At 39.8% G+C, this 119,808-nt stretch overlaps 5 protein-coding genes across 11 annotated transcripts; 2 read left to right on the top strand and 3 right to left on the bottom strand.

Annotated features, from left to right (window-relative positions):
- Positions 1–4,500: 4,500 nt before the first annotated feature.
- Positions 4,501–13,028, bottom strand: LOC115586081 (olfactomedin-like). Its single transcript, XM_030424844.1, has 5 exons — positions 12,893–13,028; positions 12,542–12,700; positions 12,068–12,280; positions 9,730–9,862; positions 4,501–6,348 (listed from the first exon to the last, which is right to left on the bottom strand). The coding sequence occupies exons 1-5, from the start codon at positions 12,926–12,928 to the stop codon at positions 5,498–5,500; spliced, it is 1,392 nt and encodes a 463-aa protein (XP_030280704.1). The 5' UTR covers positions 12,929–13,028; the 3' UTR covers positions 4,501–5,497.
- A 5,913-nt stretch (positions 13,029–18,941) lies between these two features.
- Positions 18,942–26,659, top strand: LOC115586036 (olfactomedin-4-like). The gene is made up of 7 exons (XM_030424785.1): positions 18,942–19,098; positions 19,237–19,359; positions 20,726–20,944; positions 21,258–21,411; positions 23,384–23,611; positions 24,487–24,655; positions 25,786–26,659. The coding sequence occupies exons 1-7, from the start codon at positions 19,045–19,047 to the stop codon at positions 26,219–26,221; spliced, it is 1,383 nt and encodes a 460-aa protein (XP_030280645.1). The 5' UTR covers positions 18,942–19,044; the 3' UTR covers positions 26,222–26,659.
- Positions 26,660–27,479: 820 nt separating this feature from the next.
- On the bottom strand, positions 27,480–32,867 carry LOC115586035 (olfactomedin-like). Its single transcript, XM_030424784.1, has 5 exons — positions 32,811–32,867; positions 32,504–32,665; positions 31,986–32,198; positions 31,191–31,323; positions 27,480–28,680 (listed from the first exon to the last, which is right to left on the bottom strand). Exons 1-5 carry the CDS (start codon positions 32,850–32,852, stop codon positions 27,833–27,835), a joined length of 1,398 nt encoding a protein of 465 aa, XP_030280644.1. The 5' UTR covers positions 32,853–32,867; the 3' UTR covers positions 27,480–27,832.
- A 7,988-nt stretch (positions 32,868–40,855) lies between these two features.
- On the top strand, positions 40,856–45,277 carry LOC115586936 (olfactomedin-4-like). Its single transcript, XM_030426421.1, has 7 exons — positions 40,856–41,097; positions 41,753–41,875; positions 42,020–42,238; positions 42,918–43,068; positions 43,540–43,767; positions 44,193–44,361; positions 44,655–45,277. The coding sequence occupies exons 1-7, from the start codon at positions 41,044–41,046 to the stop codon at positions 45,088–45,090; spliced, it is 1,380 nt and encodes a 459-aa protein (XP_030282281.1). The 5' UTR covers positions 40,856–41,043; the 3' UTR covers positions 45,091–45,277.
- Positions 45,278–46,365: 1,088 nt separating this feature from the next.
- On the bottom strand, positions 46,366–116,309 carry ndrg4 (NDRG family member 4). Of its 7 annotated transcripts, XM_030426413.1 has the most exons (19): positions 116,068–116,309; positions 112,454–112,527; positions 84,852–84,942; positions 80,854–81,021; positions 72,468–72,506; positions 60,601–60,706; positions 57,203–57,323; positions 56,915–56,977; positions 56,246–56,306; positions 56,022–56,108; positions 55,854–55,910; positions 55,521–55,624; positions 55,370–55,426; positions 55,084–55,135; positions 53,625–53,672; positions 52,544–52,579; positions 52,356–52,407; positions 52,129–52,167; positions 46,366–50,283 (listed from the first exon to the last, which is right to left on the bottom strand). In XM_030426413.1, the coding sequence occupies exons 2-19, from the start codon at positions 112,525–112,527 to the stop codon at positions 50,129–50,131; spliced, it is 1,410 nt and encodes a 469-aa protein (XP_030282273.1). In that variant the 5' UTR covers positions 116,068–116,309; the 3' UTR covers positions 46,366–50,128. The 7 variants fall into 7 exon arrangements, with proteins under 7 accessions (XP_030282273.1, XP_030282274.1, XP_030282275.1 ...); XM_030426414.1 differs by lacking the exon at positions 52,129–52,167 and having other exon boundaries at positions 116,068–116,298; XM_030426415.1 differs by lacking the exon at positions 112,454–112,527 and having other exon boundaries at positions 116,068–116,281.
- Between the last annotated feature and the right edge of the window lie 3,499 nt (positions 116,310–119,808).

Here is a 119,808-nt window from a genome sequence, read left to right as displayed (position 1 = left end):
TCGCAGTGATGATGCCAACATACTGATGTTAAGTAGGAATAATGTTTCCTATTGCTTCATCCTACTTCATCATGTTATCATGCATACAGATGCTAATTAGCACTAAACACAAGGTAGAGCTAAGGCTCTCCATGAAATATCCAGTGGTTTCATACTGTCAGATGTTGAAATGCAGTCTCATACTGCAATCACTGCCTTCTACAGTCTTCTCATCTTTACTATACCTTACACCACTCCACATGAGTCAGGTCATACAAATCTAACATTAATGTGGTGTCAGACGTTTTGTTAAAATGTAAGTACGGCACTGCCACATCACGTACAGATGTGTATCAGTGGTTTGTAGAAACATTAACTGCCAGCATTACATCCTGAAACTGGGCTGGTTCATCCAGAGAAACATGAATATTGGTGGGGGATTTTAAAGAAATCCCTCCAAAAGTTGATGAAATATTTCACAAAAAACAAGACACCTCAGACAGAGTATTTTTCCAGTGTTGAAGCGCAGTGGTTGGTACCAGGCTTAGGGCAACGTGTGCTCAACAGGGGCCCACAGTTAATTTTCCCTGTAGACCCCTTGCTGGCTCTGCAATGATGTTAGAGATGGGAGGATTTGGGCTGACTTGATAAAAGAGGTGCCACAGATCCATCTGAAATGATGGATTACCAAAAACTGAACATCTTATTATTGATTCATTAGGTCTCATCAGCTGTATGTCACCAATAAAATGAGGTCCATTGCATTTTTCTACATATATTTTTTTTATATTTCTTACTCATCCTAGACCTCTGTATGACCATTTCCCAGCGACTTGTCTGTTCATTACTACAGAAGCACAATGAGAGAGAGGATCTGAGGATATAAATTATGACTGAAGGTTACCAAAACGTAACAGTATCCCAACATATCATTACAGAACATGGAGATCCTCCCCAGTCTATTTTCCCTGAACAGAAACTTGAAATCAGCCTGACCACATACACAGTGAAGAGTAGACCATTAAGTTTAGTCCTGAGCCAGCCGCCTGCTGTTTGGCTTCCTTAAATCTGCAGGGCAGCAGGTCTGTCATTATGTAAGCAGGGCTTTGGGTGTGTCTGAGAGGCAGCCAGCCAGAAACTGGAAACCAGGCCACAGAAGCGGAAACATCTGTCTTGCTGACTCCAGTGTGAGATCACACCACCCCCTACTGAGTGCAAGCAGTACTACGACAGACAGCACAGGCTGCTATTACACTTGTTGTTTGGTGTTGCATGTTCAATGGAGACATAACATCACATTTTCCAATACCCCTTACTCAACTCAAGCTATAATTAAATAAGTCCCTACTCTCATACTATACAGCACTATTGGGTAGTCTGTCTTTGTCATTTTGATTTAAACTTCTATTTTAAATGATATACTATTTTTATGTTACATACATGAACAGTGTTGTAACAAGCTTGCCATTCATTGGGCACATCTGTATATAAACATCAATATAAAAATCTATCTATTTTGTATGCTTTAGTTTTTCAAGTACTAATTTCTATTTTCACGACAAAGTAAAAATGCATTCAAAATTCTAAACTGAACAGAGAAAATTAAAGGAGACTAATGAATAGGTTTAAACAGGTCACATCCTAAACACACGCATACACACACACACACACACACACACACACTACACACACACAAACAAACACACACACACCTACACACACAACACACACACCACACACACACACCACACACACACACACACACACACACACACTGTACTAACTTTAGTTACCCATCATCCATAATTCAGCTTTTCTCTAACCGTGTCACTCATCCTACTCTGAATCCAACAGTTGCACTTCTTGTCTACACAGAACAAAATATGTGATGAGATGGACAGATCCCTGTCTATTCTCTGTCCATCGTGTAGAGGGATAAAACCCGTTCATATGATGCGTTGTTCCTAGCTGAATTAGCAAAAATACTGAAAGAAAGGGATAAACTGCAAGCTTAGCTCTATTAAAAGTAATAAAATACTGCCTCCAAAAGCACCAGAGAGGATTTACACATTGTATTTTAGCTCTTTTGGCAGGCCTATCATAGAGACAGGACTTTTACTTGTAGCGAGTGCGCCGACTGTAATTGTTGGTCATTACAGTTTTTTTGGATTGCATAAACACTAAAATCAAAAGTCGTACACAATTATAAAAACCTTACACTCAAGGAGCAAAACTCCGGACCAGATTAGCACAACTATAAGCACGTCAGCTTCACACTTTTTGCAAATGACTGCACACAGTAAATTGCAAGACACTAAACACACTTGTATACATTAGACACAGATGCATATCATGATGTCACTTCCTTGCAAATTCCAAAGCACTGACTTTCAAATTACCACACTCATTATCTAATTGGTTAAACACAACACTCAGGTGCACCAACACATGATTGCTTAATTGTAGACACACCAATCAGGTTCAAGCACTACAAAAAGGCAGCAGGTGAGTTCACCTGTCTTCTACCACAATGGAACGAGTAAGACGAGGAAGAGTAAGAATGAGAGGAGGAATTCAAAGAGAAGGAGAAGGAGGTGAAGGCAGAGGCCATGCCAGAGGTCAAGGCCGAGGTGGAGGTAGAGGAAGCGGACGAGGACGAGGCAGAGGCAGAGGAAGACCGGAAGCAGGAAGCAGGAATACATGCCCTAAGAAGGAGAGGACCAAATTTATCAAATGAAATTCGGGCAACATTAGTTGACCATGTGGTGAACCACGGACTGACGCTGAGGGAGGCTGGACTGAGAGTTCAGCCAAATCTTAGCAGATATACAGTGGCATCTGTGATCAGGACATTTCGACAAGAAAACAGGTCAAAACAAATCTTTCTACAAAAGTAATCAACTGCTTAGTATGTACCATATCAGCACTGTTCATACTGGTTCCTGTGAGATCCTATGTATTTCTTTCCACATAGGATTCAGGGGCGAGAGCGACAAGGAAGGAGGGGGCGTATTTTCACACAAGAACAAGAAAGAGCAATCATAAACATGGTTCTCTCAGAGAAATTCAAGTCAACATCATTGGCGACGATGGCATTTTCAATAATGTTCATCAGGTCTCTCAATACTGGCACGCATCCTGGAAAAAAGTCAACTTCAAATGAAACAACTGTATCGAGTGCCTTTTGAGCGGAATTCGGAGAGGGTCAAAAAACTGCGGCATGCATATGTGGAGGTATGTATTGTTCACTTTAGCACTGTGATGTTACACACTGCAAGCTAAATTTACTGTGTATTAGATCCATGCTAAACTACACAATCTTTTTTAGTTTTAGTTTTACAGACTGATGCTGAAGAAATCCCACACGAGTTTATCTACATCGATATGGCAGGGTTTAACCTCACAAAATCAAGAAGGAGAGGCAGAAACATCATTGGCCACAGGGCTATAATCAACATCCCAGGACAGCGTGGGGGTAACATCACCCTCTGCGCTGCCATTGCACAGAATGGGGTCCTCCTCCGTCATGCCAATATGGGCCCTTATAACACGGCTCACATTCTGACATTTCTGGACCAACTGCACAACATCCTCACAGTGAACCAAATACAACAGATGCAATACATTGTCATCTGGGACAATGTATCATTCCACCGCTCTGCACAGGTCCATAACTGGTTTCAGCACAATCCTCAATTTTCTGTGCTATACCTTCCACCATACTCTCCATTTCTCAATCCAATCGAGAAGTTCTTCTCAACGTGGTGGTGGAAGGTGTATGATCTGCAGCCCAAGGCTCAAGTGCCCCTCACTGAGGCCACGGAGGAGGCCTGTGACCAAATTGACGCCATAGCCATTCAAGGATGGATTCGACATGCACGGCGGTTCTTCCCTCGTTGTCTTGCTAATGAAGATATCGCCTGTGATGTCAACGAAATTCTCTGGCCTGATCCAGCTCGGCGAAGAGATGATCCCTAATATTTTCCCTGCTGGATTTTCTTCTTTTTTTGTCAGTTGTGTATTTTTTGTTCGGTTTTTTTTTTTGGTGTTATGCACAGTACTGTTGTAGCATGGACATCTTTTGTTGAAATTTTGACTGATTTAGATAAATAAATCATATTTTCATCACTCTTCAGCATTGGTCTTGTGTTGTATTTGGTGAATTTTTAGTATTGTATATTTGCACTTTCTCTGTGTACTTCACTTACATTACTCAAATAACTGAGGAGTAGAATTGCTAAAAGTGTTTTAGGTTAAGCGCAGCAGTGTGTAACTGGTTCAGACAGAATTAAGTCATATGAAACGTGTGTTTTCATATGGTAACAAAATATCATTTTTATAAAGTAGTGTATAGTTTTTACAAGAGTGTTTCATTTTGCAAAGGATGTGAGGTGTTCTGCTAATTGTGTGTAGTATTTTGAAAAACCGGGCCCTCTATTCGAAATCGTGCTTAAGCAATTGAAAAAAACTGTAAAAAGCCCCGAAGCTGACTGCAGCTGAAACTGAAAAAAAAAAAACAAGTTGTAATGCATTCTTTTATTTTCACTGCTGGATTCATTGGTTCCATCTGTTATGATAACCTTGTACTCACCCAAGTAGGCTATTTATTGAAATCACATAAAGCAACAGCGTTGCTAAAAAATAGACCCAACAAGGCAAGATAGATGAGTGGTCAGACAGGTCTAAAAATGTTAAAGCCACATAATCCAAACCAATAAAAATAAGCACTCTTAGCATGTTAATTATCTCTCATTGCACAGTAAACCAAGGATAAAGTCAATCAGTGTTAACCCAGACAGTTTGTGTGGAAACAGTTTGGCTTGTATGTCACAGATCAGATCTGTTGAAACAACATAGGCTACTGTCTGATCATCTGATTGCTGGTGTTTTACTTTTTTTTGAAGGCAAGACAGTGAATGTTCCTTAAAATGTTTGAATGTTTTCCCCAAAACAGCAGCGCTACACTAAGCAAGAGTATCTAACATACATTGCCTCTGGACGATTCTCAGGTGGTGCTAATTTTAAAAAGCAAGTGATAAGAAAGGAAGAAGGACAGACAGAGAAGGAAACAACATGACAGGTGGACAAACAGCCTGTAGATCCTTTGCTCTTATTTCTCAGCCTGGCAGCGCACTCTGGTGGTGAAAATGTTCATTTCTGTATCTTGCTTGGGCTTAATGTGGTCTGTGGTCTGAAGATGTTTGTCAAAGCCAGCTATCTTTTGTTATTCATATAACCTTTTATTTTATTTTTATTTTTTACAATTAATATTAATCAATGAAAATATCAAACCTTTAATCTTCTGCAAATCAGGTCAAAGATAAGTGTAATATCTACATTTTCAACTTCAATGTCAGGACACTCACAACTCTGGGCAAGAATGAAATAAAGTACCTAATGTTAGAATGCTATTCCCTAGTCTTTAAGCGTCTACATATCTGTTTATTTCTTGTTGTTAAAGTAACATGAACATGCAAATTGTTAATAAAAGTCATTACAACATTAGAACAGCTTGAGATCAGAAGTGGGTGGCCTGGTAGGCCAGTAGATATCCATCATTGTACATGTAGATCTGCTTGTCGGTTGGGTTATAGCTCAGACTGGCCACTCCTTTAGCTACCTTTTCCAGTGGCAGTGCAAGTGAGTTGTCCTCTCTGCCTGTTGCTGTGTCGAAGGCGTAGAACACCTCCTCGTGGTACTCATCAACGTAACGAGTTGCATACAGCACACCGCACACCATGAAAGCATTGCTCACTGCCTTTTTGAACTGCCTCGTCTCCCACGTCTGTGTCACATTGATGGTCTGAGCTTCGCTGTCCCAAACTAGCCGACTCACTACGAGATTACCATGGTTACCGACAGTGGCATAGAGGGCCCATAGTCCTGTCTCATCTGCCTCAATGTCCACATCACTGTTGTCACGGCAGACATAGTAACAATACGGGAACTTGTTGTTGTAACCCACGCCGTTGCCTGGAAGTGTCACCCGTTGAACAGCGTTGCTCTTCAGGTCGTAGCGGCAGACATCTGCAGAGCTGTAGCAGTGATAGTACAGTGCTTCACCATATAGAACAGCACTGGGACCCTCAATGCTGTGGGCATGACTGTAAGATGGAGCCATGGTAAAGTCCTTGTACTTGGCAGATTGCATGAAGTCCTCATAGCTTTGGAATACACGAAGAGAGTTGCCCCATTTGTGGCTACTGAGCAGAGGCTGAACCCAGTAACTGTTCCTCTGTTCCTCACTGTCCACCTGGGCCTGTTTGCCCCATGAACCAGAGATGTAGGTTTTGCCAAAGGGATTGACCTTAGTCACGACAGGCTCACTAATGCCAGTGAGAAGGCCCTTGAGGCAGTGGCTGCTCTGACCTGGAAACAGAGAGAGATGAGAGTGTTACTGCCTATTGATATTTAATTGATTAAAAAGGTTTTCTTTGTTTCATGTTTTCCTTAATGATGCAGTTAATGATTGTGGATAAAAGTTGGGTTGAAGATGGTGGCAGGTGCTGGCGCCACCAACCCAAAGTGCCAGTGACCTTGGAATGAGAATCAATACTTTATATTACTCCAAACTTTCGTTCTCACATAGCTGGCCCAGCTATCAGACAATAAAAGAGATGCTCTGATCACAACTCACTCACTGCTGTATTAATGTTCACAAATGTCAGATATTTAACCTTGAACTAGAGTTAACACCACAGTTTGAGAACCACTGTTTTAAGAAGTGGCAGGCAGATTGACAGAAAATTTACATTTTCGATCACTTATATGATATAAAAGGAGTTGGAAGTTTAGATTTTGAGGATAGCCTTTTGTAGATAGTTGCATCCATGTAACCATTTTAAGATGTTATTTGTAAGAAATGGCCAGAATTGAATAAAAGGTGGGGCCAGAACTATACGGAGCAGCATAACAGCTTAGTCCTGCTCATTATACTCTGTGATATACATAGCTATCTTTGGCTGTGGCAACTAACTGCCACTAGCAAGTAGCTCAGTTAGCCATGGAGCAGTCAAAAGCAAGTAAAGCAGACTGACTGAACAACGGAGACCAACGGAGGTCAGTTTGATGATGGGGGATTTCGTGCAAAAATGACTTACTTCAGCTCTGACCAGCAGTACGACTCTTGGGCAGGAGAGTGCAGTGGCCGACGAGCAAGAGAGAAATGGGCATCAGCAGTGGGCTAAAACGGCATGTAGAGCCAGAATATTTTCACATCTTACTCTGCAAATTCACCACCAGAGGTGAGTTTTGACAGACAAACCAAGACCGTTTTGGTGAGTTTAATTTTGTTGAAGTTGAGTTGAATGTAGTGTGTTTTTACAATGTTTCAACACGGTCACTGAGTTGGCCTAAATTCAGTGAAATAGTGAAACTTGAATTCAGAAGGTGTATGGTTTGGAGTAAGAAAAATAATTGTCAGAATTGTCATTTTGCCGCTTTTACATCTCACAGCTGAAACGATGAGGGCTATCACCTCCTGTGGTGCAAAGTGGTAGTACAATGCAGGATGGTCCAGGGCTAGCTGGTAAACATGCTAACCTCATTAAACATCTCTGCGACACAGTGCATAGATGTCTTTGACATAACATCTTCACTGCTGTTTCTTCACATTCTCTTGATAATGTTCGTTTGACATCTGCCAAAGTAGTTATGTTCCGCCCATGTCTGTTTGTCTGTCGATTGGTTGGTTTGTCAGCAGGACTACACAAAGTTTTCCACCAAACTTGCATGGAGGATAGTTCTTGGCCCAGAAAAGACCCCATTGCTTTTAGATCTGGATAAATGGACAGATCCTGGAATTCTCTTTCAGGTTCTTTAACACTGAAACATATGTGGTTTTTGATATTTTGGTTAATGTTTTGAGGGAACAATGCATGGATCATGATGAAACACATGTGGCATATTTAGATGGATGGTGTTTATGAGACTGTTCACATTTGGCAACTACATCAGTCCTGAGCGATCTGATCACAAGTGGACAGCTCTCAGTATAGACGGGAACACTCCCAACACGCATTTAAAGGAGTCATCTCCCGGACATCGCAATTTCTCTCGTTAAATCATGCATATTGGTGTTGGACCTCAGTTGAAACTTGCCTGAAAAGCTGGAGTTTGAAAGTGGCTATTTTTTTTTCGCTTTGGCTCAAGGGTGCGCATTCCTAAAGCACGAGATTTTGACTCTGCTCCTGTGGTGACGTTACCACAGCTACTTGCATAAGCATCGGCTCACAGCCGTCCTCAGCCAGACTTTCTGAGTGAGCACGCCGAATCTGCCTTTTTCTCTGTCATTTTCATGCCATACATCATGACCACCAGCATTAAAACTCAGCTCTTACATATTAAACACGAGTGTGAAAAGTAAGAAGGAAAAAAAAAACAATTTACCATTCAGAGACATCCTGCTGTAAACGTGTCTCTTCCACCGTCTCTGCCTCTTCACTCTCCCGTTCGGGTTCCGACTCCGGCTCGTACATAAATGCATGAATTCCGTAAGGTTCGTCATTTAGTGTGTGGGCCATGACAGGGGGCTGTTTATGTTTTGGAGTCTGTGTGCATGCAGGCTAGCCCCCTATTCCTGCGGCCAATCAACTCGCGCCTCATTACATATTAATAGAATGCACATCTGGACCAGTCAAAACCTCGCGCATAATCTCGTGTGAGAAAGTCGCGATATAAAAAAGTGTCAGAACAAGCTCTATGTTGTTTTTTTTAATTTTTTTTTCTAATAAGTTTTAAGAATTGATCCAAAGCGATCCAAGAGGGACTGGATATGTAAAAAACCAGGTGATGACTCCTTTAAGACGCATCTGAGGTCCGATAACTCATACCACGTTGTTTAAGCAGTGTGTGTGGACATGTCTAAAATGTGGTCAACCTCGCTTCAGTTGTTTGAAAGCACTGGTTCAACTGATTTCACCATTTACGGCAAATGTATTTGAGAATATAACATATTGATGGTAAACATGACAAGTACAGTAAACAGTAACTAATATAGGCTACTTCTTTTTTGTTGTGGAGTGGATCACCAGACTCCATTTTAAAATGCTTTCTGCAACATTTTTTTTTTATATTTGGGCCCACTTCTTAATTCCACAAACATTATACGTGAACACATTTCTTTCTTTGTATAAAAAACATGGTCCTTTGTCCCAGTGATATAGGTGTATATTTGCATATAGAGAGGATGTGAGGGGATGTGAGATCCAATCACAAGTGGTCACTCAGAACACTCGAGTAACATTTGATGCCAGGTGTGAAATGAAGGATTTGAAGCTGTCCAGTTGTGATCAGATCACTCAGGACGGATGATTGAACCAAATGTGAATAGCTTCTTTAAGTGATTTCGATTTGATGCGGATCCAGATAAAAATCCAGATGTGGCAGATTTAATTAAGTTTTATTTGATATTGGATTAGGCTTGACTGAATTGAAGGAGACTGTTGGGCCTGGGCAGAGGTATGTACTCTCTGCCATGTCTTACATAGCATATTGCCTCAACACGTTGTGATTGTTCAATCGTCTTACAGACAAATAAGGCCTACTTAATTGAATTTTTCACCCATGTCTTTTTTGTTTAGTGTCTGACTGAGTTCTCTTTGTTCTTCATACGGTCGTTTTCTATTACAGTCTTTCTCTCTCTCTCTCTCTCTCTCTCTCTTCTCTCTCTATCTGTCTCTCTCTCTCTCTCTGTCTCTCTCTCTCTCTCTCTCACACACACACACACACACACACTCACCCCATACTTACTTCTGAAGTCTTTGGGGATTGACTTGCAGGACTCAGCGTCATTCTTCAAGTAGCGCAGTCTCTCTTTGATAGTCTGGATATTTACTGTGTCCCACATTTGCATCTTGCCTACGTCCTTACGCAGTTTACCCACCTAACACACACAAACACACACATGCACGCACACACACACGTAAAACATTGTATACAGTTGATAAATGCACACACTAACTCATTATATTAACTTTAAAAAATAACTCAGCCATGTTTTGTCACGTGATCTGATTTTTTCCTCTAAATGTCACAAAATATCACTTGATATTTTATATTTGTTTACTTTCTTTCATGTCTGCTCATGACATGACAGGAGACCTGTCCCAAATGGTTCCAAACCTCAGATTTTTAAACATGATTTATGAACATGTTTATTGTATTCCAAGGACTGCCAATATCTGACACCTTGGAAATGAAGGTCAACCATCAACTTTCTTTATGAATGATGAATGATTTGATTCCAATTGTTTTTTGCGTTGTTTTTTAAATATATGGTTTATGTCATAAAATATGTAAAATATACTTTTAAATGTTAAAAAAAAAGACATCTGGTCCACCCCTACTAGACAATATAAGCATAACAAATTATATCATTCTTATTTATACTGTATTTTCCTGTATATATATGTATATATATATATACACTACTCACAATAAGTTAGGGATATTGTGAGAGACTCAGTGATTTCATACATACGGTGTTTGTTTCACTTCAGAGAGTTTTGGGATAGGGAGGCAATTGTATTGGGGTGATAGACACACCTCATTTTGTGTTTTCCAGGTAATGGTCTCACTGTGTACAGTGTGCCTTACACATTGGGGCCAGTACCAAAAAACTAAAAGACAACCCTTTTCATTGTGGCATCAATTTCAACATTCTGTGGGTATAAAAAGCTGGCATTGTCAGTAAGTCATTCCAAGTTCATCATTCAAACAGCCATGAACACACAATGTCACTTAACGGACGAGCAACGCCACCTGGCCATAGCGTGCCTTCGGGTCGGTGGCAGGCAGTCAGATGTTGCTCGTGAACTTGGTGTGTCTCAAAGTGTCATCAGCAGACTTGCATCAAGACACAGAACTACTGGCAGAGTTCGTGACAGACCCAGGAGTGGAGCCCCACGAGTGACAGACCGCAACGATGACCAGTACCTAAGGACCTATGCACTCAGACATCGTTATGCAACTGCCACACAGCTGCAGGCCCAGTTACGAGATGTGAGGGGTACTAGGGTTACCAGACAAACCATTCGAAACCGACTCCACCGCTTTGGCTCGAATGCCAGACGACCGTTGCAGGTGACTCCACTGACACCAAGACACCGCCGTGAACGTTTGCAGCGGGCACAAGACCATGTGACCTGGACAATGCAGCAGTGGTCTACCGTCCTGTTCACTGATGAGTGTCGGGTCACCTTGGACAGAAATGATGGTCGTCAGCGTGCTGGAGAAGGCGAGGTGAACGATACGCCGAGGTCAACATGGTCCCCAGGGTTCCCTTTGGTGGAGGAGGTGCAACAGTCTGGACAGGCATCACCAGTCAGCGCAAAACAGATTTGGTTATTGTAGATGGCTCAGTCACTGCACGTTCTTACCTCAGAGACATCATAGAACCCATCATCATCCCCCAATTCCGCCAGCACACCCCCAACTTTCTGTTCATGGATAATAATGCTCCACCACATTGTGCCAGAATTTTCACAGCTCGACTTCAGGAAGTCAGAGTGCCTCATATGGTATGGCCAGCAATGTCCCCTGATCTGAACCCCATAGAGCACGTCTGGGACCAGCTGAAGCAGAGACTGGATGATCGTACCTCAGAACAACATCATGAAGCTAGTGAGGAGCATGAGACGTCGCTGTCAAGCTGTCATTGCAGCAAATGGTGGAAACACCCGCTACTGACATTGTCAATTTTTGTTATTTGGGGCTATCCTTGTTATTGTCTACATTTTTGGGGTAATAAATATTGAACTAATGAAAATTGTGTTTCTTCTCATTCATTATTAGTAATATCAAAGGGAACTTTTACTTATTTCATTAAAATTCAGACCAAATAGGAAAAGCACTCATGTAAATAACAATATCCCTAACTTATTGTGAGTAGTGTGTGTATATATATATATATATATATATACATATATATATATATATATATATATATATATATATATATATATATATGCTGGTGCAACAACCTAATTGAGTTTCCCAGTAGAGTTTAGTAAAGTGTAACTTCATGTTACTCATGTAGAATACAACTTCAAGAATCACTTTAGTGTCTTCACTGCATGTTCTGCTTTACCTCTTTGGAGAGTTTACGCGTTTGGGTGTTGTTAAGCTGGCTGTGGACGGCACCAACATCTGTCTCCAGCTGGGTGAGCTCCTGGCCCAGCAGACGTAGAGACAGGTCCGTGTACACCCCCCGGTTGCGCAGGTACTGGTGAGGCTCCAGCCGGGCCGTCAGGTTCTCAATCAGAGCCTGGAACTGAGGGAGAAATTCGCTGGACAATGTCACCTGCAAGAAAACACAGACCAAAACTCATTTTCATTGGGTACCATCACCTACAAGACATGTAAGCCATGCTGATATTAATCACAAAAATCCAGTCAAAAATCTGCATTAAAATGTATGCATCATACCACTGTTAGTATGCACAGTTTATAGTATGGCTCCTAAAATGCATCTATATATTCCATCAAGTCAGTGGTGGAACTGGACTGGACCAAACTCACACCCATGACCGTTAAGATGATTCTAGTCGACTTTAGTTCTTACCTGTTCCTGCAGTGTGTTCAGAGATCCTTCACAGGTCTCAACCTGCTGCAGCACGGCCTCATACTTCACAGCAGGGAACAACCACAGGCTGGAGTCTACTGGGCACACACAGGAGCCATTCTTCTTCTGGCCTGATGAACGCTGAGCCCGGCCATCACACTGCAGTCACACAAGGATAAAAAAAACATTGATAGGGTATTGAAGGATTTACACTAATGTGATAAAGTCTACACTATAAAAAAAGAAAGAGAAAGCCTCAGTCTAATGTCTGAATAAAAGTGGGAAATTTTAAGCCTTTATCTTTCACTTTTATTCTTAATTTCTATGACCAAGATATCAAGTGTAACTTACCGAGGGCAGCAGGAGCAGGAGCAGCAGCAGCAGCATGTTTAGAGCTGGAGAAATAAAGTGAACTGAAGAGGACAGGCGCTGTTTCAGCAGAAATCACCGCTCCTCTTCTCTTTTCTCTTATAAGGTCAATCACAACAGAACACCTTTTCCTGACTTGCCTCTTGTCACAGATGTGTCAACCCAGAGCTGTAAAACCACTCACGTGGATGTGAAACTAAAAAATTCACACTATGCAATTTCTGAGCAGTTAGTCTAATCAGGAGTTTCCCTTATTTCCCCCCTCAAGTATATTTCCCCTTTGCAATATTATTTTAAAATCTTGCAATCATCTCACTTCTGTCTTTTTTTTAAGATTAAAAAACAGATAGATTTATCCATGTATTAATTTTAAAAATGCTTCTACAAAGCCCCACTATTGTTTTAGATACAAGAATTGTCCATGAAATATATTTTTTAGCCTTTGATAATAATTTGAAAGAGGTTTCTATCTATATAATCCATCTCTATAGAGCACTGGTCACAGGGAATGCATTACATTGGTAATATTGATAATTAAACTGTCACCAGACATCAGAAAGTTTGGTAACACTTTCTATGAAGCCCACTCTTATAACGCATTATGATGCGATCATAATACGGTTATAATGAGGTTATAATGATTTATAATTAGTGTTATAAATACTTGTAATAACAATTATAAACAGATTATAATGTTTTTTTTTATAATGTTTTATAAGGGTTCGACCATCATAATGTATCATAAATTAGTATAACTAATCTCTCATGACGCATTATAATCACTATTATTATACTTTATAACGTGATTATAATTCATTATAAGTGTTATGTCAAATAATAGCCATATGAGAGTGTATAATGCTTAAACAGTGGTTATAAACCATTATAAGCGGTCATTGGATGCCACCAGAATGTCCTCACTTTACTTAAATCATCCAATGACCGCTTATAATGTTTTATAACCACTGTTTAAGCATTATACACTCTCATACGGCTATTATTGACATCACACTTATAATGAATTATAATCACGTTATAAAGTATAATAATAGTGATTATAATGCGTTCATGAGAGATTAGTTATACTACTTTATGATACATTATGGTGGTCAAACCCTTATAAAACATTATAAAAAAAAATTACAATCTGTTTATAATTGTTATTACAACACATCATGGACATGTATAAGTAATTATAACACCAAGTATAAATCATTATAACCTCATTATAACCGTATTATGATTGCATCATAATGCGTTATAAGAGTGGGCTTCATAGAAAGTGTTACCGAAAGTTTTAAACCACATGCCAGCATAGCTCATATGCGCACAAAACTCACTTACTTCAGGCCTCACTGAGTGACCTGATGGCTTTCTCTCTTGCTCTCTTTCAAATGCATAGAAACACTTTCTGGAGAAATGCAGCTACACTGCAGGGGAGGGGGGCTGTCGATGCTTTATCCTGTTGCCACTTTTGTGTTGCAAACTAACCTCTAAGAAAGTCTAGAACGGGTATGAAATCAGAAAGTTTTAAACCACATGCCAGCATAGCTCATATGTGCACAAAACAGGCATCACCAGTCAGCGCAAAATAGATTTGGTTATGCAATTTCTGAGCAGTTAGTCTAATCAGGAGTTTCCCGTATTTCCCCCCTCAGGCAAAGTATATTTCCCCTTTGCAATATTATTTTAAAATCTTGCAATCATCTCACTTCTGTCTTTTTTTTTTTGATTAAAAAACAGATAGATTTATCCATGTATTAATTTTAAAAATGACGGAACCACTAGCCTACAGTATGTAAGTTTTGACTTGTTTATTAGCTGTCACCAGGGCAGCAGCTAATCTTTCTGGGCCTCGTTCTTCAAATGTGGCCTCACTAATTCAGGCTAACATGCTATTATTAGGCTGAAATATTCCTTTTTTTCTCAGGCCTGTCTCATTAACCATTTACCAGCTTATGTGGACATTTTTGATGATTAAAGCCATACCAAGGAGTGTTTGCATCAGTACATGTTTAAGATTTGACAGGATTGATAAAAAGGTGAAACCAGAGGGAAATTTCGGCATTCTAGAACATTCTGCAAACAGATCAGACCAACATCATACTGGCCCCATACAGGTTCAGATCTGTGTTTGGTACGGTCAATTGTGTGTGTGTGTGTGTGTGTGTGTGTGTGTGTGTGTATTCTAACTTTGTAGTTACATCGTAAATTAGGATGAGAAATGTGTTTGTCGGGAAATAAGGTAAAAAAAAAAAAAAAGCTGAGTAACATGAGAAGCAAAGTGGAACCCAAGCGCTCGGTAAAGATGGACATTAGGTAAGAGGTAAAGTTTTGTTCCAATAACTTGTAAAATAATTTTTTAATAGCAAATCATTTCTCAGTTTTGCATGGATATGGGTCCCAGCTCTCAAATAAAAGGCTGGTATGTATTTAGGAGGGCATTTCTGGGTCGTTTTGGGTCCAGGCATTAAGTTTTGGACCGTTGAAGACCTATAGCGGAGAACCACTGCAGAGTCACCATTCAGCTACCTTCACTGAATAATGTCAGCCTGTCCTTTGTACACTACACCTTGTTGTAAAGTGGTTTGCTTCAGCATGAAATCATATGTTTTTATCAATAGTTATTATACAGCAGTAAAACTTGTATTCATTCATTGTAACTGGATGAAAATGGTGGGTCTAGAACTCATGCTGAAATACATCTTTAACTATGGGTCTGGAACTGCAGTATCTAGAACTTTGGGGGCTCTCCAGCTCTGCAAGAAGTTTCTGGCTCTATGAGGTGTTGTTTCTCAATAAAGCTGCAGCTAATCCTGGATAACCCTCTGCAGCCCTTGAAGAGATTCATCCAAGATTAGCTGGGAGGGCTTCTACAAAGCCCCACTATTGTTTTAGATACAAGAATTGTCCATGAAATATATTTTTTAGCCTTTGATAATAATTTGCAAGAGGTTTCTATCTATATAATCCATCTCTATAGAGCACTGGTCACAGGGAATGCACTACACTGGTAATATTGATAATTAAACTGTCACCAGACATCAGAAAGTTTTAAACCACATGCCAGCATAGCTCATATGTGCACAAAACTCACTTACCTTCAGGCCTCACTGAGTGACCTGATGGCTTTCTCTCATGTTCTCTTTCAAATGCATAGAATCACTTTCTGGAGAGATGCAGCTACACTCTGAGGAGGGGGGCTGTCGATGCTTTATCCTGTTGCCACTTCTCTGTTGCAAACTAACCTCTAAGAAAGTCTAGAACAGGTATGAAATAAAGATGTTTTTTGCCTCATTTTGCAGTTCAAATTTCTTGGCATGTGTAGCAAATTAACCTCTAAGACAGTCTTACAAGGTGCTAACAAGGAAGCCAGCTGTGTAATAGTTGCCTACCTACAAACTGAACGTTGTCTGACCATTATTAATATGGCATTACATTTTTCCAATTTCAGCCTGTGTTGTCTTATTGAACCATCATAGGTCCATGTAGGTAGTATTTAATTTGGGCTAATTATTACAGTAGTATTTGGTAGTATGGGTAAAATAGCATCTACTCAAAATACTTTGAATCAGATTTGGCAGGGTGGTTGATTTCTATTTGCATGATCTTGTAAAATAATTCTCAATAGTGTATATAGATTTCCTATTTGGTTTCTAATTAGAGTATTACCTGCTATAATAATGTCTCAGTAGAGTATGTTTTTGGTCTGATAGGGCATTATATGTGATTTGCATGACTATGATTTCTGTTTAGGGTATAACTGTGGGCATCCTATTTACTGTCTATTTTTGTGTTTTTTGCCTAATTTGATACAAGTTTAAATAAATGTATGCATGTGAGAGTCCCAAATGTCTGTATTCAAATTTTAACCATCAGTGGTTGTTAAAACATTTCACTTAAGAACAAAAATTGTGAACCTCAAGGTGGCAAGTGGCAACTGAAAGGTCAGGGCATCACCACTTTCATCAGACCATAATGTCTACAAAATGTCATGGCCATTCATCATTAATTTAAATTAATTGAGCTTATTTGAACTCGAAAAAAATCAGTGTATGCTTTTGATGCCACTACAGCTAAGTATGCATAAAAATAACACAAACCTCAGAAATATAAAATGTAAAAGCTGCAGTCTATTTAAGCACAAGATTTTTTTAGCAGATGTTTTGTGCAGAGTGGTCACTTTCCATTCCTGTTTCTTGTAACCATAGATGGCATCAATGTTGTAAGCACACCTCTGCAAGACCACAAACTAAAGAAAAGCTTCCACATTGAGAATTTATTTTTTCATCATCCGGTCGCATCACTGCAGGAACAATAACCTCTACTCTGAAGTCAGTAGAATGAAGGTTGAGATATGAACTAGTGAGAGCAGCACTGGTTTCTGATGAGGCACTGCAATATAGAGAAATGTACATATTTTGCCAAAACAATTTCAAAAATAATTTTTAAAAATCTGAATCAAAGATGAACTCACTTTACAGATAAGCAATAATATTCACGACTTTTTTAAGTGCTCTGTCATTATATAGGGTTCCATACAGTGCAGCATAAAACCAGTGCTACTTAAAAGATAAAGAGCTCCTCACTACACCCAGAATCAACTCCGAATCAGCTCATGGCGCTTTCAGCCACTATGGTCCCACTCTCTGGAATTCTCTTCCACATGAAATACGGTCTGCTAAAACAGTGTCTTCTTTTAAAAGTAAACTAAAAACATATCTTTTTTCGCAAGCTTTTAGTTAAGTTTAAAGAGTGTATTATAATTCTGTCTCGTTTGTTTTAAGAATTTTTTATTATCATCTCCCTTTTTAAATGATAATAAAAATACATTCTTGTGTGGTTGTATAATGTCCTAAATGTTTTTATTCTATTTTATTTTATTTATTTTTTTTATCCTATATGCTATTTTATGTTTTACAATGTATCTTTGTTTTAATTTCTTGAAGCACACTGAGTTTACGCTTGCCGTATAAAATGTGCTACATAAATAAATTTGACTTGACTTGACTTGATGTGTTTTATGCTCTACCAACATACCAACATTTGATTGATTTTATATATAATTGTTTTCTCTTATGAAATATTAGAGCTATATTTTACTAATAAGTAGTAGATGTAAGTAGATATTGATAGCGTGATAGACGTGTAGTGAAATTCTGATATTGTGACAGCCTTATCATTAAAATTAGAGTCGTTTTAGTTTACTATTTCTAAAGATGTTTATTTTTATTTAAAAAAATTGTTGTGCATGGCAATTTCTTCACAGTAATTACACTTGAAAAAATGCCAGTGGGATTCTCTTTGCACAACATGAACATGCATTATTTATGAACATCAGTAATGTTTATGTTGTGTTCACTTCAAATTAAATGTGTATGGAAACCCATACCCCAGTTGATATTGAGTTACAATTTCAGTCAGGTAGGGTATTGCTGATATTGCTGAAAAATCATGTTTAAAGTTATGGGGTTGAGAAAACAATAACAGTACGATGCCAAGCAGCCTACGATGCCAAGCAGCCTACTATCACATATTTTCAGATGTTTTGCAGCTAATGTTCTAACAGTTGAAAAAAAAAAACGATGAAGAGCTTGCTTAATATTGAAATCGATTTTAAAGAAAAATATTACAATATTTTCAAAAAGTATATTAACATTATCTTGTATGACATTTTGACTTTAGTCATCATTAATTAAAAACAAGACTTTAGTCCGAAGTAATTAAACACTTAAACGCTTTTGACCTGTTTTAATTTTTGGTCAGATTAAAAACGTTATTTGTCACCACGCCTGTTGTTTGGGGTTTCTTGGAAATTTGTGTTTTTCACTTTTTCAGTCACAGCCACCCTAAAGACAGGATTTTCCCCAAATCTTAGTTCAAAATATTTTTTTCATTTTACTCCATGTAAAAAATACCCTGTTCTGCTGCAATCTGAAGCCCATGGAGGAAGTGATCACATTCTGAAGGAAACATGACACATAACACACATGCACAAATGCCAAACAGACATACACATTCACTTACTCACATGCAGAAGTTAGTGTGAGTGTCATAAGTAAGAAGCTGCTGCTGCAGTCATATTTGAACTGTGATCAGGGACTGTTTCATCGAGCTCCGCTCTCTGATCCACCATGAAGCTGTATGTGATCTTTCCTCTGAGTGCTCTGATCACCCTCACCCTACAGGTAAGAAAAGAGTTTTATTGGATGACTCTCATCCCCTGAAATATTTTGACAAATGATCTGGCCATTTCAATTGTATACACATATATCTTTGGTACTTAGTAATTGTTTACATGGCATGCTTGATTTTTTTTATTTCAGGCACCTTCAGGTGAAAATTGTTTTTGTGAGTTCGCTAATTCAGAGAGGGCATTCCCACATGACAAACTCAGCACAGTGGAGGACAATGCATCAAGATGTAACACTAACATCACCCCACAGAAGGTAACTTTAAATATTGTTGATGATGAGGTGCTTGACTAAAAAAAAAAACATGTGATATATATGAATGAATAATATATGCAAAGCCTCGCCAGGAGGTGTCATATCTCTGAGTATATGACCACAGTATGCATACATTAAATTGAATTGCGTGTGTGTACTTGGTTTTCACTTACGAAGTAAGGACATTTTTTAAAGTGAGGACATTTTGGCGAGTCCTCATTCTTGGAGAGACCTTTAACGGAGCATATGACTTGGACTGAAAGTAAAGGTTAGAATAAGGCTTAAGTTATGGTCAGGGTCAGGGGGTATGAGACTAAATAAGGGGTCCTCACAGGGATAGATGTACATGATTTGTGTACTTGAGTGCATGCTACCATTAAGTAATTAAAACATGAGTACACTACAGCATACAATGTATAAGTATAGGTATGCAAAAACAAACAGTTTAACCTATACCTGAATTACTACGGTAGAAGCATCAAATTCTCCACATATTTTTCAACTAAGACATAAGATTTACCCTGGCAATTAGGAGTTGAAAAAAATGATTTCTCCGAAGTATGGTGTTTCTTTTTCTAATGAATTAATGAATTACTGAATCACTTGGTCTTTGTCAGCAAATAATGGCATTTAGTATCAATGTGCCAGCTGAAATTAGCATCACAAGCATGATATTATCGTAACAAACGATCCATTTTACTTCACGTGCTTAATGTAAAAACACTTATAGTTTAAGTCTCAAATTTGTGCTGTACACATCGCTTTGTTATGACAAAAGCTAAGTAGGAACAGCTTAATGAGGCAGTAGTATTTCATTTACTACTTTTTTACGAAGTGTAGCAGTGATGTTGCTGAAATAAAACTCAGAGACTGACTGACATGTGATGTGCATTGTTTTTAGTAATATGATTCACGATAAACAGTCTGCAAAAGTGTATTATTCAATCTTTTCCATGTAGATGTTAAAAAAAGAAATTGCAATGATCGTAACACTGACTCACAATACCTAATCAACACCCAAAGTTGGCGATGGTATCTAATTGGGAGGTAAGCACATTGTTCCAGACCTACAAGAAATGTATGAACAAAGCTAGAAAGAAGATTATTTGACAGTTAATCAACTTTAGACTTACAGGTACGCATTATTTTCTAAACCAAAGTGTAGAGAGCACTACCTCTCTCTGCAGTTGTACAATTAATAACAATAATGATAATAATAATAATAATAATAATAATAATAATAATAATAATAATAATAATAATAATAATAATAATAAAATGAATGATGATAAAAAGACAAACCCAGATCCCTGTGTGTATGCGTTGATGTTGAAGGAGTCCTGAGTGGTGTCTCCTCTCTCTGCAGACTCTGGAGCTGGAGAGTCTGCTGATGGGTTTGGAACGACGTCTGCCCCGGCTAGAGGAAGATGTGTCGACCCTAGAGAGGGAGGATGATGGAGAGCTCTATGGAGTTATCAGCCTGCAAGTGGTCCAAAATGAACTGACGGATATCCAGGAGCTCATCGCCAGGCTTAACAACACCATCCTGGAAAACGAGCATCTTACTCATGTTACCAATACAAAGGTCAACTCACACTCGAGCTGCACAACACTGACATTAGAAATGGCATGAGAATCAGTAGTTTAAACAAGTTTAATACAAGAATCAAGTGAGCAGCCCAGTTGTTAAACATTTTAACAAATTACAAAAATACAAATTGCAGAACATCACTTGTTGCAACCATAATGAAATGCCTCGCCAAAAGCTAAATCTAATACAATGAACAGGCTGTAACTTAAGTTCAAACTTCATAGGTACAATGTCTTTACTAGATTTATCTTACATACTGAATCAACTGTCTTATATGTGGGATGTCTGTCCTGTTGCTGTCTATCAGCTGACGGACCTGAAAGCAGAGATGCAGGAGCTGGAGTCATACGACACCATGCAGGTGGTGAGGGGAAAATTAGACAACCGGCGTCTTAGGAGAGACCTGGACCAGTGCAGAAATACAGTCCTCCCCTTCACCAACACCACTGAGCCTCCACATGGTTTGTCGCAGGAACACACTACACATTACTTCTCTATGACTGCGACTGGAAACCACCAGATTCTTGTTATTTTATAATTGTTTCTATATATGTATAGTTCACTTATGATACATTTTGCAACTTGATATTTAGTTGCTTGATATTTTACCTGAGCAGTAGGGTTGTGCACCTCTCCCTACCTCTACTACAAATCTCTACTCACTTCTATAAAAGTGGCAGTACTTGAGGTCAGTGTTGCCAACTTAGTGACTTTGTCGCCAAATTTAGTGAGTTTTCAGACCCTTCTAACCACTCTTTTTCAAAAACCACGAGTGCCAAATGTAGTAACCTTTTCTGGTGGTACTGGAGACTTCTGGAGACTCTGACGTGAAAGCACATATTGTTCTTACTCTTCTCAGCAAGCAGCATGTGCTGCTGTGGGCCCCTCCCCATCCCAAAGCCTCACAGACGGCCCAGTCCGTGCACAACAGCCCCACCCAGCTGCAGTCAGAGCAGGAAATGTTCAACCCTCAGAGGCCAGACTGCAAATGAATCACGCGTGCAAAAAGCTGCTGCTGGTTGATCCCAGCTTATAGTCAAGGCAGGATGTAAATGTAACATTTTCTTTGTTTAAAATATATCACTGCACTAAAATAAGTTAATTTGTAGTTCTAAATATATTAAAGTGGGTTTTTGCTCACTTTTGTCTCTCCCATTACATTATTCCTCTCTCCTACAACGTCCATTAAAATTACATGCACATCAGCAATTATGCAAATTGGGTGATGATGTAATTTGGCAACTTCTAGTGACTTTTAGGACAGCCAATAGTGAATTTTCTTACTGATGAGTTGGCAATAGTGCTTGGGGTACCCTGGTCTTTAAACAAGTATGTCTGCCATATTTCACAACAGACCAGGGACCCCCAAGTATTATTGTTACTTCAAGGTGATGTGATTTTGAAAGTGCAGCAATGAGAACTATGATTGGTTGCCCTGTCACACATCATTATTCTCTTTTACTCACAGGTTGTTGCCAAAAATGACTGTGATTGCGACTTTTGCAATATAGACAGACACCAAAAGGCTTGCTGCATTAACAAACATTTTGACATTATAGTAGTAGTAGTATAAACTATCTCACACAGCCATGCCCATTAACAGGTGAGTAGTAACATTATGATTACCTTACACCTCGTCGAGTTGAAGGAGGAGAAGTACCTGATATTCGTGTCTTTGTCTTGCATTTTCTTGATCATACAAGCCAAACTACCATCCACATACTCTTCCTGCCTGCATACCGTCTCTCCAGGTCTCCACCGTTGCGCTGCTGGTGAACTTAATTGCTGTTGTACTGATCTGACAAAGGGAGAGACTTTGGTCCACTTTTCCTTCCTTCCTTAAAAATCCAAATGTCTTCCAAACTAGCTCTGAACTTGAACCTTAAATGAGATTCAGGAACCCTGTGCAGAACAGTTAGCGGTTAAATTATTTAATAACATCCATGATTCTCATCCTCAGTGCGTTTATGTCGATCCAGGGGCCGCACATTTATGTACTCATATATTTCATTTTAGAATAATATTTCCAATTCATATCCCTTCATCTTTACACCCCAAATGCGCAGTATCAGTTGTGACCTTAACCTTTATATCACACCCAATATCTGATTTTGTTTTGGTTTTGTGTTTATTGTGTCTGCACCAGAGTCACACTTAAAATGAGATCACTCACAGCTGTGAACACACACGCACTGCACACACACACACACACACACACACGCACGCACACACACACACACACACACACACACACACACACACACACACACTTTGAAGCTAATGTAGGCTATAAATAAACTGCAGGAAGCTTTAACACCACAATTAGGATGTCATTATCAACCAGTGGACATCTTACTGGACCAGCTTAATTTATTCAGTCTCCCTACCTCAGCAATATTTTGGTCTCTGATTAATTTTGTATTGTCTCCCAAGGTAACTGTCCTCACGGTCAGTTTCGGAACATTTCCGGGCCGAGGGTGTCCACAGCAGGAGAATATCCTGGGTCCTACAAGTATGGAGCCTGGGGTCGGGATCCCAAACCAGAGGCTGGGAAGGAGAGCTGGCATTGGCTGGTGTTGTTGACCTCCGGCAACAAACACTCCAACTATGTCCGTCTCTACTCCAGCCTGAGCGCTTTCGTTGGTGGGGTGAGCACCCCAGGTATAGAACTCTTATGTTGTAGTTTTAAGTGTTTATGTTAAAAATGTACAACCTGTCAGTGTGCATGATTGTGCATTATTATCTTCTAATCTACAGGAAGATGTATTAAAGCCTTTTTGATTGGGGACTATTTTTAACCATAGATTAATTGACATTGTGTATGTGGGATTTAGCCAAAATATGCTACACTGTGTGTTCATGTGATGAAGTAATCTGTAACCCAGTGCAACCAAAAACCTACATTAACCAGAATGCATTGCACTGCACCAGACTAATAAAAAGTCAGCTGATGTGTATGAGTAGGCCGCTGCTCAGTTTTGGAGTCTGATTTGAACCAGGACACCTATCAATGAGTTAATCTGACATTATTTTTATAGCACTCTCCCTTCAGCAAAGTAATACAAAGTGATTCACACAATGAAAACACTGCCTCCCCCCATCAGTAAATTGAGCTTCATTCCATCACTAATTCATAAAAATGTCGACACTTTGAATTTAATTTTTAATGCAGCTACAACTGTAGCATTATGTATTACACTGTATATATAGATATATTTCTAGTAGAATTTCTTATATATGTTTCTTATATTTTGTTCTGTTTTTATTATTCTTGCTTATATATAGTTTCTATTTTTCTGCAAGACTTTTGAATGGGAGCAGCTGTAAAGAAAGCAATATCCCCTTGGGGATCAATAAAGTATTTCTGTTTCTGATTCTGATAACTCGGAGATACATATTGATTCTAAATATTGTTTATCTGTCTCCTGGATTACTAATTATCAGTGTCAGCCCTAAAAAAACATACCAGTAAATCCCTAATAACTAATTATAGGCTCAACTCCTCTTGCGTCTTCTTCTTCATCTTGTTCTTCCAGGTAATGTCCTGATCCACTCTGCAAACCCAACCACCAATACCATCCAGGGTCCAAATGTTGTGATGTATAGAGGGGCCTTGTACTACAACTGTTACAACCAAGATGAAGTTTGTCGATTCAACCTCACCTCCAAAACTGTGACCAACATGAAACTACCCAAAGGCACCAGGTACAGTACGGTGCTTCATTAGCCCTTTTTAGATAGAAAAGGCGGCACATTTGCTCCAAGGTAAGGGCCACAATGTGCCGCCTTTTCTATCTAAAAGGGAGGCGTAATAGTCCTCCTTTTTCAAAAGCCGCCACTGGGGTAGGCATAAACATGTGACGTGACGTGAAGCATGAATTTGGGCAGTGAACAGTGACAATGAATTTGTCTTCAAAATAAGAGCTGTACATTGCACCCCATTGGAGTTTAGAACTGGGTTCTTAGCGAGGGGCTTTTAATTTGAAAGTAGCGACCATTCGTAGCTTGCCGCTACAACAACAAGCGGACACAACCAAACAGCTACAGAGACCAAGAAGACGATGCATCTCCTGGATCTCAGCGGCTGTCCAGTTGCTCATCTTGACATCCACGGATGAAGTGATGGACTGACTACTGTGATCAGCTGTTTCCTGGCTTTAAAACTCCCTGTCACTGTGTCACACAACAGTGCAGTTTCATTGAAGCCTCAGCACATCTCAAGAAATTGCCGGCACATTGAAGCCTCGGATTTAGATAGCACTCGAGGTAAAAATTAGTGTACCCTCCGAGGCAGCAAATTGCTGGACCAAAACAGACCCCCAATTTACAGCCCTCTGTCTAAATCCACGGACCTAGCCGCAAAAAAGATGGCCAAATTGGCGGCTTGCTGCCCAGTATAAAAACAGCTATTGTTTGAATTGGTGTTGTTGATGCCAGGAGTGATGCATCCGCAAGTCATGACATCTTTCATATTTTCTTAAAGTTTTGAATTCTGAAGTTTTATGAGAACAATAAACAAGACTTTGTAAAAGATTAATATACATTTAAAATGACTAATATACCAAGTCACAGCATACTGTAGCATAATGAGCCGAAGAAAACTACTAAGATACAGATTTTCACTGTTTACATACAGTATGCACATACAGTATTTTCAAAATTGTAATTTCTTTTTTTTTGTGGCATAGACACCTTTATTAGCAGTAGACAGAGAGGAAACATGGGAGAGAGAGGGGGAGGTGACATGCAACAAAGGACCTCCGGCCAGAATCGAACCGGGGTAAAATTGTAATTTCTTAAAGGGAAACATCACTTCTGTCCTCTGTGTTTTTCAGGTATAACTCAAAGGGTAACTTCTGCCACCTTGATGAATGCTACCCGTTCACAGACCTGGACCTTGCTACGGATGAGTCAGGTGTCTGGGTGATCTACACCACCAACCAGGACTTTGGCAACCTGGTGTTGGCCAAGCTGGAGGATGATGAACAGCTCAGACTAAACCAAACCTGGCGCACCTCGGTCTACAAGCAGGGCATAACCAACACCTTTATGGTGTGTGGTGTGCTCTATGCAACACGGTATGTCGACAAAGAAGCTGAGGAGATCTTCTATTCTTTTGACACTACCACTGGGGAAGAGAGGTTCAACCTTGGCATCTTCATCAAAAAGATGTATCCCAACATTTTGTCCCTGAACTACAGCCCTGTGGACCAGATGCTACATGCCTATTGTGACACCTACATGGTCTCCTATAAGGTTCTGTTTTCATAAAAAGATAATGCAACAACATCTTCTATAAAAGCTTGTATTTCAATAAGGGTTTGTCAGATCTGAGGCTGGCTATAGCATGACCATGTCAGCCAAGTACTAACTGAATATACTAAATATGGCCCAGATCTGGACCATTGCTGTGGTGATGATATGTCTGATGTGGACAAGATCTGGACTGCAATCATTTTGTCTATCTGGGACTGGTGTAATAGATGCACTAGATAAATAAAGGCTTCATACATATATGCATATTCACAATCTATTTTTTCACATACTTGTATACATGATAGTCCTGTCTATCTTTAGCCTATATGTTCAACTCTGTTGTTCTTGTTCTGTTTATGTCCTTTCCATAGAAGCACATTAAGATAATTGTTAAAAGTCAAATCCCTTGTCCATGTACACATACTTGGTCATTAAAGTTAATGTTGAAAATGCTCTTTGCTGTCCTTTGCTCAGGCTTAATCTGTTATCCACCAAGTCAAATGAAGTAACATTATATAGTATGATCTACGAGTTAAATGTAGCCATGAGGTGTATCTTCTTAGAAAATAATTACATTAAAATAACCAAGCTAGTGAAAGCTGAACGTAAATGTACAGTGTGGCAGAATAACTAGAAAAAATATAACTAATTCAGACCCTCGCAGTGTTTTGATTTTCATGTAGTACTATGAGTATAGTATATAAAGTGAACAACAGTACTTCAGCAGCATGAAAGTTCACTTGTTATTATATTTAACCACCACTAGTGGGCTGGTATCACTGCCAGCTCAATCTTTTACTGTCAGTTCCTAACCATGAACTTGATTCTCAGTTAGGACTTACCTTCTTAACTAATATTACCTTTTTGGGTTGATAATGCAGCCAGTATTTTAGCAATAAAGTAATGTTACCCTGAAATTCTCCCCAAAATTCAGTTAAAGATGAGTGTAATACGTGGTTGAAAACTGAAGTTAATGTTTGAGTGTTGGTGCCATGCTAGTAGACATCTCGCTAGAGGGATGACAGTGTCAGTAGACTCACCTATCGGGCAAGACTGAAATAGCTAAGAAGTAGCTAAAGTCAGCATGCTACCATACTAAAATAAGAAAGTAAACATAGTTATCATTTCCTTCTTAACATCAGCAGGTTATCTATGTCATTGTGCATGTGAGCACACTGACATTAGCAGTTACCTGAAAACAGCCTCACAGAGCTTTAAGCGTGGCTGTCTTGGCACTCCAGGCTACAATTACAACAAAAACATAATGACTGTATTTTTGGGGGGGAAAATCAATCGTATTAAATTTAATGAGGTCATAAAATGTTTATACGGTCATTTATACAATTTAATTCCATCCAGTGTAACAGCGCTACATAACAAACATTTGTTACAGTAAACAGTGTATGATTTGTCTTAAAAATTGTAGAGACATGTAGAACCTGGCTGCTAATAATTGCTAACCTCATGGATGATTGTGATATCATATCATGATATGTTATATAGTTTTACACATTGTGAGTTGGACTTCTCTATTCATGTGTGTTTCTTGTTGAAAAAGTTCTGAGAACCATGGCTAACATGGAAATCGCTCTTAAAAGTCAAATACAACATTAGAACAGTTTAAGATCAGAAGTGGGCCTGGTAGGCCAGTAGATATCCATCATTGTATATGTATATCTGCTTGTCGGTTGGGTTATAACTCAGACTGGCCACTCCTTTAGATACCTTCTCCAGTGGCAGTGCAAGTGAGTTGTCCTCTTTGCCTGTTGCCGTGTCAAAAGCGTAGAACACCTCCTCACGGTACTCATCAACGTAACGAGTTGCATACAGCACACCGCACACCATGAAAGCATTGCTCACTGCCTTTTTGAACTGCCTTGTCTCCCACGTCTGTGTCACATTGATGGTCTGAGCCTCGCTATCCCACACTAGCCGACTCACTACGAGATTACCATGGTTACCGACAGTGGCATAGAGGGCCCATAGTCCTGTCTCATCTGCCTCAATGTCCACATCACTGTTGTCACGGCAGGCATAGTAACAGTACGGGAACTTGTTGCTGTAACCCACGCCGTTGCCTGGAAGTGTCACCTGTTGAACAGCTTTGCTCTTCAGGTCGTAGCGGCAGACATCTGCAGAGCTGTAGCAGTGATAGTACAGTGCTTCACCATATAGAACAGCACTGGGACCCTCAATGCTGTGGGCATGACTGTAAGATGGAGCCAAGGTAAAGTCCTTGTGCTTGGCAGATTTCATGAAGTCATTGTAGCTTTGGTAGACGCGCACAGAGTTGCCCCATTTGTGACCACTGACCAGAGGCTGAACCCAGTAACTGTTCCTCTGTTCCTCACTGTCCACCTGGGCCTGTTTGCCCCATGAACCAGAGATGTAGCTCTTGTCATGGGGACTGACCTTGGTTGTGACAGGCTCACTAATGCTGGTGATCAGGCCCTTGAGGCAGTGGCTGCTCTGGCCTGAAAACAGAGAGAGATGAGAAGGGTCTTAGGATCTGGTGGATGTACAGTACATTCTAAAGCATTACTCTTTTAGTATTTCTGCCTAGTTGCATAGGTTGGGTTTCAGAAGTGGCTGGGGGACAACACAGAAAATAAAAAAAAACAAACATAAAATGTTGATGCTGTAATTCTTATCCCTAAACCATCACCCACAAGTTCTGGGTTAATGCAAATGTCCAAGGTTGTCCAGGTTTTTAAGCCCGAACCCGACGCAGCCGGACACACCAGCATGAATTGTACCCCAGGCCTTTACGCAGCGGTGTCAGGTCTGCGTCTGCGTCTGCCCATGAAGCAAGCAGCCAGACTTACTCTTCACCACACGTGAACAGCGATGAATCACAACAAACAATATATAATTTACAACCTGCAAGAAATGTGTTTTATAAAAAAGGAAGCCCGAGGCCCGACCTGACCCGGCTCATTGGGTCATTGGTCTGGTCGGGTTTGTCGGGCCAGGCTGACCCATTGAGAACTCTACTCCTCACAGCTCTGATATTAACACACTGGCTTACCGCTTTCTCGTTTTACCTGAATCTCCGAAACCACAAGTCAGATCTGTTTCTCATTACTGTTGGGATTTCGTGTAAAAGGTGGCTGAGTTAAAGTGAAGTTTTAACCAACATTATGCTGCTCTGGCACCAGGGATGGAATGGCCATTGGGCAATGTGGGCAAATGCCACTGCGGCCGCATCACAAATAAATAAATAAATAATTAAATGAATAAAGTGGAGAGGCTGCATCAATAGGCGGCCGCGGCCGCGAATGAATAAATAGGCTAAATAAATAAATAAATAAAGCGGAGCGGCTGCGTCAAAAGGTGGCCACAAATCCATAAATGAATAAATAAAAATAATAAAAACTAAAGCGGAGCTGAATGCGGCCACAAATTAGAGGGAAAAAAGCAAACAAACAAACAAAACGGCCTGTTAACTCTGACAAATAATAGGCCTACTTAACTAAATAATAATAATGATGTGTTTTGTCACTAAATAACATAACGATCTAATCACTCTTTATATGCCACATATGAGTCTCTATATCACAGTCATGGTTACCTTCTACAGTTACAAACTTTTATATCACTCTGCATTGTTTTGTAGCGAAATGTCTTATTCAGATGTTCAAAAACGTGCATGGTTTGAAATAAAACAAATCTACCTGCATTTTTTTATTTGAATAGTTGTTTGCAAAAGTTAAAATGAAGCAATGCCTTCTGGGAATTTCAAGACTGAATCGAGTGGACCGTCTGAGTTGTTGGAAGTTGGAGGTTGGAAGTTGGAAGCTGGAAGTTGACTGAGTTTAAGCTAGCAAAAAAATGAATCGAGGTATCAAGCGACACAAGGTGGGAGCGGAGAAAAATAGAGAAATCTCAGAGAGCACTGTTGGTTGACGGTGAAAAATGCTGCAAACCGACTGATTTGTTTTTAAAATCAAGTGCAGCTTCAGCTAGCACTAGCGCTAATACAGTGAGGAATATGAGCAAGAGGAGGATGAAGAGGTAGACATGGATGACTGCGTGACGGTAAGACATGTTTGTATTATGGAGCGGCTGGCTCTGATGATTTATTAATGTGTTTTATGTATTGGTGTGTAGTTGTTTATAGCTTGGGAATTTACGTTTACTATCACCGGGGCTATCAAAAGTGCCTGTTCTTTACGTGCGGCCCACGCGCACCCCCCCTTCTATGGGCCGCTGGTGGTGAAAATGCCAGGGCCGTTTTTTGTTCCCAGTCCGTCACTGTCTGGCACACTCTCGTTAACGTTGGCTAATGAAAGCCATCATAGCTCAACGTAGGTTCCGACACAAAATGAAAAACAAAGACAAAAAATCTGAAGATTATCATTAAAAAAACACCAAAAATAAAAACAATCATTTGTGGTTGCGCTAAATTTTTCTATGGAATTTGACAAAACAGCTTTATCAAATACAAATGTTTCAATGCCATCTTTCAGGTTTTCTTTTCATTGCGAGGTGTGTGTGTGTGTGTGTGCGCGTGTGTGTGTGTTCTAAAATGATCAGCTAAATGCTGCAATAGTGCAAGTCAATAGTTGACAATATCTTTAGTACATTGCAGGAAACTTCCAACTTGTTCCTTCCCAACGTCTGCATATCAGTAAAGTTTTTTTAGTGAGTACATTTTAAGGAAGTACATTTTTTGACCATTTTCACTCATTTCTGTCCAACTCTGGAACAATTCTGATTCATTCATTCCTGTCATTTTATTTTTTTATATTTAGCCACCATACATACAGACAAATACAATTTCATGATCAAAAATCAAGTTAATAATTTCCCATTTAAAATTTTCCATTGATTAATTGCCCATTGAGGCCCAATAATAATGTCTTCACAGCACTTAATTGCAAGAGTGAGTCCTCTCTTATATACACACGCACGCATGCATGCACGCACGCACGCACGCACACACACACACACACACACACACACACACACTCACCATACTTACTTCTGAAGTCTTTGGGGATTGACTTGCAGGACTCAGCGTCATTCTTCAGGTAGCGCAGTCTCTCTTTGACAGTCTTCATGTTTATTATGTCTGACGTTTGCATTTTATCAACATCTGTACGCAGTTTTTCCACCTAACACAAACACACACACACACACACATCAATATTGCCAATAGCGGACTGCGTTGCTGCTCCACTATCTAAAAGGGAACCACTGCTTCTGGTCATTTTGAAAAAACACAAACAGAATAAAAAAGCTTCTTTTAAGGTATTTCACTTATTATTACTTACTTCCATATACTGATTACTTACTTCCATATACTGATTTAGAGCTGTACCCATCCTTTCACCTAATAACAGTTTGTTTACTAAAGATTTTTTTTTTCTTTCTTTCTTAAGTTGATAATTAACTTTGATATAATCAATATTTAATATATGGCTTTCAACAACAATTATAGCCGATTCAATAGAGAATAACTTTTACCTGCAAATCAGAAGTAATTTGGCTGCATGCACAAATAGTAGTATAAACAACCTAATTCACTTAGGCCACTAATTTTAAGGGGAATGCATATTCGTATACTAAACAATTCTATAAATATACTTTTAATCCTGATTTGTTGTTCACGCACGCACACACACATGCATACAACATTCTATACACACAGGTTAGATCCAGTTATATCAGCTATATGATAAAATTTAACAAATACTGCCTTCATGTTACTCATGTAGGCGGTTGTTCTACATCTTAAGAAATAACCTAAGTGTCTTGACTGCATGTTCTGCTTTACCTCTTTGGAGAGTTTATGCGTTTGGGTGTTGTTAAGCTGGCTGTGGACGGCACCGACATCTGTCTCCAGCTGGGTGAGCTCCTGGCCCAGCAGGCGTAGAGACAGGTCCGTGTACACCCCCCGGTTGCGCAGGTACTGGTGAGGCTCCAGCCGGGCCGTCAGGTTCTCAATCAGATCCTGGAAGTGAGGGACAAACTGGCTGGACAAAGTCACCTGCGAGAAAGAACAGACGAAAACTCCTGAAAAATGTTATACGCTTTCAGGATTTCACTTTCAAGTTCATATATCTGGAAATCTTCTTTCAACTGGGTACCCTCACATAGTTACAAGACATGGAAATAATATCAATATTAATAGGATTTACAATTTTTCAATCTAGTTAAAATGTCACATTAGCAGAAATGTTTCTAACCAGGGTAGTGTGGCTTAGTATTACTGTGTATACATATAATCCATCAAGTCAGAGTTGGAATTGGACTGGACTGGACTCACACCCACAACATTTTTCTGGTTCTCACCTGTTTCTGCAGCGTGCTCAGAGATCCTTCACAGGTCTCAACCTGCTGCAGCACGGCCTCATACTTCACAACAGGGAATGACCACAGTTTGGAGTCCACCGGGCACACACAGGAGCCATTCTTCTTCTGGCCTGACACATGCTGAGCCTGGCCATCACCCTGCTGTCACACATGGATAAAGAAGATTTACAAAGATGGTCAGGCGGCTGCATTAGTAAAAGACCCAAAAAGTATTTTTAAAACGCCCAAGTCTAATGTCACACTTTTATTCTTAGTTTATAATACTAGTATATCAAGAGTTACTCACTGATGGCAGCAGCAGCAGCAGCAGCAGGAGAAGCATCAGCATGTTTAGAGTTGGAGAAATGAATAGTGGACTGATGAGGACAGGAGGTGTCCTTACTGAAATCACCACTCTTCCTCTTTTTTTTTTTCTCTTATGATGTCGATCACAACAAAGGCACATTTTCCTGAATTCCCAACATGCTTCTTGCCACTGATGAGTCACAACAGAGCTTTAAAACCACTCAGATGGATGTGAAACTCTAATAATGTCTACTCGGGGGTTTCACATTTTGATATATTTTATTCTTGTTTGGTTGTTGGCTATCATTTCTTCTTTGCAATACCTTTTACAGTATTTTCTCCTGTTTTTAACATCCATATAAGATAACGGTGCAGTAATGACAACATATTTATTAATTCATTTATGTAATGTCATGTCATTTAATGTGTTAGTTGAAATGACATTCACCAACCAGCAGTGAGTTTTTGCAATTTGGTTCATTATAGATGTATTTAGTACATGGAAATCACTTATTTAACTGTTCATTTGTTCATTTGTTTGTTTATTAGCTGCTCTGCAAGACCCAAATGCAGAAAAACATTTTAGTAGTTAATGACAATTAGCTAGCCCTAAAAGAAGTAGCCGAGTATCTACAGGAATGGTGCAGTTAAAAGGTGCAAGCAGGCTGGCATGTGTAGGCAGAAGAGACTGAAAAGCAACATTGATGCATGGCAGGGGGCTGGATTATACTGTTTACTGGCAAAGAAATTGTGGCATGTAACACAGGGGAGTACGAGGTTGCAAGCAGTGAGATGAAAAGGTCACAAAGTAAAACTCAGACAGCAGTAATTTCATTTTATTACGTAAATCATAATTGAAAATAATAATGCAAAAATATGCTTAGAAACAATTGTTTGCAGGATTAGCGGGTTATCTAGAGAATCAGAATCAACAGCTTTATTGGTCAGGTATATGTGCATGTATAATTGTACAGTTTCATTCTTCTCAATGGATTTACACAGGAATAGATACTGATAAGAACAAGCTGAAATGATGATGGACAGAGAACCAACTGGATCACTGCAGATCAGTAAATTCTCTGCTTGGCCTTTTAGATGACGCTGTCTGTGTTTGGAGTTTGCAGATCCAAGAAACCTGAGCACAGCAGAACTTGTGGTTGAGTATTCAGATGGATGCAGTCTTTTGTGTGAAGGGAGAAGAGCAGTGGGGAAAGCACACATCATCGGGGGGTGGTAGTACTGATTACTAGGGGGAGGCGATATGACGTTCCTGAAACTCACCTGTTTCCTCATGTGGCTAATGAAGTTTGTGGCTTGCACATTGAGGTCGGTGAGTATGGCGTGGAGTAATACTGGGATGATTGTGTTGAATGTAGAGCTGAAGTTCCGAGACAGGATCCATGTGCATATGCAGTCCCATGTTGACTGCTTCCTCCACTGACCGTTTACAAAATAAGAACCTGAACCCCCAATGTACAATATAATAAATGTCAAATATTTATCCTCATTTTATTAAGGAAGTCAACAGGCCTGTCTCTTGTCCCGAAGAGCAATGGACAGTTACAGAAGAGATCTGTGGCTTCAGCACAGAGAGGATTAAAATGGTAAACTGTGGGACCTGGTCAGGAATAACATATCTATCCGGGGCAAACGCTTCATCACAGTTCATCACAGAGTGAATAATATGTGCAGCAATAGTGTTTGTAGATTAAAGCATATTAGAAAAGAATCTATGTGATGGTGTAACTACTTTTAACTGAAAAATGGTTTGATCATAAAATACCTGCTTTATGAATAGAGTTGCAGTAGTTTTGTTGAATGTCTGCTGGGAGAAGAGCGTATTTTGAACCTTGCAAATAGCACAATGTAACATAGTAAGTGGACCGAAAACTGAGCTCAGTTTTCAGTAAGAAGCTGCAGAATAAGCATAAACAGCTATAACTGGGGAGCATAAGTAATTTATATTAAATGCAGACATCTTTGATCTTAATCCCCTGCGAGTTTGCCATGTCAGTAATTTATGTGTGAAAATACCACTGAATATTACCATATTTTTGTGTTGTTACTTTGTATTTATTATGCATATTAAGATTTAACAGACATGATGAGTTTATAAAATAAGGTTCATTGTTATCAACTATACCATACATAATTTATATAAAGAAGTTAAATGCACAGAAACTACAAAAATAATTACTTGAGCAATTTCATTTTTTATGTAAATTAAACAGATCGAAAATATAATTGCACAATTGTACATTGCTACATAAACATAAATATTAAAAATTAAATTGGAATTGACCAAATTGACCCTCTTAAAATATCTGTAGTGCAAAGTGCTCACTGTCACTTCTCTGTGTCCAGGATTTTGATCACTCCTGCACACTTTCATATGTACATTATTTATCCAATGCATTCCTCTTCTACTAATTTTTTCTTTTATCTTACCATTTTTCTTTCAACATCATGGCAGGCGGAATTAAAAACAGGAAACCAGAGGATAAAGAACACTACTTTATTTGTCTGCACCTAAACTAAAATCAGCTGACATGTTAGGAACCGAGGTGATATTCTTGCAAGTCGTTATAATTCAACTGACTTTTGAGAGGGTACTGTTAACCTATTGTATTGTTAAACTTCTGGAGCAGCAGAGTACGATTAGACAGTTTTTTAAAGGACTGATCACATAAACACTTTGGTGTAAATGGTACCCTTAAAACATTGTAGAATGCACAACAAATGCTGTAGTCACCAAACAACACCAACAAACAACCTGTGTAATAAAACCACCCAATTAAACATGCAAGAAAAATGCTGCAGTCTGTGCAATGACAATAAATCTGCGACAATATCATCTCCACCTGCTGTATCAATATCATCTCCACCTGTTGCCATTTTCTAACGTCGGCTATCAATCACAATTCACTATTTAAACTTGTTAGTTAAGCTAGGTCTCGCATGACTGAACAAGCAGGCCTTTTAGAATATCCTGGAGCCGTAAAAACTCTTCAAGAATACGCCCATTGGCTACAAATCCAAATATGATTGGTTGATCAAATCCAAATGTACACTCTCATTACATTTAATGGTCAGGGCATTCTATAAAGGAAATAGAATAGCCTGGATGGAAGGTATTCTCCCCAGAGACACCGTAGAAAAATATCTGATTGGTTAATTTTTTCTCCAACACAAAACCACTAAAATGTGCAGTCTATGGACAGAAAACTACAGAAACAAGTTGGCGAATTTTGTTTTGTTTATAGTATTAATAAGATTATACAGTTTTCAAAGGACTGATCACATAAACACTTTGGTGTAAATGGTACTCTTAAAACAACGTAGAATGCACAACCAATGGTGTACTTACCATAACAACATATTGCCTGTGTAACAAAACCACAGAATTAAACATGCAAGAAAAATGCTGCAGTCTGTTCCGGTGTGTAATTTCTTCTGTTTATTTATTATGAGCCCAGTGCAGAGTAGTGACTTTCTGTTCCTGAATCCTTCACCGCATCTTCAGGACAGACACTGTACGTGCAAGTCTGCAAACCCACAACCAAAAGAGACACTTACCCTTCAACATTTGCATTAACTTCCCATCTTCAAGTATCATCACTGCGGTCTGAGGGACCAACCATCTCCGGTCTGCTCAGACTGTTTACTTCTGAAAAAAAGAAGTTAATATGAGGACAGAAGGAGCTATGGGCACTGACAATTGCAAAGACGATATAAACTATTCCCCAACCAGTAGGTCTGGATGAATGATAAGGTGATGGATCCATCCAGAGCCGAAAAAGCTTCCTTATTGTACAATGACAAGGAAACATGCAGCACCACAGCAAGACTGAAAGCTGGTCTCAGGGAGGCAAAGAGGAGACATCAGCAGAGACTAGAGACGGACCTCAACACCAACAGCACTAAATATATGTGGCAAGCAATCCAGGCCATCACAAACCTCCAAAGCTAGATTGCCCCCATCATGTGTAAGGCTACGCTGATGAGTGTAACACAGACAACAATAAGGGAGCTGGGGCATGTGTTATAGGTATTCTGTGACAGAGAAGAGACACTCATACAGTTATGACAGTAGTATTTGTTCTTAACATGTCATCTCATTTTTGGTTGTTAAGGCGTACTAGTATTGTTTTCTACGGTATGCAGTCAGTGAGATAGAAAGAGAGTAATGGAGATTGCTTATGTAGATTTTTGGGTGAGTGGTTTAATTGTTCAGCGATCTGTTGGTAATGCTTAGGGGCTCCACTAGGGGGAGGTTAAGCTCTGTTTCCTCACGAGTGAGTGCAAGAGCCTCGTGTGGTTTTCCCCATTCCTCTCTGTCATGAAGTTTAATGGCTCAAGCGGTTTAACTTGACCGTTAAATATCAATGGTCATCCACGAACATACTAGGACATAGCATTTTAGCCTCCGTGATTAACTTGTCTCAAAACATACAACAAACTCTGACCCGGAAGTCCCAGTTTAACTGTAACGCATATACTGCTCCCAGGGTGCAGTGACCTCTTGTGGCGCAAATTACGCAAATTACTACACCCAAGTTACATCACAATCTCCAATTACTATTCCTCTTGTGTAAGGTAATTATGGTACATAAAGCACTGTATACTTGTGAACACACATCTATAAACGTTTTTGCTGTGTTAGTGTTATTTAATGTAAAAGAAAAGATATGTTTTGTACTTGTATTTTATTAAAAAATGTTCTTGCTAACTCAGGCAATGTGTAAGCTAGCATAAGGAGACCTATAGCTGTACTGCCTTATCTGTTTATTTTTCCTATGTCCGCCATTTAAGACAGTAACTGTTACATTTATGCTGTTGCTGTGAGATAAAAGTGCTTATTTTGTCACTGAAGATTCATGCAGCAGCAGAAATAAGTTAGTGGGTTAAAAACATAATATGCTCTTAGTTCATTGTTTGGGTAATAAGTAACATAAATGATAATTTAAATAGTTGTTACTAAGTAACGGTATCTGTGGTCCTGATAGTATTCTACTAAAAGTATTCATACTTGGTCACATGCCAGTTTGTCTGAATTAGAATTTTTTAAATGTAACTTAATACAGACAGTGAGTGAGTACAAAAGCCGCATGTGCTTTTCTTCATTCCTCTACCGTTACTATTCCCCATTTAAGGTCAAAATACATTATTGCTAGCCTAGTCCAGGATTACAGTTACAGGAAGTGTTTGGAGTAGAGGTTTAGCTGTCTCCTTTTAGGCTTATATTTGATAGTAAAAGTTAAGTTTACATAACACAATGAACAAATCAATCTTTATATGCACCTGCAACCACATCTTTACTACAAATACTGTACCATACCTTCCATATTAAGATTCCCCAAGAATCCAGTCTCATCGTAAAGAAAACAAGAAACCAGAGGACAGAGAATGCTGCTTTATTTGACTGCAATCTAGCTCAAATAAGTTGAGATGTAAGAAACCTAGGTTCAGTCCGCATAGCAGTATGAGATGTTTTAAAAACAGGTGCTTGCAAATCATCATAATTCAACTGACTTTTTAAAGGGTATTGTTAACCTATTGTATTGTTCAGTGGCAAACCATGCCTATCAGAACTGTGCCTTCTGTATTACTCCTCGCCCCCCCAAAAAATATCACTAACGAAAAATACGTAGGGTCCCTGGCCATTTTTAAGCTTTAGGCAAATTATAATTTTACTGCTCTATCTTCAAAATTGCATTGTTCTAATTATGCACACAACCACACACGCATACAACCACACACGCAGCCACACACGCACACACTATTGGACGTCAGGTAGACAGTCACTTTATGAACAATCATTCAACAAGTGTGTGGAAACAAAATGCAACCAGTTCAACGAGATGCAACACTGTTGCAAAATCAGCTATTCACTCTTGGATCAAACCCTTGTGTCAGTTTTCATGGTAATCGTTAAGATGACCAGCTGTGTTTTGGTGTTTTTTTGCAGCCTTAGTTAAACTGCTGAGATTATCATAGCCTTTCCAATTCCACGCACCCTTGTCGTTCCCAGACAACAATCACTCCCGGCAGTAGAGCCTCTTGCGTCGAACTGAGCCTGTAAGCCAAGTGTATCGTTCCCAGTTGCTAGTCTGAAAATGGCACATATACCCTGCTTTTGCAAGTTGATTGAGCTTGAGGTGTTCAGGCATTGGGCGGCCTTTTTTAACAATGTCCATCTATGCATTAAATGGTCGTCTTGAAAAAGGTAATGACAATAAATCTGCGACAATATCATCTCCACCTGCTGTATCAATATCATCTCCACCTGTTGCCATTTTCAACGTCGGCTATCAATCACAATTCACTATTTAAACTCGTTAGTTAAGCTAGGTCTCGCATGACTGAACAAGCAGGCCTTTTAGAATATCCTGGAGCCGTAAAAACTCTTCAAGAATACGCCCATTGGCTACAAATCCAAATATGATTGGTTGATCAAATCCAAATGTACACTCTCATTACATTTAATGGTCAGGGCATTCTATAAAGGAAATAGAATAGCTTGGATGGAAGGTATTCTCCCCAGAGACACCGTAGAAAAATATCTGATTGGTTAATTTTTTCTCCAACACAAAACCACTAAAATGTGCAGTCTATGGACAGAAAACTACAGAAACAAGTTGGCAAATTTTGTTTTGTTTATAGTATTAATAAGATTATACAGTTTTCAAAGGACTGATCACATAAACACTTTGGTGTAAATGGTACTCTTAAAACAACGTAGAATGCACAACCAATGGTGTACTTACCATAACAACATATTGCCTGTGTAACAAAACCACAGAATTAAACATGCAAGAAAAATGCTGCAGTCTGTTCCGGTGCGTAATTTCTTCTGTGTATTTATTATGAGCCCAGTGCAGAGTAGTGACTTTCTGTTCCTGAATCCTTCACCGCATCTTCAGGACAGACACTGTACGTGCAAGTCTGCAAACCCACAACCAAAAGAGACACTCACCCTTCAACATTTGTATTAACTTCCCATCTTCAAGTATCATCACTGTGGTCTGAAGGACCAACCATCTCCGGTCTGCTCAGACTGTTTACTTCTAAAAAAAAGAAGTTAATATGAGGACAGAAGGAGCTATGGGCACTGACAATTGCAAAGACGATATAAACTATTCCCCAACCAGTAGGTCTGGATGAATGATAAGGTGATGGATCCATCCAGAGCCAAAAAGCTTCCTTAGTGTAGGATGACAAGGAAACATGCAGCACCACCATAGCAAAACTGAAAGCTGGTCTCAGGGAGGCAAAGAGGAGACATCAGCAGAGAATGGAGAGGGACCTCAACACCAACAGCACTAAAGATATGTGGCAAGCAATCCAGGCCATCACAAACCTCCAAAGCTAGATTGCCCCCATCATGTGTGAGGCTACGCTGATGAGCTTACCACATTTAATACTCACTTTGGTCACTTCAATGAAGAGTCACCTGTAAGCGGAAGATCCAGCCTCAATAATCCCAGTGGATGTGAGAGAAACATAAAGATATTAGGCTAGAAATGGTATTTTGTGCCACCGGTTTTATATGTGGGTAAGGCTTACACTGATATAACACTGATTCCAGTATTTTGATTTAGTTACAGATTGTCAAACCTCTGTAGTTAATTTTTGCATCCAGGTTTGTCAAATAAAAGCGATTTATCAATATTAAGTTGGATGATAGGCACTGTAATAACAACCTGAATGTGTCTGGTCTGTACAACAACAGCACGAGTCAGATTTTAAAAGTACATTTAAAAGGGAGTAATCATAGCCTGACACGAGGTTGCTTGAGAACTGGATGCAGTGAAACCCATTCAAAGTCCAATGAATACCCACCCTGAATTTAGACAAACAATAAAGATGAATTAACTCAACTGTCAACATGTTCAGTGATATGTGGCTGCTCAGGATTTTGGGGGATGTCTCAGCTAACTCCAAGACTTGGCATAGCAAGTTTATTTTCCGTAAGAAATCATTTTAGTTTCAAACATGTTTCAGTTTGGCTAAAGCTGCATCTGTGTATCAACCTCTAACCTTCATGTAAATCAAGTCCAACCTCAAGGAGGAAGTAATCACATTCTAAACTAAACACATCACAAACAGACATACACATTCATTTCTCACATGCAGAGGTTAGTGGGAGTGTTCATAAGTGAGAAGCTGCTACTGCAGTCAAATTTGAACTGTGTTCAGGGACTGTTTCATCGAGCTCTGCTCTCTGATCCACCATGAAGCTGTATGTGATCGTTCCTCTGTGTGCTCTGATCACCCTCACCCAACAGGTAAGAAAACACAGACTGACTGCTATTCTTTTCTTAAATGACTTTCATCTGCTTTAAAGCGAAACTCTCACCAAAATGCAACCTAGGCTTTTTTTGTGAATGAACCCGAGTCAAACCTTCTTGTAAAAGTATAATCTTTAAAACATTAAGAAGGCTCAACACAACATGAAACTTTGCTTGTAGTATCACAGGGTCTCTACACAATAACACGAGCATTGAGAACATTGTTTGTGTACACAGAGTTTACTAAAAAATAAATTTTTGAACTTAACTGTCCTCCATGTTACGTCGCATTTGGAGATAGATATTTTTCTCGGCTGGCAGGACAGCGGCTAGCCGAACAAGCAACTGCTAAGGTGAGTTGTTCAAAAACTTTCTTTTCTTAAAAGTGCCGTAGTACTCCCATTGAAAATTAGTTTGATCTGAAAACGAAAATACCATAAATCTTAAAAGCGCCTCTTTCGTTGTAATTATGCTTTTACATGAAGGTTTGACTCGGCTACATTCACAAAAAAAAGCCTAGGTTGCATTTTTTGGCAAGAGTTTTAGCTTTGATGCAAAATATTATCCACTCCCTATTTCAAATGTAGACACTTTAACATATTATATTCAGTATTTACTTCTTACATGTCATGTTTGATCTTTTTGATTTCAGGCTCCTTCCCGTGATAAGTGTGTATGTGACTTTACTAATTCAGAAAAGGCATTCCCTCATGATAAACTCAGCGCAGTGGAGGACAATGCATCAAGATGTAACACGTACATCACCCCACAGAAGGTAACTAGTACTGTTATTTTCTACAACAGAACACAGCCTCCCTCAGCAGCTGTAAAACTGTTAAAATATGTTATAATAGTAATTGAATAAACAACAACTATGTGTGTATGCGTTGATGTTGAGTGGTGTCTCCTCTCTCTGCAGACTCTGGAGCTGGAGAGTCTGCTGCTGGGTTTGGAACGACGTCTGCCCCGGCTGGCGGAAGACGTGTCGACTCTGGAGAGGGAGGATGATGGAGAGCTCTATGGAGTTATCAGTCTGCAGGTGATAGAGAACGAATTGATGGAGATCATGCAGCTCATTGACCGGCTTAACAGCACAACCCTGGAAGACCAGCATCTTACTACTAATGCCACTAAACAGGTACATTCACACAGAGAGACAAGCACCAGCTGCTCACCGGTGGCATCATTCAAGAAGGCCTGGGCAAGCTGTAAAAGGTATATAGTACAGTGAATTAATATTATAATAGCCAAGTAATTTGAGCCAAGAAAATACAATGGAGAAGTAAAACTGATGCAGAGCCCCCAGTTGACTTGAATGCTCATCAGGTAGGGCTAAAAAGCAGTTACATTTATAAAGGGCTGCTCATATTGGCATCTGCCTATCACCTTGCATTTTTGTCAGATCCTCAGACAAAATGTTTTTCAGATTTCAAAACCGTATCAGTATTTATTTGGTTTACTTAAAAAAGAATAAATCCACATGGAAGAACTATTGTCTAGGCAAGATATATTGTTTTTAAGTTTGGTGGTAGAATTTGATTTTTTTAAGAATGATAAAATGACATATCATGTTAGCAAAGAAAGGAAAAAAGAGGAAGAAATCGGAATATATTGGCAACCCCCAAAAACGATGATGTTCAACTACATTCTAAGTGCTTTAGATAGCGCTTTATGATGAAGAATATGCTAAAAAGCAAAAAGTTAATTGATTCAAATGTGTTGCCTAAACTTATGTTTTTTTGTTCAATTGATGGAAAAACCAGTAAAGTTTTCAGGTAATACTGAATTCTTGGGCATTCTTTACAACTGTCTTTCAGCTGGAGGACCTAAAAGCAGAGATGGAGGAGCTGGAGACGTATGACATCATGCAGGTGGTGAAGAGACAACGAGAAAACCAGCTTCTGAAAAGCAACCTGACCAAGTGCAAAAATGGACGCCCCACCACGCAACCCACTGAGCCTCCACGTGGTATGTCCCCAAACTGTACTGCACAACAGACTGTAGGGAGTTTGTTTTTTAAATTATTGTTATGGTAATGTAGCAATTGCTTTTTTGTGTGTATTTCCAGATGTGATATTTTGCAAATTTAACCGACAGGTACTGACTGGGCTTCCTGATTTCATTTCTGTTCCTAATGAATTTGTTTGTTTTACCTGAGCAATATCAGTTGCAACCAGACCTTATCCACCAGCAAAATCACACCCAACAACAGTGGACATTCTGGATCTCTGTCCACTTTGTCCGCACCAGAAATTGGCACTCACAGCTGTGAAGGGCCCTCCCCACTAAGAGCCAATGTAGGCTATAAATGAACTGTGGGAAGCTCTCTGCATCAATCACCACAATTAGGAGGCAATCATCAACCAGTGGACGCCTTGCTCACAGATGTATTGGTGTAGTTTATCTACCTCTCGGTTTCATTTTGTTTTTTCTTTTAAGGTAAGTGTCCCCGCGGTCAGTTCCGGAACATTACCGGGCCGAGGATGTATATAGAAGGAGAATATCCTGGGTCCTATAGGTATGGAGCCTGGGGTCGGGATTCCAAACCAGAGGCTGGGAAGGAGAGCTGGCATTGGCTGGTGATGATGACTTCCAGCGATAGATACTCCAACTATGTCCGTCTATACTCCAGCCTAAGCGCTCTCATCGTTGGGCAGAGCACCCCAGGTAAAGAACCGCTCAGAATCTGCTACCTTGTGCAACAGGGTTTTATTTGTATATGTTTCTGGACAACAATGGCGGACAAAACTTTGTCATTCACTGTTTGGGGAGACTTTCTGATACTAAGGCGAAGTACTATTGATTGCTCCCTTTTATATTAACAAATGATAACAAAAACACACTTATGTTTGCATTCACTTCCCTCTCTCTTGCTTCATCTATCTTCTTCTAGGAAATGTTGACATCCACTCCTCTGTACCCAACCAGAGATACATATTGATTCCAAATATTGCTTATCTGTCTCTTTGATGACTAATTATCAGTGTCAGCCCTAAAAAAACATACCAGTAAATCCCTAATAACAATAGCTTACTTATTATAGGCTCAACTCATCTTGTGTCTTCCTCTTCATCTTCTTTTTCTTCTTCCAGGTAATGTCCAGATCCACTCATCTAACCCAGCCACCAACACCATCCAGGGTCCAAATGTTGTGATGTATAGAGGGGCCTTGTACTACAACTGTTACAACCAAGATGAAGTTTGTCGATTCAACCTCACCTCCAAAACTGTGACCAACATAAAACTACCCAAAGGCACAAGGTACGGTGCTTCATTGTTTGAATGGGTGTTGTTGATGTCAGGAGTAATGCATCTGCAAGTCATGACATCTATAAAGTTTTGATTTCTGAAGTTTTATTAGGACAATAAATAAGACTTTGTAAAAGATTAATATACATTTAAAATGACTAATATGCCAAGTCACAGCATACTGTAGCATTCAAAGAAAACTAAGATACAGATTTTCACTGTTTACGTACAGTATGCACATACAGTATTTTCAAAATTGTCATTTCTTAAAGGGAAACATCACTTCTGTCCTCTGTGTTTTTCAGGTATAACTCAAAGGGTAACTTCTGCCACCTTGATGAATGCTACCCGTTCACAGACCTGGACCTGGCTACAGATGAGTCAGGTGTCTGGGTGATCTACACCACCAACCAGGACTTTGGCAACCTGGTGTTGGCCAAGCTGGAGGACGATGAACAGCTCAGACTTGGCCAAACCTGGCACACCTCGGCCTACAAGCAGGGCATAACCAACACCTTTATGGTGTGTGGTGTGCTCTATGCAACACGGTATGTCGACAAAGAAACGGAGGAGATCTTCTATTCTTTTGACACTACCACTGGGGTAGAGAGGTTCAACCTTGGAATTTTCATCAAAAAGATGTATCCCAACATTTTGTCCCTGAACTACAGCCCTGTGGACCAGATGCTACATGCCTACTGTGACTCCTACATGGTCTCCTATAAGGTTCTGTTTTCATAAATAGATAATGCCGATATCTTCCATAAAAGCTTGTACTTATATAAGGGCTTTGGTAATCAAACAAGAAAAGTTCAGTCACAAATAAGGCCTTGCAAAAAAGCATTGAGGTGATGTGAAATTACCTGTGCGTTACATTCAGCATCATGTGTATTTGCTTTCTAATAAATTTAATAGTGCAAAAACAGAATCATGTCACACTCAGTACCGTTCTGCTCTGAGTTATCTTCTTCTTTCTGCTGTACTGTTCCATTTCACTCCTCTACCAACTGCTGTTAAGCCAATTTAAAGTAGCTCAGCACCTGAATATATTTCACCTACCTACCGGTAAAGGGGAGGACTTATTTCCCCTGAGCTGCTGTAAGTATTTTATATCAAACAACTGTCTAGGATGTCGAGGAGTCAAAGACATGCCTGTGTGGATGATCAAAAATCAAAAGTCAATCAGATCAAAAAGTGTAATGAGTAATGTTAGAAACCTAACCTATAATGTTGATTTTATTCACCTTGATGGCAGCAAAACACACACATCTTGAAAACCTGAGACAAACAAATCTCAGATTTTTTGCGTGGTAGTGAGTATAGGAGTTGGGGCATAATGGGACAGAAATACCCTGCAAAACTGCCTCTGCCGCCTGGACGTGGTTTGCATCAGAAAATTACAATATCACAGTGAATTTAAAAAGGTAATTTGGATAAAAACAATTAAAGTGGCATGGTTGTGAGTTCTGAATGATATTATTACATTATTATAAAAATAATAATGAATATAATAATAACTAAAAGGCAGGCAAGCATTTAATAGGTTTTGAGTCACTATTCACAGCAAACAGAAGACGATCAGAAAACATGGTGCTTTTGCTATATCATGATAAAACATACTTATCTGTCAGGAAAAAAAATGTCTCTAACGCTGTAATCTACCTTTCCTTCTTTCCTACCTTTTGTACCTTTAGCTGATGTATCTACAGAATGTGGAAATATTGCAGACATCATCAGAATTTTCCAGAATCAGTCAGTTTGCTTGAGGTGAGAGGGGAAGTGTTTGCAATGAAATAAGAGTAATGAAATATTGTAAACTGTCTGAAGATCAGTAATGTGTGGGATATTGGCAGAGCCTCAAATCTGTTTTCCAGGGTGGTGGCTATTAAATAATGTTTATCTCAGAAATACAAGAGGAAATGTGCTCTTGTCACAACACAAGTGAGAGCTGTGCAAAGAGAAAGGCGAGAGCTGCTCACCACCATTTGAAAATGATCCGACACCTGACTCATCAAATTCTGACATGAAGTCTTTATTTCTTGCTTGTTACTTGATCAGTACATGGACAGAGACAGCTTACTTTATATATGTATTTATATATAATATATTTAAACTTTACATTACACATTTGAATGACAAAAAAGCAGGTAAGAGTCCTTCTACTGTTGTAAATAGAAACAAGCTCATAAGGAAGACTCCCACAATATGAAACAATCCAAACAAGAAAAAAAAAGAACTTATTGCTCAATACAAATCAATCATAATGGCAGTAAGAAGAAGAAGAATAGAAGTAGTACACATGAACCAATATCATTATACCAAGATGAGGTTACACCCTATTGTTGTCTATAAAAAACAGAAACTCCAAGGGAAGAGGAACAGAAATAACTTTTCTTCACAATACAGCAGTGTTAGGGTGTTCGGTTTGGGTAACCTGCTCTATAAATAAAAAGTATCTACAAGTGCAAGGAGAACCAAGGTCTATACACACTGATCCAGTGGCAGCTTACTGTGGACTTTCACAAATGCTACTGAGCTTCACTATTAATAGACCTTGCAGAGGAGCAGGAAAGAGCTGGGTTTCATGTACAGGGTTAGATGTCAAAGACGTGGAGCAGGAAAGAAAGTGCAAACCATGGTGAGGGGTTCTGAGAGGCGTAGGTTGACAATACTGTACAGCACTTCAAAAAGGGACAAAATACATTCAGGAGCCCCCCAGGCAGTTTGGGTAGAAGTTGTGTTGGAGGAAACCAAAGTGAAGATGGCAGAAAATAGCTTAGTGTAGAGAATAAACACTGAAAGTATGATTGTATACGAACTCCGCTACATGCATTCTTCAGTGTTCATAAAATTCATCCATGAGGTTCAGAGTGGAGCGACTGAGGTGTTGGATCTGAGTGTCTAATATCTCATCATAATCTCTCATCCCTGCATGTCAGGATAGTTTTTCAATCTTTTACATTTATTGGATATTTCAAACAATTCAACAATAATCTCTCCAGCTTCAACAAAAACACATTCGTTTTCCTTTAACATTCATTCAGAATCTCTCTCTATGTTCTTCTCTTTGCATGAAAAAAAAGCGTATTCTCTGTCAGTCTAACTGCTCTCCTGGGTTCCCTGGATCTCAGTAACACGACTAACACGACCAACATTTTAAAAAGTGACTTCAGCTGATAGCCCTTTAAGGGTGCGACTTGGTTTGCCTGTGAGCGCCGGGGCACCTTGTGATTTTTTTTAGGGGAAGGGGTTATTTTTTTGAGGTGGCTGGGGGTTGCCCTACATTCCGAGCTTGGCGCCCAAATGGCTCCAAAAAAGCCCCGCCCCTTACAGGCTGCCTTAGAGAAGCGCACACCTCAGCGATTGGAAGCTACGCCCCTACTGACAGGGGACCAAAGGGTTTTGTGTAAAACTGGAAACGGAAGAAGGTGACAATGTTACACAAATACAGTACATTACTAAGCCAAAAACCAGGGGACCCCACGTCTGATCACAATGAAAGGTGGTCCAGTATTAGAACGGATAACAGCACACAGCTTCACTAGTCTAAATCTATATATATATGTACTATATCTGTGACATTATGGTTGCACAGCACATAAAAACACGCATTGACCACATAGCAATGACTACCTTTTTTGATGTGAATTTAGTGTATTCATGTCTTATCTTTGGCTTAGTTCCCTTACAAAGCACAGCCCACACAGCTTTTATGTGTAAGAATGTGTGTGTACATGGGAATGTGTGTGTGGTTGTGGATACTTGTGTGTGGGCAGCTTTGGTATATCCACAGAGAGGGGCTGGGCGCTGTAAGGGAAGGCTTCTGCGAGTTCTTTGGCGATGACCCAGAAAGTTTTGTCGGGTCAGCCTGGTCCTGCCTCGGTCCCCCTGGTCTAGTTTGGTTTGGGTCATAGTGTGATTGTCACGTTAGAGACCACAAAGAGCCGACTACGGCCGGAACCACGTCCATGCACTGGAGTTACAGACTAATGATTGGCGGTTGCATCCATGGCTCTATTTAACTAGCCACATGTAAGGTGCTAATGAAGAATGCCCTAATACTAGATACTACTCCGATACTAGAATGCCCTAAAATTACTTTCACATTCACATGCATATACATGATGATAAATATGTATTCTAGCCTATAGTAATGTAGTGGATTGTCTTACAAATATGAGATGACACACAAGGTAAAGCTGCACTCAGCAACGGTGCACTAATGTGGCTCCAAATGGAAGTAATGAGGGGACTATTTGAACTTAATCAATGTGATAATCAATAACATCAGTATACTGGTCATGGTCACCAGTCTGACCATAACATGACAAGCGTAGTTCAAGTGATTAAATCTTCTATATGCACTTCCTTTTTCCACTTTAAGCTTATAAAGAATAATACTAATTCCTCTAGAGAATAGAGATATAGCTCTATTCCCCAGAGCTCACGCTACATACAAACATCATAAATCAATATTAAGCTCATAATCTATTTGTTATTCTTTTAAAGCAGTCTAATACTTAGTTCCCTATATTTAGCTCCACTCCAAGTTTTTTTTGCATGCTGATTAAGTGCTTCTATGAAATTTACTGCTACATTGCCTGCATCGCATTGTAAATCTATATCTGTCATTGTATGCTCCTTTGACACTAAACAATAGGTTGGACAAATTACAGATTGTCAATTTGCTCAAAATCAAGATTATTTGAACATAAGTTTAGTTGTACTTGGCCATATCACTTTTGGATTGTTAAGATAAAATGCAGTAAAAACAGGTGGAAGCTGCTAATTTGTGTCAGCCAAGCTCCGTGGTGATGTGGTGGCTAGGTTTACAACTGGGTTTTAATTTCCTCTCAGGATGTAATCAAAGTTCGTTGAGTCCAGCGTCAGATTGTGTCTCAGGTCTCTGACTATCTTGAACAAACAGACTGTTATTACACAGATGGATTTTTAATACTTTACTTGGAAAGCGTGTATGATAACATTTGCCTATCAATAAACAACAAGCCCACCTGCTCCCAGCAGTAATCCAAACCTGAACCGCATTCAGGCTGATCGGATCACGCTTACATTTTTAGTTTAGTTACAATCATGAAACAAAATCTTACTAAGTGCAGCTTTAAATCAGCGTGGGGTATTCTAGCTATGCTCTTAGACTAAAAACAGCTAACGACTCCTCTCTAAGCACTACAGGTGCACTCATCTACAATAAGCTGTGTTCTGCTGTCTGTCAAATCCTGGACACACCCCCTCTGAAATGACCATCCTTTGCAAACAACACAGAGAGAGATTCTCACATTACAAGAAAAGAAAAAACTGTTTAGTACTCATACATTACAATTTTTCATTATGTTACCCATTAAAATCCTGCACCTTCACCATCTCTGACAGATGTTCATCTTATCAGCAGCTCATTATCACATATTGCTTTGGGGATGTTCGACCGACAGGGTTATCCTTTTTTTTGGGGGGGGGGGGGGATTTATAACGGGTGCAGGCAAAGAATGAGGAGACACTTAGCAAACACAAGAATGACAACTAGAGAAAGGAAACAGTTGTCTTAATCTTTAACTGACAGGTGTGGTAGGGTGTTAGCAATACATATGGTATCTTACAGTGGAGCAGGGAAGAAGATGGCAGACAGAGGGATCCGGAGGAGATAGATAAAGACAGAGAGAACCGTCTTCACCTCATTCATGAACCTCACTTCCAGTATTGCCCCTCCCTGTCTCTTTCTTCCATCCCTCTAACTCCTCCCTCCCTCTCTCTCTGGCTCAGCTTAGCAGGACACCTCCATGGTTTGGGTGACCGTGCCGACTCCCTCAGTGCTGTCGGAATGGGTGCAGGCCCGAGAGCGGGACCCGTCAATGGAGCTGGCACTGGTCAGGGAGGCCGTCCTGGAGCGAGCCAGGCGGGTCATACTGGCAGAGGGCACTGGGAGGTAGGGGAGGGGAACGGGTGGAAGACAAAGATTCAGCATTACATTTGGTAAAAATAAAAAACATATAATAAGCTGATGTTGGGGAGATAAGGGGAGTACATGCCAGAACTGAGGAATATCCCTTTTTGTAGCTGGTGAGAAAAGCTGAGTTGGGGTTGTTTATTTAAAGCCGTTAATGTGCCTACACAGAGACACATCATAGGCACCATGCACAGGAGGAACTCTGGGCCCAGTTTGTGTTATATAATACTAAGACCTCATATAAGATTAGAGCTTCATTAACTGTTTACCAAAAAATGAAAACTATTCACTCATTTCCTAGGCAATTGAATGACAGATGTTTCGTAGTCCACAAAACATATCTAGAGCTTCATGGCAAAATAGCGTTGCAGCGTTCTCCTAAAAAACTGAAGTGAATGGGGAAAAGTTAGAACAATTATTTTAGCCATGAAACTCCAGAAATATTTTGTAGGCTACGAAACCTCACATGACTCTCCCATCAACGTTGATGTGAGGAGATGACGACTGGATTTTTTATGTTCGGATGAACTGTTCCTTCAAGTATTAATTCGTGAATTACACAGTAAAACTAAGTAAACTGACCTGGTGTTCTTCAAGACCTGTCAAACTCAATATATTAACCCAGTCTCTGAATGTGTTAAGCTTGAGCCTAGAACCAGAATCATAATAATTCAACAGTAAATTTAGTAGGATTCATACATGACATTACTATTTTCATAGATATTATTATTTAGCAACCATGACCGACAATTAAGTGTTCCCCTACAGATGAGATGGGGACCCTGCCATGTAGCATCATAGATTTTGTTGGCCACTAAGGGGCAGCACCACAAGCTGTGAACGCAGTAACATACAGAACTATCCCCTTCAGCTGTTAGGCCAAACATGACTACAGACAGTTGCCTATCTGCACTTCCAGCAGCAGTGATCAACATAATATCATTACATATTATTATAAATCATTAAAATAATGAATAGATTCACTTTTCCCATTGGTTTTTAGCCTCCAAAAAAATATCAAGCTGCAAAATGGTCAACTATATTCACCATCTAGTCACAAACTTTGTTTTGTCTGTCATTTCTAGCTGGCCTGCTAGTGTACTGTGGGATTATCAGAGCTCTGTTTCTGATTCTGCAAATAGAGCTGAACACGGTTTAGTGGCCAGAAATTTAAAAACAATAAGCTGCGAGTGCACTGAAGAGTCTGTTCATATGATGATGTTTTGTGTTTTCATCCTGACAGCGATACAGTTTGAGAAAATATTGAAGCCCAAAGCCCTAAATGATTCTCAATGGTGCATCTTTTAGTGTTTCATATTGTATACTTTGCTTACAAAATCCGAAAAATCCTGAGGACTATTTTAGTTTTTAATTTTAGGGTTGAAGGAGCTAAATTAGTTTTTCTGTTAGCCATTCTCTTAAAGCCTAAACTATCACTTCTCTTATGCTGGAAGTAACACATTAATGGTCATTTGTTACACATAGTCCAAAAGGCTTTGCTCAAGGCCATGCAAAGAGCCGTATTGGAGATGTAATGGCAAAGGAATGGGGGGAGGGGGGGGGTAGTGAGGGCAGTATATTTTTCCATGGGAGGAAAAATTATTTTTGCTAGAACAAAAATGGGGTTTAATGTCCTTGGGATAAGAAAACAAAAGAGCACCGGAAATGACAGCAAAAGTAATTTCATAGCAGCCCAAAATATTGTATTCATAAACAAAACAAATAAAAAAAAAAAAAAAGAAAGAAATTTCAAAATGCCATTGTCATCGAACAGGGCAGCAATAAGAGGTCAGAGGTGAACAGGGAGGGGGAAGTACCTGGCCCTCCACTCAACCTCCGATCCTTCACATAAGCAACTGAGAGAACGGGGCAAGGAGACAGAGGGCAAGATTAACACAACTCATGTCCCTCTCCATGAAATACATCACAACACACTGACACAATGACTACAACATTACAGCTCAAACCACTTTTAGAAAGAAGAAATGACTCCAAAGGCAAAGATACACACATAAAACACAGCTCTTTTTTAATGGATACTTACTGTAGCCCATCCCCTGCAGGAAATACTTGAAGGCTTCAGAGAGTTTGCCGGGCTGGAAAACAACATGTCGGAGTTTTTAATTTCACTGGATTTGAACACTGTCAAATATGGATGATACGTTTGTGGTGTGTCTCAGTTTTGATTTCATTCGATTGTACGGCAGCCGGTAGATAATGCACGGTTGTTACCTGAGTGAGCTGAGGAAGTCCACCGGAGTCAGCCATCTACCATGAGACGAGACAGCAGCAATTAACCACACTGCTAAGAGCTCACAACAACAGGAACTAGAGCTAATGCACATCCTCTTTGCTTGCCTCTGCTCTGCAAGTAACAATAACTGTGTAACTGCATCATATGCGGTGTGCAGTTCATATTTTAAAGAGGAGCAATAGAAATCATCCTGGCTGGAAACAACTGTATAAGCTCACTGTCACATCTCCATTATGTAATCCAGTATGAAACAGTGCATTTGTTATCTGTTTCTGCATGCTACATGTAAATAAAACGATGACTGCTACAATATAAGTATTGGGCTTATGAAATTGTGCTGTTCTGCTTTTCCTCCATTCAAATTCTGAAAAATTAGTTTGGTTTGCTAAGTAATGAAAAGACCAAAGATTGCAGCGTTATTTGGCCTAAATGATCACACTCTGTTGCTGCAGAAGTAAAGTTGCACCTGCTACTTCGATCCAATCATTAAGATACAAAAAAACACAGAGCTCTATTTGTTTTCGTGACAGGGGAGTGAATCATAACTTTCTCTGAGTCATTCAGATGTGTCTCATGGAAAGATCACAGGAAGTCCATCCAGAGCACTGCTGAGGACTACAGTATGACATCAAGAGTCCCAGAGGATCTACCTGAGCCGTGGAATGTATCACAGTTAAGGAATTCATCTTTATTACATGTATTTCTTTGTTTTTATGATTTCATTTTTACTGGGCTAGTGTCTATTTTAAAAAGTAATGTTTCACTCTGGGTTAATTTCAGTGAAGACTAATTAGCCCCTGATTATTCAGTATTTACATTATTTACCAAAGTAAAGTAAGCTGTTTCTTTATCGAAAGCTGCACTGAACAAAACAGTCTGCATGTTGGTGTCAAATCCTTACAGTGTTCAAAATTAAACATTCATATTCTCTGTCCTTATTATGATCATTTTTGCAGATGTAAAAAGTGTGTCTAAACTGACATGTTGCCTGCACATTCATCCAGAATGTTGGTGCAATGATGGAGTGTAGCAGTAGGTCAGATAAGGACAGAGAGTTACCTTTAGGAAGGTGGTGTTGGTCGGGTCCAGTTTGGAGTTGCACTCGACCTTGAGGGACAAAAACAGCAGGTTGAACTGAATGTGCCTCAAATGAGCTTCAGCAACAAAAAACCTGCTGACTGTGGGGAGCATTCAAGATGGCCAGGGCATGTGGAGGAAGCCCGGGTGTGCTGTGTGTATAGGTGATGTACGGAGACTACATCGGTCCGTGTGTATGTGACTGACCCAGATGCTGCAGTGTGCTGCAGAGATGAGTCACTCCAGCAGAGCACAGCCGCAGTGTGTGCGCACACACACACACACACACACACACAGACACACACACACACACACACACAGACGACAGATGTGAACAGATACATGACCACTCACACTTTTGGACACTCACATACACACACACTACAGGGTTTTCCTCCCTGCTGCTTTTAATCTTTAATCCTTCTCACAGATTCACTAATTTCATATTTGACTGTCCAGACACATTAAGATTTAACATTAATGCAAGTCATCTCACAAAATTTTCTTTTTAAAGCTCTTGGAATGTCTAGCTGTATAAATGAGCTCATCTGCCGGTACATTATCGGATGACCAAATTCACAACAAAATAGATGCTGCAAATATGAAGTATTGTGTCGTACAAGTGGGAGGGAACACATCAGCCGACGTGAAATATTTACGTGACCTCCATCTGTCACATCCAATAAAACAACCTTTGTTTACGTCTCTCATTTCCTCACACGGCTGCCCTCTTTTCCTCCGTCACTCTCCATCTCTCCATCCCCCTCTCTCTCCAAGATGTTTTATAACGACACCACTCCCCGCCCTGCCTGCATGCACCTCCGCCTCGTTCCTCCATCTGACAGCAGGGGTGATTTGATTTCATTTGAACATGCTGCAGATTAACTGGTGCAGAAGCATAAATATCTGGGCCGCTTCAAACCAGGAAACCCGAGAGACAGAGTGAGGCCATCTGGCCCCTGGAGAGGAGAACACACACACACACACACACACACACACACACACACACACACACACACACACACGCACACACACGCACACCTATAGTATCAAAGTCATGTACTGCACACACAGACACAGATGGACAGACCGAACAGACACAGAGTCCTCGGGGTGCAGCAGGACTGTAGCGAGAGGGAACCAGGTCTGTGCTGGCTGACCTGTTTCTGTTTCACTGAATGAGGACAAACAGTCACAAACTGGATTTACATGCCAAGTACAAAACACTGAACAGGGCAAGAAAACTGGGAGGAGGGGGGGCGGTCGGCTGTTTAAAGCATTGAGCTTTGGATGGACTAAAATTTCTTTGAGGCTGGACTAATTTGAAGTAGGAAGTGGAAAAGTTCAGCCAAAGAAAGAGGACAGCTGGGGAAACAGGCACTTAATAATGAGATAAAAGAAATCTTCTGAGCGGGCGGATTATATAGGATGATGGACTCACCACTCCCTCCTCAGCAGGAGCGTTGTCTCCCACCACCAGCATCGCAGGACACCTAAAGGAACATTCAGGATATTTAGTCAAGTAGCTGGGGGGACAGGCATTGTCCATGTTTGCTACCTACTTTTCTGTGTCTATTAAAGTCTCCTTAATGATTGAGTAAAACAAGTAAGTGATTATCCTAATCATTGATCTGCTAATGAGTTCTTTCGTGGATGTATTGTATATGATGAAATAAATTAATGTAAATCAACTGAATCCTTAAAAAAAAAAAATGAAACTGACTCACTTCAGGGTCTTGGCGTTGATCACTGTCCCACTGCGATTCATCTCCAGGTCCCTCCGGCTGAAAGAGACGAGACATGATGTGCGTCAAGATGATGAGGCCATTACTTGTGTGTGTTCATGTGTGTCTGAGTGGGAGATGTTTCTGTCTCCACCTGTTGTACATGTTCCAGAACAGCTGCAGGTTGAACTGGTTGATGGTGTTGTTGATCTGTTGCCTGTAGCTCTGCACCAGCTCTGTGTTGTTCATCAGCTCCTCCTGCAGAGAAACACACAGACTGGGTCAGAACCTTTGCAAAGATGAATTCACGATTCATTTGCTTCATGTATACAACAACCTGAAGACAATTTCCTCTAAAATATGAAATAATTCAATTAAATTCAGTTACTCATTTGAGAATTTAGTTTTCTTTGCCTTTTCATTTCCTGAATATTAGAATAGCAACTGAAAAACCAATTGCCGGTTTATTTCCGGATCCTGAGCTTACCTGGCTGAAGAGATGTGGCAGCACAGTGTCTGGCAGAGCGCTGGTCAGCCCTGACAGCTAGGGGACAGACAGGGAGAACGTTATCAAAAGAAAACAAAAAAATAAATCAGATTTAGAAGCGTAAGTGTGCCAACCCGAAAGCGCCAGCATGCAGTTATAAACCAGTACCTTAGTGGCTGCCCAGTCGATCCAGCCTTTACCATTAGGGTCGATGTTGAGCAGAACCAAACCCTCCACCATGTCAGGGAAGATCAGCTGAGAGCAGAGGACACAGAAATATATGTAAGACTCCTTTTGGATTTAAAGGCAGGACACTTCGACAGAAATTGCCACACATAACGCATCGGTGCTCAATATTTAATATAATATCTGAACACTGAGATGTGACTCACAGCAAGCTTGGCCAGAATGTAAGCTCCAGCTCCAACACCGATCCCAACGATGCTCTTAAATCTGAAAACAAAATATTGGTGCATCAGAGGCTGTGTGTTGAAGATTCCTAATAACTGAAATAGTTCATATGAGTGGAGAATACAGTGAAATAGTACAAACACTGTTGTGACAGTCTGCTGTGCATATACGAGGCTGCAGAACTGTAGCGCTGGCAGCACACGCTGAAATTCTGGCTTGTGCTGAACAAAGTGATGTACGTCTCAGCTGTGGCTGGTACTGAATGTCCGAGCTAAAATTACATCTACTGGGAAGAAAAACGTTGATATCTTTTCTTTTCTTTTTTTACTCTTCAATCAAGAGACACTGCTAAGGAATCAAACGCTGAGGCTGTGAAGCTACAATAAGTTCAACGCCTCAGGAACAGAAAGGTGAGTCCTACAAATTCAGATATGAAATGTTGTCCTCACGATCATTTTGAATGTACTTAAAAAAATGCAAGAAGAATTGGTATGAACAGGACAATTCAATTCGATTTTAGTTTTATGCAGCACCAAAAAATCTCTTTGGCAACCTGTAGAGTAAAAAGAAGACACGATGTCCCTGCAGATGGCTGTCGGCTCTGTGAATAAATGTGGAGTATGTTTAGTTTAAAATCAGGGATCACCAACCCAAAGTGCTGCACCACAGTGGGCAGCATCCCGGCCAACTGGTCCATCGTCGGGTACTGGTACCTGTGAGAGAAAGGACACGACTGTATGTATAATCACTGCATTTAAAAGCATCTCTTTTTTTCTTACACTCATGATGCATTCAAGGCATTCACTAAATTATTCCCCTAATCGTCATCATTAAAAGCCTAATCCCTACACGACAATGAACATATACTGACCAATAAACATTTCATGTATTTAAGTGTTTGTCTAGTCATGTGCAAAAACCCTACGTGCGTTTCCTACCCCTGTGGCAACTGTGACGCTCCAATCTGCTGTCCCGGGGCGTCGACGTGGCAAACCACGAAGTGCTTGGTGATCTCCTGCATGTCCTCATTATTGAAGAACGAGTTGAAGCACAGCTTGTCTGTAGGAGAGGAAATAAGCAGAGGTAGCACGGTGTGAGAGGATAGAGAGATAAGGTGGAAGAAACATGAGGGGGAGGTGGGAAGAAAGCAAAGGGCAGGGTAGGGAGGAGGAGGAGAGGAGGGTGGAGGGATGGGAGCAGAGGAATGTGATCACATTAAATATGCATCAGACTCAGAGGGGAACTTGAAGGTGGCCATCTGTACATCTGATCCCGTGCCAGAAGGAGACGGCAAAGACTCCTTCAAACAGATCGGATATGTCATACATACCCTTATTCACCTCTGTTTTTTTTTACCAGAGAACCAAAAATACTAATGAATCTATAAATTACTCTATAATGTGTTTTTTAGTTTTTGTTTTGGGAAACACATAGAAAGACAGATTCTGTTCAGACTGTCTAATTGAGAATGCTGTAACATATTTTATTTGTGACTATGTATCAACTAGTTTTAGTGAAAGGCGAGGTCCAAATCTCGAGAAACTTGGCGTTGATGTCCACTCGTATACGCCAATGATTTTTGGTAAAGAGACAGTTTCACTCTCACTGTTCATAAAAAGACATTGTCCTGGTTTTAGTTTCTATGTGTACAGTGTAAATTTAAAAAAAACATAGAACATGCAAATTAAACCCTTTCAGGAGCTTTGGAGTTTTTTTGTTCACGTTTGATGAAACTAGGCTAGTTTTTCACCAGTTTGCAGTTATTACGTCAAAGCATTATACCGTTTGTTGAATAATACGTTTATCAAGTAGTCATTCTGTCAAACACATAGTATTCAGACAGTTAATGACACTTAACACTACTAGGAGTTTTAATGTGTGCTGTCAATGGAAATTGCAGGCAACTGTAATCTAAGAAAGTCATTTATACGTCTGCCTGTCAGAAAAAATGACCATATAGGTGAATTGTGAAAGCAGCTTATGCACAGTGTGAAACCAGAAGTCAGTGGTGAGCACATTTGTACCTGAAGTTACAGAAGTAACGTCGTCATTTTAACCCAAATCACAATCTTTTCCTCAACCTTGCCATGAAGATTTTTTGCCTAAACCTATCCAGACAGTGAGCATACGACAAAGATCATGTCTGCAAAATGCAATGCGAGAAGCTGCTTGAGGTATTGTATTGTTTTAAAAATCAAAAATCGTCCTGTCTCAGTGCACCTTTATAGATCTTTTTTCACAAGTGGTCAACCCAAAAAAGTTGAAGTTTAAAATCCTCAAAATCCTCATCATAGATTTATTTTGAGAGTGACTCACTGAGGATTTTAGAGCTCTTTTACCTGAGCTAATACAGAAAAGTCAGAACATTTCATTCTGAAATAGTTCCATGTATAAAAGATGCCAGCGCTCCAGTTGCTCTCCTCCCACTGGCTCTGCAGTTGGCCTACTTTGAGCACATGTGTGTCATACACTGTTTCCTCCTCGAGGCGCTGGCTAAGCAATGTTAATTAAACGGACCAATTAGCATGACAACTGGGCTGGACAGGAAAAGTGCGGGAGGCAGTAAAGGTGACCCACGAATCTTTGCCATGCTGGCGTCCATTTTTTTTTTTTTAAGTGGGCTAACATTAAAATACCAATGCTACACGAGGACGCGCGCTGAATCATCGGTCAGCACTGCAGTCTGCACACTCACTGACTCCATGACCTACTTTCTTTCTGTCATCCCTCAAAGATTTCTTCTCCTTGATCTCTTTTCTACTTCTTAGAACGCTCTGCCTGCCTTCCTTTCTCTCAATCGCACCTCTAAACATTTTCTCTTCATTCCATTTTTGCCACTCCCTTCTGTTCTGTCTACCTCTGTGTTTTTTAATCAGGGACCAGTGGACCACTGTGCCATCGGCAGTCGTTGTACTTGGAACAATGAACTCCCTCCCAATTTTCCTTCTTGTCTTTATTCCAGTGCGACTCCTTTCATCCCTTACTGTCCTGCTCCATCCTGTGTGATTGTGCACCACAGTCGAATGATTTAGTGACTGGCCATGAATACTAATGGCCTCTCCGTTCTCCTGCAGCTGCAAAACACAGGTAATATTTTGTATTGTCTATTAGATTTTTCATTATTAACAGTATTTTCTTTCTTTTTGCAGCATTTTTTCGTAAGATTCACCATTTACTTGTGGGATGCTTTGTGTTTATCTTTCTCTAAGTGAGATGGTGATCAGCCTACAGATAACAGACAAAAAAGGAAGAGGACCGATGAAGGCCAGTGGGACAGACAACAAAAGCCAAATATCTGCAGTCAGCAGAGCCGTGGATCGGCTCCGCTCCGTGACACGCTATCCTCAAAACCCCCCACCGTCCTCATCCCACCTCCACCCATCAAGGCTGCACCACACCGCAGCGCTGACGGCCCCGCCCAACCTCTCTCCGCAGGATGGGGATGTTTTTCTGACCTACATTTCATCGATGCCTCTCACACTCACCCTCTCGTTTGCCTCCTCATCTCCTTCCTCTTTTCGTCTGCTCTCATCACACTTCGAGACACAGCACCTTCATTGTTTTGATTCTCTTTTCAACTCCTCTGCCTGTCTATCCTTCCTCTCCAGTACACAGGTTTATACCATTATCCCTGCCTTAATGAAATGATTGACCACTCAGCCTGCACTAAAAGCCAACATACAGGGCAGGCTGTGACTCTGTCAGCGCTTAGCTTTTAGAGCTTGAAGGGGTATTTGTGCACCATTTTTGTTATCCTACTAAATCCTGACAGAAAATCTCATGAAATTGATGTGATTTCATAACGACGAATTTAACCCCTCAGGTACAAGAATGGCTTAATAATGTCCTGATAAAACACACATACTGTACGTCTCTTTATAACAACCGCCATTATCAAATCATATTGTTAATTTATAGGTAATTAATGTTTGGTTAGTAGTTTTTTCACTGGTGACCCACAATGAAATACTTTGTAAACCATTTATAAAGCAATTGTAAAGATTGATAAACATCAGTTGTAACTTCATAATGACCATCCAAACAATATTAATGTATACACTACAGATAAGTTATTAACCATTCACAGAATAGTACAGGCTTAATAGGGCAACACTGCAATAAACAATTGCTTAAAAAATGGTAAATGGTTGTTTTATAATTATTAGCATAGTCGTGATCTCCTGCCACAGATGAAAAGCATCATTTCTTCATGTAGTGATGCAGCATGGAGGCCAATTATCACCTCTGATGAGTGCAGAAACACTCCGCTGACAAGCCGGGAACATCTGTCAAGCCACGCACACACAGTCACACATTTTTTTTCTTGGATACTCACGGTTCAGTCCCACATCGTGGTAGGTGAGGATGGCAGGTTTGTTTCCCTTGGGTGCCCCGCGGATCACCACGTGGAGCATTCCATAAGGGGTCTCAATATCATGTTCCTGCGAAAAACACACAAACACACTCTCAGTCACCTGGTGGTTCACACACTCTTATCTGTTTTTGTAAGAACATTTACACCTGGATCCTTCCTGGGTGAACAGAAACCTCAGTGATTCATAATCTCATGTGTTTTCAAGATGTGGGACACGACGCATCAATATGTCTACAAGAGACACATTATTGCACCTGCTGGAATTTGAGACACATCCTGCTTTACCATTAACAGCCAATCAATGCAGCAGTGTTGCTCATTAATCACCAGCTTCACAGCAGTATGGCAGCTGTGCAGGGTCTCATTCAGATAACAAGGTCTGTAATTAGTGTGGCCTATGACCACAGTGAATCCTGTCCCTGACAGTTAATTATTGGACGTGGATTGACAAAATGCCAAGTAAATGTAAGTGCAACATAAACGGCTATCCAAATTTCTTTGGCAAAAGTGAAGGAAGGTTTGAATTTATGTGATACAGTGACAATACTGAGGAGAATATCGTGGATATCAAGAGTCAATCTCTTCGCAGCTCAAAGAGTCACTTCCATCTATGACTCAAAGACAAATTTGAATCAATAATACATGGATTATACTAAAACCCTTAAGTATATCCAAAGCCACTAAAATACTGGAATCTTAACATGGGTGGATAAGAGTCTCGCCTACATGGATCAGCTTTCTGAAATGTGTTGACAGTTATATAGTTTTCTATTTGAGATATTATCTTCATAAAACAATGACTAAAAGAAAATGGAATTTGACAGAAAATGACCAACTCTGGTAACACTTGAGAACAACCATCATTAATAAATGGTAAATGTGTGATTAATCAAGCAATCAATTAGAGTTATTTCAATGTTAACAACTTTACTTTATTTATCATTTATTAAACAATTATTTATTGCAAAGTTGCAAACAATGTTTATATTACCTCTGTAATTGTTAAAACATGCTCTGTAGTTCATCTGCAAACCTTATTTGGACTGTCATTAGAACCTTATAAATATTAGACATTGCTTAATAAATGTTTATAAGGTTTACTTTATAAAACTGGAGTTATATTAAATAAACATTTACCATTTCTTAATGATGCTTATAAGTGTTACCCCTAAAAATCCTGACAACGAAAAAAAAGAAATTTGGAATGGAATAAATGTGTGAGGAAACATTCAAAACTGGACGTACAGTAGTAAAAAGCTAACCATTATATCACAACATACTAATTCATCTGACTGATACTGGAGAACTTAATATGGGCTTTTACCCACAAACATTCACTTGACCCTAAACTCAGCACTCATCATCTTCCATATCCTACCTGAGAATGAACCAGACAGAATTGACATTGTCTCTTTATTTTGCTTTTAATCACAGAAATAAGATTCACAGTGTTGTGGTTAAACTCAAACAAAAAATAAGGTAATCATCTATTTACCTATGTAAGCCTCTACTGTAAAACTACAGATTAAATTGACCTTACAATGTCACAGACATTTTCACATTAGTTGTACCTTCTGTTCACACGGAAATTATCAAAAGTTCAAATACTATGCTGCATACAAATGAATGAATGAACTATGAAGTTACAATCCCTTGTTTCACTGGAACATTTGAATAGGTTGGCAAACACTTGTAAATGTTTTTCCTAACTGTGACAATGTATGTGTCGGTGTGTTTGTACAAAGGTGTCTCTTGAAAAAGACACTAACTGTTTAAATAAAGAGACTACTGCAAAATGTTCAGATTGTTCCCCTGATTTTTTTTTTTTCTTTTTTAACATTTTTTATCATTTTAAAATGTCTTGGCATGAAGTGACCCTAAAGATCTTTAACGGCTCATATCCATTCCAAACATTTGGCTTGTTGTGTATCCAAACTCTTGTATAATGACCCACATTTTGTCTGGTCAGAGCCAAGCAAACTCAAAATGGAGGTAGGAGATATGTGTTACCATGAGCTGCGCAATGTAGGCGCACGCACACACACACACACACACACACACACACACACACACACACACACACACACACACAGATGATGCTGGCTCTACTGTTTATATACTTCAATTTAAGGCGCACAAACAGAGGTCTAAGACACACTGACACCATTTCTGTCCCTTTCACACCTGAAAAAAAGATTCTGGCACACACAACCGCTCACCTGCCGCTGTCAATCTGCAGCATCTCTTTATAGCCATAACAACAACACACATTCACGATGAAGTGATATGAATAACTCCCAATGACTCACGGTACAGAACCAAACAGCACATTTGGATGCAGCCAACTGCTAAAATTCTGCATAATCCCCTCTGCAGCAGATAGACGTGCAGCTAATTCAGCAAGATTATCTCTTTGTTATTTCAGCGTCAACATCGTTGTTATCTGCAATCAGCATTCTAATTTGATGCAGTTTGTAGCATCAGGGGCTTTGTTCACCATGTCTGTTTTCAGTGCCTGGTTTTTCTGGTGGATACAAGGAGACATTTCAGAGATCTCGATGACCTTCAGACGTCCAGAAGGAAAATACAGAGAGGAAATTTACAATGTCTCTCAGTTGACGAGGGAAAGGCAGCTTTCAAAATATGACGAATGATGCACAACAGCAACATGAAAAGAGGGATTTTGTGGATTTAACTGTGACCTGAGACCCAAAAAGCAGCTAGGAACACATGAAACATACAAGATAAACCAGAAAAACACAAAGACACATCCTTCTTTCCTTTCCTTTCCTTTCCTTTCCTTTCCTTTCCTTTCCTTTCCTTTCCTCACACAAACACACACCGTTACTCATCTGTTTCAAGGTTGCCAAAATGGATGGTACTGCAGGAGGATTAACACCTGTGCTACACACCCATGCACACGCTCACATGTTTATCTGCAGTGGTATGTGCATCAGAGCATGTTGGCGAGCGGAAGTGTGTCAGTGGGCCAGAGTCAAAGAGTGACCCATCATTTGACACTGACGCTGCAGTTTCTCCCTCTGAGAGCAGCACGTAGACACAACAAGCTCCACATCATCTTTGTCTCACAGCTACAGTTTGTTGACCGCCAGCAGAATTTTTTCAGAATAACATTAGATTTTTTTTTTCAAAGAAATATACCGAAATGGAATATTTAGAAGTGGCTGGAAAAAACATCATCAGTTTGCAAAAAAGAGTGAGACATTTACTCTGACGTAGTTGACACCAGATCGAAAAACAGTAATTCACCACCACCACCACACTCAGGTACAGTGTGCATCCCTCCACTACACACTCCTCCCTGCCACTCACCCCGTCCCAGCACTCAGGCATGGCTCCACAGTAACTGTTCTCTCAGCCAGCAAAGAAGAGGAAGAAGAGGAGTGTGCAGAAGGGCAGTCGAGCGGCCAGACCTCTCCTGTTTTAAGGGACTAGGTCCTGGTGAGCACTCGCTGTAGGGTGGACAGTTGGATGGTGGAAGCTGCAGGCTGCTGCAGTGTCTTTGTCTGCTCTGCACTACTCCCACCCAGACTCTTAAGCGCCAAGCTGCAGCCCTCCTCCTCCCTCCCTCCCTCCTCTTCTCCTCACGCTCTATAGGCAGCTGAGGCAGGGTGTGGGGCAGGCTGCAGACAATTTGCTCAAACTGCTTCCTCCCCTGCACAGGATTGGTCGGTTGTCTTGTCAGTCTTCAGTCTCTCTCATCAGCACCACTGGTCCAATTTGGATCTGTTTCCTCTTCCCTGTCTTTCTGTTTTTTACCTCAGCGACCTTGTTATGTTCCAGCCTGTTTTTGACAAGAACAAGACAGCTGCTGCTTATATATGAGCTGTATTGTGTTCAAGTCTTTTAATGACAAATATTAGGGGACCTGTAAGTCTGCAGTTAAGATCCTATGTATATATATATATATATGTACCTGTTACCAGACAGGTTGATTCTCTATCAAATTAGAATCATGCCTTGATATTGAAACAACCTCTCAGCTTCTGTAAAACTCTGTGGCTGGAGTGGAGTGGCTTAAGACTGTTAAAGACTCAGAGACATTACCACATCGCTTGTTTAAAGGGTAACTACACAACTTTACACATTAAGTGTTTACAGGTCATGGGGAGTCATACTAGTCATACAAGTATAAAGCCTTCTGTGGCTCCAGATGAAGCTGCACGTAATCGGAGAAACATTTGAAAAGCAGGTCACTGGTTTAACATTTCACTCCTATAACAACATTGGACTCATAATTAACTATTTAAAAAAAAAAAAAAGATCACCTTTTCATCCCAAGTATTCTTCTTCCGTTTCATACCTGTCGTCTACATTATCCACAATGTGATTTAGAGACTGAGTGACATCAATACAGGCAAATTATCAGATTGCAGCTTCTTCTGGAGCCATACACGGCTTTACACTACTTTGTTTCAGTCATGCAGTACTCCCCAGGGCTGTAAACACACTTTAATGTGTAATATTTTTGGAGTTACCCTAATACAGGTGAAATAGTGGTAAAAATCTATTGATATCAATGGGGTCTTAAGATTGACTCACTGAGGAAAGGTCATTCCACAAACAGAATTCACATCAGGTTTAACTTTGGTGAACAACAATTAAGCTTAATTTTTGAGGGAACAGAAAGACAGAATGGTTAACTTGTCTGTAAACCACTGTAAACTCTGTGGTACATGTGGCTCATTAATCAACCTAAGTGTGCAGCCTGGGCTGAATAACACTGTCGGAACCTGACAGCAGCAACCAACCCAAACTCAAACTCAACAAACAGGCGTTGTGTTTCCTTATATCTGAACCCGACTCGAGCTCGACACAGTTACTGAAAGCTGAATGACAATTTGCTGCCTGGACAGTAACAAATAGCCTCTGTGTTGCATACACATCCAAGTGTTGTCACATAAATAAGAAAACCCCAGCACCTCACAGTACACAGTAGGTCCATCACTTATGATCAGTCACTGAATATACATTCCGGCTTATTTGTACATATTTTATATTTCTATATTTTCATACTTTTCATGAAAAACTTGAAAGTACCACGTGAATTGACGTGAACAAACCTCATTCATGCTCTAGTTTATGTTTAGCTGTTATTATATTTTATATAATTTCTCATCTGATTTTCTGTAGTTTGTCATCTAATGTTTAGGTGTTATTTTTGCCCGGTCTCCCTGCCAGAATAATTTTACAACCTAAATATTTTTAGATAACTTTAAGTCCAAAGTGTACATTTGACTGCCTTGTTTAAAGGTGGGCCTCAGCGCTGAACCTCTAGGTATGGTTAGCTCTGGCAAGTTTTTGAGTCGTAGATGATTGTAGGCCTCCACCTACAAGTACCTCACTTGTGATGCAGTGTAAAACAAGACAATGAAAACTGATGCACTCATATCCAAAGAAAAGTGACAGCAGTTCATGAGAAGTGTTCCTAAGCCCATGTTGTAATATCCTTCATACAATCATGTGTTTCACAAAGAGGTGAACCTCAACACATCCTTGTTTATGTGACTGAATCTTTCAAAGATGCCCAATCATGACACTATCGCCTGTTATCAATGAAGCCGAAACCAAATTCAGAATAAGCAGATGTTATAATTATGAACAAAGTTGATACAGTAAAGCATGACAGACATTGTCCTTGGGCTGTTTTCAATTGGTTAAAACTCAAGAGGGATTGACAAACTATTGAATGTTGATTTATTTTTGCTTTAAACAGCGTCCCAGCCTTCTCAGATTCAGGGTTGTAGATCAAAAAGAGGAGGACAAAGGAGAAATGTATCAAATTAGAGCATAATCAACCATTTTGGCAAACAAACAAATATTTTGCCATCACCTCCTGAAGTTCACTGTGATAGATACTATATACATGCAAATACCACATGGCCTGCTTTTGTTTTGTTGGAGCGATGCGTCAACACGGCCGCCATATTTGTACAGAGAAGCTATGCTCTCTACTACTATTACTACTATTGTATTACTAATAGCCATGCCAATTTTAACTGTTTAAATTGTGACAAATGGCAATGTATTTACAGTACAGGATATTTGGTTAATTACAGAGTTGTTTTTATCCTTTTGCATGTCGAAAATAATTGCCTTTCTAACGTCTAGGATGCTCATTTTGTGGCCTAAAAAGCTGCTTTTACATTCAGAAGTATTTTCGACTTAATTACAACAAAAATTACGAAATAAGATATTGATGCCTGCTAAAGACTGAGTGTAAGTGTACGTGCATATTCACATGACTGTAATGGTGTAACAGCGTCACTATTATGCTGACTGTAGCATACACACACTCTCACTAACACACACACGCACACAGGGTCTCCCGGCTCATTGTTCTGCCACCTCAACCCCATCTCTCCCCCTTTTCTCTCCATCTATCCCCCCTTTCCTGTTGATAGAACACTCAGCATGCTGACTCAACTTGAAATGCCACTGTTTGCTTGCCCTCCCATCCTCTCTCTCTCTCTCTCTCTGACTTTGTCCCCCTTTCCTCCACAGAAGCAATGAACACCCCCCTCTCCCTGCTGACTCTGCAGCCCTCCATCTACTTTAAACATACAATCTCTGCCAGCAAGCTTTTGAAGAGCAATGAGAGTTTGAACAAATATTAAAAATATGAAAGATATTTGAGTCATCCCAGACTGTACCACCTCATGTTGGCCCTGCCTGTTCATGTCAGGGATTTTCTTGAAAACATTTTTTTTCACACAGTGGTGAGGTTTTGTCTTGTCTGGGGTTTTTGTCTCGTGAACTTCCTGTTTTATTTTGAAAGTCTAACTCTCCTCTCGTTTCAGGTCACTTGCCCTTCCTCATGTGTCGCCAGTCTGACCTCATCCCTGATCCCTGATTGTTTCCACCTGTTCTCAATCACCCTCTTGTGTGTATTTAAGTCAGCGTCTCCGTTTGTCTTGTGCCTAAGTGTCTCGTTCTGCCGTGCACCTGAGCCCTTCGTCCTTGTCATAGTCTAAGGGCTCTATCTTAACGATCTGAAACGCAAGTATCAAACGCAAAACGCAAGTAGCTTTGTGAGCGGATCTCAGGCGCTGTTGCTATTATGCCGGCGGGATAAATGACTCTTGCGCCCGACGCACATCTAAAATGGGTTGGTCTGAAGTAGCTACATTAGTCATAGGTGTGGTTTGGGCGTAACGTGCAATAATCCAATCAGAGCGTCATCTCACATTCCCTTTAAAAGCAGGCGCGCTTGTTCCATGGCGGATTGCAATTATAATGGCGAATTTGCCAGGCGCACGCCAGGAGCGGTTCACGGCCGAGGAGACCGACGTTCTCGTCAGGGCCGTAGAAGACCGAGAAGTGGCCTTGTATGGGGATGGGAGAAACCCATCCAAATTAGCTTTGGTTAAACGGGCGTGGGAGGAAATTGCCACAATTGTTTCTGACATCCCCAGGACATCGCAACTGGCCTTGGGAGCAGTGTGCACGGCCGAGAAGTGCGCAAGGGCCAGCTGAGGAGGGAGCCGCGCAAACACCAAGGTGCAGAGGATCCAGACCCACTACAAGCCGTGGCAGCATTGTCAGACCGGACCGCACTGTCCGGGATGCGGCAAGGTATTAATGCCCGTCTTGACCGGGTGGCGATGTTGCTGCGGCCTCTCAGGCGCATCGCCTCAAGTCTCCAAACGCACCACCTGCTCCTGTTGTGCCCCTTCCTCCTTCATCCTCCTCCCCCAACTCCATCTCCGTCCACCCGCTCCACTAGGAGCACATCGCGCATTGCCACTCCCGGACCCTCACGGCTACGGCTGGCGCGTCGCATATCAGAGGGGAAAATAATTAGTTCTTATGTTTAAATCTTTTCAACTTTTGTTTTTGTATGGTTTGCAAAAATGGGAACTGCTTCCTTGTAGATGAGAGAAGCAAAGTGTATGCACGTTGAGCACACGCTACATTATGGCCAAGCATGCGCCCTTAAAATAGCATCTGAATAAGCGCCGCTGACTTTAGACCAGGTTTTTCCTGGTCTGTTGCGGAATATTTTTCTGAAACCGCAAAATAGCACCAGTGAACGTTTGCGCCGGAACACGCCTCCTCTTTTCACTGAACCGGCCCCGGGAGCGCAAATTCATTCCCTAATTTAAGGACGTGCGGGTCAGGTTATCTATTTTCACAGCCTGTTCATTTGTCACTCATTTTTTAAGCCTGGATTTTCAGAATAAAAGCCTTTGAATTTCTACTTGCTCTGCATCTGAGTCCTCTTTCCAGCCCTTGTATGACAATTTTCTATTCAAACTTTAATCAAATTCATGGGATCCTATAGCTGTACTCCAAATCATGTTTTCAGTTATGAATTTTTAAAGTTGAACTATGAAACCCTATTCATTGAAATCGTTTTTGCAGAAACTTTACTAAGTTTGCTGACCTGCATTTCGGGTCTTGTTGAATATATCTTCAGAGTCAATATTTACTTTAATTTGCGGGAACACTGTTCATGTTAAAGTGTTAATATTCATTGCAGATATATGAAAATTTTTAATATGACTCCATCATTACAATTCTAAATTCTCATATGCTGGCTGTAATACTCATTAGTTTATCTATTTCACAGCTACGTATTTTACAAATGACAGCTTGTAATGTAATATTCATCAATTGAAGTTCCAAGACATGAACATGGAAAAGCTATGAAATCTGAGTGTATTAGCTTGGAATTACCTGTTTATGTCCACATTCAACAAAAGAGAGTCAGTGTAAGTGTGGACGATGATCATAATTTAAATTCCATATATTGCACTTTTAATAAAATCCAAGTTTTGTTGCATTTATACAACAGCTTAATCACATTCATTATTCAATAGCAGCGTGTACACTTGTAAACATGCTGAGGTGTAAAATTGTTGTAGCTCTCCTTTAAGCTGTTTCTGTAAACCTAGTCAACCACAGCACATTACACTCTTTTCAGAGTTTGATAAGATACGATATCTGTGAAGCAGAAGAGCAGTCAGACACAGTGACTTTATATTCACTAATTAGACACGCATGTCATTTCTACCACTGAAGGTTTTGATCAAAACACAACAAATAATGCTGCTCAGCTGCTCAGAGCCAGCCAGTTCTGTGCAGATCCAGACCTCCTGGAGACCTACAATCATTTTGAATTCAGAGATTACTTTCTAACTCTTGAAATTAAAAGTGGATTTATCTTCACTCCCATTTATCAAACCGACTGCAGCAGTGATCCTCAGTTGTTGGCTGTTTATGTTCTGTAATGTTTACTGCCGGCTGGAGCTTGAGGGGGGATGTACTTTACTTCATGACCATAATGTCCCAGAGAGAAGAGGGGAAAGACAAGAGAGTGAACTGGAGTCTCTAGGGAGCGCTGAGTTTAGTGAGAGGTTGACCTGAATTCAAACACACACACATGCTTGCATCAGTGCATGCGGTCACTCAATAACTTGTACCTAATGTACAGAAAAGTACATTGCCTGTTTGGGGCGAATAAACACTAGTGCGAGTAATGTTACCAAAAATAAAACAAGTGTGTTGACAGTGAGGGATATCAATACAATGCAAAGCTGTTGAGATGAACACAGGATTTGGAGTCTACAACCTTGGTTTTCTTGACTAATTAGCTTAAGACGGACACACAGCAACATCAGACATTCTCACATGGAGCTGATTGGATTTATGAAATCATAATGAATCTCAATAAGATCTAAACTTGACTGAATGTGAGGACATCTCTGTGCAGATTTCAGATTTGGCACGTTGCTTATAGCATCTCCTTTTGACCTTAACTGAAAAGTTGCAGGCTTTTACGTCTTCACAACTATATTGGATGACGCATTCTGCTGAAGTTGTTTGAACTAACAACCATTGAACTTCCTCAGTCTAATAATGCACTGCCTGCATCAGTTCTCTGACATAACCAGAAAAAATCTCAATTTGATCTTGCCATCCTCTGCAGGATAAGATCATGTTCTCATCAAGGCTTTATAAATACCTACATGACTGAAGTCACCAGTCAAGGTGTCATGGAGTTCTTTAATGAGAAGATTGTAACAAAAAAATAATGATAAAATGAAAGGGGGTTATTGTGCACATCCAAACTCAGCTTGCTACAGGTGCAGGACTAAAGTATTCTCTGGGTCACTGAGGGTGGATTGAATATTCTTTCCTTAAGAATAAGAGCTTTCATGATCAATACACCTTGCACAGTATAGTTGAACACCACATGGATGTCTCTATAAAGGTATTAAATACTTAAGGAATTAATTCTATAATTAGGGGGAGGCAGGCAGCCCAATGAGCAGTAACAACGCTCTTCGTCAAATGCAGTGTCACTGTCTTAGAACTTGAAGTGTGAGTTTGAAGTGCGAAATGGAGGTGTTTCATGAGAATGTTTTCTTCACTCCTGTCTGACAATCAGCACGTCTGACTAAAATAAACCAGCAAACTAGTTAGATGTGTGAAAATCATCTTTTGAAAAAGGAGCGGGGGGAAAAAAACAGAGGACTTGTCAAACTGATGCCATTCACGTTCATGCAATTTGCAAGTTAATAAATGGTCATGTGGTAGGCCAACACCTAAAATGAAGGCAGTTTTTATTATCTTTCACAACAAAAAGGTCTACAAGAGTCATTTTAATGGCTTTGTTCATCTCAATTAATGTTTGAGTTTTTGTTATAAGCCGCTCCTTCACTTCAGCTGTTTGCTGTTTTTTTCTGTGGTTAACACAAGCGGAAATGTTTTGTCAGGACATTAAACGTCATCACGCTTGGTTTTTAGTATTTACAGGCGGATTGTGGTTGCAAACAATTTTAACTCAAACTTTCCAACTTGTCCATTGATCTATTTATAGTAGTAAAGTGTGTGTTGTACAGTGTAGTAAGAAGCTGAGTGCTGATGATGTTGAAGTCACGTGGTCGTCATGTAGTTAGCTTTTAACTCCTGGTGATTGCTTTTATGCTTCAAAAATTATAAAAGTTGTATTCATCTGTGAGGTTTATCTTGCTCAACAAGACGTGAAACTATAATAAAATTGTGTTTGCCTCAGAGTTTACAAAGCTTTCTGCAATAATCCAAAATCCTATAAAAAAATCCCATAGGCTTTTTGTCAAGGGGGCTTTTTTCAGGTTAGCCGACAAAAATACGTCATCCCTACATAGTATAGTCTATTAGCAAAGCCAGAATGAGTTGCCGCAGTTTAAACAAACAAAAAGAAAATTCAACAAAGCCGAGCTTGAGGTGTCCTAAAATAGCCACTTCAATCCTAAGAAATATGGCACACCTTGAAACTCCCAAGTGTGGGTGAACAGTACAAACAGTGCAAGTTTTAAAAGCTTTTTTTCTTAGCCAAGTAACTACTGAGACATTGTTGCTACTCAGGCAAGCTGTCATTTTCCATCCATCGGTTCATTATCTTAACTTGTCCTGAGCAGGGTCACTGGGGGCTAGAGCCTACCCTAGTAGTAACTGGGTGACAGGCAGGTACACCCTAGAAGAGTCGGATGAATCACAGAAAGACATTCAAACTTACAATCACTCATATGGGCATATTAGAGTTCCCTGTTACCAACCAGCATGCATTTAGAATCCACACAGAAAAGGCCACAACTGGATAGTGGCTCCAAACCAGTGACCCTTTTTTATATAATAAAGGACTCCACCATCCAGTTGTTCTTTCTTGAAATATTTTTTATGATCTCTATTACCTGACAAACATAAAAAGATGAAAGATGATAGACGGCTTGAACACAGAAGACGAAACACGCTAAGAGAGGAGAGAAGAGACAGGACAGGCTGAGTCTCAACACAGCAGCTGTGTGCTCATAAGTTCATACCTTCCAATCCCCCACCGGCATCAGCTGTTCACAACTCTCCTGCAGAGAAAGATAAGCAGAGATGGGAGACAGAGAGAGAAAAAAGTTAAAATTGGAAGGAGATAAGTAGTGTGAACTTACACACATATTCCTCACACAGCAAAGGGTGCATCCACTGTTGGAGCTGAAGTCTGTTTGACTTACAGAAGAGCAGCACAGGCTGTGCACTGTAGGTCCAAACCACAGAAACAGAAAACCAGTTTCCCACAAGCACCTTAGCAAAACTATATCTTGTTCAACTGTCCCTGAACATGCACACAAATGTATGCTTCATATTACATTTAGATGTATTTCTCCCTTAACAAGCACAACTATAAATGCATATATTATATGTATACTAACTTTATTAAAAGAGTATTCCAGCTATTAAGTATTGCACTGCATTAAGTTAAGATATTCACAAGAGACATCATTTTAAACAAAAGGCAAATATTGATGCAACAGAGGTTGAGACAGCCTGACTTTTACCCCCTATTAAGCAAATAGTAAATGTTGACTTAAAATTGCATACACATGTTCCACCAAATATTTTTATTTTATGATCAGGGTCGTTAAGGACACGTGTGAGCTCTTAGTTTCGGAGTTGTTAGGTCGTTTGAACTGTGGGTCGTTGACCCAACGACTCTGTAAGGACACTCCCACACAGAGGTTAAAAGCCTGCAATTCTTCTCCAGTTAGTTAGAACTGAAGAAGCCTCTTGGATGAGATGTGAAACGTTTCAAGAAAATGAAACAAGTCCAGCTGCCGACAATACAGCACTTGAAATTACCATGATCTGGATGACTGAGAACCTTTAAAAATACTGCAGTAGATTATAGCTGCATTTATCAGACCCTAATAAACACCCATGTATTAATTTTGTACTACCAGTTTGAGACACCGGCTGTCTGTTCAAGTGTTTTGTTTTCGCCAAACCCTGATGCCTGATGATTTCTGTGATGTTCCTTGATTGTTATTTTTAAGGGTTAAATTGTACCTGTATACCTTGTATTTTGACTATGTCCAGAGCCACAGAAGACACGATTACAACTGCTTTTATACTGATGGGTAAAATTGGTGGAGTGCCCCTTTAAAAAAAAATCTTGTGTGCCAAATGCACCTGTTATTCCAGTTTATCTCATTCTAGAGAGGCAGTTAAGATCATTTACTCAAGTGCAAGTGGGAGACTGGGAACAATTCAGCAGTATAAAGTAGGGGAAGATGGTGTTTTATAATACAGGATGAGGGAGAGTGCAAAAACCAGATTCCCCCTGCAGCAAGCCACCTCAACGGTCATCTATGGCTGTAAACAGTGTTGAGCCGGGGCATAAAAATATTTTTTTTGTCATCCGGTCACAGTAGCTAGGGAAAAATCCCTGCAAGCCATTTTGACTTAACTGCCAAAATAGATTAAAGATTTCTAAGGCCCCTTTTGACCACAAGCTGGCTTCAGTAGAAGTGACAGCTGTGCCAGCACCAGTCAAAGCTTTTCAGTATCCGGACACGCTGGATTTGGGCAAAATGTTTTTGGATACAAGTTTTGAAAAAAATATGATTTATTTTGCAGTGCTCACTTTTTGAGGAATCTGGTCATGACACTGCATCGAAGAAGAGATGTACTGACATAAAACAGGTTTCTCCTTCATGACATAATACATACTGATGTGCTGGAAAATGACACATACTTAAGAGAAACATTGTACGTTTGTTATTTTTCAACACAGCAGTTAAAGTTTACCTTTCTTGACCTGTGTTATTTCAGCACATGTCATTTGAGAACTTATTCCTGCTCTGCTGCCTTTCTAAGGCTCAGAGCAGAGCAGGAACATCTGCAAATCTGAACAAAGAAATTAAGGACATGCACATGAGGTTAGTCAGAACTGTCAGACAGATGGTTTCCACACTGCCTCCTTGTTAAACATGCACAAGTAAGGTCTTAGTTTGTGAGTTCATGTGGGGATTTCTGAAGATATTGCTGAAAGAAATTATGACAGGATTAAAGATGGACACCGTACATACATAGTTAAAGGAACAGTGGTGGATTAATGTGAGGGAAAAGAGTAAAGAAAGTTACATGTCACACAAAGTTATTATCAGTGAAGACTGGAAAAGAAAGGACAGGAGAACTCTCTAATGAGTGAACAGAGTCAGGTCAGGGACACACCTACAGAGAGATAAAAATGTCACTAAAAACAACAGGAGCTGAAGCTGCCCTATAAAAATATGACAACTCAAATAATATTGACTGTACAGTATGCAACTGTATCTTCACCTGAGCACCTGAAGATGTGAGGAGGAAGAAATCAAATAAACTGAGTTCTCATCTCCACTGAAATGTGCAACTTAAAGGGCTGCTTCAGTTCCTGAGGATTTCATGCAAATGGATCATTGTTTTCAAAGGAAGCAGAGATTACAGTACGATGGTCGGACCAGCAGGTGGCACTCTTCTCTTTCTTATTACTAGCACACAGTGATCCTGCATGTAGAGGATGTGCAGCAGCTGAGCTCAGTGAGAAGGGAGAGCACTCTTCAGATAGTGGCATCTATGTTTGGCTTGTATCATTTTGGAAAAATGGATCCTATTCTTAGAGGGACATTCTGCACTGACATGATGGCTCTGCTGTGGAGTTGTTTTGGACTGAGTAACATTTGAGTTGCCGCTGTGATCTGTTTCTACTGTCGCTGATCTCAGAGTCTCAGTGTCTGGAGGCTGCTTTCAAGAATGTAGATTTTGGCCCAGATTTTAGGCTTTTCAATGCACAATTACCATGGCTCTATTTTAATTAATTGGGTCCAGGAGGATCAGTGGACTGACTTGATTAAGTCTGATCCTAGAGATGCTATGAATGAAGATACCCAGAGGGGCAAAAAACAACTTGTTTTCTAGCAAAATACCCAATAGCATGTTTGCATCATATTGAAGGCTTTGATATTGCCACATGTATATGTATGTATATATGTGTGTGTATACATATATATATATATATATATATATATATATATATATATATATATATATATATATATATATTTATATATATATATGTATATATATATATATATATATATATATATATATATATATATATATATATATATATATATGTATATATATACAGCGCAGTACAAAAAGTATTCAGTATTCCCTCAGATGTTTTCCCTTTTATTGCTTTTATAAATGGAGAATTTACACAATAAAAAAGACCCCTTTATGTCAAAGTGAAAACAGATTTCTACAAAGTATTGTCAATTAATTTTTTTAAGGAACTGAGCAAATTCAACAGAGGTCCAGTCAATTGGTGCTAAGTGAAATGGAGTTCACCTGAGTGTAGTGAATGTCCCTAAAGGGATGGTAGCATGAAGACACATGTGTCTGAAGGTCCATTCACTGGTTAATCAGTGTTCCTGGATAAAATGACATCATGCTCCATGAAAAGGTTACTTAAAAAGTATAAGTCAGGGGATCGATACAAAAGCATTCCCAAGTCATGTACATCCCCCAGAGTTCAGTTAAATCCATCATTAAGAAATGGGGGGAATATGGCACATGTGTAAATCTGCCTAGAGCCGGACGTCCTCACAAACTGATTGACTGTGCAAGAAACAGACTAGTGATGGAGGCTCCCAGGACACTTATGACTCCTTATATCCTGGAGCAACTGATTGATCTTTGGCAGGGCAGCAATCCTTCCATTTGAGAATTTTAGAACTGCGCTAGATAGCTTAACCTTAAACATGTGATCCCTATGAACTATCTAAAATTGCATTAGGCAGTGTCTTGCACAAAATATTGCATTGTGTACTGATGTTATAATAGAGTCTCATTGACCATCAGATTATCTAAGGCTTATTTCCTGTTTCCAGGCTGTTTTTATCTTATCCAGAGATGAATCTGCCAGCTTGGAAATATTTTGGTATAACATGGATAATGCGCCTTTAGATAGTGGGTGAAAAGAAAGACACATGTGAATAGGGTTAGAGGCTGGCTCTTCAGGAAAGCTAGGTAAAGTCGAACGTTCACAGTGTCTGATCTGTAAATAATGTAAGAAATGTGTTTTTGGTAACTTATATCTATCCAACAATAGCATGAATGAAATAAAATGTTTGTCTTTGAACAAAGGGGCAGCTGTGGCTCAGGAATGCAGGGCCGACTGTGGCTCGAGGGTAGAGCCAGTGTCTTGTTATTGGAAGGTCCCTGGTTCTATTCCCCTGGTCTGCATGTCGAATTGTCCTTGGGCAAGATACTGAACCCCAAAACTGCTCCTGATGTGCTGGTCGGCACCTTGCATGGCAGTCACCATCATCAGTGTATGAATGTATGTATGGATTACTGTAAGTTGCTTTGGACAAGGAGTTATGTTGACTTAAATAACTTAACAAAATTAAGTTATGTTGAGATGGGAAGAAGTAATAGTTAGGGGAGCCAGGGCTCAAAAGAGTATCTGTAGAGGTTGTCCTGAACTAAGTCCAAATTTTCAGGGTGTGACGCACAACTGGATTCTCTATTGTTATGGTTAAAGGGTGGTTAAAGTAAAACTCTCGCCAAAATGCAACCTAGGCTTTTTTTTGTGAATGTATATGAGTCAAACCCTCGTGTAAAAGCATAATTACGATGGAAGAGGCACTTTTAAGATTTACCGTATTTTTTGTTTCCGGGTCAAACTAATTTTTTGGGAGTGCTTCGGGCACTTTTACGATAGCATTTTTAAAACACTAAGAAGACTCGACACAACATGAAACTTTGCTCATAGTATCACCAGGGTCTCTACACATGAACACAAGCACTGAGAACATTGTTTGTGTACGCAGAGTTTGCTTAAAAGAAAGTTTTTGAACAACTCACCTTAGCAGTTGCTTGTTCCGCTCGCAGCCGGCATGGCAGCAGAGAAGTATCGATCTCCGAATGCGACGTAACATGGAGGAGAGTTAAGGTGGACCACTACTGTCTTCCGGCAACAACTATCCATGCGATATCTCACAAGACTTTTCCGGCTTTTGAATTTAGTATTGTTCCTTACATGAGGCTCCTTTTTCAACTTCAAGGTCAATATTGTTTTTCACTAACGACAAAACAATAATTATTCGTGCATTTATATGGAACTAAGCTTTAGGAGCGGTCCACCTTAACTCTCGTCCATGTTACGTTGCATTCTGAGATCGATATTTCTCGCTGCCAGGACAGCGTTGAGTGGAGGAAACATCTGCTAACGTGAGTTGTTGAGCAAAGTTTTATGTTGTGTCGAGTCTTCTTGGTGTTTTAAAAATTGTGATTTTAATGCTATCGCTAAAGTGCCCGTAGCACTCCCACTGAAAATAAGCTTGACCATAAAACAAAAATACGGTAAATCTTAAAAGTGCCTCTTTCATCGTAATTATGCTTTTACACAAAGGTTTGACTCATACACATTCACAAAAAAAAGCCTGTTGCATTTTGGTAAGAGTTTCACTTTAAGTGGTACGCAGAGGAATGCTGGAAATGAACCCTCCCGACCTGATTTTGACTCTGGAGATGTCCATCCTGGTAAGGGGGGACCACTGTTGTAATGATATTTTTACATACATTTTTTTCTGAAAAGATTCTTAAATTGCCATGTGACTGCTACTCCCAGATAAGTGAATTGTCTTTCTTCAGTTTGAAATGGTATATTACTATAGTTCAGGTCGCATGCTTCATTGTTTATTGGAAACAGTTTTCTTTTGCACATGTTCATCTTATACCAAACTGAGTGACTAGAGACAGTGTTGCTGGCAAAGTTGCTGGGTCTGAGATATAGTGGAAGATCATCTGCATGTAGAGATAATTTGTGTTCCAGACCACTATTTTGGATACAGGCAATATCTACATTACTACGGAGAGCAATAGCAAGGGCTCAATAGCTGAGTCAAAGAGGATTGGAATTAGTGGACATCCTTGGCGAGTTCAGTGTGCGAGGGCAATAGGTTGCAAGAATGAACCGCTAGTCTGAACAGTTGTAGTCGGAGATGTGTATAGCAATTTTATCCAAGACTGCAAATAAATACCTTCACTTGACTCAATCAAACACCTTTCCGGCATCTACGGCTACAATATATTCAGAGACATTTTCAGATGAAAAGGCATTGGACACTGAAAAAGGGATGTCGGGCCTGAGCAAAGCCGATCTGATCAGTAGGTATTTTTTGTGGGATGATGTCCTCTAATCTGTGTGCCAAGACCTTTACTAGGATCTTAGCATCTTACATCTCCATTTTCTGTATGAATACCTGTTGTAAGCTGTTTAGTCCTTTTCCCTTTTAGGACATTAGCTAATAGTTTCCCCGTCTTTTCCCCATGTCCATAGAACATACTTTTGTTCTTTAGTAGTCTGTTTTACATTTGAATTGTAGTTAGGAGTGGTCTCCCATCGTGGTCACCCACCGATGTGAAGTATTGTCTCCCTTCATCTTTGGTCATGATACATAGCCTCGCTGGATATAGGAGTGATGGGTTAAGACCCCGTTTGTACAGAGTGGACATCACCTCCCGGTATGCCATGCATTGTTCTGTGACTTCGGGACAGTTATCTTTGAAGATCGCAACTTGCTTCCCTTGGTAGAATAGACCACCTCTTCTCTTTCCGCCCTCTTGATTGATTCTTGAATGATTCCATAACCTCGTAGATTATTGCTCTTGGCCTTGCCCCTGGAGCTGGTTTAGCAGATAGGGCTCTGTGGGCTCGATCGATGTCCAGACCTCAACGGAGGAATCCCGTGGACAATCAGCTGACTCAGGTAGACTACTCTAATGTTTTTACAGCAGCTGTGTGACTCAAGATCAATATGTTAGCCTTTAGCTTGCTATATTTATCTTCCATGGCTGCATGTTTAGCCTCCATACATTTTATCACTTTTCCGAGTCACTTGTTCCTCCAGGGAGGTCAGGTGATATCCATGGTTTGTGACTGCTACCTGCACACACTCCAGCTTCACATGAAGTGGTGTCGTGGCCAACTTAAATTCCATGAAGAGGGCTAATCTGTGCTCTTCCAGTAGCTTGGTCAGTGCAGCCATGTTAGCAACTGGGGCAGCTGTGATGGCATCGTCCTTATTGGCCTCCTTTTTGGCTTTCTGAGACATTTCAAGGCTATCTTGGCATGAAAAAGTTTGTACTAGACAAAAAAGAAAAAAATGCTATCACATTTCACTTCGCTATGTTTAAAGAGAGGCTTTGCAATTAGGTTGTGATTGAAACATTGTGGGAGCCTGAGGAACACACATCTACCTCTCTGCCACCATGATTTTCTCTTCACCTATGACTACTCTGAAGGAGTTAAAAGCTTCAGCAGCTGACATGAGAGAGACTCTGTATACAACAACTGCTGCCCGGGTTCTTCACCAGGTGGCTTGGGAGAAGATTTATTTTCCAGCAAGACAATGAGCTAAAGTATACAGCGAAAGCTACACAGACATGGTTTAAAGACAAAAAGGTGAATGTTCAAGTCAGAGCCCAGGCCTCAATCCAATAGAGAATTTGTGCCCAGACTTGAAAAGGGCTGTTCAGGGTTCCCCTATGCAACCTGACAGAGCTTGAGCAGTTTAGCAAAGAAGAATGGAGTAAAATTGCAGTGTCCACACATGCAAGCCTGATTGAGACCTATCCACACAGACTCAGTGCTGTGATTGAGGCCAAAGGTATATCTGCTAAATACTAACTTGAAGGGGGTGAACACTTATGCAATCACTTATTTCACATTATATATTTGTAATTAGATGACATTACTTTGTAGAAATCTGTTTTCACTTTGACATAAAAGAGTCTTTGACCCAGGATTCCATTTATAAGTTAGGTAGAAAGTAGATTTACTTTGACTAGTCTCAAGATTACATGTAAATATATCAGTAATATTAATCAATTCAATTTTCAATCTGTTGCACAATGAGTACCTACATTATGTACTTCTGTATACTGAAAATAATGTATATTTATATATATCAGATTTTCCAAGCAGGACTTTTACTTTTTTCCTTATTTACAGTATATTTAGATTTTTGTTAATTTTACTTACTAAATGATGAATTCTTCCTAATCTTCCTTTTTGTGACATGTACAACCTACAGCTTTACTGCAGTACCACTGCACAGACACTGTGTGTCCTCTTGCAGCACTTACCAGCAGTTCCTGTTGGTCACGCTAGTGTAGATACAACTGAAAACTAAAATTATGTGCAGGTCCTCTGGAAAGCTTTGATTTTATTGTAATTTATTTTCATTCTGGCTTAATGATTCCATTCTATATTCTAAACAGTTTTCCACTCAGCTGAACGCTGTGTTTCCCTGTTGGCTGTGTGTGTTTGATTGAATATTCTGGCAGTCACATGTTTCCGCTTGTCCTGGTTGTTCTGGTAGTTACCGGGATGACCCCGCTGGTCCGACGGCGGGTCTGGCGGAGCCAGTGCCGTGCGATGACATGCCAGCGGTGAGTGGGGCGGCTGGGGGGAGGGGGTTGGTTAGGGGGCACAGGGCTGGCGGGGCTTGCGGGGCACGGTAACCCCCCCGATGCCTCCTCTCCTTTATCCTGCTGTGTTGGAGAGACAAAGCAGCAACATAGTAAACATACAAATGCGTCGCACTTCATATATGATTCACTTTTGCGCTCAGTGATCCTCTAAACCTTTAAAGCTCCTAAGAAGAAACTCCTGGAGTCTCTTTGATTCATTTCTATTCCAGCGTCAGCAGAAAGGTCAAACTGAAGATGTGTAGCATTCCTTTAACAGGAACAGAGCTTGTAGGGAGAAACCTGATGGATTAAGCTGTCCACGCAACTCTAGGCCAGGACGATGGTTCATTCATGATAAAAAGAAAACACATGAAATAAATGTGAGCTTCTGGGTGTAAAAGGCTGAAATATGTTATGTTCATGTTATTTTCAGGGCTGTAGCCAGAATCTTAGACATGCTCAGGTCATAAGTACAATTTTTCATATTCAATATATTCAGTTATTCCAATTATATTTTCATAAGTTATATTTCCCAACATGGTGGTCTAAGTGCTCTCAGTGCAATAAATGTCTTGTGGAGAAATACTGAATAATTTATTTAATTATCAGATACTCCATTTTAAATATATGGAGGCTAAAAATCTTCCTATGACATATTTGTGTTGCTGAATTAATAATGTTTAATAAGGTTGCTACAAATCTGGTGAAAAAATATTATAAGAAAAAATGCAGGACTAGACCTCAGATTCCTTAATAGTAACTAAAGCCATGGTTACTTTGAAACATTGTTACCTGTATTTATGTACCTTGTGTTTTTCCTCACTGCCTTTGCTGTGCTTTGCTACATTTGATGGTATATGGAGTGCCACAGGAACAAGTCCTTAACCTGGAAATAAGTTGGCATTTTTGCACTTACTGAACTGAACTGGTCTGTAACACACCCAAGATTTTCATGCTTGGTTCTAGAACATAAAATCTATCCGTAAAGATCCCAAATATGAATTTTAAAACATTTATGTGTCTTAAAAAAGGTGTTTTTTACAGGCTATTGTTGGAAACTGTTCTTACTTTACTACTTGTAGATTGATCAAGTTATTGTAAAGTGTGTCAAGTATAGTGTTGCACGACTCTCAGTGGTGGTGACATGCAACTGTGATGCTTATAGCCTAACATTAGGCTACATTAGTTGCATTTACTCTAGTTGCATGAATAAAATGTGCGAGTATCATGAACTTGTGTTTCCCACCAGCCTTATTTTTTGCAATAATCCTAAATCCAATTCAACAATCCCATAGGCTTTTTCAAGGGAGCCAGGTAAATGCTAACTTCCAGGTTAGCTTACAACATTGTGTCAAAAACTACTACTGCTGCACTTCATACCTCCACCAACTATGCATCAGCAAGGGCAAGAAACCAACAGTGGGATTTGTGTCCTTTTATTATAACTGATACAGAATAAATTGTGGCACACCTGGAAGAACTTTGCTCTTTAGAATGGAATAGAATAGAATAGAATAGAATAGAATAGAATAGAATACAATAGAATAGAGTGCATTTCATTGTCATTGCACGGTGTACAATGAAATGTCAGTGCAATTCCTCAGAGGTCATGCAAATAAAAACAACAGCACACAGCAAATCGACAGACGAATCTAACTCATTCATGTACATTCATGTAAATAGGTCAGGTTAGCGCTACTAGTGCTGAAAAAACACTTAGAATACCTTTAAATTGTCTTAATATTGACTTTTTCCACATAACCTCAAGCTTAGTAATAAATTATGTAATTTTCTTTAAATAAATTACCCAAAATGAATGATTGTCCTGTGATCATAACTACTAATGCTCAAATATAATGGAAAAGATAGGAAAATTCCAATTGTAAGTGTATTTGTTGTTTGAAGTGTACATCAGCATGAAGCTGATTGAGAGCAAAAAGGCTTCACTCCTGACTTCTTGAACTTTTAAATCAGTTTCAACAAATAAAACGCCTGCTTGAACTGAATGCAGCATTAGTCCAACATGAGTTGCAATGAGTCACACCAAGAGTTTTGTGTTTTTCATGTTTTTCATTCCAGGAGGTAATCACTCAGTAACTGCTCTTAAAGGTCACCAATACACTGTTGCACAACAACAGAGCTGCACACTTGAAATGAGATGGGAGAGGAGAGAGGCAGGAGATAAAAATGCATGTGTTTCTCAGCTGAAGTCGTCTCTAACAGAAAAATTAAGCCAGTGGCCTGTTGAGTTACGCAAACATGTAACTGGATCAATGTGGCAGCAGTCGATGGCCTTGATAATTTACAAGCAGCAGCATAATGAACAGGCCTAATGATCTTTTGCTAGATGAGCTGATCAATAGCAGAATTAGTCATTCAAATTGACGCACAGCATATTGAGGCTACTTCTAATAAGCTCCTGAGTCTAAAAAGCTGACCCACTGTATATATATATATATATTCATTTGTGGACCACACTGGCACAACTAGTCTTCAACTGAGTTTCTGAGTTTTCTCATAGTTTCTTTTGCAATCGTGAATTTCATCACAATGCCATTTCCCTGTTATTGTTTATCTATCCGATTGAGATGGATAAGCATGGATGTTCTCAATTGGTTCACCATTTACGCTATCAATCATCATCACGTCATCAAATAAAAAGGAACACCGCTTTATTACCTAGCCACTAGCTGTGCTCTATAGGCTAACCGTACCAACCAGCTCCTTCCCTGCCAGGCTGCGCTGACACTGGAGGAGCAGCAACTTCACGGCTGGAATGTACAGTCGTGAAGGTGCTACATTTCGGGTGTAATGTACCATTAAAGGGAAGAATGCAACATTGAAATACATCAAAATGCAGGACTGTAATGGCCAAATCAGCAACAACAATGTAATGTTAACTAGTTAGCTAGCTAGCAAGTTAGCTAGTTAGTTGCCAAGAATCAGCAAACCTAGACAAAGAAAAGGAGCATGATAGATGGAAACTATCACTTCACCCGACCCATGTCCCAACAAGACTAAGGTTACGCTACCCCTAGACTTGAAAGCACAAAATACAGGGGTAGGGTTTGGAGGTAGGGTCAATAGGTGTGTCTGGATTTGGCCAGTGGCATCAATCGTTGCCTCAAGAAGAAATTAGTAGCTTGTCTGACACACAATACTGCTTCACTTTTGTGGTTCTTCAATATGTTGTCTTCATGCTATTCTGTTAAGATTTGGCTGCCTGTTTTTTTCCCACAGTAAAAAAACCAGCCTCCTCATAAATGGCCACTCTGATCCACCATTCATTACTCTGTGGTCAAGCACCCTTAATTGACCTTTTCTTTACCATCCAGGCAGCATAAACTAACTAACTCACCTTACTAAGAAAAGGCAGTTTGAAAAGTTTAAGGAGTCTTTCTCAGGAACAAATTTGGCCTCTTCAACTTCAACTTTTCCATTAAGTAGATCTGGCACGTCTCCACCATTTTTAACATTCCTGCAACAAGTGACTCTCAAACATTCAAGAGCCCTGGATTCAGCCACAACCTGTTGCTTAGGTAATGGATAAGTGGACTGGAATAAGTAGCCTTTATGTAACCACCCACTGCCTGTTCCCTGCTCTGTTCTCCCTCGTTGTGCTCCACCACTCTTTTCTCAGTTTAAATGAGCTTTCATCTTCTCATAGCGCTGTTATCAGCGTCATGGTTGGATGAAGTTCATTAATTTCCTCCTCCGCTGGTAAACAAGCACATTGTCTAATTATGAGCCATCACAGCTAATGAGCGCAAGCATCTCCATCTTAATGCACCAGGCGGCACCAAGACTTTCAGAGTTGTTCATCCTGTAAATGCTGATCAGCCTGTGAACAGCCAAGCAAGAGGGTTAATGGCTCGGAGGACACACACAGTTAGAAAAGCAAGTGGACTGACCATGTCTGAGTCTACTCCACGCTGCTCCGGCAGCAGGGGCTTCTCCTCTGTGAACTGCTGCTCCTTCATCCCCGCCATCCTGGACAGCAACCTGCAATCAGCATCGCAACACACACACGCACACACACACACACACACACATTTAAGGTTACACTATCATTTCATCATGCATCATGATACTGGCTGTGGTTGACCTTAAAAAAACAACATAAATCGCTTTTGCGGTGGTACTTATTTCTTACATGATGATGGCAGTTCAGTTCAATTAAATGGAATGAGGCAGTCCTTCATGGAGTCATTTCACAAACTCACATTGTGAAATTATGGAAGGAATCAGATTCCTGATTGAATGTTGTATTGAACTGAGATAGTTTCAGCAGCTGACAGATGAGACACTGACTGGAAACAGGAAATGGAATCAAGATAGAGGTGAGCTGAGGAGTTTTCTGGGAGTTAACATGAGAGAGAACCTCTAATGGTCTTCACACAGCACCACCCTGGTGAAGAAAGCTCAGACAAGGCTCTAAGCAACAAGGTGAAATTCTCATGCCAAGTTTGTGGATCGTGCAAGGCCCAGGACAGGTCAAATCTGCAGCGGGTGATTAAAACCACCTAACAATACTGGGCATCAGTGCATCAGTAATATCATTGAAGTAAGATGTATGCACAGAGACCAAAGGACACTAAAAGACAACACCCACCCAGCCATAGTCTGTTCACCCTGCTGCAGTCTGACAATAGATACAGAAGTATCTGCTGCCGTACCACCAGACTACAGAGCAGCTTCTTTCATCAGGCTGTGGGACTCCTGAGCTCATCCTCAACACTCCACCATGACCAGTTTATTTGTCTAACTTAACATGTATTAATTAGTCTGTATCATTTTGTCTTTATGTGTGTGTGTGTGTGTAGCTTAAAATATCTAATATTAATTAAATTGATATTATAAAAAAGCAACATATGTTACATACAGTAGTGATGCTTTAGATGTCAAGTTAGGCTAAATCATTTACAATATTACAGAGATGGGCTGTTTCTGTTACACAAAAAAGTAGGAGAGTGCTTTGCAACCTTGGTCATAACCATGTTTTACACACAATTCAGAGAAACATTGCTCTAAAGCAAAACTAGAGGTCAAAAACTCTGTAGGGTACCTTTAATATTCCTAGAAATTCAAAGAGTCTGTCTGGACACACAATACAGTAATAATTAAGTAAGTAAGCAATTTTTGTTATTTTCCTGCAGGCCTGAAATGAGTTAGATCCACTAAACAGCAACAACTAGAATGTTCATATCAGCCCCTGAGGGCAGAAATCCATAATGGAGAGAAGCAACAGAGAAGTTTAAACTGACCAGTGGTCTTTATTTCTTAAAAGTTCAGAGCACAGTATCTTCAGGGGGGCAGTTAAGTGATTTCCTTCTCTAATTTGCAGGATTATAAAGACGTACTCGAAATTTGAGTTGACATAAAAGCTCACTGACCGAGATTACTCTGTAAAAATTGGCGCTGAGAAGTACACAGGCTACTGCCCCAAAGATAACAAGAGGACTGAGGCTGTACAAAGGCCTAATTAAACTTTGAGGTCACAAACACACACAGCCAAAACACACAGTCACACACAAGGACACCGATGTACACTGATGCATCAAAACACACACACACACACACACAGTGGGGTCAGACTGTGTCTGTGCAATAACACTGCTCTATGATGACATCAGTTGACCAACGCTGAAACACAGGAGAACACAACACAAACATCACTCGACAAACACACACACACACACGCACACACATACAAGGTGACTCCATTTATATAAACACCCTAACCCAAACCCTTACCCTAAACTTTACTAAGACCTTAGAAATCAAATTTTTCCACATTAGGACCAGTCTTTGGTCCCCATAAGGACGATTGGTCCTGACATGATAAGTGTTTACACCAGAGACAGTCACCAATAGGTAACAAAAAAGCACGCACACACACACACAGACAATTTAAATGTAACTTCTAATAATATCCGTACATCTGATACTGAGGTACAATTGGACTCATTACTTCAAATTACCACCTTTCTTTTTACATTACACTCCCAGGGACTACTACTTTTAAGGAATAATGGGAGTAAATCTTCAGATAAGAAACACTGCCCAACAAATGACTGTAAATGATGGTAATTGCTCTGAAATACCTCCAACTGAACCTTTGATAAGAACTGTCTCCCTTCATTACTGCTGCTACACCTGTCAAGTTTTCAATTTTCAGCTAAAATTGAAACCAGCACAGATTTTACCACTCAAATTAAAAAGCAATTTGCAAAACCTTCTTTTAAGTAAACTCTGTGTGCACAAACAATGTTCTCAATGGTCGTGTTCATGTGTAGAGACCCTGGTGATACTACGTGCCAAGTTTCATGTTGTGTCGAGCCTTCTTAGTGTTTTAAAAATAGCGATTTTGATGCTAGCATAAATGTGCCCCTGCACACCACTTAAAATTAGCTTGCCCGAAAACGAAACTACGGTAAATCTTAAAAGTGCCTCTTTTGTCGTAATTATGCTTTTGCACGAAGGTTTGACTCATATTCAACCACAAATAAAGCCATGGTTGCTTTTTGGCGAGAGTTTCACTTTAACTCTCATTTTATTGCAGAGGTACTAATCAAATCATTAGTTGCTGTGAGGTTATTGTTTATACCTTAGCGAATGCTAGCCAGCAAGCAATCCAGTCGACGGATTTTTGTTTATATGTTCAGATTATATTAGAACTAGGGCTGTCAGTTTAACGTGTTAATTAGATTAATTAATTACACTGCAAATTAACGCGTTGTAAAAATTAACGCAATTAATTCTGAGATTCTGAGTGGCAATTCGAAGCACGAGCATTTTAAATTTGGCCCATTGAATGACCTGTAGGCTACTTGGCAGTGGCACGTCATGGTAGCACTAGCACCAAGGAACTTGTCCGGACGTGTTAGCCACTTCCCACCCGCGTCGCTAGTCAAAGCAGGGTGACAACAGACATGGATGCGACTCAGGGGAGCGAGGCGAGCACATCGTTGCTAGGGCCTTTGAACGGCAAGTTTATTTATAAAACGTACGAAGAAGGGGACTATCAACAAGAACGCGGTGCCTGTTGGCTTCTTGTTCTTGATTTTGCCTTATTTAGAGGCGTGTTATACTTCTACTATTCATTTTGAATTGCCATATTTAGTTAGCTTTGGTATTCATTTTGAATTGCTGTATTGAGTCAGCTTCAGTACGTATTTTGAATTGAGAGTCTGCTTAATTGCCTATTTGAGACTCACCCTTATTTTATTTCTGAATTTTATTTATTTAAGTGTATTTGTATTGCATTTTTGAATAATGCACCTGGCCTAATTGGTTTGCTGAGATGTGCTTGACCATTTTCTTTTGAATTTTATTTATGAAACGCACTTCACTAATAAAAATGTGGATTTCAGATCTTCTCTTCTTAGTGTATTCAATTGATTAGTCATGCAATACAATTTTGTAATGTCCTAGAATTCGAATTCTTTATTTGGGTACCTTTAGCAGATATGAGATTAAAATGCGAATAATTAGATTGATTAATTACAAATCCTGTAATTAATTAGATAATTTTTTTTAATTGCCTGACAGCCCTAATTAGAACCATTCTTTCTAATTTCTCCTAAAGAAAACTGTTGATGATCCAAAGGTACACTCAGACACGTAGCAGCACAAACATTTCTTTCACTTCCACTGAACTGCGGCAGTAAGAGACATCCAGAGGGAAATATCTCAAAACAATCTCTGTAGGTTAGACATTTTCTGGTGTTTGAGTAACTGACCCTTAAAGGTCTTGCAACACCTTGACAGTGGTATCAACAGTAAACACAACACCTCTCTGTATCTTCTCTTCTGTCTCATTCCAACACTTTTCTCTCTGTCCAAACTCATTTGTCCTCTACTGTTCTCTCTGTCCTCTTGCTGGCAGTTGTTCAGCATAATCAGTTTTTTTTTATCAGACACTCTTAAAGAGACAAACCCCAGATGCCACTTAACAGTCGCCCTTAAGTGTGTGTTTGTGTGTGTGACCCTAGAGTGTCAGAGCCACTACTTACAAGGGAAAATCAACCTTCAGAATTATACATCATCCCAAGACAGATTTTTTAATTAAAGCTCCACCTGTCAGAGAGAATATGTGACTCATCTGTGTCACTGCTGGGTAACGAGACACAAGGTGACTTTTGAGGCAGAGATGGAGTTGGTCTAGGTATCCAAATGAGCTGAATTCCACCTTGGTGCATATAGCTCCAAAGTAGGCAACGTGTTCAAATCATCCTGAAAAGCCTTGTTCATGCGTCCAACGCTTTTAAAAGGTTTTGAAAAGATCAAGGTTAAATTTAGATTTTAACCTGGATTGTTGTTTGTTGCCACTTGGGGGCAGCACGGCACATTAGCATATAATCACCAAATAAAGTTGATATGGTGAACATACTTACAAAACATTTCCTACCTACACAGAAGAGTTAAAATTTATTTAAAGATGTGTGCCTGCCATGTTTTAACTTATACCATGGTCTGGGTGAATACTCAGTTCTGATTGGCTAGAGGGTGTCAACGAAATTTTAATATATGGACACCTCTTGAACCCCACGAGTAGTTCCAGTAAATGAATGCACCATAGCCTTTTAAGATGGGTGGCATTAACATCAGCTGACTGAAGACACCTCCACGCTTGAAAAAAATATGAATATCTTAATTACAACAGAAAATGTAGTCCTGCATCTACATGTGAACGCCACAGGGTGGTGCTTGTAACAAACAAGTCTTACAAGATTTACATAAGAGTTACTGCTTGTGAAAAACGTTATAATTTAATTTCAAAACCCTGCAAAGATATGCGTTAATGGTCTTAATATTTTTCTCTTAGGCAAGTGACCATGGTATAAGCAGGGTAATGCTCGTCGAGGTGTCCATATCAGAAATCAATTTCTAAACCTACACCTAACCGTTCTGCAATCACACAGCAATGGTGTGGTACGCCTGCCGCTGGTGCGCTACATGTTGTTTTGGGAACGGTGATATACACGATTCCATTCCATTCAATCAACCCATTTAGTCATTTAGTGATGAGGATGTTTGATTAAAATGCCCTATAAGGCTGAGGGGAACTGAAGAGATGTTTATACAGTAGTTTCAACACGTTGGGTTTGTCACTTTGAGCATCCCAGCTGATTTGTCACATTAAAACCAGAATCAGTCCTGATTAACTAGCAACTCTTTTCAGCATAACTTGTCAGTTTTTATGTTGTCATTGCTGTTTCAGACGTGTTACTATCTTCATAAGAGATTCTCTGAAAGAAACTTTGAAAGAATCAGTGCCTGCCTGTTTTTTTGTTGTTGTTTTACATCAAAATTGACAGTAAAAAGTCAAATACGAAGTCATGCTGTCCCAGGTCTGCTGTCAACGCACACGCCATTCGAACTTGAGAATAGACCTAATGGTTTTATTTTCTTCCTCTCGACTATCTTTTGTCTCCTTCCCCTCGCCCTACCTTGCTCTGTTGCTCCCATCGTGACCAGTTTATTAAATGGGTGAGAGTGACCTTTCTGAGGCCACTGGAATGGAGCCATGAGGAGTATTAATATGAGAAGAGAACAAACAACACCACCTCTCTTCCTCCTGTTCACTCACTTCATCACTGCCTGCCTGCTGTTTTCCTCTGTCATCATCACTCTCCTTGTTCATCACCACTTCCGTGACCTTTTATCCCTTCATAGAAATAACAAATGTTCATATTGGTATAGCACAGAATTACCCGTTGCAAATCTCAGTAAAACATTTTTTAACAATGGCATCAGGCTTTAGTAGATGAAAGTTGGCTTCTTATTTCGAGTCAGCAACTGCCACATTTATGAGCAAAAATTACAACTGTACCTGACAAATGTATTAGCTGTAGCAAGCTAGCTAGCTATTAAGCTAACATTAGCTCCATGATATGTTTGAGGATAAGGACTAACTATCCGTGACAACAGGCAGCGTTCTCACTTTAATGACAGGCAGTCGTTAAAGTGAGCTCCACTTATACCAGCTGCAACATTAACATTAACATACATTAATGTATCACTTATAATACAGTAATATATACTATTCTGAAATGGGCCATGTTGCACTTTTACTTTTGGTACTTTTTGTATTATATTTTGAAATCTTTTTCCACCTCTGGCCTAAGCATCATCATGGCAGCAACTGTTCCACCCGCTTGCTGATTGATCAGCAACATGGGGTATGATGTAAAAGGAAAATGGCTGCCTTGCGTATGGTCTGTAGTGGATATTTTAGCTATTGTTTTGTTTTTTCAAAATAAGCTAGTAAGATGATGAACAATCTTGCATTTGCGGCTCATGTTAGAGCAGACAGAATACTGTCTTACCTTACAGATCACATTTTCATTAACACAGAAAAAAACAGCCAGAGAGAGCAGATTTTTTCACATTATGTATAAAGGCAATCAACAAATACTGGTTCCCAGCTGACTTTCTACTGTATACAACTGTGTCACAGTTAATATAATTATAGATTGAAGAAAAAAAAAAAATATATATATATATATATATATATATATATATATATATATATATATATATATATATATATATATATATATACATATATACATATATATATACATATACATATATACATATATATATACATATATACATATATATTCATATATATACACATATATATATATAGAGATATATAGATATATATATGTACATATATATATATATAGAGATATATAGATATATAATATGTACATATATATATATTAGAGATATATATATATATATAATATATATTAAAAAAAATAATGTAATGTCATATATCTATATATATATCTCTTATCTATATATCTCTATATATCTATCTCTATCTCTCTCTCTCTCTCTCTCCTCTCTCTCTCTCTCTCCCCCTCTCTGTCTCCTTCTCTTCTCTCTCTCTCTCTCTCTCTCTATCTCTCTCTTCTCTCTCTCTCTCCCTCTCCTCTCTCCCTCTCTTTTTCTCTTTCTCTCTCTCTCTCTCCCTCTCTTTTTCTCTTTCTCTCTCTCTCTCTCTCTCTCTCTCTCTCTCTCTCTCTCTCTCTCTCTCTCTCTCTCTCTCTCTCTCTCTATCCCTCTCTCTCTCTCTCCTATCTCTATATATATATAGCCATGAGGAGATAAGTAACAAATGAACAACATGTATATATATGTTATACGATCTGCTGTACTAGACTGGAAATCCGTTTGGATTAGTGTTGCTGAAGTATTTACATTTGTATGTAAAGAGGACAATGATACATTGGAATTCATGTAATGTCACATGTGCTGCTCGTGTAATTTGTTATTGCACTTTACTGTCAAAAGAAAGGAAAGGAAAGGACAAAGGAAACAACCTGAAACAATAAAAAGTGAGAGCGACACATTTTATCGATTCAGGTGGAAACAATAAAAGACAGTGTCAGAGAGATCACCTCAATGTGCATCAGAAAGTCTGTGAACTGTGCAAAGCTGCAATAAAAAATGGAAAACCAGATGATTAACAGCAGCAGTCACAGCCAAAATGTCCAAACAGACAAGGAGAAGAACTCCACCTACTGACACTCAAACTTCTTTGACAGATTATTCAAAGAATATAAACACAACACTGCCCACATTTCATAAAACAGAGAGCACAGCAGTGAGCTTTGAGCATGAAAGATGTTAAAAGGAAGTAAAAAGGATTATCTCATTATCCTCATTTCACCTCAATAAACCCTTGTTTTTCCCTCCTCGGATTTCTTATATAACCGCTTCTATTGCTTTACATTTGTGCCTCCAGGACCATCTGTGTACATCATACTAGCTCGTCTCTACATTTGCATTCCTTTGAAAACATTTTCCTCCCGAGAGCTTGTGTGTTTACGAAACTATTTACACAAAAATGTACACAAAACCCCATGACACCGAATCCAGTATGTATTGTACTGTACATTATACATGCATGTCAACAGAAATACAGAAATTGATTTGGTGTCATGTCACATAATAAACTTTCAATATATATATATATAAAAGTCCAATATTCACTATTCTTTTAGCTCTGTTTTGCTCTTAGAAGAGATATCTGGCTCAGCAACACAGTTAGCTGCCTGAAGGTCGCTAACTGTGTTGCTGTCTGGAGCTCAACAGATCATAGTCAGCTCATCAAAGCATTTTATTTTTTATTTTTTTTTACTGAAAACACTCTCTACTGCCTCTGAAAATGAAGTTGCTGAGAATACATTTTGCAGCATATAGAACAAAAGTTCACTCAGTTCATCATCCTTGTTAACATAAAATATGAATAAGTGCAACTTTAAAGGTAAAAGTCTTAACAAATACTGACAAAAGAATTGCTTTACAAAGCGAGCCTATTCCCACAGCGCGAGTCGGGGGGTGGTTGGGACCGCTGGATGTGTCATTGGTGGGACTGTCCTTCCTAAGACGCCGAAGAAGGCTTGAATCCCGTTTGTGACTGAGAATCCAGATTGATTTGTTTTTAAGTTCTATTACACAAGTAAGCCAACCGAAATGAATGTGTAATGTGCTCGCGTCACTTATGTAACTTCCGTTATGTAAGTTAGTCATTTTAACCCAAAGTATGATATTTTTCCTAAACCTAACCAAGTAGTTTTGATGAAACCTAAGAAACAGTAAACATTTCACAATGTTAACCGTGGCGACGAAGGTGTGCTACACCTGTAGCTAGTACCCTTCAGTGCTCATGCACAGCGGGCCATGTTGTTTTGGGAGTGGTCATATATATGTATATATGTTATAGTCATCAACTGTTAACCTATTAAGTCATTTAGGTATAAAGACCTGTTGGCAAAATATCAATTTTGTGTAGCTCAGAGAATAACTGTGTTATTTCAACCAAGGCGTTATGTCTGCTGTTCTTGCCTTGGCATTCTTGCTTGTATAACTCTGTCTCTGCCTCTTTTTGTGATGTTTTTTTAATTTGTCCCCGCTGTTTGACAGCCAGTTTGTCCACATTCCTTCTACTCTACATGCTCCCTGTCCGTCTTTTTTGCCACTCCAGCACTTCTCTGTAACCTTTTCCGTCGCTCCCAATTCGTTCTCTCTCACTCCATCTCATCCTCCCATCTCTCTGTTTCCTCTTTCCTCATTCCACCCCATCTCATCTCTCTCTTTCTCACCATCTCTATTCATTCTGACATGCTTATGTAAGGCAGCTGCTTGTGAAATCAATTACCATTGCATTACACCAGCTATATTTGGCCTCATGACGCCACTGCTGCTGGAAAGATACCGGTGCTGTCCTCCTTTGATTTAATGCTTGATGTGGTGTGCCATTATGGTGTTCTTCTAGTTTCTTGAGGTTGACAAAATCATCAGTTTGTCTTCTGTCCATGTATCAGCGTGTGTGTTAATGTTGTTCAAAGATAAGTATTTTTTAGCCTTTGGTCGGTCAGTCAGCCTCTTGATCATTTGGTCTGCAGTCAAATTTCGGTTCATGTTCTGATACCATTTGGTGAGAGTGCACATGATTCCTTGAGGATGATTCCAAAGAATTTAAGGGACTATAACGTTTCATTTATTTTGGAATTTGTAGACCTTTTGTCCAGCAGCTCCACCAAGTCAAAATTTTCGCTTGACAGATACTATCATGACATTTGGTAGAGGACATTGCTTCACATGAATCTTAGACAGTCCATACCTCAGGCTACAGGTCAGATTTTCCCCCTTCAGGGGGACCAGGAGGGAAGTTCTCATATATTACATACTCCACATTATCATATAGATAGCTATATGTGTTGCCATATAGTGTATGTCAACTTCTTATATCATTCCTTTCACAGCTTTTATTTTGGTACAGTTTCATATATTTCTGTATTTAGTCTCTCTACCTTCCCCTTATTGCTCAGCCTTTGCGTTTCATTTCACCTCCTCCATGCAGTGTCGTATATGATATCCGATGAGCGACGCTGCCAGGAAAGCCATTGAGCTGAGCCGTGAGGTATGTGGCTGCGACAGTCCGCTCTCCACAGTGGAGGGCCCAACTTCAAAGCCTCTCTTCATCCCTCAACCAACTGTGGTCAGGCAGCCAAAGTGTCAGTGGGTGAGGAGTTATTTACAGGCCTGTTTTCTGTGTCCTCTCTCCTCATGAGGGAACCGTGCCAGAAAAGAGGTTTTGTGTGTCAGAACAGAGCGAGGCTTCTCTAGGTTGGGGAGAAAGAGTCTGCTCTGACAGTGGTTTGTGAAGAGAACAAACTGGACCTCTCCTCTTTTCTTTCCTCTCCCTCCTTTGCTTCTTCTTTTTTTTTTTTCTTTTCTTTTTAGTTCTGCTCAGACAGGGTTTCTATGACAACCGAGCCCAGTCCCATTGGGTTTGGCTAACCTTCTCCTCGCTGCTTTTTTCTACTTACAAAATTACACACCCTATGTCTTATCACTTTGCTTTCAACCAAATCTTATTGCCACATCGGATTTGTTTGTTTGCACTTGTACAGGAACTGACGCCATGTATGGACACCACCTTTACATCATCACGGTATTAACTAATAGGAGAGGCTCTTCTCCTCTCCTGCTTTAAATTACATAGTGTCCTCTTTTGTTCTTCATTCACAAGTACATCTGGCAAAATTACACCTCTCACAGTAGCGGCATTGTAACCTTTTCCCTTTGTTTTGTTTTCTTCCTACTCCAGCTCATATAGGGTTAGAGCCTTCATTTGTATTGTCTCTGTTGATAACTGTGATCTTCTCTGCAATCACAAAGCAGGTTAAAGGTGCGTACACTTATAGGGCTTATAGGGCTTTACAACCATCTTAACCGCGACAGATACACCTTACACTGTCCCAAGTATCACACCATACGCCAGAACTAGTCAATATCTGCGTCTGCATCAGATAAGATTCTCTCTTTGATTGAACAATATTAAACATAAAGCATCTCCCCGATGACTCATAAAGCTTCCAACACATCACATATACAACCACAATGCTATCACATGACAAACAAATTCAGAAGAAAGGAAAGTATCTGTGTCAAGATGTTGGCATCTCAATGAACCTTCTGCAATGACAAGAAGGAACCTAGTCGGTTCAGAAATAGAAATCATTTTAAAGGTGTAAGATGTAAAATGTGTAAGATATGGCCAGAGTTCAAATGTAGCTCCAGAAATGTAGGGGGTAACGTATCACCAGTAGAGCCTGAACAATATTTCTGATATTCTGATATTGATAGACCATCTGAATACACACAATTGTCCTCAAAATGTGGTTATTAAATACAGATACAGATAACAGCCAACCCATACATCAGTTCTAGCCCCCTGCTTTAACTCACAACTACTGCAAACTATTCTCTTTTCTGGCTATCCTTAGCTGTAGTTAGCTGTGGTAAGCTAATTTGCTTAGTTAGCCATGAAGCAGGGTGGTTTTATTAGCAAAAGTTGTTAAGAGAAAAATGATAACATTAAAATAATAATTTTGAAGATGGTCATGTAAATAAATACGTGCTAAGTTACTATCTATCACTGAATGAAGTAACACAAAGATGATTGAACCTATGGCCCACTGAAGAAAGCTCTTGCATTTGATGTAATACCATAGACGTACAATGGGTGGCAACTTTCCTGGAAAATATCACAGGTGGGGCACAGTTAGTGACGTGTTCACCCAGCAGTGGTTGGTCGGCAGGAGAGAGGAGGTGGTTCACATCATAATGACCGGAATAAGTTAGCCTAATGACAATGAATAAGTATGTGCTAGGGTTGGGCCGATGGTTGACTGCCCTGGACTACTAATGCCCCTACCTCGTAACATCGCGATTTAAAAGGTTCCTCACCAGAGAGCACAATTAAGTGGTGTGTCCCTTCAGAGTTGCCATAGGGTAGCATTGTTGTTGTTTGTGATATGTGGGGAGAGGAAATTAATAGAAGTATGTTGCTGCTCAGCGCTATGTCAACATTATGTCTTTGTGTCCTGCTTATTATTTTCTTATTAAACCAGTTCAGTTCGGAGAACCCCAGACAGTTGGTTTTGCCGCGGACTGCTCAGTCAAGCAGTTTTTATACACAGCTTTCTCAACGTAGCAGCCTTGGCTAGTCAGCCACTGTTGTTTTACGCATATGCAGGGTGAGACAGTTAAAGATTCGTGGCAGAGCAACTTTGGGAAACAGCAGCGGCTACAGTGGTGAGCTAGTACACAACTGCTGCCCTGCGACAACACTGCCCAAACCTACGTACTTAATGTTACTTTTATCGGAGCGATTTTTTTAATCAGTTGATAGTAAGTGTTACACACATCATTCCCTTTATGCTTTCATGTGGTGTTGTTATGGAGGCATGGCAAAGCTGCCACCTGACAACTGACTGACGTCACACAGATGACACTGGATCTCTGAGAAGCAGTGCGGTCCAAAAATACACCTGCAATTGCTGCTTCTGGAAATCTCAGAGATTGCCACTTTTAGCTTCTTCCATTGGCCACTTGGGTCATCAGAAAGTTGAAAACAACATACTGATATATTATAGATTTAGCACAGAGTTGTCTGTTTACACATCCAGCAGACAGAGCAATGTTAGTTTTCATAAGAAGTCCCATTTAAGACTGTCCAACCACATCCACTGTTCACTATCCTTCTAGCTCTGTTTGGTTATCATAAAGTCACAGTGCAGCTGCGAAATACATGCAAGTATTTGATTTATGTCCTTTCTTTGTGCTGGGTGGGTGTACAGAAGGTTTGGTTTTAATTTGGTCTTCTTGTTGCACAAGCTGACAGAAGACATCAAAGAGTACACAAGAAAGCATCAAAAACACGCCCTGAGGCATAAATCAGTTTGTGCTTGGAGGCTGCAGGAAGTCTCTGCAACCTCTGCATAATGAAGCTAGGATTAAAACTCATAAAGGAGATTTTAAATTAATTCAAGTTGCACTGCTGACCCCTGTATCTTCTGCCTGACAGTAACAGCTCATACTGAGTGGCCAACAAAAAATGAAATTTACAAAGTGCAAATTTAGAACACTAGCAGTGTACAGTTTTTAGACCCAAATGTTAGGGAACAAGTCCTAGTACAGTACAACAATATCTATATCTGTACTCTAAAGGAGTGACCCCATTTGTAGGTTACATGTGGCTGATGGAAGGTTTGGAGGAAGCTTCCACCATCCAGTGATGGTGGAGCAGTTTAAGTAGATGCTGGGACAGTAAAGAGGCTCAGAGAGAAGCTTCCTGTCACACAGGAAATCAATTGCACAACCATGCAGAGGGGAGGCATCTGATCTAATGTACAATCACTGCATCGATGTCTGGAAACTGGGACAGCACAAAGAGACAGAGGCGGAGAGGAAGGGAGACAGATAAGACAGGTATAGAGAGATTTCTACTGGCAAAGAATGTTCTGAGATGTTCTGAGGTTTATGCGCTGTAAAAAACAAACAAGTAAAATAAAAACATAGTAAAAACCACTTTAACTTAAGTACTGAAGTTAAAATCTTGGTGCGGAACATGAATGTCACGTTGATTCACTTTTCATTAAAATCACATTGACATATCTCAGTAGTTTGCTCAACAATTCAAACATGTTGAGTAATAGTGCTGAGGCTCACCTCCGCTCTCTCCTCCTGCAACTCTGTCAGGCTACAGTACAAGGTCACTGACTCTGCTCAAGTGCATTAATTAGACATATGGCTGCCACACTTCAAAGAGGATGACGGCCCTCTAAAGGATGTGGATGCTCTCTCTTTGTCCCTTCCACTCACAACCTACACGCTTCTGCCAGCTGATAAACAACCAAAGAAGGAGTGACTGCTAAAGTACAAGGACAAAATGAGAGACCGCTACAGATAGTTCACTTCAGTCAAAATATGGAAATACTGTGTATAGAAACTGCATATAAAAATGCTATGGAGTCAACTGCAGCTTTGATACTTAGAAAACTTCAAGTTGAGAAAACATACTGCACGTTTCTTAAAAGCAGTGTATGTTGACAGAGTGTGCTTGAGTGAGGTGGCTAACTGTTATGATCCCAACAACTTTTTGATGGATTGTCACGAAACGCAGCCGTCCTTGGCACCCAAAATATGGATTTCTACTGACTTTGTTGATCCTCTGACCTTTCCTATAGCACCACCAGCTGGTCAAACGTTTTAATCAGTGAACTAGTTCAGCAGCTACTATATGGATTGACACCAAACTTTCTACAGAGGATGTATTGTAATGATTTTGGTGGTCTGCTGACTTGTCGACTGCCACCATGAGGGTGCCATTTTGTTTTGTAATGAAATCATTTAACAGTTGGATGGATTACACACATTCATTTTCCCTTCAGGATGCACTGTAGTCACATCTACAATAATCGTTGTACTTGCACGATCATTTTTTTCCTCTGTACGATCAACAAATGTGGCATTAAGTATGATATGACCATGTTGTGCTGCTTACATTACTAGCTGCTTTTTCACTGTCTCATTTCAAATACTCTTATGAAATGATCAGAACTGCAAAATATCTGTCTTCAGTTGTTGTAAATTATGGTATCACAGCCAATTAACACTGTACACAGGCAGTCTGTGACGTCTGTTCATGGATCAACCTCCGTTTTTCATAATTTCGCATGTAAATCAGCATCATATCAGTTTGCTTCTATTTGTAAATCATCTGAGAGGACCTGTCCCTCTCAGACAACAATAACAAAACTGAATACATTAAGAGTCAAACAGATATTTATACTGTCAAGGTTTCACATCTGAATCCTCTCATACCACTTACCACAAGTCTTTGTGTTGTTGAATATTGTACAGCCTGATTTAAATTAGTCAAATATTAATATAGACAACATTGATTTATTGTGTGCTGTTTATATACATGAATGTGGGCTATTGAGTCTCCACATCGTCCACACAGCATGTTTTCTTTTAACAGAATAGCCTAAACCTTCAAAATCAAACAATTCAGATCAAAATCTCTCCAATTCAGCAAAAATAAAAGGTTTCTATAGAACGTCATACAATCGAGTGAGCACTTAAACCAATCAGCTGTTAGATCATGCAACAGCCAGGGATTTCCCATCATGCCATGGGAGATCAAGTGCAGCACCTGGCTCCAAAAGACTGCAGCAGCCTCGATCCCGGTGAGACTACCATTGCCCAAATAAGCATGACGTCAGAGCAAGTCGGGATCAAGTCAGACACATATCTAACCAGCGTGCTTTGTGCGGCTATTGCCGCTGATCAATTCTACCCAGGACTGGCTGATCTCTAACAAGCCTTATTTGTTCTACCCGAATCATGTCCATTTGGATCCTGTCTTATTTTCATTCCTGTTGACTTGGTGTCTTTATGGTGTTGGTGTTATTGATTGGAGTGGATGTGACCTCTGAAGGATCTTCCTCCAGTCAAGAAGAGTGGAGTTAATCCTGACTGACAGGATCCAACATTCTGTCCTGCACGTCATCCCTCCTCTCACCATCATTCAACATGTTGGTCTGTGTGTTGGTCACACGTACGTACAAAATGCACAGATACACCTGCTGACACGCATGTTCTTACACACCTTTAAGCAAAACAGAACGGCTGTAATCATGAATCACTGCTCACAAGTGTCTTTAAATCAGTTAGTAACTCCGCTCTCAGCACTATTTGAAATGAAACTTTTAATTATTCATAGCTGCTGAATGTCTGGAGGAGTCTTCTGTGGCTGAGAAGCTACCCAGAGCAGAGATATCAATGTCGGAGCGGAGGATTAAATATTAAATATCAGCTATTAGCTCCAGACTGAAATTCTCAGCAGCACTTCCTCTTCTGGCATAAAAAGCTCACTCGTCTGCGCCGTCAGATGAAAGCTTTGCGTCTCTAAAAACTGTTACACATGGTATCCAAAAAGTCAGTGTCTCTGGCAGTAGGAAAAACAGCCTCATCTTCGGATTAAAGGCTGTGTGTTTTTTGCATTTGTACTGACTGTATTCAGGTGAAACAAAAGAGGGCACAGAGAGTGTCCAGTCACACAGTGGTGTGCTCACTGCTCTATTTTTACCTCAGTGGTGGCATCAGAGCTGTAAGAGGTTTCTGCTGAGGGTCGGACTTATAACGGCAGCCAGTGTGCGAGGGGTAAGACAAGTGTTCTTTTCCTGCAGTCAAATGTGTGCAGAGGACACAGAACTGAGGCTTCAAAATCTCCAGTGTTCTTCCTTTATTTGCTCTGAGTATTGGCCTGGACTCTTAAGGACACTTTTAAGAGCTGTTGAATGCTACCTGGAATTCAATTTTGGACCAATTTAAAATCCCATAGTAAGAATCAGATGCAGCTTTTTTCTGACTGAATATAAAAAAAGTAAAGTTGGATACAAAAAAGGGACATCAGTTAATTAAGTTGCTGAGCATGAATGAGACACAAAAATTATATTGTGCTGTAGTATTGAGGTTCACAGTTCATTAGTGATCCTGTAAACAATTGTAAGGATACATTTGACCTCACTTAAGTAGCTGTCGGTCATGTCTGCCTTTAGGCCAACGTGGGTGAGAGGTCTGTAAAGTGCTCTGAACATTCTACATCAGTGAAGACCATGTGATATTATTAAAAGCTCCAGAACAGCTTCGAAATGGAACATAAATTCTTATACTCATGCAGCTGAGTAGGTCGATTGTAAGTCACTCCCAAAATGACTAATGACATGATCATTACAGTGTACCAGCAACAGGCGCGTCAGGCTCGATGTTCAGTTAGGTTTCTGCAAGAGAACTACTTGTTCGGGTCAAGGCATCGAAACTACTTCGTTAGGTTTAGGAAAACATCCTGGTGTGGGTTTAAATAACTGTCACTGATATAACTTTAGTTACCAACGTAAATACATTATATAAGTAGCTGCAATTACGTATTGTATGCAGTGCACTTTCACTATGTTAATGGACAAACAAACAGTTGTCTCCTGGGTGAAAACCCTGTGCTTGTTTGACCCAACCACACCGTACATCCCTACACTAGTTGAGGTCACTGCCTACCAAGAAATGTCAATATGGGTCATTATCAGCTGCTTTCATGGTTGACATTTTTTCCAATGAGGATGGCCTGTGATTAGACCATGTGAGAGACTGTTTTCTCACCCTCTGTAATATTGTTTTCTTTTTAAGATTTGGAAATTAATGAGTATTATTGTCTTTAAATTATACTTGTGCTTCAGGACATGGTCTACAAGTCTACACAGACCAATACATCTCCCTGAATCTGTTCTCTTTCTCTCAGGTAGCAATAAGTAATTTCTAATAAATAAAAACGTGTGTAAGTTACATTGTCATAATAAACTCAACAGGGGCCAACAGCTCATTGTGCCTCTGGGTTATTACCTTAATCTCTGTCTAGACGATCCAAATGGGGGCAATCTCTAATGACTCAAGCCTTTTAAATTCCCCTCTTGCAGATAAGAGCTATTACGAGAGCAGGTAATCACTGACTCTGCGAATGAGCTGTAAAAGCATCAAGTTTTTCACAAACCTCAAACCAGTTCAACTTCCCAAGACAGTGCAGCCATTGGTGGTCTGTTTGTAGATTTTCATGGTGGTATCAGTATATGTCACCTGATTAACAGTTATTTCTAGCTCAGGACCCCCTCCATGGCCTATCCCTCTTGAAGCAGACAAGAGGGACAGGCCATGTCAGTCAACAAGCAACTAAACAAGTAACCATGAGCTCTCATTTAATAGCCCTTTCAAATTAAAACTCCAATATAGTGCAGGCTTCAGGAAATATATTATCCACTAAATGGGGAACAGGGTACATTAGGAATAAAAGCCTGTCTGTATTAAAAGCATTGTTCTCTCTGCTGTTAAGGAGACTGATTAAGTTTACTGTTTTAAACACGCAGTATGTAATTCTGCTGCTCAAGGTGTCAATCAAAACTAAACAAAAGCCGTAACTTGCATGGAATCATATAATTTTTTGATTGGGTTGTCACCATTGCTGATAAAAATCCATCTGACGTGACTCGGGACAAGATAATGTTTTTGCGATGTGTTTAGACTCATTCACCAACTTCCTTGGTCTCTCTCTGACTCTCTATCCTGGAAGTTAAAGTCACAGGCGGCTGAATGACACACACTGCTAATTTGTGTAAAATTACAGATTGAGGTTGAACATTGTTGGAAACATTTGAGATAATGTAAGTATTAACTGACTCAGTCATGCACGTTGTTTTCCTTTTAGTTTGTAGGAATTAGTTAGCACTTCTGAATGTTTAGGGTAGGAAAAAGTTTTTTTAATAATTTATACATTTTATGAGGAAGAATTTGTTCTTTAAATAGTGACCTAATCTGGCATTACAGATTTTTTTGTGTTCCATATTTTACATATACAGTTCATGATAAATAAATGTTAATGCTTTCTCAAGTGAAATTGTACTCAAATTGTGTGAATTCTACCTAATTATAGTATTGAAACATGGCTGTATCGCTGATGCGTTTTATTAAGATATATCTTATATATCACGATAAGAGTGAAATTTAGATTGTATTTTGTTTATTTAAAAAAAAACTTTATGTAAAAATTACTTAGTTAGGGAAGTTACATTTTGAGTTCAAAGTCAGAAAACCTTCTAAGCACCAGCAGCGACTACGACCTGCCTACAAACTAAACTGACTCCTGCTCTGATGTCTAAACTGTGTTCCTAGCTTTGAAGGAGTGTGTTGGTTGGATCAAGAGCTGCCACTGCCTGAGGTTAGAGCTGTGATTACACTAAACCCTACTCATGCCTGGGTTTGCACATATTTACCTGCCTTATTAATGCCAACTTAATGGAACATGGACAAGAGGCCAGTGGGGCTCACATCAGGATTGACTAAGCACTGTCACTCCTCACACACAGTTAGGGATGTGTTAACTGCTTTTTGAGCTTGAGTTTGATTAGACAACTTTTATTAATGTTAAAAACCGTACTGTGCTGTGTAACAACCATCCAGGGCTGTTTCTGTCTTTTTGGGGGCCCTATTCAAGATGCTGTTTGGGGGCCCCTATTTTGTCAAACTACGATGGATAGATTCCTAACCCTTTTGGGTGATCCGTAAAGATGCAACAATCCATTACATTTTAAGAGGAAAAAAGGCTAGAGTCGTGAAAACCTCTCTCAAATTAAAATCAAACATCTTAAGTTGACCCACACTAGTAAGTTGAACTGATAGAAAATGATAATACAAGGTTAACAATAGGGATCCTTGATAGGTCAATAAATGAAACTGATGGAGTGTTCCTGAATCTTATTTTATTTTAAGTTGACATTAAACATATAACATACATACACCCAAAACTAAAGTTAAAGTTGTAGAGAAAATAAAATAGGCTATTACTTAGAAAAGAAAATCACAATGAGCCAGCATCCATATCAATATGCAAACAAGAAAAACAAAAAAACTAACAAGAATAATGCTGTTGAGGTAGTAAGGAACCTTTCAAATGTAACACAAGCCCTTCAGGACCAACACAATAAACCAGCATACAATAAAAATGCAACAATGAAAACAAACCAACAATAAAAACAATTCTTTAAAGGGACCATACAGAACTATCCTCCTATCATCCGAGTCTTGTGTTTTAAGCAGATCTACCCTAAGCCCCTCTTCAACAATTCTGCTTCCTTGCCAGCATATGAGAGCTGCTTGACAATCTCTGGTGCTGAAGGCGGAAGTGCTGCTTCCTGTTCTGCGGCTCCAAAATACTTCAGAATTGCTCCTGCAAAGACGAAACTCCTCAGGTTACCAAGCAAAACAGATCCTAAGCAAATATTCATACTATATAATTGAGTTATGTTACACTAATGGAGAAATTCACAATATGTTTTTATTTTAAACCTTGCAATATACAGCACAGTGTCCCTTTAAAGCATGCACCCAATTTCAAAGTTGTCACTTTTAAGCAGTTTCAAAGAGTTATGAAACAAAGATAAATGACTGATGAGCACTATGTGATATTCAGTAGCGGTTCTAGACTAGTTTTAATAGGGGGGCCAGGTTGGGGCCGGCTTTTTTGTTAGGGGGCACATACAACCCTGAAAAAAAGATAAATCCCTCATTCAGACAAAGCAGTGTTTACAATTTCAGCAATTTTGATTGGGTAGTAAACTGCTGAGACACTTTATTTCTGCCTTTCCCTTCAAAACAAAGTCATTGCAAGAAATCTGTCATTGTATTATTGATGCAGACTCCCTGTCGGGGGGGCCACAGGGGGTCCAGACTCGGAGTTACGGGGGCACTGGCCCCTGTTGCAGACATGACAGATATCTGCCTAACACACACACCCTCCCTCACAAATATAATGCCAACGAACTGGACCCGCTGTGATTCACCAAAACGGGTGTCACTTCAGTCAATCAGTGTTATGGCCTTCACCTGAGGTACATTTTATTTTAGCCCTCTCCCAAAACAAACACTTAAGCTAGCTAAAAAATTTGGCATTTTAGCTAGCCCCTCCAACCCACATAATGAAAAAAAAACCTTACCTTTATCCAGTGAGCGTTTTTCTTCATCTAGTTTCTTCTTTTTTTCTGCGCCAGATGAATACACTAGTTTGGACGCCATGCCGTGAATGACCTGAATTTACGGCTCGGCGCAATTCCCCGCCCCCTCCTAGTTTAGTAGTACTGGTCGTCATAGCAACGCGGCGTGGTATACACCAGATCTGACCAATCAGCGGGCCAGGTGTCAGGTCCTTTTCACATCTTTTCCTTCGGGTCATTCCTCAGGTATTGCAGCAGACCTTGCAACTTGAGGGGCCCCCTAGTGGTGCGGGGGCCCAATGCACCTGCGTAGTCCGCTTATAGCAAGAAACGGCTCTGCAACCATCTAAAATAAAACATTTACAGTCCCCTATCTCCAACATTGTGTACTTGTATGCTCTCAACAGTAATGTTGTGTAACAGACCTAACATCAAGCAGTCTGTTTGATCACATGAGCTATAATATAATACTCATTTAATTAGGCTCAACGGCCAAAGGACATAAAGCTTTTCACATTAAACCAAAACATGCTGGTGTTTAATATTAAAGCCCTGCAGACAGCGCCCTGGAAATTGTGCTGATTCAGTTGTTTTCTATCTGTTCTCATCACTTTGTCCAGTCAGCGTCTGAGGATACCTGGAGGACAGATCAAGAAGAACTGCATCCTTGTTTTCCATGCAAATTTCCCCTTCTAAACATAAGTTCTTGTGTAAAAGTTTTACTTTTTAACATTATCATCCACTGTTTAAAATAAAACTGCATAAAACTGATGCAATTTAAGCAGTAAAGCAGATGTGAGACTTAAACCAACACTAACTTTTTTACCTTAAAATAATGTGTCAAAGTCATTTTGATGGTACAGTGTCTTCTGACAGGGTGAATGGTGTTTCTGTCTCAGTCACACTGCCCCCATCACTTGTTTCTGCACTGTGTAACTTAATTGAGAGGTTTTTCAAGACATAACATTGTTGTAATGAATTTTGTTTGTAGTTAGCGCCTACATCATGTCTGACAAATTGTTACAGACCTGGGATTTGTGGTGTTGAAAGTGTGGGGGTGCTTAATCGCACAAAATGCCCATTTCTAAAGTCATTTGGTCCAATTCTCAAATAAGTCCCAACTCATTTTTTCTCAGGCAAGTTGATTCAAGTCAAGAACCTGGTTCTGTCAAGTCAAGTCATTGTTTACTCCCAAGATACTCCAGTCTTACCTGCAGTATCCAGTGTTTATAAAGATAAAGGAGAACTTCTTAGTATCTGTCTAATAGTTCTGTTATTGACCCATTTATTTCACCTGTTCAAACTGCATGATGATTAATTGAATTCAGTTATTGGTATTCAATGAAATAAATGTAATCAAACAAAAGAAAAAATAACTTTACCAAAGCTTGATTATTATATTTCTTCTTAATAATAGTAAATCCCTCCCCGCTTCTTAGGCACATTACAACAAAGTAAACTAAAAACATGACATGAAGACAAGTCATTCAATTCATCATGTCTCAAGTCAAGAAGTATTTAAATTCCAATGTTAAGGTGCAGTCTCCACTGAAAAACATTTGTGCAGAACTGGCCTTTATAAGTATTTGGTTGCTCCAACATGGTTCTGGTGGATTGCCCGAGTCAGCTCTTGAGTATTGTGAAGCAGAATTATCTAGGAGTAGCGACCTCTCGATAGATGCCAGCCTCACAAGTTTAAAGAGCGGGTGGGAAGCGGAAGCCATTTCAGCACAATAAATGTTTGTCAGGAGCTCCATGACGCACAAGGTCACACTGATCTATGACAGGCCCGAGTTGTGTAAGGCTGGGTCAGTGGAAATTTTGTCTGGGGTGACGCATCACGCTGCATTCTCTGGCAAATGTTAATGGACACATCTAACTCGGTGGATTCTGGGAGAACATTACCTGTCCTAATGCATAGTCTGGGGATGTTTCTCATCAAGTGAGCTGGGCCCTTCGTTGTTGTTTTGGGAAATCCATAAAGAAATGTGTGTCCTAGTCTGTTGTGGGGGAATTTTACTGTCCAGCACAGAGTGTTGGACCCACCCCACTAAAGCCGGGAACATTTTCCCAGAAGAGTGGAGGCTGCTATAGCAACAATGGCGATGGTTTTGTAATGTCACGTTCAACATCCAGCCGGAGGTTTAACGTTGTGGTGCCCAAACACTTTTGGAGATGTAGTGTACATTAGTTGTACAGTACAGTAGAACTAAACAGAGTCTGTCACTCTCTCAGCAGTGATTCATGACATTCACTGCCTTGTTATTAACTTGCCTGAAGGTTGAAAACACATGAGCTTCAAGCTTAAAAGGTCACTTCGCTCTGTCACCAGGTAACCAGATTTTTATTAGTATGTATCGCTAATCACTTGTGACCTACTGGTGTCACTACAATCATTGCTCGCTACTACGTTCACCAACACCATGACTTGTATTTTTGTTGGCTCAAGCTGAATGGCACAGTTGGATCGTCCGGACAATCACACTGAAAAATAAAACCAAATGTCTATTCTAGTGGTTGTGTTTCTATGGCCCGCTCAGAGACCTGCAGGGTGGCTGCCAGCAGGGCAGACGGGCAGACAGTGTGTGTCCACCAGCAGTACACTGAGAGAGGAGTGTTTGCCGGACTCCTTCCTGAACCAAACGGAGAACCAGATGTCGAGGAGCAAAGCTCAGTGGAGCGCGCTGAGGGAATGAATGGTTTCCTGATCAAACTACAATCATTTCCTTCAGAGACGCATGGTTTTATTAGAGCACCCACTGAATACAGGCCATAACCCAGAGCCTCAACAGCAGTGAGTACCCTGTCTTGAGTGGGTATGAAGATGTAAAGCCAAATCATGTAGTGAGATAAGATCATTCTGCAGAAGGGGAATTTTACAATAGATCTTAAAGAGGCTCTATGTAACAATTCGTAGTAAACCCTTGTATTCAATCCCTTTTTTTAATGGCCATATGTGAGCGGACTGGAACATGACATGGCAGCTGAGACCCTCTCTCGGTTGCCTACAAGCCTGTGGATGGTTTGCTGAAGTTGTTTATTGTTGTGGGACTGTGGATTTCTTATTGAAGAACTCAATTTTCTTCGACAGTCCAACAGATGTGACTTGACTTGTTGCTATGGTGTTTATCAGGTGTGTGTAGTAACGTGTTACATGTAGGCTACTGTAATGAGAAAAAACAAAACAACAACAAAAACCAGTTTTTTAAAGAGCGAGTACTCTCTGTCCTTTTTTTTTAAAAAATAAACTTTACCTCTGTTCTCTACTCTAGTTTTTTTATGGCCAGTAATCTAATTGTTGCTTTGTAACATTAGCTGCTTGAAGTGCTTGCTGTGCGTCCTTAAAAACACATAGATCTGTTTTTTTTTAAAAACTAATCTCCTAACCTCTGACAGGAAATTAAAGTTGCACCTACTGAAGGTGAAAATGTTTCATATACAAAGACAAGTTATCTTGTAGCTAGTGGTCTTTTGGGCTTTTAAAGCAGTTAACATAACATAATGCCTAATTTAACTTTAACATTACTTTCATAATTTGAAATAATTCAAATTGAAAAAAAGTGCGAAAGTAAATTTCAACATTGAGCATTTTAATAACCGAGCTCTTTCCTTACTGTTACTTTAGAGAGGATTTTCAGTTTTCAACTGCCACTGACTACTCAGTAGTTAGCAACTTGACCATTATTAAGGCATATGTATATAAGTATAATATAAGTATGATAAGTATTGTTTAATATGGGGCGAAATGTAATATTCAGTCTCTAATGATCTCTTTGAATTGTAGCTTCACAGTGTATGAGCTCAACAGGCCATGCTTTGTACCTCACTGATGTTAATAATAGCTTCATTATCAACATAATAAGATGTAAATGATAGAACTCATCTAATACTGAGGCTTTGGGATTGTAGGACGGGCTGGCCACCATCCAAATGCATCATTATTTGACGAGCTGGGTATCAGACTCAAAAATCATCTTTCCTTGCAAATAGGACCTTTAAGATGTCATCTCTCCGATACGTCTGTTTCCTATCCTTTACAGTGGAGGAATCACATTTGAAAATATTCAACAGCCTCATCTGTTTAGAGAAACACTGGAGTGTCACTGTGACTACAGCTGCTAACAGTAAGACCTGTGGATTATCCAAACTAAAGTGGACACTTTTTCTGGAAGGCACATTGCTGCTGAAAGTTTAAATTAGCATTTAAATGTCCTCAAATGTCCTGATACTACTGCCACTGCTAAACTCCACTTATATTGGACTAGTAGCCAACTGATCTTCATCCCATTATTTCCATTCATTGCACTTTTGAATGATAATTTTAAGCATTTACATGTTTACATTACTCTGATTGTTGCAACCTCATACACAGATTGAGCTGGGGGAATTTTAGAAGGCGATACGTAAACACACCACATGTGTTATTCTTAGCTTCATGGATCATGATCCTGACAGGGCAAGGCTATTTTAGTTATGCAAAAATGACGGATACAATTTATATCACATTCATATATCAGTTCCAATCTCAATCCAGCGACAATCAAATCTTTCTCTCTTTTCTGTTTTCTTTTGTTGAGAGTGAGGTATATTTAGTTTCATAATGAAGAACAACTCATCTCGAGGGCAAAATCATGTTTCCACACATTACATGAGGCTGTTGCTCCTGGTCTGCCATCCTCCATTTTAATGGCCACCCTCCATTAGCGACCACAAAGTGTAACAGCGCAGACATCCAATAACCAATATGTCAGCAGCAGCATTCACATAATGAACGGACTCACTGACACTAACACACCATGACATCTGCCTTGAACACATTGTGACCATGAAGGTTTTTCTGCTGTGATCACATAACAACAAAAAGTACATCTACCTCTTCTGACAGGACGAATGTGCCACTATTTCTTAATCAGGAAGACTTACCAAGATGATCATTATGCCCACAGAAATCCTATTCTCTATTGCAGTTCCTAAGCTGAGGATGTGCAGTGCGTACACACCGATGTGTAATAATAGTGCATGCAGAAATGTGTGGAACATGCAGTTCCCACCAGACTGACTCAGACGTTCACAAAGGATGCCAGGCTGCTATTTCAAAGTGGCTCGGCAACAGTAATAGATAATTCACACGCTGAGGGGAAAAAAAGTGTGAGTGTGTGTGTGTGTGTGTGTATGGGATGGTAGAACATGCTGTGATGCTCTTTTTACTCATGGGTATAGTAATATCAACCAATGAGGGTGTGATGTACCTAAAATCACCCAATCCAGACCAATATGGGATCAGTGTTGTAATCCTGTTCTTACATTTTATTATTCACTTGATAGATTATCTGGAAAAAGAATGAATCCCCTTTTTGTACTTTGTAAATGAAAAAAAGAACATCATGGTCCACTTACTAGCTTTTTTCAGAGCTTTCAACAGCATTTTTTCATCTGTGGGTAAAGTTTTGCTCTGTTGTCATGGAGATGGCTTAGTTGTCTTGACATCATGTACGAGATTTCTGTCATGTGACAACAGGTGATCATATATAAAAGCTCCAGGAAAAGCTAGTTAGTAGATCTAATCATAAGGTTCAAGTCTCACATATAAGTTGTTTAATACGTCAATATATTATGTTACAGTGTAAAATCTGTAATATACATAATAAAAGTATTGAAGCAGTCTTCAAAAGGTTGTGATTAACACATAGTAGACCTTAATGCTGCCACACAGAGAGCAGTAGCTACTGCTTCAAAGTGTTACTTTTGAGAGAAAAGAAGCTAAATTGTACATGTTGTAATGCAGTCATTGAGTTTTTGTTTGTTTGTTTGTTTGTTCGTTATTAGGTGCTCTTAAAGGTAAAGTTCACCCAAAAATGAAAATTCAGTCATTGTCTACTCATCCCTATGCCGATGGAGAATCAGGTGAAGTTTTGGAGTCCTGAAAAAAGAATTTCTGGAGCAAAACAGGGTTACAGCATTCTCCTAAACAACCGAGGTCGCTGGGGAGTTGTTCTCAACTGAAATGAATAAATAAAATCAACTGGAAAAAAACAGAAAACAAAATGGCATTATAACAGGTCATCTCTCTGAGTCTCCGAAAGCCCCTAGATCCCAAATTAATTTAATAAGACACAATTTACACCCTTGGTGAGCGGTCAACCTTATGCACCCACCTCAGACATGGTGTGCAAGCTTTTTAGCTTGGAGGCTACCATGAAGGTTTAAAAAGGGTGTCAATAACGTCTTTTCAAATTTATCTGACATCTCAGCTCTTCAGGAGACTTATGGCCGAGCTGTATGGAGCCATTTCATGTTCTTCTTCTGTTGCGTTTTTTACATTTTCCTGAGATGTCCCCATCTACTTCAGTTGTTGAGGAGAGTGCTGCAAAACTATTTTGCTTTGAAGCTCCAGAAATGTTTAGTTGACTGCACAACTTCATCCTGTTTTCGATTGGCATGAGGGTGGGTAGATAATGACTGAATTTTCCTTTTTTGGGTGAACTTTTCCTTTAATTTGAAATAGCTATACTAACATTGAGATGCAGCATCAAACAGAAGTCCTTCCTATTATTTTTTTTTTTACCAGTATGGACTGAAGCCAGACTCTGAGTTAAACACAAGTGAATGAATTTGAGAGGTTTGGCAAAACTCATTATTTGTTGTGTTGGGTTGTGATGCATGGAAAAACATTACAAGAATGAGAAAACGTGTCTGGCTGGAGCAGTCTCACCGACACAGCGTGTCTCCTGGAATAGGTTGCCACCAAATGCTGTTGAGGGGATTGTCATTTTCAGGGTCTGGCTTTGCTCCCAGCCTAATTCCCAGTATCTGTTGTGATTTAAAAAATATTTCTAAATAGATATTTGTCAGATGACAGATGGACAAATCATCCTGTTGCTGTGCTATTCATGTTTTTGAATTGCACGTTTAGGTAAATGATGAATTTTTCTTGTCGCTGCAAAATGAATGTGTGAAAACACTGGACTGACTGGTTGACAGAATGGAACGGATGGACGGAGATGCCATAGATAAATCCACACAGGCTGAATAAAAGAGAGACCTGTGTGGCACGGTATGGTACGTTATGTAGGTAGGTACATAGCTTTCACGATCCTACGTACATGGTCTGCAGGAGGCTCTGTGGAACCGTGCAGCCAGCCTTGGGAGGGAAGTTCCAAAACAATCCAGGCCCCATCTAGCAGCAGGTATAAAAATACAAGAGACAAGAGCTACTGTACTGGTGTTGCTGCATTGCAGGTGCAAAGGCAGTAAAAAGATTCACAGAAATATAAGAGGAGACTTCATGCAATAAAGCTACACAGAGCAGATAGAAAGTATTATTAGGATCCTGGGGAAAGGGCCATGAGAGACAGGGAAGAAAAATGTGAAGGTTAACAATTTATTTTACAATTTATAGAAAAAAGACTGTGACTAGTGATGATGCTATTCTAGTTTTTAGAGCTTATAATTTATGAACACAAAGGTAGCTTGTGCAGTGAGGACGCTAAAGCTGCATTAACTTCAGCTATCTACTAATCAGCTTCTAATAGTGGCCAGAATGAAGTGCAACAACACAGACTTTAATTTACATTAATAATACTGTTGTTCAAGCATTTCCTAATGGACACTGGCTAATCAGAGCAGAGATCCAACAGAAACATCTAGCAAAGAGCAAATACATCAGCATGCAACACACGGTAAAAACAACACAGTGTTTGCCAGCGTCCCACTTGTAGTGCCAGCCTCCATTGTTTAGCTGTTCAAAATGCCAGTGGGTGGGTGGGAGGGGGGCCGGGGGTTGGGGGGTTGAGAGTGGAGTTTTGGGAACTCAAGGAGCAAGAACAGTTGCTCCAAAACAGAAAGAACTGGAACAAAAATCAATGACTCATGGGTATTGATCGGAAACTGACTAATATCCTCAGAGCTGTCGCTGTCGGGAGGTGCCATTACTGACTGGAACACATCACAATCAGATATCCCAAAAACATCGATAACATTTTCCCTCCTTTTTAAGCCAGCCCAGAAAGTGTTCCAGATAGTGTTTTCTCTGTCAGCCGCTAACTTAAAGCAGCCACAAGGAACTTGAATTTTTTTGTTGATTCTGGCGGACTCTGTGGACAAAAGTGGTATGAGCAAAAAGATCTTGATTTGGCCAGCAATAAGCAGTTAGTGCTAGCAGGACGCATGATGACGTGTTAATGTATCTATATGTAGCTTTAGACCACTAATAATTGTAATATGATGATCCTGAAACAAAATAAACTCTTTAGTGCCATTCATACACCTTGTTATATGTAGCCCTCAGCTAGCAGATTCGGTTGAACAGCTTCTCTTCTCGTGCTGAGACAGCTCATATTATTTCTATCCCTCAGCCATTATAAACTGGTTTTATTTCTGACTTTTCAGAGAATCAGACCAGGTGACAGGCTTTTAGGATTACTATATAGAAACAGCCAGTGTTCTCACTGATGGTCTTAGTATCAAATTAAACTGTTTCATAACCAGTTGAAAACCTTTTAGGCTGTCTTTCCCTTATCAACTCACAACACTTTGGAAAACCAGTCATGCTGTTAAGCTAGTATGTCACTCAAAAAGGGGCAGTTTGCTAACTTGCTTACGTTAATCCTGAGTCCAACTAAAGGTTACTTTTTGTTTATGCTATTTTAGTACTAAACACATTGCTTGGGATGTTTATCCTGCAGCACAGGTCCAGCTAACTATAGCCGTCTCTCCTTCATGGGTCTAGTTATGGCAAGACTGTCATAATTTTGACCGTGAGATAAAAAAAATATAAGACAGTAGTAATTAACATAGGAAGTCGCAGAGTAACTTAGGATGTGTAACAGCTAGCAATGTTATCCAACAATGGTAGATTGATGTATTTTCATAGGCTTACCCAGAAGTTAGCATTTCCTTGGTTCTCTCAATGAAAAAGTCAATGAGATTTTTCAATTCAACTTTGGATTATTGCAGTACATAAACTCCGCTGCAACTTTAATAGAATTTTGCAGCGTAAATGCAATCGAGAGAAGTAAAAAGTTAACGTTAAGCTATGAACGAACTAGCTACATCATGGTCATATGCTCTACTACGCTTCACTATACACACTTTACTATTGACCAATCTACAGGTCCCAAAGTTGGAGTTTTAAGTGTCAGACATGTTTTATGTCTTCGAATAAAACGTGAAAATCTCTTGATCTAGTGTTAACCACAGATCTTATTTCAGTCATCTAACAGAAAACCTATTCAAGAAAACGATGGAACTGGAGGTTCAACATTTTTAAACTTCCAAAAATTCAAATTTTGACCAAATACATGTAAATAGAATCTTTAAGAATTACTTTTTAAGAAATAAACTAATTTAATTTCTGTTCAACTTGAATTCTACTATAGTTTATTGCTCGCTCATATTTGTGGAAGGTTCTGGTAAATAGTTAGCAATCTTAAAACCCCCCCAAAAATTATTTCTTCAAATATGGTCTCACAGAAGCAATGATGAAGCTCACATTGCCGTGTGGCTCCGCGTCGCTCATGTAGGAACAACAGCAGGAGTCTACTGCTCTTTGTAATTCTATTTATAAACCCAGAGCTGAGAAACAGACCCGCTCCCAGAAGACAGGCTCAGCTTCAGTGGCTGTTTCATGTGCTGAAGGAGCAGCACAGCAGTGAAAAATGACAATAAGTTTTATAGCTTTAAAACAGGAGGTGAAAAGCCGCCCCTTGCAAGGAGGTTCTGGGTCCTACAGAGAAATTATGTAAGACTACACAAAAATGGGGCATTGACAATGTTGCATTTACAAAGGTTTTGACTGGGATACGACAATTCAGTTCATCTTTCTGCTAAGAGAGGAAAATGTGAGTTTGTTATCATCAGTTACAACCTCATAGAGTACAGGCATTTAAACCATCTGAGTGCCATCATGCATCAGAGCCTCAGTCTGTCAGTGGGTGCCAGCAGCATTTTGTAGATGCAGGGAGATTCGGGGCACCACTAAAGCCTGCACCAAATTCAATCAACTTTTATGACTTTCACCTCATCATTCACTCACCTTAGTCTGCTGCAAAACCCAGCACTTTGTTTGAAACACACACTGCTGCCTCCTCTCTGCAGATATATGCCACTTACAATTTTAATCTGTGGTGTTTGAAAGTGGACTTTTTCTAGAAGCAGCTACTTCCACACATCAACCGACCATGATTATTTGACTGTAAATACAAATATAATACAGTGTGAAGACACGGGCAGATACTGGTGTTTTTAGCTTTGTTGATAAGCTCTGCTGTAGTGTAAATGGCGCACCTTTTTACATGCAGAGTCCATAAATGTATCCTGTTTACATGCTATTCATGCCAATGCTGAATCTTGCGATGGGAAGTGTGTGTGTGTGTGTGTGTGTGTGTGTGTGTGTGTGTGCAGCAGAGGGGCATAAAGTATAGGGTACAAAGCCTCAGCAGCAGTATTAACACACATTGTGCCAAAAATCCTGTCCTCATTTTTATATCCTCCTCCGTCTGTTATTGTCCACAAAGCCACAGAATATGGGAGCTTACGTTTTACTTTACTGGACAGATTAAGGACAAAGTGAAAATATAATGCTCATGTCAGCTTCATGAACAGTTTTAGCTTTCATTTTGGTACAAAAACACTTCAGGGCAACTGCTCCACACACATTTTCCAACAGAAACTGTTGAAAAAAAAAATCATGCTCCAGATAGAAAAAGCTTTACTGTACCTGTGGTGTAGTTCAGAGCTTCTCCAGTGGGTACAGTCTGGTTCAGCTGTTTTCTGGTTTCTGTGCCCGCGTGTGCGTTCCTCAGGCTACTAAGGACTGGAGGAGAGTATGTCAGCGAGTGTTTGTTTCTGTGGGTGTACTAGACAAAATGAGGGAGAGACAGAGAGAGAGAGAGGGGGGGGGGGGGAGAGAGAGATGCAGAGTCCACCTCTCTCTATGTCTCTTTCTCCATCTCCCTCCCCTTCCCGATGATAAACAGTGAGCACGTGGCTTCACCAGTGATGCAGCACACTGAAGATCAAAACACTGAGAAGTGAGGAGAGGAGTGACGAGGGAGGAGAAGAAGGGAAGGAAAGACCTGGAGAAGAAGAAGAAGAAGAAGAAGAAGAAGAAGAAGAAGAAGAAGAAGAAGAAGGAGGAGGAGGAGGCAAGGAGGCAAGAAGAGGAGAGGAGACATAAAAGAAAAAAGGAAAAGTTGATTTTGGCTGTGAATTAGATGTGTATGTATGAGCTTAGAAATCTGTGTGTGTGTGTGTGTGTGTGTGTGTGTGTGTGTGTGTGTGTGCGTGTGTGTGTTCATCTTGTTGTTGAAAGCAGGACACTGCAGTTGGCGGATATGAGCTTTAAAATTACTCATGCTTTGTAGAACACGCTGACAAAATGGGAATAAATGCGCTCCTGATCCAAAAGAAAATATCGTCATCCAATTTTGACACCCAGGGACTCCATATCAGCTCGTAGACACAAACACACAACACACAAACACACACACACACACACACACACACACACACACACACACAGAAGCAGAGAAACACAACAGCCTGCAGGCAACCAGAAGAGCTTTGTTGTCTGGTTAAAGCTGCCGTCAAAGGGACTGACCATGTTTGGGCAACTGGGGCATGAAGTGATGTGAACACTGATAGCTTCAACATCCATGTGGCTCTGACTTTAGAACTCCATGCTAAAACTTTAATATAGACTGCACTGAATGTTATACGTCATAAGGGTTTTTTTGGCCATGTAAAACATTGTTGGTTGTACAAGACTACAGATGTTTCTCCCTTTTCAGATAATTTAAGAGAGAAGGGTTTAGGCTGATGTGTGGATGGTTCCTTCTTAGCACCTTATATTGCTGTGTTGTTATGGACTCACTGGTTTTCTTGCAAGACTCGCCCTACTCTGGAACAGATTGGTTGACTACAACCGAACTGCCCTGTGAATGGTCGACTTACTAGTTGCACTTGCAACAGACAAAGAGGTCAGTGTATTTACTGGGGAAACTACAGCTCACAATTTGCTGTATCAGCCCGCCACTGGCTGTTTTACAAACCAATTGCAAGAATAACACACACACACTACCCCTTAACACATGATTTGAACCAACATACAGTTAGCGAAATAGCACACTAGCTAGCTAATTGTTGTTTGATTTGTGGTGTGATTAAATAGTAAATTCATCATGGCCTGCTGACCTCCCTCCCTCTTGTTGTCCAGCTGACAACCAAGGTAACGAAGATCCGTCAGATTTATTTAATTTTGTTTGATGGGAGAAAGACGCCTATCTTCCCTGCTGAAAAAGCAAGAGGCTTTTGTCATCGGAAAACGATAGATGCAAGTTAAGCAGAGGCTGATGTGGGCAAGAAAACCAGTGGAATCCAAAGGAACTAGACATTGCTGCTCTCCAAAGCATTAAAGGTTCTGTTTGTTCCCAAAGCTCTGGTTTTGGACGAGATGAGAAACCCAGAGCGTCATTATTTGAGGAGTTGGGAATGAGACTCAAAAAATTTACTTTTGACTCTGCTTGTTCAAGCCTGGTTTCAGCCACAGTCTCACATCTCCAATTTTGTCAGCATTTTAAATGTTTATCTATTTGAAGAAACAACCAGGTCAAAAAAAGCTTTGTGAGTTAAAGAAATACAGGACTGACCGGCAACATAAGAAAAGGGAGGCATAAAAAGTTGAAAGATTTCCAACTTATGCTAATGAGAGAAGCAGTGGTGAATGCGGTGGTTGCCTGGGAGATTAAATCAGTTGGTTAAATATCTGCAGAGGAAACTACAGTAGTCTCAGTGACTGTCTCAAAAAGACCTTGGCATGCAGTGTCCACTTTTTTCAATATATCGATGGTTTACACAATATTACCAGAAAGCTCACTTACTGATGTTTATTAGCTCACTTGACTGACTAGGTACAGTTACAAGCCCTGCTCCTCTTCTTATAAGTTGTTATTATTATTATGTCCAAATGCAGACTCGATGGTTATATGCTAACTACAGTAGCTTAGCCATCAAGCTCATTTTATGTTAACCTGACATACTGGCCACCCTAAAGAGACAGCCTTCAGTCAGTTTTGACTGAGTTACCCTTAGCAAAAAGTAGTATACTTGAAGTTCATTTTATTAAGTATGCTTGAGTATAAGTAAAAGTATAGCAAGTATACTATGGACCATGTACTTGTAGCATACTAGAAAGTATACTAATTTAATACTTCTTCGGACTAAATTGGAACATTTTAAGTTTATAAAAGTATACTTTAAGTATACTTTATAAGGTCATTTTAAGTTTACAGGAGTACACTTTCAAGTACACAACAAGTACACTCATCTATATACTACTAGTGTACTAAGTATATACTTCTAGTCCACATTTTAGTTAATTAACATGTAAGTTTATAACAGGGGTAATACCTCAAAGCAAATGTGTGTAGTGAACAACATTTTTATTCTGCTAAATTGAATGTAGCACAACTCAATGACTGTAAGTATTAGCACTTGTAATGCGGCAAGCTCTAGCAAGAGATTCACCATTTATTACCAAACATGCCTATGGGTTTACAGACGGGAAGTCTTTCCTGGAAAACACCTCTTCACTCATGGTGCCAACATTTTTATCATCTTTGTTAATTCGACACACTTTAACCACAGAACAAGGATGTGAATTAACCCACAACCGTCTTACACATCATCTTATTCACAAACACATTCACAAACCATAATTACACCAACAACAACAGAATACCCAAGAGTCTTTGCGCCACAGTCCACAGTATACTAAAGTACAAGTATAAGCTTTAGTATTAAAGTATAAGTCTAAGTATTAATATACTTAGTCTTAGACTATTCTTTATACTTTTCAGTATAAGCCAAGTATATTTCACTATACTTTTCTTAAGTATATAAAATGTAGTATATAAAAAGTACACTTCAAGTATACTGCCTCAGTTTTAGTGTAAAATAAGTATACTTGTAGTACACTTGAATAAACTACTTTTTGCAAGGGTAAGCAGTTTTATTTATTTATCGATCTTTTTTTGGTTGGTGTCTTTGTCATATACATGCTAATACCCTTCACCCTTCACCCATAGCCTAATAGCCTCATTAAATTAGCTTATTCAGGTTGTCGCGCAAGAAAAATCTTGTTGTGTGTTATCACATATTCCATCAGCTAGTTCCTATTTCCATTCAAATAGATATATCGTCTGTAAACGTGCTAAAGGGTTACCTTGCGGAGGGTAACTGAGAATGAGTCGCTGGAATCCTCCACAAATACATGACACCATGTCAAAATTAGTAACACATGTGAAACAATAGGGCAGTTCAGACCGATTACCTGACTATTTCTGATGCTTGATTTTTAATTCTTTCAACAATCATACAATACAATACAACTGTTTTGTATAGACTAAGAACTTTTCAAAATGATTCCGAATTGGCAAACTCGACTGTATTCGTTTCACTG

Source organism: Sparus aurata, chromosome 8 (genome assembly GCF_900880675.1).
Source record: "Sparus aurata chromosome 8, fSpaAur1.1, whole genome shotgun sequence".
Lineage (NCBI taxonomy): Eukaryota > Metazoa > Chordata > Actinopteri > Spariformes > Sparidae > Sparus > Sparus aurata.
Note: the sequence above shows the minus strand (reverse complement) of the source record. Positions and strands in the feature narration are given on the sequence as shown.

Bases quoted from the DNA above. Each gene is read 5' to 3' on its own strand.
- LOC115586936 (XM_030426421.1), top strand. From the start codon at position 41,044: ATGAAGCTGTATGTGATCGTTCCTCTGTGTGCTCTGATCACCCTCACC. The intron at 43,768-44,192 runs GTAAAGAACCGC...TTCTTCTTCCAG, and splicing joins CGTTGGGCAGAGCACCCCAG to GTAATGTCCAGATCCACTCA. The intron at 44,362-44,654 runs GTACGGTGCTTC...TGTGTTTTTCAG, and splicing joins AAACTACCCAAAGGCACAAG to GTATAACTCAAAGGGTAACT.
- LOC115586081 (XM_030424844.1), bottom strand. From the start codon at position 12,928: ATGCTGCTGCTGCTGCTCCTGCTCCTGCTGCCCTCG. The intron at 9,863-12,067 runs GTAAAGCAGAAC...TGTGTGTGTTAG, and splicing joins CGCGTAAACTCTCCAAAGAG to GTGGGTAAACTGCGTAAGGA. The intron at 6,349-9,729 runs GTAAGTATGGGG...CTCTGTTTCCAG, and splicing joins AATCCCCAAAGACTTCAGAA to GTCAGAGCAGCCACTGCCTC.
- ndrg4 (XM_030426413.1), bottom strand. From the start codon at position 112,527: ATGGGGCCTGGATTGTTTTGGAACTTCCCTCCCAAGGCTGGCTGCACG. The intron at 84,943-112,453 runs GTACGTAGGATC...TGCTGATTGCAG, and splicing joins CAGAGCCTCCTGCAGACCAT to GTTGCTGTCCAGGATGGCGG. The intron at 52,408-52,543 runs GTAACAACCGTG...GTTGTTTTCCAG, and splicing joins GACTTCCTCAGCTCACTCAG to CCCGGCAAACTCTCTGAAGC.
- LOC115586035 (XM_030424784.1), bottom strand. From the start codon at position 32,852: ATGCTGATGCTTCTCCTGCTGCTGCTGCTGCTGCTGCCATCA. The intron at 31,324-31,985 runs GTAAAGCAGAAC...TGTTTGTGTTAG, and splicing joins CGCATAAACTCTCCAAAGAG to GTGGAAAAACTGCGTACAGA. The intron at 28,681-31,190 runs GTAAGTATGGTG...CTCTGTTTTCAG, and splicing joins AATCCCCAAAGACTTCAGAA to GCCAGAGCAGCCACTGCCTC.
- LOC115586036 (XM_030424785.1), top strand. From the start codon at position 19,045: ATGAAGCTGTATGTGATCTTTCCTCTGAGTGCTCTGATCACCCTCACC. The intron at 19,099-19,236 runs GTAAGAAAAGAG...TTTTTATTTCAG, and splicing joins TGATCACCCTCACCCTACAG to GCACCTTCAGGTGAAAATTG. The intron at 24,656-25,785 runs GTACAGTACGGT...TGTGTTTTTCAG, and splicing joins AAACTACCCAAAGGCACCAG to GTATAACTCAAAGGGTAACT.